This window comes from Peromyscus maniculatus, chromosome 3 (assembly GCF_049852395.1).
Source record: "Peromyscus maniculatus bairdii isolate BWxNUB_F1_BW_parent chromosome 3, HU_Pman_BW_mat_3.1, whole genome shotgun sequence".
In the NCBI taxonomy this organism is placed as follows: domain Eukaryota; kingdom Metazoa; phylum Chordata; class Mammalia; order Rodentia; family Cricetidae; genus Peromyscus; species Peromyscus maniculatus.
The window spans coordinates 80,888,447-81,018,306 of record NC_134854.1 but is presented as its reverse complement, the minus strand read 5'-3'; the positions used below and the strand labels follow the sequence as shown (position 1 = coordinate 81,018,306).

Genomic DNA, 129,860 nt, shown 5'->3' with positions numbered 1-129,860 from the left:
GATGCTGTAGGCTAGGGATTCTTTTTGCTCTCTTGAGAACAAGCATGTATCTTAGTACATAACAAGAAAAAACATCAAGGGTTATGTAAGAATAAGCTTGACTATGTGATCATGAGGATTAACTGGGTGGCAAAATCATGTAATGTTTATAAATGCTTGCTTTTATTGTGTATAGTCTAGAATAAACATTGAAATAGGCTTTTATATTATTAATTATGCTGCCATTACAGCATTTCATCTTTTCATCATTTAGTTTAGACTTTTACTTTTTAAGACATGGTGGTACAATGTTTCCAATAAAGGCCTGCTCCTAAAGATCATGTTGGATTTCAAATTAAAAAGCTACGTTTTTTTTATTACTAGACTTCACTGTGAATACTAGGTTTCTCCCCCTTGATGGGGGCTTTTAAATTTTTCCCCCTTGATGGGGGCTTCTAAAGTTCAACCTTGCTTCTAGTCAAAAGATTATTATTCACTATAGAGGTGCTCTCAAGCATGACTGCCGGGAGCAGAGAGCAATGTTCACTTGGTCTCTTTCTGATGCAACACTTATGCAGCAGGAAAAGCCTCTCGCGGGCTGGATCTGCTCTCCTCACCTGACATTTCTAGAACAGGACCATTCTAGCCAGTTTGTGCCGGTTTCTAAAACACTTCAGGAAATGCCCGGGGGCCATCAGTCTTAGAGCCCTTGGGGGCTGACTAAACTGAGCTGAGTTGAGCTTGGAATTTTTTTGTGAGGTAAGACTCAGAGTGAAAGAATAAAAAATGGTTACAATGCCCTTTAGAGTAGTCCATCTCGGCCTTCCTGGTTTTCAGTAGAGAAAACAGGCTGCAACAGCCTTCACAAATTTACAAGGAATGTCTCAGATTTAAACTTGATTTTCAAAAGAGATTTAGACTCCAGTAAGACAGAATGTCTCTGCTGCTGACAGTATGTGTACCACAGACCACTCCGTGAAAAGCTAGTTGCAGTCTAAGTTTTGTTTTGCTTTCTTTCATGGATGTTTTTCCCCAACACTCACATCGCATCCTGAATTTTCTTCCCCCAGTGTGGCAAGATGGACTCTGTGCTGAGATCAGAGCCCATGTGATAACTTCTCTGTCCACTTGGTTCAAGCAGTAGGGAGGGACGAAACAGTCTCCTAAATGCGGGAGCTGCATTTTCCCTAAAGTGCATGTATGTTTAACAGAATCTAGAATGTGTTCTAATTTCCTTCATTGACATAACTTTGTCCGATTGACCCTAAAATGTACTAAAAAGAACATTTTCTCAAAGACAAAGCATGTTTTCAAATTGTTATATTTACACTGTGCACACTAGTGTGGCTAGAAATTCTACTTAACGAGGGATGTTCTAAACAAGAGTAATATGTACATATTTGGCACTGCCCATGTCACTGGACACTGCCCCATGATCATAGCACATGTATGGATATAGGCCAAGGCCAGAACTGCAGATGCACATAGATGTATGTGTGAAGGGGGAAAGCTTATGCATATTTACAATTTCATATTATTTTGAAGATTCATGCCTCTATAAAGTTTCATTTTTTTCCAGAATGGGGCCAGCCATGGTCAAGTGCATGGCCCAAGGAATCAGTTTGTTGACAGATCTAATTCTCCATTTGAAAGCAGGAAAATAATCAGAAATGGGTAAAATGTTACTAATATGGGCCCACAGCAATATTTATATGAAATATAAGCAGAAAATATTTAAATTACCAATGTCCTTAAAAATAGAAGTTGAATGCAAACCATTGTGTACATTTTTATGACTTGGCATTTTTTATTAAAAAAATAAACTATTTTTAACTGTAGAAGCTCTGAAGTTTTGTCAGCATCACGTAACTGAGCTGCAGCTGGGGTATGACCTTTCCCTTCTTGTAGGATCCAGTGCTGGCCCACTTGAGCCCCTGCAAAGCCTCCTGAGGATTAGGTTTTTGTTCCGTCTCCAGAGCAGGAGGGCATTGCAAGGTGAAGCAAACTGTGCCCATGTGTGGTAGTCAGTGTAGAAACTAGAAAGGCAGCTTGTACTTTCTACCAGCTGCCTTGAAATTATTCCTAACAGAGCTGAAGGGGGGCAGGAGCAAGGGCCCCAAGGAGCCCTCTCTTTGGTTAAGTACATTTGCAAGTCTACGAGGCCGCCTGAGGAACATATTTTAGGCATTTACTATTCTGAAAGTAAAAGCAGACCGTAAATGTTTGCAGAAAAGACACTGCAGCTGTGTGAAGGAAGCCGCTCAGCCTTCAGAGTCGTTCACCTGGCAGGCCAGGTGCCACCCAGCACCTGCTCCCTGAAGGCTAGCCTCCAGTGGAGGAACAGGACTCCATGCCCCTGTGGCTGAGGGGACACAGTACTCCAGTGGTAGAAGACACACATGTGACCTTCAAACAGCTCGTGTCTGTATATGCTCCAAGTGACTGAAAATCATTTAGGTTGAAAGAACCTTGTCCCACTGCTGAAATAGGAGTGACTTCAGGGCACAGAGATGATATTTCGTTCCATCCTTCCCAAACTGAAGCCCACCTGGAGTACTTAAGTTTTTCTGACAATGAGTCCAAAGCAATAAACTTGGAAGAAGTGGCAGGTGGCATTTAGTGATCCTGTTTCCTTCAGTATTTTGATGTTGCTTTGGGTGTGCATGCGTGTGTTAGATGTGGCACACACATGTAAAAGTGGTGATGAAGGATGCTGTGTTTACACGGCAGAGGTCAGAGGAGAACAGGACACTGGAAGCTTCCTAGCATTCTCCACCTTATTGCCTTCACACAAGGGCTGTTAATCAGTTGTTCTCAACCTATGGGTTGTGACCCCTTGGGGTTGAACAATCTGACCCTTTCACAGGGCTCACCCAAGACCATCAGAAAACATAGATATTTACCTTACAATTTATAACAGTAGCAAGATCGCAGTTATGAAGTAGCAAAAAAAAAAATAATTTTATGGTTGGGGGTCACCACAACATAAGGAACTGTGTTAAAGGGTCACAGCATTAGGAAGGTCGAGAACCACTGCTCTAGACCAAACTGCAAGCTCAACTGGCCAGGGACCTTTTGGGATCTGCTCCTCTCCTCCTCTCAATGCTGCGGTTGTAGGGATGGATGCATGACCTTTCCCAGTTGTTTCTGTGGGAGATGGCGATCCAAATTCAGATCCTCAAGCTTGCAGAGCAAGCTCTGTGCCCATGGAGGTGATGCTGCTTCTTTTGAGGGAGCAGAAAGTTAAGTGAGCTCAAATTCACACAGGTCTACAACTTGGTCGAGTGCCAGATGCACTCCAATGCGCACGCTGTCCTCTGCCCCAGCTGTGGGGTACTTTTGCTTCTCCTCCTGTCGTCGTTTGTAGAGCTGGCAGCTTGAACAGAATGTTGCGATGAGACCTCCATGTGGTAGGAGGGCACACTGGGGAAGTGGCTTCGTGATTGCCTCTCTGGAATGGATTCAGCATCTTGTAAGACAAAATTTACCAATGTATTCTCTAAACTAGGTCAGCTTGCCAAGGCTGGACTTACTCAGTAGAATCTTATACCCACTAAGCCAAGCCAAAATTCCCAAGTGCATTTCAGCATCCTGGCATGTGGATGGGGGTGGGGGAGGGATTTGGCAAGACCTAGAGGTGCTGACAGCTTGGTTCTCACTTTCTTCTCCAGCAACAAGGCTTATCACGAGGGCAGCAAGGCACAAAACATGGTGAGAAACAAATCCCTTGGACCACTCAGACTCCCAGTGGAGCCTATGCGTGTTTAAATCAGACGTTGCTATGAATTCTGAAATTCAGGCTCTTTTACACCTTTGAATTTAATTGTTCAAAAGCCTTTCAAAGACATACATCCATCTTTAGGCCATCCTTCTGGGCCTGCAGCTCTGAGTATGACTTGGTAAGACATTTTGAGACGCTGACATTTCCCTTTAACTGCATGGATGATCACTGTCTATTACTAGGCATGGCGGGGGCAGTGGCAGCAGGTAAGAGAATGCTTCTCACACCTGGACACACATGTGGCTGGGCTACTGGGGTGCCACCTCTGTAAGGACTTTGGGATGAGTGCTGCAGCTGAGGAAGGGCCCCAGGATTCAGAGTCTCAGGAAGGGCCGTATGGTAACGCTTTTCTGCTTGCTGCCACGTTGCTTGTCCAACCTTAAGGAGGGTGCAGGATGCATGATGTGGATCTATCTGTAGACACGAGCAGTTCTACAACTAATCCCAGCTCCTATGTAACAAGACAGGGCGGGCCCACTGGTCAACACCCAGAGCCAGAACCATGGAGGCACTTGAAGGCCCCACTGTGTGATCGAGGCAGAGCATTTATCCTCCCAGAGGCTCTGTGTTTCTAGATATGAAAAAGTGCAAATGAGTGCAGTACTTGCTTTATAGGTTGTTAATAGGCTCAATGCTGGGTCGGCATTGAAATAATGCCTTTATAGTACAGAAACACATTCTGAAGTCTTTCAGAACAGGCATTGTACTTCCCAAGATCATTCTCCATCCCACCCACTGTCTCAATCCAAATTTATATATATCAGAAACAGAATATGACACCAACACTTTCAGTATGGGTCAGTGCTAATAAGTAAGATCTGTGTGCAGAAATGTATGCCCAAGTATGTGTTCATGTATGTATACCCATGTGTATGAGGGTGTGTGAGCATTGTAAATGTGTGTGCATGCATGTCATACATGTGTGTGTGCATGTGTGTTGTGTGTGGTTGTACATGTGTGTACATGTGTACATGTGTATGTGTGTATAGGTCAGAGGTCAACTTCAGGATGTGAAGATGAGCAAGATTTAATGGAAATAGTTAACCTATTCTGTTGGGAAAAAAAACAAATCGTGACTATCACTATTCTCAAACACCCTGACTGCTTTCTCAGAAGGATTAATGCTTGCTAAATTCCTTCACAGGGCAGGGAAAACCCTCTAAGTGTACTTCTCCCTAAAACATTTTGGGAGGTCCTGATCTGTTCAGACTCATCAGGAGAATGAACTGAGACGGCCACTGAGTTCAGTGTGGAAACCAAGGCCCGAGTCCCGTGGAGTGAAGGCAAAGAACAGCCTTTGAATTGATTTCTGGGTGACTTCGATGTCCTGAAGTTTATCTTAGGGTGTATTTTTAAACTAAAAATTAACTGTACCCTAGGGAAGGGGAGTTGCTGTACTTTTGCCAAGCTGCTAAATTCCACAGCTTGCAGCCCTGAGTAGGGTTTCCCCTCTTGGGGTCGGTCCTCCACTCTTATCACAAGAAGGAAGAACCAGCTGAAGACCATGCCTGGCCGAGGCCAGCAGCACCAGGGCAGATTTCAGATTCCAATTATTCCACAACGTTTGTCCCTTCCCACCACTATTGTTGCTTCGGAAATTTAGAAGGCCCAGGTCTCTCCTCTGACAGTGACTTGAACTAGAGAGTCCTTCGAGTTTGAATGTTGAGGGACAAAAGGTCAAGAGATCTATTTTTAACAAGAAGCGTTGACTGTGTCCAGCCCGCCCTGCAGGACACAGAGCCAGGACCCACTTGGCCCTTACTGTTGGCTTTTCACCCTGGAGAACACAGGCCTCTGAGGACCCAAGAGGGAATGGCCTTATTTACAACATGCTTTTGCTATCTTTCCCTCCTAATCTGAAAGAAAAGGGGACCGCAAAAAGACCAGCCTGGTTATTAGTGTCTGGCTCCATCCGAGGGGTATATTTTAATTCTTAGTTCAGTTAGTCAGGAAGTTCAACACCGGTGGGAACTGAATCCATAATTATCATAAATTGTGCCTAACTCCCATGGGATTAGGCTGAGGAAAATCAGCTTTCAAAAGATCTGAAGAGCATGTGATTGTGCACTCTGCCAAGCACCCAGTCACCCTGGTAGAAAAAAAAAAAGGAAAAGAAAAGAAAAGAAAAGAAAAGCAGCTGACATCTGAGTTAACTTTATTGGTGCTATAATAACCAAACAGTACACATTCCCTTACTCTGGAAGGAGAGAAAGCGCAGGTCAGAAAGCCCGCAAGGCCTTTGCGACACACACTGGTACTTCTTCCAGCACAACTTCGGCTGCAGGGGCTGGTCGCTTCCTGCTCAAGGGGAGGCCGGATCGGTTCTACCGGCATCCACACTTGGCCAAGAGGGACAAAGGGTCTGCCCGAATCCCTGGCAGCCCCAAAGCAGGAACTTCACAGCCAGAAACCAAGGCCTGTATGTCCTGTCCAGGACACCTCTCTTGCAGGGTTTAGTAATTTCTCTTTTCCAAGAACCTGGACTAGAAAGGCACAATAGTGTGTTCTGTGTCACCTTCAACTGAAAATGGTGAGCTTAAGTTAAAGGAGAATCTTCACTTCTCTAACTGACTCCATTTGGAAGGAAGGAGCCATTATGCCGTATTTTTTTAAAAGTTTCTATTTACTTTTAAAATAAAAGTGAGAGTTGAGTTGGTCTCTGTTTCCTGGGACCTGACCTTCCCCAACCCATGAACTTGATTTGTTTTTGAGAATACCCTTACCCTCCCTGGCTTTCCCTGATCACTCCCAAATAACATGATGACCACATGAAGGCTTTTAAAGATTTTTTTTTATTTCCTTATTGCCCCCACTGTTTCCCTTCTATAAAACTACTGTGATTTTACTCCTTAAAATGGGCCCAAGAGATGGTTTATGGGACACAATGAAAGCAGTCCTAAGAGGAGTATCTACAGCACCAAGTATCTCACATCACAAGATTTGGAGTAACTTCATGATGCACCTGAGGGACTTAAAAAATAAAAAACAAACAACACTTAAGATGGCAAGAGATAATAAAAATCTGGGCCAAAATAAATAAAAATGATGAAAATAATAAATTACTAAAAAACGAGAAAAGAAATGCAGATAATCAGTTAAGAGCTGGTTCTTTGAAAAGATTAACAAGATTGCCAAACCTCAGGCAAATTCTTGCTGGCCCAAATTAATAAAATCAGAGATGAAAAATGCTGTGGGATGGTCTGTATGTCAAATTGCTCTGGTTGGTCAATAAATAAAACACTGATTGGCCAGTGGCTAGGCAGGAAGTATAGGCGGGACTAACAGAGAGGAGAAAGGAGAGAACAGGAAGGCGGAGGGAGAGACTGCCAGCGCCGCCATGACAAGCAGCATGTGAAGACGCCAGTAAGTCACGAGCCACGTGGCAAGATATAGATTTATGGAAATGGATTAATTTAAGCTATAAGAACAGTTAGTAAGAAGCCTGCCACGGTCATACAGTTTGTAAGCAATATAAGTCTCTGTGTTTACTTGGTTGGGTCTGAGCGGCTGTGGGACTGGTGGGTGACAGGATTTGTCCTGACTGTGGGCAAGGTAGGAAAACTCTAGCTACAGAGAGAGATACTACAACAGATACTGAAGAAACTCAGGGAATTATAAGGATACACTTTAAAAACCAATATTCCACTAAACTAAAAAATCTAAAAGAAATGGATGAATCTTTAGATATACATGGCCTATTAAAATCAAACTAAGATGAAGAAAGTAATTTAATAGAACCATAACTACCAATTCAAAACACTAATTAAAAATCACCCAACTTAAAAATCCAAGGACTAGATAGACAAAGCACTGAATTCTATTCGACCTTCAGAGAAGAACTAACAACAATACACCTAAAATTATTTCATACAATAGGAAGGGAAAGAACATTTCCAAATTCTTTATGTGATCCAGAATCAGGCAAAGTTCTAAGAAAAGAAAGAAAAGAAAAGAAAAGAAAAGAAAAGAAAAGAAAAGAAAAGAAAAGAAGGGAGAGAGGGAGGGAGGAAGGGAGGAAGGAAAAGAAAGAAAATTACGGCCATCATCTAAGGTGAACACAGACACAAAAACTCTCAATAAGATATCTGCAAACTGAATTCAAGAGCAAATAAAAAAGACTTTCTACCATGATTAAGCCAGCTTTATGCCCCCAGAAATGCAGGTGGTTCGACATCTGTAAATCAGTAACTAAACTCATCACATAAACATACTTGGACAGAAAAAAACATGATCATCTCATTAGATGTAGAAAAGGCTTTTAACAAAATAACAACATCCTTTCACGGTAAAAGTTCCAGACAAACTAGAGATACAGGCAACAGACCTCAATATAATATGGAGACTTACAAATTCACAGCCAACATCATGCTAAGTGGAGAAAAACTCATAGGCATTTCCTCTAAAATCAGGAACAAAACAAGGGTGTTCACTCTCTCCATTTCTGCTCAACACAGTACAAGTTAGAGTAATAAGACAACAGAAGGAGATTTAAACAGGAAAGGAAGAAGTCCAAGTATCTTTATTTGTAGATAATATGATTCTACACTTAAAAAGACCTCAAAAACGCCAACAAAAAAAACCTAAAGCTGTAAAGTAGCAGAATACAAAATTAATACGCAAAATCAGTAGCCTTTCTGTATTCACACCACAAACAACAGCATCAAAACATGTCTTAGAATAAGTCTAACTAAGGAACAGAAAGACTTGTATAATAAAAATCCATTGAAGAAGATACCAGATGGATTAGTAGGAACAGCAGTCCCAAACAATAAAAGAACTGTTGGAGTTATCATCATCTCTGGTTTTAAGTTACATTTTGGAGGTATAATAATAAAACCAGCATGGTATTGGCATAAAAAGACCAGACACATCTATCAATGGATGGGAATTGAAGGTGCAGATATAAGAAGCCAAAACTAACACTGAAGAAAACAGTCTCTTCAAACTGTTCTGGTCAAGCTAGATAGCTGTAGGTGAGAAAACAAAAGTCGATGTTACCTACCAACCTGCACAAAACTCAACTCCAAATGGATCAAGGACCTCCACACAAGACCTGATACCCCAAATCTGACAGAGGAGAAATGGAACACACTTGAACTCTTTGGCACAGGGAAGGACTTTCTGAACAGGACCAGAGAAGTACAGGCATACGACCTACAACTGGCAGATAGGACCTCATGAAACTACAAGCATCTGCACAGCAAAGAACATTCGAGTGAGGATGAAAAGTACAGACTGAGAAAAATCTTCACTAGCTATGTATCTAGTACAGACAGAGGACTGGGTCCAGAAAACACAAAGAACTAAAACTAACCCTCAAGAAAATAACGGAATAGAAAAATAAGGCATGGCACTAAACAGGGCTCTCAAATTTTGAAATATAAATGGCTGAGAAACAGTTTCCAGTATTTAATACCCTTAGCCATCAGAGAAATGCAAATTTAAACTACTTCGAGATTTCATCTTGCCCTAGCCAAAATTGCTAAGTTAAACAAACAAACACAAATTCTGGTGTGGATGTGCGGAAAAGGAGACACTAATTCATGGTTAGTAGGAGTGTAAACTGGTACAGCCCCTATGGAAATCAGTGTGGAGTTTCCAAAAGAGGGAGGGAGGGAGGGAGAGAGAGAATATCGATCTACCACAGTCCAGCTATACTACTTTTGGGCTGTACATCTTATTATAAAATACTTGCTCGTTCATATTAATTGATGCTTATTCACAATAGGCACAATATGGAAACAGCGTAGATGTCCATCAAGTGATGAATGGATAATGAAACTGTGGTATAATTTATATAATGGAGTGTTAGTCAGCTTTTAAGATAAATGAAATTTGCAGGTAAATAGATGGAGCCCCAGGGAATCCTCCTGAGTGAGGTAGCCTGGACCTAGAAAACCAAACATGACATTTCCTCTCCTATGTGGATGTTGGCCCTAAATCTTTAACTATGTGTAGTTTATTTGGAATACACCTAGAGGTTAGAAAACTAGTAAGAGGCCATGGGGAGAGATATGAAATGGAGTTACCTTAGAACAGGGGACAATACTCAATCAGATACCACAAATAAAAAGCCCAGAACCATGAATGGGCTACCTCTTTTTGAGTTATTAGCCAATGGAATCACTTCGATTCCCCCCAAATATAACAGACTATTGCCAAATCTCTCGGCTACCCTCCAGAACTTGTTAATAAGACCCTATTGCTAAATCATCATTTGAGTCATAGAACATGGACAAATCAAGCTGTGCTGACCTGAAGTTTCATCCCTACTGGCTAGCTTTCATAGTGCTGAAAGGTGCTATGCAAACTACTTGGAAAAAAAATTATCATTCCTATCCAGCTATGAACCCTGAAAGCTATCATAATGATTGTTCTACCAGATTTGCCTACTGGCCAACAATGCCATGAATGTTGTGGGAGTAACTAACTTGTGGTTGGATATAAGACTCACTCCATGAGACAGAACCCATGCATAGCACTGTTGATGGGGCCAAGAACCTGTGGCTGGTTAGGTTACAGGGCCTAGGGTAGAACCTACTGCTATTATTCTTATAGTATTAGAACAACTCCTAATGACTCAGTGCTATGCCCATTGATTAGTGCATCCCTCAACCCTCATCAGAAAACCTTCCTTTTGCAGCAGTTTAATTTACTTAGCGATCCACAACTAGTCACTGTGCAGGAAAGAAAAGATTTCTCACTCTTCAGCCCTAAAAGACATGTCTATATTCTACCCCTCCTCTCAAGGCCCAGGGGTCATCCTGGAGGACAGACTGTAAGAGTCAGGTGTGTTAGACGGCAACAAGTACACTGTGTTTTCCAGATATCATAGGACAAACGTACACACAAACTAACTGGGATTGTAACAGCATGTACAAGACCTGTGTCCCAACTCAAGCTAGGTACAATAGGAATAGAGTAGGGAGGTGGGCAAAATCCCCACCCTTAGCTGAGGAGCCGTGGACATTTGACAGCTGCTTTGACAGGAAGAGTTGTGGTCTTTAAGTTGAGGATCATTCCCCAGGGCAGGTGCACCCTAGAGTATCTGAGCAACACAAACCACACGCCCCGGCTTTAAAACAAAGGAAATGGAAAGCTAAGAGGGTAGGAAAGAAGGGTAGATGGGGGAAAACTATGATCAAAATGCATTGTATGAAATTCTCAAAGACTTAATACCCATATTTGAAAAGCAAAATAAACACTACTTGAAGATGAAATATTTCAAGCACACGTTAGTTGGGCTGTGCCCTGGGAGGTCTCTGAAGAGTCAGTTTGAGAACTTAAGATTGCTTTCCTTACCTCGTGAGGTGCTCCAAGAGGGTGACATCTACTGGAAAACTATTATGTGCTATGCACATTCCCTGGACACAGGTTTTGTCGTTTGTTTTCTTTATAAAGGTCACATGATTCAAATAAAAGTTAATCTCCAAAAGGTTTCAAAAAACATTTTTTCTCAAATATCTTCTTTAGTTACTTAACCCATGAGCAGTTAATTAGAAAGCATGTTTTTAAGCAGTTCCATCTGTGAGCTTGTAGAGTTATTGTTTACATGGATAAAAATGTCAATCCACTTTTATCAGCTTTGGAAATGTGAAAATCTGAATGCTGAAGTCCAAAAGTACTAGAGTTTGTGACATAAATGTTTATTAGGAAAAAGATGTTACTTGCATGAGTGGAATGATCTAAAACTGGAAAAACTAAAAACACGAAAAACACTGAAGAAATAAATTTTGCAATAAAAAATTGAAACAGCTTGACTATTTGTGTTCTAAATTTAATACACAAGGAAAATATTTCCCTTACACTTAGCACTTATGTACGTTACTAAATGTTTGTTGAATGGATCTAAGCATTAAAAAGCTACTGTTCTCACTACTTGTATTTTATTTTTTATTATATATATTGGTGTGTGTGTGTGTGTGTGTGTGTGTGTGTGTGTGTGTGTGTAGGCATGCACATGCCATGTCACACAAGCAGAAGTCAAAGGACAACTTTCGGGAGTTGGTTCTTCCCTTCTACCAGGTGGGTCCTGAGACTGAATCAGGCTGCCAGGCTTGCTGGCAAGTGCCTTTACCCACTGAGTCATCTCACCAATTATTACTTCTAAACCATCTATTTAACTCTGTCAAAAATACATCCTACTTATATTAAATTGATTGAAAATACTTTCCAGATGGGCTCCACACCCAGATTGTCTACGTGGGCTAATACTACTCATGTGAATGAGATGACCAAGTCTGACTCACTTCTGTGTCCTTCCTCTCACTCTCTGCTATTCAAATGTCTTCTCCTGTCTCCACTGTTACTTCCTCAGTGTTGTGAGCTGCTGACTCACATTCCAACTCCTCTAAATCACAACATCCGCATCTCACATTTTCCAAGTTCATGTCACATCACTCCAGTTCCGGATCCTTGGAACACATCTTAGGGAGCCACTCACAAAAGCTCACTCCCAACTCTGGGCCCTGAGGTCCTCCTTCCCTCTCAGTTCTATGTGCCATTATTCTCTTCCCTCTGATGTACCACTCAAACTCTCCCAGGCTCATCCCTAAGTATTCTCCCATGTCTGAGCATTTGCCAACTCCTCTCCCTCTCTGGGAAATGTTACTTGACCATTAACAACCTTTCTCTGTTCCCATTCGCCCCATGGCTTGCTTCCCTAGCTTGGAGAGCACTTCGCTCCACCCCCTTTCGGCAGGCATCATTCAATTCCCACAAATACAATACAAAACTGTTTTAAATTAAAACACCAAATTTATTGGATAATATTGAACTATATGCACACACATAGAAAATAAACATTTCATATAGTTGTGTATCTTTTTTAAATGTATTTATAAGGACTGAAAAACTACCAATTTAGCAATTGGAATAACTTTTAAAAACAAAAAGAAAAAAGCTAAAATCTACATTCCTTCCATCAAGACTCAATGCTGCATCACAATCTATATGTACTTCATTTTATATAAATAAATCTTTTCTCTAGCTACCACATATTTAAAATTAGAATTACATGAGTTCTTTGATCATGTAGAATTTTTTATCCAATGATGAGCAGTTAAACACATAATTTTTGAGACACATGTATGAACATTTACACTGAAGTGAACATTTCAAATGTGATAAACAAAAACTCTACCATAAAGAATGTCTTCATATTTTAACAGTTAGAGACAGAGGTTAAAAAAAAAATCTTACAAAATTTAAAATAAGAAAGACAGCATGCATCCACTAGAGGGGAACCGATTTAAGTAGGAAAGACAAGGAAGAATAACAGAGCAAAGGAAAGGAAGGGTTGGGGAATACAGGAAAGAAATGCAAGAAAGAGGAAGTAATAAATATAAAGTAATAAAGAAAGGTACAGAAGTTTACTAATTATACCAGTCTTGGGCAATATGTAGACAAGAAAATGCAACTTGCTTCAAAAGCAAGGTAAAGGGGTCTACTAATTCATTGTCTATCCAGGTGCCATGGCTAACAATACACATGCAGCCCACCTGCAACCTGAGGCTGTTGTATGTGCCTTTCGGGAGGCCTAGGCAGTGGGCAGTCACAGAAGGCTGCTATTCCTTCATGACCTATTTTCTTTAAGCGGGGTGTGTTCACAAAGGCTCCCATATAGTCTCGAGAGCTATGACAAGTAATGGACCCAGACTCAGCGCTTTGGTTGGAAGTTCTGAAGAAGCCTATTCCGTCTGTGGGTTGGAGTGGGCTGCAAGAAGCCATGCATTTCCAAAGCTGAAGAGAAAGGGAATGCTCTGCATGGCAGGCAAGAAGGGTTATGCCAGTCCGCCATCTCTGCAGAGGAGAGAGGAGCTAGGAAAAGAGCAGGGAATCACGGAGAAGAAACATCAGGGTTGAGTCACATTTGGGAAACAAAAGCTTAAAAACCTACTGCCATTTAATCCAGCAGATCACAACACATTCACAGACGAAGGAACATTAGGTATCTTGGTTTAAAACAAAACAAGACAAAACAAAATCCAATTCACCTCCCATACTAAAGCCAATGTTTTGGCCAATCCCCAATCACTGATTTTTCAAAAAGACTATTTACTACTGAACCCCAGAAACATATTGACTGGGATTTAGGATTCAAAAGTCTCAATCCATTAGACAATAAAAAAATAGAAATCACTCCCCATGATATTTTGTACCAGCTGCAATGTGGCCACTGAGAAAGGGAAGGATGTCTTGGGTAAGCTGGGGAACCTTAGGCCAAACTGAAACCCTCATAATTGTCAAGGGCCTGGGTCAGCCGAGCCTTCATAATCTCTTTGCTGCTATATTTAGGGAGGTCAAGAAGGTTGTAGCAGGTGTGGGCCACAGGTAAGTACTCCTCCCCAGTGGTTGTGGACTGGATGATAATCTGCAGGCTGGCCATGCCATAGATGGGAATCCGGTCACTGCCTGTCAAGAACACTGAAGAAAAGAAAATGGCATCAATGACTAAGCGAACAGTCTTCCAGGCAACAGATGAAGGCATGACACCCTGTGGCTTCCATGGGAACTACAATATTGTTTATGGACCAACATGGCTGCACCAGGAGAGTGGATGCTCAGGCATGCTCTAGGGCCTCTATAGGACACATGTCCTCATGGAGGAGCCTTCACAAAAGCAAAGCAGAAAAGAACTGTCATAAGAAAAGAGGGCCTTCCTGTACAAGAAACCGGCAAAGAACTCAAGTCTCTGTGACCTCAAGGTCTCCTCTACCTCCGATGCTGAGAACAGAGCCACTCAGGCTGCTGTTTCCCTCCAGGGATCTACTTCATTTCCCCCCCCTTTTCAGAAACCAGAAGACCTGACCTACACGTTCTTTAACAGTTCACTCTTGTCATACACTGTTACTTGGCAGAAATAATTAAATTCTCCTGCACAAAGTAGACAAGCACAGCCGTCCTCTCCTGTGTCCTAGTATTGCAGAGTGCTCTCTGTTTCTGTTTCTGTTTTGTTTTGTTTTTTTCACTGTGGACTTGCCAGAAATTACCACAATGAAATCATTAACTATTTCTTTTCCATTTTTCTTTTTTTTTTTTCTTCTCTTCTTTTTGTGGTGGTGTTGGGGTTCGAATCCAGGGCCTTTTAGGTGCTAGGCAAGGACTCTGCCACTGTACTATCTGGCAGCCCTCATCAGCCATTCCAAACAACCTTCCATGGCTAAGGCATATAAACATATAACCATTCTTGCCAAGCTTTCAGAATTAATAACACAACAACAATGAACAGACAACAAATGCCATAAATTGAATGCTCTCTAGAACTAGAAATGTCCTTTTTCTAAGGAAACTCCCAGGACCAGAAGGAATGCTTCACCTGAAAGTAACAGCTTTTCACATTCACTTGGCAGCCCACACCCTTCATCAACGTGCATGGCACTGCTTCTCAACAGCTTATGAACACGAGCAGGAGCTCTAGTGTGAGATACCGTTTTTTTTTTTTTCTTTCATCTTTACTCCATGTGAGCAGCAGAATCTGGAGCTAAGTCTTGCATTAATATTAATATCTGCTTGTTCTTAAAAAGCAAAGAAGTTGCTTGTTAAGCCCCTTTCTTGTTTCATGCAGATAAAAACTGTATTCTATTCACTGATTTATGGGGATGATTTCACAGATGTAGACAGGGAGATCCAACCATTTCTAAAAGGCTGGATTTGATCATGGAAACTAACTCCACTTGACTCTCTAAAGCTAATGACCTACTCAGATGTCATGCAGCCAGTTACAAAGGACTACATATGGTATGGTTCTATTTCCAAGAATGTCTATAACAGATAAACTTAAGATGGGATGGGTGTGGGGAAGAAGTGAGGAACGATCCGACAAGTATGGAGCTTGTTATTTCTGAGGTGCTGAACTTACTCCCAAACTGTTCTGTGATAGGTTTACACTAAAGATCGTCTACACTAAAGCCTGCTTACACTACCCATGCCTGGACACTGTAAAGAGGGAAATGGCATGTTAGGTTATTCATATCACAACAAAGCTTTTATAATCAAATCTTCTCAGTTTTATCTAGAATCTTTCCATATTAATCTTTTTAGATTTGGGAGGGCAGGCTATCAATATGTTGCTCAGGCTGATCTTAATCTCTTGGGCCTAAGTGATCCTCCTGTCTCAACCTCCCAAGTAGCTGGGGCTATAATCATGAATCAATGCTTCCACCTAAAGTGACTATTATTTTTAGAGAAAGTGAAGATCAGCGAAATGACTCTTCAGTTACTTTTATCTTCTTCTTTCACATATGTGTGCTAACAGCCTACAATACATTTTAATTAATATACTGCAAATATATTGAAGCTTAATTTTATTATCTAGCCATTTTAGAAGTTAATTTTTACCAGTGAAATATACCATCCTACATGATGTCACGCTAAAATAGGGACAACTCACTGTCGTGATGAATACTTACAGAGAAACTTTTTCTTCTTCTCTAGTGGGAACTCATGGAATGTTTCCCAAAATAGTTTCACAGTGGGATGTGTGCCTGAATAATCACCTCGGTAGACGGCAGTCTGTCCAAAAGAGGAAAACAAAACAAACAAACAAATGAAACATGTATCTTACAGAATCAGGACAATGTCACAGTGCACATCATATACCACTTGTATTTGAGATGGAAATGGCCGGGAGGCACAAGACCCCTATCAACTGCTCAAGAGCAGCACATCTGAAGTGAAGCAAACAGATCCCTGGCACACCTACCCGGCTGCTGGTGCTCTCCAGAACTCACCTCTTCCAATTCTTCCCAGTTGTAGTTACTGTTCCCCACCATCATGGCCCTCAGCTCCGCAGGCTGGAAGAGCTCCAGGACTTTGCCCCCACACACCTTTAGGAAGCCACTGGAAAAGGCTGTGTACCATTCATGAATGGAGACGTGGAACACATAATTCACATACGCATCCACGAATTCTTGCCTGCAGGAGGACCAGAGAAATAGGATGCATTGTAGATGTGGCACAGAGTCTCACAGGCTTTCTGAAGCCACCTTGCGATCCTGAAGTTGAAAGTAGTGACAATGACCTTTCTTCTTTATCAGGTGAGGGCCTATCGTGGTGATCGGGGGCAGGGGAGGCAATGGTATAAAACCAAACTTCTGACCTTACCTGAGGTACTCCAATTGTCATCTCTTTAAGGTCTTGATTAGAGTTTAGTTTAAGAGAAAAAAAAACACTGTTTAAAAGATGCCCAAGGTTACAGTCGCCAGCTAACTGCCCTGTCACTGAAGTTGCCTGGTATTTATATCCTTGTGTGTTTCTTTTTTTTTTTTTCCTTTAATTTTTAGGTTTTTATTTTTATTTTCTTTATTTTTATTTAAGTGCATTGGTGTTTGGCCTGCATGTACATCTGTATGACGGTGTCAGGTACCCTGGAACTTACAGACATTTGTGAGCTGCCATGTGGGTGCTGGGACTTGAACCCAGGTCCTCTGGAAAAACAGCCAGTGCTCTTAACCACTGAGCCATCTCTCCAGTCCCCCCCTTGTGTATTTGTTTTGTTTGGGTTTTTATGTACGTATGTGTACATGCACGTGCATGTAGAAGTCAAAGGACTATCCCTGGTATCATTTCTCAAATGACATCACCTTATTTTATGACTCAGAGTTTATCCCTGCCTGGGACTCTCGGAGTAGGACGGCTTGCCTGACCAGCAAGCCCTGTGGCTCCCCCTGCTTCCATCTCCCCAGCACTGGGCTGCAAGGGCGCTCTCATGCCCAGTATTTTTATGTGGGTTCTGGGGATCAAACTCAGGCTGCCATGTTGTGAGGCAAACACTTTGCGGACTGAGCCAGCCTCCCAGGCCTACCTCCTCGTGTATTTTAAAATGTAATGTGCTTTATAAATAGAGGTTTATTCAACATTTTAAAATCTACCAGAATAAAGATTATTTTGCATTTGGGAGTAAAAAGTAACTACTAAAGGGCTAGAGGGACAGTTCAGTTAGCAAAGTATTGGTTGTCCAAGCAAGAAAATCCAAATTCAATCTGAGCAACCAAATGGAAAGCCAGCTGTGGGATCCCCAGCAGAGACTAGCATTTGCCAAACAACAGGCTGACTGGTGAGCTTAGATCCCAGTGAGAGAGCTAAGCCCCAAAAGCAAGGTAGACAGTGCCTGAGAAGGACGCTTAAAAGTATCCTTTAGCATGTCTCTGTCTCTCTCTCTCTCACAATCACACACACACACACACACACACACACACACACACACACACACACACACGGGATGGGGAGGGGAAAAAAAAAGAAAACGACACAAATCCTACAGTATGCTTGGCCCAGGAACACAATTCCGTAACTGTTTTCTTTCATTTTGTTTTTGCTTTGCTTTAGACTGGTTACGAATTTGTGCCACCACATCTGGCTGTACCTCCTTTCCTAACAAGTCTTTTCCATACCTCAGGAAACAACTACTCTATCTCCCAATAATTAGGCCAATGCAAATGAAAACGGCAGTGAATTACCATCTACATGCGTCAGGCTAGCATAAGCTTCAAAATGAGATAACATCAGTGGGAAAATGGAGCCTCAGAGCGGAGCCACGGTGGGGAGAAACTGGGGAATGTCAGGAACCACACATGGTTACTTGGGAAATGAATGAGGAGCAGCCACAGGAGAAGAGCAAAGGCTATTTAATCAAATCTTCTATAGCAAAGGAGCCAGCCGCTGTTACCTGTGTGACTCCAAAGCAGGCATGGGAGGGAGCATCTCACAGCAGAAAAGGGGACCACTTCAAGAACAACCTGATTAAGAGGAGGCCTTTGTCACATGCAAGCTGTGGCTGGCTGAACAGATGTGTGGCACCCTAAGCAACTATTTAGGTGTGCACATTTGGTTTTTCTCTGTTTAGTACTAAATTGGTAGTTGGGACAAAAATTAGGAAGACTGTCAAATGTTCAAAATCCTGGCCATTTTGATCTGATTGTTACCAAGTTACCGAGAAAAACAGAAAGCCTACAGAGCAGGCAGGCCTCCCGCATGGCTTACTGTATAAAGTTAGTTTTCCTCTGCAAATTATGGATCAAAATTCTATTTTATAGATTGGCAGGCCACTGCCCATGTGTTTATTTTAATCTCTCACAAACAGGGGCATAAACTAAGAAGTGAGACATAAATCCTCAAAGGGAGAATTTGTCAGTATCTGAAAGAGTTGAAAATATAGATTCCTTTCCCGCCTGCCCCTCTATGAGCTTTCAAAGAGACCTGGAGATACTGGAGGAACAGGAAAAGGAGCTGGGGATGTTTGCTGCAGCATGTCCCTGTTACCAAGAGAATTCAGAGAAACAAAACCAATGATCCACTAGCGTAAGAATGACCAAAGAAAAGATGGTACAGCCACAGAACAGAAATCCTAAAGCAGAACAGCTTTAGAGAACTAACTAGATCTGCATTTCTCCAAATAAACACAACTCAGGAATGCTCAATGCTAACCAAGCTTCTCAGTGTGTGGTAAACCACGCCAGCTTTCATGCAAATTGCTTCCTTCGCCTCCAATGGTACCAATGAAAAGCAAGAGCATGGTTACTTACAGCCCCCATCCAGGCAAATTACTTATTTTGTCTTTGCCTCAGTCTTCCAGTCTGGGAAAGGAGTTAATAACTATAAAGGTACTTAGGACCAAGACTAGTTTAAAACAATTTGGGAATAAAAAGGTAAAAAGCTCACTAAATTAAACAAAAACCTGCATGGATAGTATCATCAACTAATATGCCAGGCAGAACAAAGAAATCCGGATGGACAACAAGGCTGAAGAATCACTAATTCAGAGAGCAATCATGGCTACAGTATGTAAAGACCTCTGGGGCACAACCAAGAGATCAAAACTACAAATCTGTGATGCAGAAGAAGGAGCTGAGATACAGAGTGAATTACTGAATCATTTTTTTTCCCATACAATTCTCCAAATCTAGGGAAAGAAACAGACACCCAAGTGCTGCAGGTATTTACAAACCACAGACAGACAGGAAGCTCTTTGTGTTATATTATGGCGTAACCGCCGCAATACAGGACAGAAAAAGATCACTGAAAGCTGACGGGGAAATCTCAACGACTTGTGAGGACCAACCTATCCAAATAACACCCTCAGAATAAGACCTCTCAGAAGACACTCTAAGGCCTGTAGAAAATGAAAATGAAGTAACTGCCTATCATTACTGTATCAAGCAAGGCGATCCTTTGTACTAGAAGGAGGAATAAGGACTTTTCTGGACAACCACTAAAGCTAGCATTTCAAAAGACACTTAAAGGAATACTTTACACCACCCAGGCGAATGGTATTCACAGGCTTAAGAGCTCAGGAAGGAATCACATAAGTCAGTAAACCAGCAAACCTCGAAGATGAAGAAGGGAGATGTTATTACATACTTTGCAACATTAATCGCACGTGTAAATGGTCTTAACTTGTCAATTAAAAGACAAGACAGATTGAAAAAAAAAGATTCGCCTATTTTCTCCTTGGCATAAACAGACTGGGTGTGAAAGGAGGGAAAAGAACACCCCTGGCGAAAAATCTGAAAGCAAGTAGAAGCAGCTGTATTTACATCCAGCCTCTCATACCTCAAGTGAGAACTGGTCAGAAGGGATAAATAAGTTAACTCTATACCAATAAAGAGAGCACTCCTTCAAGAGATAACAATTAAAAGTACATATGTGCTGAACAAAAAACAAACAGTACTGAAAGCAAAGGGACCCAGAAGTTCAGATAAAATGCAAGTGGATGATGAATGCAGTACTCACTACCATCAATACATAGGTCATCCAGACAAAAACATGAGCAATGAAACACCAGTTACACTGTACCACGGAACACATGGACTTAACATTAGCACCTACAGAACAGTCCACCCAACAGCTGTGGAATATACATTCTTCGTAGCAGCCCACAGAACTTCTTCTAAAATCAAACAATTTGAGGCCATAAAGCAAATCAATAAATATAGAAGAAATTGGAAGTTTTTCTTGTATCTCATCAGATAACAGAAGAAACTCAGAAATCAATAGTAAGAAAAACTATAGAAATTAAGCCAGTGCATGGAGACTGAACAATACACTTTGAATGATCAGTGGGTTATAGAAATCAGAGAGAAAATTAATAAAATAACAAATTTAAAGGAAAACCAAAATACAACTTACCACAACCTGAGGGACACAGCAAAACTAGTTCTAAGAAGGAACTTTGGAGCCATGAGTGCCAACATTAAACTTCAGAGATCTTGCTAGGCTGCGGTGGCACACACCTTTAATCCCAGCATTCAGGGCGGCAGAAGCAGGTGGATCTCTGAGTTCAAGGTCAGCCTGATCTACATAGTGAGTTCCAGGACAGCCAGAGCTATTACACAGAGAAACCCTATCTTGAAAAACCAAAACAAACCAAACCAAAATAAACAAACAAACAAAAACAAAACAAAACAAAACATTTCAGAGATCTCAAATAAATAATCTAACATTGTAGGAAAATAAGAACAAGACAAATCCGAAATTAGTAGATGGGAAAAAACCAGTAAAAATCAAAACAGAAATCAATGAAGTGAAGACTAAAAACAGCAGAAAAGGTCCCGTTGTGTGTGTGTGTGTATGTGTGTATGTAACAGAACTATAGCCAATATTATGCGGAATGGGGAAAAATGAAAGCATTTATTCTATATAATCAGGCATGAACCAAGGGTGGCCACACTCCCCACCTTTATTCAATATAGTCTGAAATCAAAGAGCAAAAGGCAAGAAGGGAAATAAAAGGACTATAAATAGGAAAGGACAAAGTATCCCTATTTTCAGACAATATGATCCTATCCTTAAAATGTCATAACTCCACTACAAAGCTCAGATCTGATAAATACTTTCATCAAAGCAGTAATATACAAAATCAATGCACAAAAGTCAGAGGCTTCTCTATATACCAATAATAGACATATTGGAAAATAAATCCAACGGAAATGAAATTGTCAAAGAAATGCCTGCATTGCCATATTGACTGTGGCACCACCCAAAAAAGCCCGGTTACAGATTCAGCCTTTGCCTATGATTACTTTCCTCGCCTATTGCTGTGATAAAATTCCCCAACAAAAGCAATAATAGACATGAGAGCAGAAAAAGCACTATTTGGGAATAGAAAAGGACATGTGGGAGTGAGTGGAGAAAGTAATGGGGTACTGAATATCACCAGAATTCACTACAGACAAGCCTGAAAATGTTACCTTAAAATCCATTCATTAAAATGTACAAGAAAAAACATGTTTACTAGAGGTTGTAAATATAAATACAGTTGCTGTATTATTCCTTGAATATTTGAATTTTTTAATTTTAAAATGTAACAATGGTAGCACTATCTCATCATGAAGGTAGGTGTTGTCCACTGGATCACCTGCACTCTCCTGAGTCCTCAGAGCTATTCCAGGTCACAAACCCCGTGCTTCTGTCTAGTCTGAGTATTTGCTTACACCATTCCCCCCCAAGGCTTGGTTCCTTTTGCAAACCCACCAGCTGATTCTTATCAGCCCCACCCACACTGTTCCAAATTCCTAAGCCTTACTTCAGTTTGTACAGAGTCCTAGACCGGTGATGTCCAAGAACTCGGCCCACCCACAGCACCACCTCAGTCCTAGGCACAGGTTGGGAAGCAATGACTGAAAACCGACCTAAGCAGATCCAGCTACTTGTGCCATTTCCTCCCTCCCTCCCCTCCTCCTTCTTTCTTTCTCTTTTTCAAATGTTTTCTCAACCTAAAGCTTCCCTCCCCCGTTCCTTTTAGAAATTATTATTTTACGGGTATGGGTATTTTGCCTCCATGTGTGTCTGAATACTTGCACACCTGGTGTCCATACACAAAAAGAAGGCATCAAATCTCCATGGAACTGATGTTACAGGTGGCGTCAGCCACAATGTGGGTGCTGGAAATCAAGCCTCGGGGCATCTGAAGGAGCTGCTGGTGCCCTTAACCACCGAGGTGTCTCTCTAGCCTGGACCATGATTTTTTGCTGACCACTGACTTGGAATCACTCCCATTCAGCTAATCCATAGGCAACACTAAGCATCAACACGAACTCCTCATACCTGACCTCAAGTCGGTCAAACTTGGGCAACAACACAACAAGCTTCCTCTAAACAGGTGGCCTAGAAACTCACATTAGACACACAACCACTGAGAGAGGTCTACATGCCCAGGTCTCATAGCAACATCACAAATATGGAAGGCCAAGGCAGTAACTCCCCTCTCAATTCCACCTGTGCTGTAGAAGCGTTCTCTACCGAAAAGTGTCTAGATGAACCCCAGGACACAGAGTGTAAAAGAAAAATCATAAACTTCATGAAATAATTCAAAGAGAGACCGAATGACACCACACACAAATGGAGAGGAGAGAGAAAGAGAGAGAGGAGAGGGAGGGCACCCATGCTAACTGGGAATGCTCTGGGCTTCAAAGTCCACACCCAGTGATATGCCTCCTCCTCCTTATTGTCATTTTGCTGTTGTTAGAAATGGTAATGTAAATTTTTGGGAGACAGAGGTTTGTCTTGGGGGTCATGACCCACAAGTTGAGATCCTCTGTTCTAGAGGCCCGGAACTGATCGAATGAATGAATATCCATGAAAGAGGGATTTATTAGAGTAGTTCACAGGCTGTGATGCCACTAATCAAACAATGGCTATCTCCAAATGGAAAGAACACAGGAGTCATTCAAGTCTGCAGTCCTAACATGGTGCTGGTGTCCCAGAGGATTCCTAGAGAACTACTGAGCAGTCTACATTGGAATACCATCAACAAGATGCCTCTAAAGCAGGAGAAATGAACTTGCCAGAGAGAGAGAGAGAGAGAGAGAGAGAGAGAGAGAGAGAGAGAGAGAGAGAGCAGGCAAAAAGCAAAACCTTCCTTCCTCCATGTCCTTTTATGTGGACTGGCACCAGAACGTATGGCCCGGATTAAGGGTATCATCCCATGTCAAATGATCCAATCCAGGAAAATTCCTCACAGATATGCCCAGCTCCTTGGATTTTCATTGATTCCAGATATTATCAGGTTGACATCCAAAATTAGCCATCACAATAACCAGTTAAACTGAGGTCATTAGGATGAGCCACATAGAGAATGGAACCTTAGAGAAAGGACCTATCTGTATCTGTAACATATGGAAAAGTTGCTATGAACAGATGAGAAGGCATCCAGCACAAGCCAAAAAAGAGAACCGCTCTTTCCCTCACAGCCCTCAAAAGGAACAAACCCTGCCAAGACCTGTGTGGACTTTGCCTCCTTTACTATTAAGCAATGGACTGCTGTTGTTTAAACTGCCTGATCTGTTAGACTTCACTGCAGCATCCTAGCAAACTAACACATACACTCAAATCCTGACATGCCAATTCTAACAGCATTACTATCAATACTCTTAAAATAATGATCCTCAAATTGTTTCAAGGTACTTACTAATGAAGAAGTTCCAGGATATACATTAACTCAATGAATACTTTGAGCAAACTGCATAATAAAGAATTATATGTCAATAAAAATTAACATACCAAAAAAGCCTTTGAAGTTGACATAATTATTTGGAATTAAAAACGGAGATTAAAAGGAACAATTAACATATGGGTAAGGCAGGAATTGAAACTCGGCTCTAGCATGGACTGGAGAACACAACCATTTCACCTAGCTGCTGCCTGTCCCTCCCCACCCCCCTTTCCTGTATGAAGCTTCATGAGAGGTCAGACAACAGCTCATCACATACCATCTCATCTATACTATTCCTCACTATGTGTTACTGTATTCCCGATTAAGAGCTCATCACATACCATCTCATCTATACTATTCCTCATTATGTGTTACTGTATTCCCGATTAAGTACCCGAGTGGATAAAGCCCACCAAAAGAGACATGCTTATACAAGTACTATATGTACTGTCCACACTTTTTAGAAGTCTTAATCTAAATCATATTAAGGGTCATTTTTAAAGCATGTCAAAGGCAATGTGGCAGACAAAGTAGTATTGTCCATAAAAGTCAATACATGGTCCTGGATCAACAGGAACAAATTAGTAACACATGACAATACAAAAGAATATCAAATGCATTTGCTTGTGAAAATGACAGACTCCAAAAGGCTACATGTGATTTCATTCATGACAACTTAAAAAACACAGAATTATTAAGACTCTAAACAGGTCAATGTGTCATATGCATTGCAGGAGAAGGGGCCCCAGGGTATTTTAGGGTACTGAAGTTACTGTATCTTGATTACCATGATGCTTACATGAATGCATTTATTTGTGGAAGCTCTCTCCAAATGCTGAATTTTATTACTAGCCTAGCCTAAGTTTTAGGATCTTTTGAGTGAAAAAGAAAAAGTCTTAAAAAAGGGCCAGCAAGATGGCTCAGCAGGTGAGTGAGTCATTTGCTCCTAAGCCTGAAGATCTCAGTTAGGTCCCCAGAAAGCATATGGTGCAAGACAAAACCAACACACCATAGAAAACGTAACTACTCCATCAAAACATAAATACATAAATGTAATGTAAAAAAAAAAAGAGGGAAGTAAAAAAAAATTAAAGGACTCATGAGTACATTAAAATACATTTTGTAAGTATTTACTTCCTTTGATCAGAGGCACAAAGATGTTTGCTTTTTAAAGACATTATGCATAATTATCATTTGCATATTAATGCAATAACTTTATAGAAATTATTCAGTGTTTACTATGGACCAGCACTAAGTGATTTACATACAATTAATTGACTAAACATAACCAAAAATTTAGAAATTCCTTTCAGCATAAAACTCTGGCAAGATGCAACATAAAGAAAAACACCTAAATCATTAACAAATGCATCCTCTACAAACTACTTAAGATTTCTGCCCTGCCCTTTATTCAAGAAGCTCTAAGGAGGCAGGAAGGACCCAGAGTTTAAGGTCATCATGATCAGGAGTTAGAAGGTATCCTGGGCTGGTTAAAAAAAAAAATACAAAAAGAAAAAAAAAACCAAAAAAAAAAAAAAAAACACCCCAAAAACTCTAATTCTGGCTTGAATGGGTAAGAAATTAAAGTGTCCAATCACTTCATTATCAGAAAACAAGCGTTTGATGTTTATCATCTTTCCCAACGCTCTCACATGTAAATCACAAGCAGATCCGAAGAGCAGATGGTTAACTGTGAAGTGTTTAGTGATGAATGGTTGTATGTGCATCTGTCGGTCTGGAAGGAAGAGTAAGACTGAACACATGCTTTTCAAGATGTATTAAAAGAATCTCTTCCCTTATGAAAAGAATCCCCGACCTTTACGAGCATGTCTAACCTGCCACCCAGAGGCTTCATGCCTCCCAAGGTAACGATGAATTGGGCCCTACATATTTGGAGATGATGGCGTCTTTTCATTAAATCACAAGACCGGACACTCCCGGGTTGTTTTTCTTTTTTTTCCCCCCTCTTCACTCCCGCTTTATTCCTTTTCATAGTTGCCTGAGTGGACCCTTCGGTAACATTACCAGGATGCTTACGGCGCTGAGATTTCCCACACAAACACTTCTAGAACTAATTCCAAAGTCCCTCCTGTGACAATTTGCCACCAGGATATATGTAACTAGATTTAACAGAGCTGGCTGGCTGGGGTCTCTAAGACCCCAAGAGGGCTTGCGCAGATACACGCAGATACTGCGGGTCTGCAAAAGAGCGGGAGGGAAAATGGTTCTCCCGCATTTCCGTTCTCTGAAAGTGAATTTTTTAAGACGCAATCAAGATTTGGAAAAAAAGGTACCCATAACCAAGGCTGACTAACATCAGCTATGGCGCACTTCCGACAGAGGTCGACAGGTGCTCTGCGGATTCAAAGAGCTGAGATGGGAGGGGGGCACACAGTAAACAGACTGAGGCTGTACAAACAGGTATGGAAAAATACAGCCTCAGCTTCGAGCTGGTTCCAGCCAGTTCTGCGGGGGTGGGGGCGGAAGTTGGGGGCTGGGTGTCTAAGTGGCTTTGAAGACCTCAGAGATAGGAGCATAGCAACAATTTGGTGCAGTATGTGCGCACAACCATCAGCTGATAGCGGGCAGCCATTCACTTGCCGCGAGCCACGAAGCGGCGGCGCGGACGTCACCGCAGCCGTCAGCGCTTGCCGCATCTTTAGGCTCACTCTGGACCAGCCGCAGACACAGCTGCAGGACCTCTCTGGACCAGCTCAGTCGCAGACTGCGCCATCACCGGACCACTGCGGCAAACCAGCCCAGCCGAGCCGAGCACTAGCCATGGCCGACCCCGAGAAGCAGGGACCCGCTGAGAGCCGCGCCGAAGACGAGGTAATGGAGGGCGCCCAGGGTGGCGAGGATGCGGCAACCGGCGCCGACGGTGCCGCTGCGCCCGCGGCCGAGGAGCCCCAGGCCCCCGCGGAGAACGCGCCCAAGCCCAAGAACGAGTTTATCGAGAGCCTGCCCAATTCTGTCAAGTGCCGGGTCCTGGCGCTCAAAAAGCTGCAGAAGCGCTGCGATAAGATCGAGGCCAAATTTGACAAGGAGTTCCAGGCTCTGGAGAAGAAGTACAACGACATCTACAAGCCTCTTCTTGCCAAGATCCAGGAGCTCACCGGGGAGATGGAGGGCTGCGCGTGGACCCTGGAGGAGGAAGATGATGATGACGACGACGAGGAAGACGACACCGAGGACGAGGAAGAGGAGGCAGCGGCTGGCGCAACCGGGGGTCCCGACGACCTCAAGAAGTGAACACAGCAGCTGACAGGTGATAAATCCCCTGCCCCTTTCATTTCCGATGTCGGCAGACTTTAAAAGGCTCAGGTTTTGCCCAAAAATTGAAATGTGAATCTATTCTGACATTCCTAAATTTAAATTGAATCAAGTAGATTTTGGCTAGCCCGTTTCTAATCTGACTTTTACTTGTGTAAAAACAGATGCCAAAAGACGTTTTTAAGAAAAAAAAGCCTAATTAAGCTTAATTTTTTTTCTCCCTGCTCTTCTGTGAGAACTGGACTTGAGACTGATGACAGGTTGTCAGATAAATGTGAAGTGCGTCACACGTTGAAATCCATTCATCACACTACACCTGAACACCTAAGCTAAGACTGAACTCTTCTCAATGCTTAATTCTTCAGTTTCTTTACATTTCTCAGCGCAGAGGAAAAGGATCCCAAGAAAGACGTCATCTTTTAAGACTTTTGCGTTTGCAAACCCAGACATCAGCTTTACACTCCGGAGGAGACGTGGCATGGAGGAAGCCTGGACTGATGGCATGACACTACTGTTTATGAGGCTAGGGAAACTGCCATTTAAAATTATGGAAAATGGTTTGAATATTTGAGTTTACAGAAAGAACACGGTTCCAAGACAGAGGGTGTATTACATGTACAATATTGTCAACACGTGTTCATTTATTGTGGTCTCATGTTGCCTGTTTTCTTGGTAGTGTTGTTTACAAAATTGTGAAAATTACCCCCAAATGTTTTAAGTATTAAATCACCCTATAGCATTTTAGAAATATAATTTACTTGAAGAGATGTAGAATGTAGCAATTCTGTAAAGCATGTGTATCCAGTGTTGCGTAGTTTGACCTTTGTGAAGTCTTTTTTGTCTTGTAGCTTTTAGCAAGCAGCTGTGAAAACCATCAGAACTCCTCAATGAAGCTAATGTTTGGGAAAAATGTATACTTGAAGAATAAAACCAAGTGTGTATCCCCACCCCCAGCTCAGAAATAGAAAGGGTTTAAGTTTGCTTGTATTAGCTGTGCCTTCATTATTTTGCTATGTAAATGTGACATTAAATGGTGCACAATCAAATTTTATTGCTTAAGGAAGAATGGCATACAGGAAGGACTTCTGGGAAAGACATTTAATGTAAAGGCCTTTAGCTTCTTTGTGAGTTTTGAATTATCTGTGAACCAATGTTCTGTAAAGAGTACAAACATAACATTGTTTACCACTGTGGTGTTATCAAAACAGTATTTTCAAAAAATAAAAAGACTTGTTATTCTGACTGCCTGTATTCTCATCTATAAAAGTGGGTGGTAACAGTCCCTACCTCACAGGTATTATGAAGAAAAAATGAGTTATTATACTTATAGCCCACACAGCAGTGTCTGACACTTAAGAGTAATTTCCAGCTATTATTGTTATAATAAAGACAAAAGACCCTGATAGAAAATTCAACTCTCTTCCTCTCCTGCTACGCAAGAAAAAAAAAAAAAAAAAGGTACCTTTATTAATCTTTACCTTGGTGATTCCTTATTATCAACAAAAAAAAATATGGCTTTTAATTCAGAAATACAGGACATTCAAAAACTATCTTGTTTTGGTTTCCTTCATATAAAATCTGGTTTTAGTTTCCTCTAATAAAAGGTAAGACTTTAATGAAGCATTATGAATCACACACACACACATCAGACGCCATTTTCTTCCACTTGCTGCAAGGGTTAATCACACTGCAGCAAAACCTGATGACGACGTTGGAAATGGAGGACGACGTTGGAAATGGAGGGCGACGCTAACCTGTTGCTAATGACAACAGCTGACCATGAACAACTCTTAAGATAGTGGTAACCTCCCTTATGGCCTGACCAACCCAACAAAAGGAGTATATTACATACATTATGATTATCATAATCATATGATTAATAAGTAAAAGGGGTAATGAAAACATTCACTCATCTTCAGAAATGGAGGAACTGCCATTTAATATTTCCCTAGGTCTAGTAAAAATTAAAAAATAAATAATAAAGGGTCTAATCATTTGGAAATTTATTTTATAATTATATAGTTACTTATATATAGAAAACCCAAGAGAATAAACTAAAAAAACTCATTAGATACAAGTTTGATAAACTGATTGGTTATCAGACAAATGTAGTAAATCAATAATTATTTCAAGGCATTAAAATATATAAGAAAGGTTTCTCTTATACTAGAAATAATATATACATACATAACCATAAGCTAGCCTATAATAAAAAGTGTATAATGTATGTGACAAGAGGGGATTTCACAAAAATAAGCCCCTGACTTAGAAGATATCACTAAAACAGTAATTCTTCAAAAATTAACTTATAATTTATCAAAATTCAATTCAAAGCCCAAGTGGGATTTGGAACTTAATACAATTTCTGTGTTGTTCACCTATAAGAATAGCTGAGACTGCCTTCAATAATTTAGAGATAAATCAGACTTTAATAGACTCAAGGAAACATTTTTAATGAAGAAAATACACAAAGTATTTATCAATTATTAGGTACAGAAAGGCTAAGATTAGGACACATACAGTCAAAATAAACAAACAAACATGACAAGACAACAGTCAGAAAACAATCAAGTTCTGAGTATATAATTCATTTCAAATGCAAACAGGAACTCTGAATTATATCTACAATAGATAACAGACAACAAAAGGTTCATGGTCTTAATAGTTTGACAAATCATGTGGAAACTAGTCCTTTTAGAGATATACATGAAGATCCTGAGCTGATTATTTTAAAAAGAAAAAATACTGGGGAGGGAGGTGTGTTCCTATGCCCAGCACTAGGTAAAGCAGGGCTCTGGCAAGGCTGGAGACACACATGTCCCAGCTGCGTGCTCGGGCCAACAGGCATTACTTTATAATATATATATATATATGACTAGCAGTTTTTTTCTGGCCAGTAACCACACCACCATGCCACGGCTGGTTACTTGTTTTAAGAATTCAGGGATGTTTGGGATGGATGTCAATTTCCTTTCCTCACTGAGCTGATCCTAACAGTGCGTCTCCTGAACTGCTTATTTGATGGTGCGTCACAGCTGCACTGTCATGTCGGCAGGACACCATCTCCTCCGGGCAAGAAAAATACTGCTCTGCGGCAAACCATCTTAACCCATGAAAGGCCAGATTCAGCAGAGCCCGAAGTAACCAGCAGCCCGCATTACACATTCAGGGCACACTCTCAAGAGTGTGACGCAGAAATCCGCAGCGCTTCAAGGCTCCTAGTGTAAGCTCAGGGCTGCAGCTCTGCTCATCTGAAGGTTCCCACACATGCACACATAGGCACTTCTTCATTGTACGTACATGTAAACAAATGCTGTTTTTATTGAGCTGAAAGTTACATAACATGAAACATATTCTCATACACAAATAGAGATGAATAACCTAACAAAATTACTTGTTAACAGATTCAAAATGTCACACTTTTATCCTTGGAATTTTATCATTAAAAAAGCAATTTTAAAGGCAAAAAAAGAATCCCTTTTTATACAAAATACATTTGAGACACTTTTAATAAAAATGGGGGAGGGCTGAAAGAATACAGAAGGGTGGTAAAAAAGAACATAAAAACCAACCAAATACCCAAAGAAAACACACATTTACATAGCAGACTACACAGTATTACAGGTATCCAAGAGAGGTTTTTGTTGTTATAATTTTTGTGTGTTTTTTTTTTTTTTCCTACACAGGGCCTCAGTATATAGCTCTGGCCTATCACAGAGCTCTGCCTGAGTCTACCTCCTGAGTCCTGGGATCAAAGGAGCCACTAAGTCCTACTCATGAGGGTTTTTTTTTAAATCACATCTTAAATATTGCATATACACTGTACTCCCTGGTTCAAAATTTAGACATTCAATTTCACACATTTATAGTACACTTTTAACTATGCCAGCTTTCCTTTTTAGAAAATTATACAATCTGCCTGAAAGGAGAAACAGTAAACTCTTCAGTCACTTTCTTCCCCTGGGGGACAGGACAGGAGCCCTCAAGCTCCGCTGGAGGCTCTCAGGGGCAGGGTACACTGGTGGAGCACAGGCCCGGATCAAGTCCTTTTCTTCTAGCTGTCTAGCTGGGCCAAACGATATAATTCCCTGGGTGTCAATTCCATCATCTGCAAAGCGGTACGGTTTGCATGTCAAGGCCTTCGGAGAGTGCCTGACACAAGGTAAGTGTTTTCTTACCATGACTAGTGTTTTCTTTATCTTTTTGACCCTGTCACAACCCAGTACAAATATAATGAGGATCTTGAAGCCTGTATGCACCCCTCACCAATGTTCATGAGGGGTCAACAGAAGTCATTTAGAGTCACGGCTCCATTCTTGAGTTCTCTCTATGGATTTAGATGACCTTTAGAACAAAACTGGAATTTAACTGCATCAATTTAAGATCTTTTTCCATTTCGTGGTAATAACATGCTATGGAATATAAAAAATACTTCATTATAAGGAGTGAAGCAGTACAGTGTAATCCAGATGTGACTACCGCTATGGAGAGACTCAGCAGACAGCTGTTCTCATCCCTGGATGCATTTAACTTATCTGAGTGGAATCTGTAGTCCTCTGGTTCTTTCATCCAAAGCAGTCACAACAGCAAATATCTTATTATTGACAGAACCCAGAGTTCCAATCCCAACACTAAAAAAATCACAACAACCCATAATTCTTTGACCAGGTCCCATAATGGGTCACAAGAACTCCATTTCAAAGGTGTTCTGCCCTATACTCTAGAGCAGTGGTTCTCAGGGTGTGGGTCACAATCCCTTTGGGGGTCGAATGACCTTTTCACAGAGGTCTAAGACCATTGGAAAACACAGATATTTACAAGTCATAACAGTAGCAAAACTACAGTTATGAAATAGCAAAGAAAATAATTTATGGTTGGGGGTCACCACAACATGAGGAGCTGTATTAAAGGTATTAAAGGGTCACAGCATTTGGGAGGTTGAGAATCACTGCTTGAAAGGAAGAAAGTCTACGTAGTCCAGGAAAAACCTGAACAGGCCTCAACTGGGTTTCTCCACTCAGTATGCTAGCATTAGATTGTACCCTCTTCTTCTTCTTCTTTTTTTTTTTTTGAGACAGTGTTTCTCTGTGTAGTTTTGGTGCCTGTCCTGGATCTTGCTCTTTGGACCAGGCAGGCCTCAAACTCACAGAGATCTGCCTGGCTCTGCCTCCCGAGTGCTGGGATTAAAGGCGTGCACTACCACCGCCCGGCAAGATTTGTACCCACTAAATTTTCTACACAGTTGGCTAGGCATTCGTGCCTATAAAATAAACACTCCATTAGACCCCAAAAGGATAGGGTTTGGATAGCTATGGGATGGCTGAACACGTGGGAGTTCCTGGAAAGAGATGCAACCTGAGAAGAAGCACATGCTTCTTCCATACCTTACCTTTCACATCCCTCACCCGAGGCATCAATCTCATGTGTACCCCGTGTAATGTCTTTTATAATGATTAGTAGAGGTAACTATTTCCCTGAAATTCGTGAAACATACCAATAGAACGGGGGGGGGGGGGGGGAGACACGGGGACGACAGGGCTATGAGAATACCGATTTACAAGCCAGTCAATCAGAAGCCAACCAAGGTAAAAGACCTTGAGGCTGACAACTGGCACCAGATAGGGGCCAGGGGAATCTTGAAGCGTGAGTCCTCAGCCTGTGGGATATACTAGCATTGCCCATCAAACAGTGAAAGAAATGAGCTGTGTTAGAGGACTGCCAGTCATGTTTACTCTGGAGCCGACGGCTTGCTCACTCCTGCAACTTTAGGAGCCACCAAAGTAACCTGCATCATGAGAATGCACAAGACGAAACGGAATTTGTGTGTGTCGTCTTGTAACTGCTCTTACCTAGGTTTATGCCCTCTCTTTCTGGTCCCGTCCGTGCACCCCACAGCGGCCATTTTGGGAGAGCAGCACGGACGGACGTCAAAGGGAGGCAAGCAAGAGAGAAAGAGAGCAGGCATGCCTTTGAAACAAACAAGCTCCCCTCAAAGGGCCAGTGGTCACTGACCCTGAGAAGCACCGGGCTCAGCAAGGCTCATTAGGACACCTGGCCAGCAACAGAAATAAACAGTGGATGGAGAAGGTAAGGCACAGTAAACAGTGTATCCTGGACACGCTTCTGTAACACAGCTGCTCTGCTAACCAAACACCAGTGACTCTCAGGGCCTGCAAATGGAAACCTAGCTTCTCTGCCTTTGCAAGCCTTTTACAATGTAATCCCCTACCTGAGCCACGTGAGCTGTACAAGCGAAGAAGCTTCCCCAGCAATGCCTCTCGCCTCTTTTCCGGAACAAACAACCCAGGCTTATCCATCACTGTACAAAATGCACGTTCATGCTTAAGTGACCTCTTCTCCACTTTCCGGTATCCCGGAGTGAACAGGTCTCTACCAGATCTGCCCCCCACCCCACCCCATATGTGTGTGTTTAAGATGACCTCTCTGACTGTCTTCAGATGAAACCACGGCAATGCAGTCTTCCCTCGCCTAGTTAGAGTGGCATGGGAGAACGCGCCTCTCCCTAAATAAACAGTTCTATTTCAGTGTTCCCACACAGTTTATCCTGCAGTTGTTGACTCAACTGGATTGCTGATTCAGAAAAAAAAATGTCTGCTAACTAAGGAAAGTGCGAGAGAAATAATTTAATAACAGTATAAAAAGGATTTATAAATGCCTAAAACTGCCTCAACTACAGACTATATAGCAGAACTGCCTGTACTTACTGCACTAGACTGTTTTTGTCCTTCAAGTGCACCCAACACAAAGTGCACTTGGAAGACTCACCAGAGTGTGAGATAGTCCAATGCCCCTTCCCAGGCTTCTTGTCTTCTTGTTGTTAATTTCCAACAAATCACACACACACATTTTCTTGTCTGAAGCCAAGTTAATACAAAAAGTAAGACATCTTGTAGAAAGACTATCTAGCCATGCATTTGGGGATGCCTCGATGGAACACATTACATGTTACTTCATCAGTGGGTGAGCTTCAAAGTGTGTCCTTACACAGGCCAAGCCACACACACACCTGATGACTGAGGTAGCTGCCCGTGCAATGGAGAATCAGAATTTCCAGAGAGAAGCTGTGTCTGCAAAATCTGACTCACTGATTTGAACAGCAGTGATGTGGAGAGGTTAGAATATGATAAGTCCAGAGCCCGATTACAGTTTATCTTGGGCTAGACTTAAGCCCTTATCCCATTCTGTGATTAACGTTGGGTCTACCATCCTGTGATTAAACGATAAAAAACCCTTGGAGTAAAATAACTTAGCAGACAGCATCAGAGGCCTACAGAAGAGATTTCTCCATCTTGCTGCAACCTGCCTCTCTAAGGTTTCCACCAATGTATTTATAAATTGCCATGTGGGAACATGGAACCTGGGATGACTGAGTTCCATGCTTCCCATGCCTTGGTCACTCATTTGGCTCTATAATAAACTATCTCTTACTCCCTTTGAGGTGAAACCAGTGGTTTTATTTTTTATTTTATTTTATTTTTTTTTTTTGTGCGTGTGTGTTTCTTTTTCTTTTTCTTTTTTTTTTTTTTTTTGGTATGTCAGTAACACTCTAAAATAATTACATAAAACGGTAACATGCTTGTTTACTATCATGAATTATTTCTGCAGGTGTCATTCCTGCATGCAACTTAGACTCACAAATATAGCATAAATAGGATATTTTCTCTGAATTTGCCAAATATAAATAAACTAGATATTGTAACTATAATTCTTGCTTGATAACTGTTTTGTTATAAATAATTTTACTATGTTAAAGTCAAAACTCTGTGTGTGTGTGTGTGTGTGTGTGTGTGTGTACACTTACAAATACAATCTTGTGACTCTACAACCTTACTCAGAGCCTAATTGAAGGCCAGCTTCCCTGTGTCCAGGCTTCCCTCACCCACAGCCTTCCCCCCGTGGAGACAAGCATTTTCTCACCCCCACTTCCTCTGCTCTTCGCCTACAAGCTTTACTGCTAGCCAGTGTGGGAGGTAGCAGTGCTCAAATTCCCATCTCAATGGCTTGCAATGCACTCTAATTATACAGCTCCACCTAGGAATGCACATTCCCTTTATTCTTGTTTTTTAGCATTTCTATTGAACACTTCAAGTGACTTCAGTCTCACTGGTGACTAAGGCTGGCATGCATAACCAAAGGAAAGACTTCTAATGAGATTTCTTTCCTGAGACCCACATAAATTTCCTGCTTTAAATAATTGCCTGGGTATCAAAGTAACAGAACTTTCCTCAATGAACTGGCTCTGTTTATAGTTTGTTACATGTTATATAGCTACCCATATGAGAAACTGTTACCAATTCAAGCCTTGCTCCCACATAATCAGACACCTGCTGACTGTGCCACTCACACATAACCAACTTGATATTCCTACAGCTTCCATCCTGGCCCTTGCCATTCTTTACCAGATTAGACTCAATGGCCACCTCTCAGGTCTTTGTGCACACTGTCTATTTCCATAAGTTATCTTTCTAAAACTAAGATCGATTATCTTTCAATCCAAGCACTATTCAAGGCTATGCTAATCTTCATTCTAAAATTCTTGCATCCACCATGTCCTGGCCCACTCACAAATCCTTGCCAATTTCTATCATCTATCAAGCCTGAATATTCTGACTCACATATCCACTCTGCCTAAAATGTGCCCCCACATTTACATTCTTAAATATCTTATAAAAACCCTGTTGCTTCTCTCCTAGCTCTATGACACATGATATAACATATACTATAATCTGTTACATATTCGTGTACATTCCCAAAACACAGATAGAAGGATATTAAATAGTCATCTATTACAGTCTGTAATATGCCTGGCACACAGTAAACACTCAGTGTCTGTAAAATGAATAAATGTCTGTGCAGATTATCATAGTTCAATGCAAAACTAAACAAAATCTAATCACTTGTTACCTTCCTCTAACAAGTGAACTCAAGGACTGAGATTCATCCTGACAACTCTGCTAAATCTTTAAACTTGAATCATAAATCTCACCTTAAATATACTAAGCCATCATTGTGATATTCTGAAATGTGTGTGTACCATTTTATTTTGTCCCAAGATCCCTGGTTACAGTCCCTGTCTTACTGTGACCTACCTTGGCTTATAATAGATAATAAGATACCCATTTCAAAAGGAAGTCTGATCCACACTAAGAATGCAACACAGGCTAAGAAGAACCATACAGTCAGGCACTGCTGGGTTTCCCCATGCACTCTACTAGCATTAGAGACACTAAGAAAGCCTCTCTCTACAAACCCCTGACCAGACATGATTTAGGGGCAAGTCACTGGAAGGTGACCCAGAAACAGCACAAAAGTTTGTTTCCCCATACCTGACCTTATGCAGCTGTTTATCTGTATCCCACCATAAGTGAGCATTTCTCTGAGTTCTGTGACCCATTCAATCAAACTAATCAACATGGGGGAGGGCATATTGAAAATCTGATTTATAAGCCAGTTAGTCAGAGGCACAGGTAAAGTAACCTGAGGCTTGGGGTGAGTGTAGGATGGTGTGAGCTTTGAGGATTAAGCCCCAAGATAAGTTTGATACTGTCCCTCAGATAGAGATGTTTGAATGATGAACTGTCCCTTCAGAAGGCACATGTATTGAAGCTCAGTCCCCAGCTTGTGGAATTCCTAAGACATTGAGTGTGCTATGGGATGTCTTTCTGTATGCTGTGAATATGTGAATATGCAAGAAACCTTCCGACTACATGAGTGGGTCACAACAGTACTAACTTTATCAATGGGTTAGTTAACCCATTAAAGAGTTTGTATTAACTGGGCGATGAGGAGGTAGCCCTAAGGGAGGAAGAAGGCCAGTAGGGCTTATCACTGAAGGATGTATTTTTCTCCTGGCCTCTCCCAGCCTTGTTGCAAAATATTTGTTTACACTGTGTGAAGATGTGTCACTGTAATTGGTTTAAAAAAAAGAGTTGAGTGGCCAACAGCTAGGCAGGAGAGCACAGGCAGGACTTCTGAGCAGAGAGAAAAACTCAGGATGAATCTAGGCATGTGAGAGACACGAACAATACAATGAAAAAGTTGGATGTGCCATGCTGAGGAAAGGTAAAAAGCCACATGACAGAAGATACATTAAAAAATATGGGTTAATTAAGTTATAAGAGCTAGTTGGAAACAAGCCTAGCTTAAAGGCCAAGCTTTCATAATTAATAATAAGTCTCCATGCCATTATTTGCAGGCTGGTGGTCCTGACAAGAAAGTACTACCTATACAGCCTCTTTGCATGCCCGGCTACCATGGCAGAGACAGCTTTTCTCTACCATACCATGCTACCACAGTGCTCTACCAGCTCAGGTTCCACTGTGAGCCAAATATATTTACCCTTTGTTATTTTTCTCAGGTTATTTGTAGTGATAGTGATAACAAGTCTGACTATCAGTACAGTGCAAATCAGAACTGAGCTGGATTAGTGAGCACAGAGGAGCTACTGTCTAAAATGGAGTTAAAGATGCCATTTCCCCCACCCCTAAGACAAGAGAAAGCAGTCTAGAAAACGCGATGTCCACATTCCTAAGAGGTGGAGTGGGTAGTTTTGGGTCATTCAATGGGTTATGGATGTTTGTCATCATTTAGAGGATTGGTTACAAATTGTTACTGGTCTTGTTCAGGCAGAAAACTAAACAAAGGAGATTAGATTCAGGATCTCTTTCTGAAGGGAAAAAGGGGGATATAGTATAGAAATGATAGGATAAAAGGGTGGATTGTTGAGTCTACTTTTGAACAGCCATTAGTCTTAAATATTTTACATTGGCATGGATTTATGTATATTGATACAAATTTAAGGTTATTTTTATTATACTGTATATAAGTTTCCACTCTTATTTAAGGTAATGTATCTATGCAGCTCATTTAAAAATGTAAATTTCTAGTCCTTAAAAGTTATTTATAGCCATGTTAGGTATGTTTTCAAGATCAAACAGAGATATATTTTAATAGACACTCTTCAAACACTTCAGAGATTTACAGAATATGGCATTTAAGATGTTTTAATAACATTTTCATGACAATGAGACTCATCTGTTCCTGACAGCACCAATCTACTCCAGAGAAGATGATGGGCATCGAAGAACCTCCATATGGAGTTTGCTTTCTTTGTGGCAAAAGCTAGCTACTGGGCAAAAAAACTGCTCTTGTCTCGACTGCTGACAGTATGCTGACCAACTTGGACAAGCAGGACACAAAAGAAGGCAACTGCAAAACTTTGTCAAGACAAAGTGGGATAGTTTTTCAAAATTCCTGCTTCACAGAAATGTCTGTCAGATATTCTAGGCCTGTAGGCCAAAGATGGATGCCCCAATGTTACAGAGTACTTCCTGTTTACTTAGGTAATATTATTTTTTATTGTATATAATTTTTTTTTTTACTGTGTTAGAGTTAAAACATTTCTTTTTTTAATTTAGACAATAAGGAGAGAATGTTGTGGAATATTCCTTTACATTGTGTGAAGATGTGTCACTGTGATTGGTTTAATAAAAAGCTAAACGGCCAATAGCTAGGCAGGAGGTATAGGTGGGGCTTCCGGAAAGAGAGAGCTCTGGGAGGAAGAAAGGGGGAGTTGCTAGCAGGACACAAAGGAAGCAGGACATACAGGTGGAGATGTAAAAGCCATGAGCCACGTGACAGCACATAGATGAATAGCAATGGGTTAATTTATGAAAGCTTGCGAGAAACAAGGCCAAGCTTTCACAATTAATAAAAAGTCTTCATGTGGCTATCTGGGAGCTGGCAGGCGAGACAGAGAAGAAGCCATTACATCCATGTCTTGCCCTGCTATTAAAAATTCTCTGTAGTCTTTCAGTTCTTGCTCTACTGCCCTTGCCTTCTCCATAGAGAGATTAAAATATCACTTCAATCCTGGCCTAAAACATCAAACTTCAGGAAGATAAAGCAGCCAAATCTCCATCCAGCAGCCCAAGCTCGGGACTAACCTGTTGTCCTTGCGCACGGCAACTCTGTCTCCCCCGGGTATCAGCTTCTTCTGTTTGATCACCCCGTAGCTTTCCCGGCACACCTTAACACAGAAAAAGATGTGTTTTCATTTTTGTTAACTAATTTGCCTTTCTAGAACCCAAATGATGCAGAGAAACTGGGAGTAAATGTAATTTCATGACGTTTACAGGAAACGGGGGTGTAGAATAAAAATCGGGGTCAGAAGACCTCAAAAACACCTTAAGTTATGGAGTTATCAACAAATGGGATCCAGGGGAAAGCAACATGAACTGTAGAAAACAGCAGCTTGTACATGTCAAAAGTAAAGAAGATTCATGTTTTGGCAACTTTCCTAAGTACACAGATAAACACAGACTCTCCTATACAACACATTTACTGAATTCAAGATATGAAGACTAAAGTAGTCTGACTCAAGTCTCTGACTTGGTTGTTCTGTAGGAAATCTAACATTAATTACAAATTGTAATCACCATGAGGAACAACATCATAAATACAGGAATGCGTACCGTGAAGTTGAGGCAGAAAGTCTCCTCCACATCTTCCCCCGGGTAATCCAGAAGCTCTTGAAGACTCCTAGTCACAGAAGAACAGGAAAAGAGGCAAATCAAATGTTGCAATGGTGTTTCTCCCTTAATTACATCTTTGCCAAGAAAACTAAAGAAGAAAAGTCTAGAGAATTTAAATTCAGAAAACAGAAAGCCATGCACCTAAACCTTAGAGAATTATGGGAGCAGACTGTACAGACTCCCTTCCCTGCTGACACATATTCCTAAACTGATGATGAAATTCAGATGGATTTACGTCTGATGGGCTTGTTTGCACCTCCTTAGCATTGCTCAGTGTGTGTGTATGTATATACATATATACATGAGAACATGGTGTTGTAAGAACTCCATAGACTGGTTTTACCCATACATATTCGTAAAATAATCCTTTTGCCATTAAAAAACAAAAACAAAAACAAAAACAAAAAACAGGGCCACAAAGTCACTGTGGTGGTATAAATGAGCCTGGCCTCCATGGGCTCATGTGTTTGAATACTTGGTCCCCACTTGGTACTGTTTGGGAAGGTTCCTGGCTGAGGCTGGAGAAAGGAGCACTCTGTTCAATTCCTGCTGGCTGCCATGACTGCTGGCTGCTTCCCTGCCACAAGGGACTGTTAGCCCTCTGAAACTGTAGGCCCAAATAAATTCCTCTTGGCTTTATATCACAACAACAGAAAAGTAATTCAGACAATCTCCTTACCTGGATAGGAATCTAAAGGGTTGGCGAGGACCTAATCTCTCAAACCACAATTCCAAATCTTGAAATCCTCAAATATCAGAATCCCTAATGTCTAAAATCCCCCAAGTCCAAAATCTCAAATTCAAGTCTAGAAAAACTAATTTAAAAAACTCTTTGGGGGGTGGATGGGTGTAGCTCACCCACTTAGCAGAGTTCCTGGTTCGATACCAATTCCTAAAAAAAAAAAAAAAAAAAAAAACACCCTCCTCAAGCAAACCTCAGCAAACAGAAAAGTCTCTTAAAGCTATTTGGAAAACACAGCAACACAAGATATAACTTATGATACCACTTCAAAACACAAAATAGGCAACTAATACAGAAATTTTCAGAAGCATAAACACTCAGAAACACAAATCACAGTTATAAAGATACAACAGTTAAGAGCCACACGAACAATAGTCACAAATGAATACATCAAGAAACTGATTGTAGAAACAGACAGCACTGCTTGGTAGGCGTGAGCAGCAGCTTTAGCAGTCTGGTTGTCTGAAATAGTAAAGAATAGTCCAAATCCTTCAAAACGATGGTCAAACTTCACAATGGCGCACCACCAGATATACAGTCACCCAAAGAACTAAGATCTTGAGAAATTTTACCTTTTATAAAAAATGCATTTGTATAAAAAGGAAATATCATTCCTATTGAGCAAGTTTTAACATTTTTATACACATGCACAAAGCCAGCGGTAGTATAACAGACTCTCACTACGGCAGATTTACAAAAGTTCGACAAGATTAAAAACAAAGAGACAAAACCAACCAAAGAAAAAACTTTGGAAGGCTTCAAGTAATTTATGTCCAGTATTGAAAGCTATGCAAAGATCCACTCAAACTCACACTAGCCTATGAAAATACCATCATAGACACAGTTCTCTGGGTCCTCACTGTACCTATGACAAGGCACCTACTCCACATATGATCACAAAAGTACCAGCCCTTCTCCAGAGTCCTTCTTTCTGGCCCTTTGTAGCTTTAATCTCTGGAGGCTGAAATTTTCAGAATTTTAGACTTTGGAGATTTTGATTTTATCAAATTTGGCTATTCAGCATCATGATGTTTAGGATTCTTCATAGCATCAATTCCTTTTTCACTTACAAATGCAGATATTTTATTATCTGTCATGCTGAGGAAACATATTCTTCAGAATGCATTTATGGTGGTTTGAAAGAAAATGACCCCCAAAGAAAGTGGCACTTTTAGGAGGCGTGGCCTTGCTCGAGTAAGTATGGTCTTGTTGGAGGAAGTGCGTCACTGTGGAGGCAGGCTTTGTGGTCTCATATATGCTCAAGCCACGTCCAGTGAGACACACCACTTCCTGTTGCTTGCACAAGATGTAGAATTCTCGGCTACCTCTCCAGCACCATATATGCCTACATGCCTCCATGTCCCACCATGATGACAATGGATTGAGCTTCTGAAAACGTAAGCCACCCCAATGAAATGTTTTCCTTTATAAGAGTTGCCATGGTCATGGCGTCTCTTCACAGCAATAAAAACCCTAAGACAGTATTTATATAAACAATCATCGTATGTCAGCTCCAAATAGAACATATTATTATAACTAGACTGCTTCACGCTTTTTTCTTCAGAGAATCTAGCCCTACAATTCTACCAAGATTTATCGAAGTGACAAGACAGAATGGGTGAAGGCACCGATACTAGAAGAATCAGGTGTTAGGAAATGTTCGCTAGTCCGTTTTTTATACCAAAATCAAGTCCTGGGAATTCCCTCCCTGAGTATGGGTTGCTCAGTTCATGACTACAAAGAAGAAACCTCCAAAGATCTACTACTTAGAAACAGGGGATGTTTGGGGCAGTGCCAGCATATGAAAGTCATCACTGTACAAATGGCATAATTTTAGTACATGACGTGACAAATGACGTTATCTTCAAACTCTTGATGCTGGAAGCTCTCAAAAGGGACATACCACACGGGCAGTCTGAGTGATTAAGGGAACCATGATGGGAGACAGTTTAAGTTCTAACTAGGACAGCTTTCTTGGCTGAAGACTTCAATGTAGAGACTGATTTAGGTTGTCCAAATCCATGTACATAGCTGCTGGTTCTCCCAACGATGTCAAGCTCAGTAGGTTCAAAAAAACATATTCATTCATTCATTCATTTATTAGCACGCATATGCCACAGCAGCATGTGGAGGTCAGTGGACAACTCTGAGAGTAGGTTCTTCCCTACCGGGGATCAAACTCACGTTGTCAGGTCTGCTCACAAGTACCTTTACCTGCGGAGCCATCTTGGCAGCCCTTTTTTTTTTTTAAAGATTACTTTTAATTTTACTTATGTACTTATTTTTTAGGGTATGTGTGCGTCTGTTCAGCAGGTTTCTCTGATAAGGTCAAAGAGAAGAGATAATCTCTAAGAGAAAGTAATCAGATTCTAAGTGTTCCTGATCAAAAAACAGCAGGACAGATTTAAAAAAAAAAAAGAAAAAAAACTAGGGCAGACATTAACAATCTTCATGATGACAGAACCGCACTCATCCTCCATAAGAGTGACTGCACCATGGCAGTTTTCACGGCTTTCCTTGTGCTGGGTCAAATCATTCACACGCTAGCCTTTTGAGAAACATATCATAAAATGCTACCTTCCAGCCTCAGCCTCCCCAGGTAAAAGGTAAGAAACGACAATGCAAGCTCTGGACTTCATGCCTGCTGTGCCCTGTGCCTTCCTGGCCCTTCTCACAGACTAAGCCAAAGTCTCGTGGAAGTGTGAGCTAATGTCAAATTGATGGGGCATCAGCAGACAGAGCGCTCTAGGGAAAACAAACAAAAGTACCACTGAGCTATTCTGCCAGCCCATGTCCCATCTTAAAACCAGCACCTTTTCCCATTAAAAAAAAGAAGCCACTCCCTCCCTCTCAAGCCAGCTGTGTTTAACTGTTTGCTGCCCCAAATCAACACAGAAAAAACTCAAGAAAAGGGGGACTCCTAAGAGCTCACTCCCCCAAAAATGAGAGTAACATAAAAAATGTGGCCTGAGTCAGGCTGTGATGGTGTACACCTTTAATCCCAGCACTTGGGAAGCAGTGACAGGTAGATCTTGAGTTCGAGGCCAGCCTGGTCTACAGAGCTAGTTCCAGGGCAGCTAGGGCTGTTACACAGAGAAACCCTATCTCGAAAAACAAAACAAAAAAATGTGTCTTAACTACTGCAAAAAAGCACTCTGATAGTTCCTCAAAAAGCTAAACATGGAATTAGCATATGAATCAGCAATTCTGCTCCTAGGCATACATCAGAGTAACAAAAGTTTGTGTCTACACAAAAACTTGTATGCAAATGTTGTCAGCAACACTATTCATAGTACTTCCAAAGCAGAAAAGCTCCAACTGTCCATCAACGGGAGAATGGAGAAACAAAATGTGATGTATGTGTACACAGGAGTCTTACACAGTGGCCTATCATAGAACAGTATGGCAGACAACAGAATGTTACACAATGGAATATTACCGGCCAGTGTGAAAAATGAAACACTGATTCATGTTATAACAGAGCAAATCTGGAAAACATACCAAGTGAAACAGACAAAATGAACCACACTGTAAGATTCCACTTTTTAAAAAATATCCAGAGTAGGCAGCATGGGGTGACACATAATTTTAGTTCCAGCACTCAGGAGGCAAAGATTGTGAGTTGAAGGACAGCTGGTTCCAGGCTACAGAATGGCACCTTATCTCAAAAAAAAAAAAAAAAAAAAAAAAAAAGAATCCAGACTGGGCAAACTGATGGGGGCGAAGGAAGGCAGACGAGTATTCACCTAGGACTAAGAGTATGGGGAGCAGGGATAAGATAACAAACTGCCCGGCTGTTCTTTAGGTGGTGAAAATGTTCTAAAAGTTGACTACCGCGACAGTCACACAACTTTAAACACACTCAAGTGTATTTTAAGTATTCTTTACATGGGTCAGTTGTATAGTATAGGAACTATTTATCACTCTATCAATGAACTTTTTGAAAATCTCTCATTTCAGTAATCTCCCCCACTGTTATCTCTGAACCCTGACAAGGCTCAAAGTTCCCTTTTGGTAGGTGGGCACATGATAATGAAAGCAGAGATTACTCCTGAGGAGCTGTGCCCCTCCTTTTTTATTTTCTAAAGATTTCTTTCTTTATTTTAGGTGTATGGTTGTTTTTGCCTGCATGTTTGTCTGTGCATGCCTGGTGCCTGTAGAGGCCAGAAGAAGGCATTAGACCCCCTGAAACTGGAGTTACAGATGGTTGTGAGCCGCCACATGGGTCCTGGGTACCAAAGCCAGGTCCTCTAGAAGAGCAACCAATGCTCTTAACCGCTAAGCCACATTTCCAGCCCCAGGCCGCTCTTTTAATTTCCTCTCCTGTCCATGCAGTAACATGCTGTGGGATGTTCTGTATGTCCTGTGGGAGCCAGTTCTTGGGTTCCTTGGGGCTTTACCCAGCAGGTCCGCATAGAGGATGATTAGGACCACGGGCCTGAGTGCAGGTGTCTGAGATGGTCTGCACTTGGCTGTGCTGGGGGATGGTCTGTGGCAAATGTGTTGCTCTGATTGGTCAATAAATAAAACACTGAATGGTCCCTGGCTAGGCAGGAAGATAGGCAGGACTAACAGAGAGGAGAAATAAAAGAACAAGAAGGCAGGAGTCACTGCCAGCTGCCCGCCAGGACAAGCAGCATGTGAAAATGCCGGTAAGCCACTAGGCAAGGTATAGATTTGTGGAAATGGATTAATTTAAGCTATAAGAACAGTTAGCAAGAAGCCTGCCATGGCCATACAGTTTGTAAGCAATATAAGTCTCTGTGTTTACTTGGTTGGGTCTGAGTGGCTGTGGGACTGGTGGGTGACAACAATTTGTCCTGACTGTGGGCAAGGCAGGAAAACTCTGGCTACAGTAACACAAGCAGTGATTCAAGCAAGTGCTGTACAATCTACAGTACAAGCTGGACAAGCTTCAGTACAACCAAACTTGCACATATGTTGTTCTCCATCTTAGATCCCTGTGCGAGAGCAATGAGAACGGGTCCCCACATCAGCAGCCTAACTTTTAGCTCTTTACCTTCCTTCAGCTGGTGACAGTTCCTTTAAATCTTCCAAGCCAGGTTTTACATTCAGCAACTTCTTGTAGAGAGCCAATGGGAAGTGGAGATCAACCACAGTGGAGTTGTAGATAGCCAGTCCACATGTTATGCCAATCAAGTGAAACCAGTTGCGCTCTACAAAACACTGTCCGGGGGCACACAAATGTATTAGAAAGGAATAGTGTTGGAAGACCTTGAAATACTCTACCACCTACTCAAAATGATTCAGTTTATTAGAATGAAGCCCATATTTATATTTATGCTCTGAGGCAGAGAAACTTCCTGAAACAAGTTCGTTACTGTTAACAGATGCAATGCAAAGTGAAGCACCCGTAACTCTTCGGATGGTACAGAAACAGCTTCCTATGGTCTCCAGCAGGGCTCTTCAGAGACCGTTCTGTGATGATGGAACCCTTCGATTCTGCACCACCCCTGGCCATAGCCACTGGCTGCTACATGTGTTGACTAACAGCACATGAAGTGAATCTTTATTAGTGAATTTTAACTTCAATCATCAGATGTGACTAGCTACTACCATTGAGGACAATAAATCTAAGGAGAAAACTCTAGGAGCCCAAAATTCCTAAATTATAGGCTGGATGAAATAAGAGCCCCTGAAATGCAGGAAATCTAAACCAGGTACTACTGCATGCTCGATTAGTGCTCTACCATGGAGCCACACCCCAAACTCTAGCAATAGCATCTAAAACTGAGCTCTCCTATTGATTTTTTTAAAAGTAAAAGTCTATGTGTACATATTCAAACACAAACTACCATATGCCTTTAATCCCAGCACTTGAGAGGCAGAGGCAGGCAGATCTCTGAGAGTTTGAGGCCAGCATGGTTCACAAAGCAAGTTCCAGGACAACCAAGACTGTTACAGAGAGAAACCTTGTCTCAAAAACCAAAAAAAAAAAAAAAAAAAAAAAAAAATGAATATATATAGTACTACCAATGCCCAACACAATATAAAACCATTTTCTCTCTCTCTCTTTTTAAACTTTTCACATAGAAATTATTAGTTGTAAAGGATGATCCCATCATGCCATCATACTCTGGTTAGGATCATCCCATCACTTCCATTTCACTGACTCTTAGTTTGGTTCCAGACCAGCCTATCCTGTGCTTCTTATCTGTGTTATTGAAACCTGGTTTACCCAGCACTATAGAGATGTCCAGGCAATGGATACCAATGCTCAGGTCTATTTGATACCCAGATCAATATGTTTCTGGGTCTCTGTGATGATGAATCTTGTTAACCTGGCTGGAATTAACTAAGAGACATACCTCAGGGTGGGTTTATGAGGGCATTTCTAGGAAGGATTAGCTGAGAGCAAAGACCCTCCCACAGAGCTGGTAGAATCTTTCAGAGTTCTGGGGGGGAAAACAAGCTGTCTTGTTGCTTTTCTGTCTTGCTGAGATTGCCTACTGCTGCTGCTGCTGCTGCTACCATCAAACTCCAGCTTCTTTGGGTTCTACTGTAGACTAAAAAGCAGTGGTCTCCGAGAATCCTCCAGGCCTTCCCACCAAACTAGAACAGCTGAAGCATCCAGTCTCAAGGACTGACCAGCTGTTCTACCGTACAGACATCCACTGTTGACTACTCAGTCTAATAAAACCTTTTAGATAATCCATATTCATCTTGTTGGTGGTGGTCCTCTAGAGAAGTCTGACTTCTTCAATCCCTAGGCCAAAGTTTCCAGTACCCAAGGGTTGCTTTTTCCTAACTCATTCTCTGGCATCTACAATTCAGGATTTCTTCTGCCTTGGCCCACAGACCATATAGTAGGTGGGTTTTTTTTTTTTTTCATTTATCTTAATGCTCAAAGAACCCATAATATATGTAGCATGGGAAAACACTAGTGTCTGGCCTGTGAGCTGCTCTAATACCTGAGCTGACCAGGTCAGTGTGCATCCACTGCCCAAACATGTGGAGTTCCATGTGGGTTCCCCCTCTCACCTGGATCCTGTGCTATTACAGAGAACAGGAAGAGCTAAACTAATCTTTTAAATTATTTTGGTTTGTTATGTGTATGAATGTTTTGCCTACATGCATGTCTGTGTATACATGCATGCTTGATGCCCGAAGAGGCCGGAGAGAGCATCCCCTAGAACTGGGGTTACAGATGGCTGTGAAGCATCATGTGGATGTTTGGAACCAAAACTGGATCCTATGTAAGAGTACCCAGTCCTTTTAATCACTGAGCCATCTCTCCAGCCCCTAAAACTAATTTCTTTATCAGACTTTTCCTTTTGCCCTTCATGGATACTATGGACTGGACCTTCCCTACTAGAAATGGCATGGCAGCTCATGGCTAACAAAATGCACTATGAGTCTCGAAAGCAGGTCCAGTCTGAAGGCTGGACGTGTTAGGCATTTTAATGGTTAATTTTGCAATGTTAGAAACCAAGGGGCTAGTCTGACAACAAACAGGAAGTTTAGTGCAAACAGTGTCCTGAATTGTGACGTTATGAACTTACTGTATCTGAAAACCACAAGAGATGTGATTCTTGATAGTAGGTAAACATCCCATAGATGGGATTCAAAAGTTCTTTTAACAGCAAAAGAAAGAACTCCTTTGTAACACCACCAGCATCGACTGCTTCTTCCCCATCAAAGACCACCTTGAAACATGAAAACAGAAATGAATACTTCAGGGAAAGCAATGGCCAGTCTAAGACTCAACTATGCTACCAAGCAACAGCCCTGTTTGAATAACTGACTGAAAACAGGGGCTGTGTGTAAAAAAAACCTGGAAGTTCTGGGGAGAACAACCAGACAGACCGGTAGGATTATTAGGGCTTTTTAAAAGTATTTTTGTGTGTGTGTGATTCTAGTAGTTGAACAGAAGCTATACACATGGCAAGCAAGTGCTCAACAGTCCTCTTTCACGGGAACACACACAAGTGAATCCAGCACTCTCCCACTGAGCTACACGTCCAGTCCTTGTTACACTTTATGCTGAGATCAAATCTATCCAAGCTGTCAGGAATGCCTGTGAACGTCCCATTCCCCGACTGCAGCCTCCCGATTAGCTGGGATTAGAGTTGTATGTATGTGTCCTTATAAGAACATTCTGGAGACGGTAACAACGTGAGATAATCAGTTCAATCTGTTGCCGACTATGGTTCCAAAACTTCTAAAACCAGCATTTATGAAGTGATTTGCAACAGACATAGAAGTCATTTAATCTTCAACAACTTCAAGTAATTCCTTATTTATTTCTCAGGATACCCGTCAAAGAACCAAGTTTCACACAGAGCCTAGAGCCTAGTAAAAAGTCTTATGCATTGGCCGGGCGGTGGTGGCGCACGCCTTTAATCCCAGCACTCGGGAGGCAGAGGCAGGCGGATCTCTGTGAGTTCGAGGCCAGCCTGGGCTACCAAGTGAGTCCCAGGAAAGGCGCAAAGCTACACAGAGAAACCCTGTCTCGAAAAAAAAAAAAAAAAAAAAAAAAAAAAAAAAAAAAAAAAAGAAGTCTTATGCACTAATGCACAGTCTATGGGAAGAGATACTTTATCACTAATTACACACTGCTAAACTTGCTTATACTAGGAAGCCAACAGCTTCGTAGATGACTTCACACATTCCATCTCTCCATTTCTTCTTGACCTTCTGTCTCTTAGATCCTGGGCATCCTAATCTTCCTAGGTGAGATCTTAGTTGTTGTGTTTTGTCCAAGTTACATCTTATATGACTGTTTTTGGTAGTCTAGAGCAGGCACACTCCAGACAGCACAAGCACAGCCTAATTATCTCTCAACAACCCAAGATCATTTAATCTGATGCTCCAATGAAATGTTCCTCCTGGTGATTTGACAAAAGGAGGTGATTAGATTCTTGTAAAAATAGTTGGAGCCAATGATGAATGGCTGCCCTCTGCATCTTAATAAGATCTCTGTTGCCATATGTTCACAAAGGAACAAGAGGAGTACATTTAATTGGCTCACTTTGAGAGGTTTCTTCAGGTCAATGTCAGAATGAATGCTCAGCTCTCTCAGGGCATCTCCAACAAGGTGGTTCCTGCGGACATGAAGGACCAGGAAGGGGCTTCTGGCCAGCAGAGGCTCCAGGGTGAGAAGCATGAAGACATTCTGCAGGTTGGCTCCATTGACTGCCACCTGGAACAGAATAATCAAACCACTTTGAAAACAGCACACGGCCTGGATGGACAATCTCGGAACCACAGATGCTGACTGCATTTCCATTTGGCCTTTTCTCCAAAACCTTAACTTTTTCACTACTTATATTTACAGGTCACATAAATCTTTCTAATATGGACACAACATGATTACCTCAAGTAATTTACGAGTCATATGATCAAAATAACTAGGCTCAGAAAAGCAATTTCAACTCATCAAGAATAAAGTAACAATGTGCTTGAAGAATCATGGCAGAATACATGAAAACACGATTCTCAAAACAGCAGAAAAAGATACCAATAGTCACTGAAAAATGTCCATTTCACTAGAAAACCAGCAACTCAACAATGTCATAGCTGTATTCATATGAAAGCAGACATACATAGACATAAAACTGGAGAAAGATATAAAGAAATGGAGAGACAGAAAGACAAATGAAAACATATCCATTAACAGGAGGGCTTAGTAGACCTGCATTGCTAACTCACCAATATCTTTACATACATTCAAACAAAATATATTTTATAATAAAATCAAACTATTAAACAAACCTTTCTGGATTCATTAAAGACCACCAGGTTCCATTTGATTATTCCCTTTGCATCAGGTCTGCAAATTGTGGCCCCACAGACTGGGGCCTGGTTTTGCATAACTCTTGTGCTAATAATGGTTTTCTAACATTTTAAATGTTTGAGGGGTAATATTTACAATACAAAAAAATTATATAAAATTCAAGCTTTTGCTGGGTGGTAGTGGCACACACCTTTAATCCCAGCACTTGGGAGGCAGAGCCAGGTGGATCTCTGTGAGTTTGAGGCCAGCCTGGGCTACAGAGCAAGACCCAGGACAGACTCCAAAGCTACACAAAGAAACCCTGTCTTGAAAAAAAAAAAAAAATCAAGCTTTTAAATATACATAAAGTTTTGCTTTGATTTTGGGGTGTTTTGATAGGTTTGTTTAACTCCTTTTTCCTTTTTTGAATCTGCCATCTACAAAAGAGTTAAATGGCTCTTAATGGAGACACAGGGTCCACAAAGCCTCAAGTGTTTACTACCTGGCAGAAACAGAAAATAGCTATGACTTCAAGTCTATAATAAATATGCATTGAACATAAAATTACTGAACCTGGCTTGATGGTACACACCTGTAATCTAAGCAACAGGGGCCTGGAGAAAGTCCAGTATTCAAAGTAACCTTGATTACATAGTGAACACAAAACTAGCATGGAAAGAAACTCAACTCAGGAGGTGAAAGACCTTGACAAAGAAATGTTTAAGGTAGTGGGGAAAAAAATGAAAATTTTTTTATTCCAGAAGATAAACAGAACTGATACAACAAAACCACCAATCTCTCAAAGCAATATTGAGATTCAATACAATCTACATCAAAATTATTTTTCAAAATCACATTTTGTTTTCTGTATATTAATACAATCTGCATATTAAACAACCCTGTAACAGTATGATTTAATATAGTTTGTGCAGAAGAATAAAGAAAAAAAATTTTCAGATTACCGAAATAAACCCACATAGCTACTGACTCCTCATCTTTGACAAAAATGTCAAAAACATACATTACAAAAAAAGATAGCCTCTTCAAATGGTATTGGGAAAGCTGGATATTCACATGAAAAGAAAAAACAACAACAAAAACAAAAAAGACCCTAGATCTAAATCTTTCATCCCTGTACAAAAATCAACTCAAAATAGATCAAAGTAACTTTAATATAAGACTTGAAAAACACTAGAGGAAAAGGTAGGTTAAAAACTGCTTCAACATGGAGATACTGTCAACAGCTTTCACAAAGAATAATCCAAAGAATTCACTGATGGAGCTGCATGAAAAAGGCTTTTGCACGGCAAAGCAACCAGCAGACAGCCAAAGGACTAGAGAGAGGGCTCAGTGGTTCAGAACACAGGTTGCTCTTCCAGGGGACCCATGTTTAATCCCCAGCATCCTCATGACTCTGGTCCCAGGGGATCTGACGCCCTCTTCTGGGCCCATCAGGCACCAAATATGCATGTGGTGCACAGACACATAGTCAGGCAAAGACTCATGTACACATAAAATTAAAATAAAATAACTGAAAAAAATGGGAGAAAAATCCTTGTCAATTACACATTCCACAGGAATATCTTGTATTAGTTTTTTGGCTGTTGTTTATTGTTTATTTGTTTCTTTCTTTATTTTGACATGAACTCGAGTCACCTGGGAAGAGGGAGCCTCAACTTCAATTGCTTCTATCTGACCGGCCCAAGGCCATGTCTGGAGCATTTTGACTAATGATTGATGTGGGTGGGCCCAGCCTACTGTGGGTGATACTATCCCTGGGCAGGTGGTCCTGGCTCATTTAAGAAAGTAGGGAGGAAAGGGAAGAGAGGGAATAATAAAATTGCATTTTAATTAAAATTTAATACAAATAATTTTTATATACAAATAACTATTAGAACTAAAAACACAAAAAAGAAAGAAGCCGAGCAGGCCACGGACAGCAAACCAGTAAGCAGTGTTCCTTCAGGATCTCTGTTCCAGTTTCTGCCCTGACTTTCCTCACTGATAGACTGTGACCTGGGAGTTGCAGATACATAAAACAACTGAGTGTGGACCATGAGAAGAAGTAAAAGGAGGAAAGGACCCTGAAAACGCGACTGCTACCTGCATCTGTAACTCCGCATCGGTCTGAAGCATTTTGGTTTTGGCTTGGGCATCGAAGACGAAAGGGTAGGCGCAAAGGGTTACAGTATCCTGGAAGAAAACATGTCGGAACGTATGATTACAGAAATCTACAGAGAACACTGGAGAAACATCAGTATGTCCAAAAGGCTTCATTTACCTGTATGATAGACGCTCTGTTCTTCTGTGGAAACAAAAAACAAAAAAAGACAGACTCTTACTTGAATTATAAAAGCACAATTTTAACACCCTCCCCCCAAATATAAAATATATATAACAAATCTTTTCACATTATCTGGTTTTTCAGTCATCAACCTAATACCGTTTCAATAGCTGACAATGTTTTGATAAGAAAAAAAAAAAAGATGTTTTGATGGACACAGACTGAAAAAAAAAGAACAAAAATCTTAAAAAAGAGCAAAACCTCTTTTTTTCTTTTAAAATTGTTCAACATTTTTTTTCTTTATTTTACACATTGACCACAGTTTCTCTGAGCAAAAATTTCTTAAAGATATGAGATTTTTAAAGCAAGTTACTGGTTCTTCATAATTCACAGAACTGATTGAATTCTCTCTGTAAGAAATCTAACCCCAGTTGGCAGAGTGGCGCGTACCTATGTTCCTCGCGCCTGTGAGGCTCAGGTGGGAGAACTGCCAGCTGGAGGCTAGCCTGGGCTACATGGCAAATGTGAGGATAACACTTGAACTCCAGCGACAGCTGCTCAACCTGGCATACAGGAAATGCGTTCTCATGCTCCTGCACACGTGCTTAGGGGAAGCCCACAGTAATGCTCATACTAGATAAAAGCATTTTGCCCATAAAAGCTGCTCTATAAGGCCAGGCGGTGGTGGCACATGCCTTTAATCCCAGCACTTGGGAGGCAGAGCCAGGAAGATCTCTGTGAGTTCGAGGCCAGCCTGGTCTACAGAGTGAGATCCAGGACAGGCACCAAACTGCACAGAGAAACCCTGTCTCGAAAAACAAAAAACAAACAAACAAAAAAAGCTGCTCTATAAATTTGGAGATGATTCTATGATTCTGAGTTGTATTAAACAAATTCAGCGATGATGAAATGTATGTAACAGGTACATTATTGTTTTTCTGTCAGGAAAAATGTGATTTGTGGAGATCAGGCTGTACTGCACTAAATTCCTCCACACTGTGAGCAGCAGCGGCTGTCAGTTTTGTCTTGCCTGGGGGGGACTCCATTTTACAAAGCATCAGCTGGCTTCATTCTGAGTGTAAACACAGGGCAGGAAGACAAGGACGCTGCCACCACCTGTCCAGCACGGTCCATGAGGTATAGACTGATAAATGATTTATATAAGTAGACATAACCTGTATATCAACACAGGTTATGAACGTAAGCACATGGTGGAATAAAAACTTTATGCACAAAATCAGGCCCAAGAACTTATTAAACACGACAGACCAACAAAAGTATAACATACTTCCCTGGACCCCACAAAAAGAAGGGTAACTAACAATAAAGTGATAGGATCCCACTCACAGAGCACCCTGTGAGCATTTCAAGGGACTGCCAGACAGAGAACTCCCAGCTATCCCTGGGGCTTCAGTGCAGCTCAGCCATAGCCCACGTCATCTCAGCTGAGTCCCGATTGTTTGCCATGGCCCACTTTGAGTTGCTAACTGTCCATCCAACCATCTGTCCACTTGTCTGTTTACCCATCTATCTGGACCAGGTCCTGTGCCTCACCTTAATGATCCTATAACCGTGCAGCTGGGCTCCATGCTTTGACTCATTTTCAACCCTATGGCTCAGTTCTGCTGGCCTCCAGCAACAATCCAGTTGGGTTCAGCAACCCTGGATGCACCTGTAATACAGTTCTCTGCATCTGCTTTCCCTAACACCTCTGAACTCTGTGACTTTTTGAACTCTTTTGTAGCCATTATGTAACCTGCATGCATACTGTGTAAAATGTAATCTGGGATTTCGAAAGGAATTCTAGTAATTAGATTAGAATAAAAGAACTTGTAATTTGCTAATAATGATCTGCTATCACGTGAGAGCTAGCTCTTTTGGTCAATTTACAATCTTCAGAAAGGCAGACCTTTGAATATATTGGGTAAGGGTGTTAAGAGGGGCAATGACCCACCCTAGAAGTGGACGGCATCGTTCCATGTGGTGGGATCCTGGCCAGATCAAAAATGAGAATTTCAGACTAGAGGTATAGCTCAGTAGAGTGCATGTCTTGCACATATAAAGCCTTGAGTTTGATTCCCAGCATTGCATAGAGAGCTGGTGGTGCATGCTTATAATCCTGGCACTCAGAGGTGGAATCAGGGTGATATATATATCTATATCTATAATGAGTTCAAGGTCATTCTCTGATACGTAGTGAGTTCCAGCCCAGCCTGGGCTACAGAAGACCCATCTCAAAAAAGAAAGCCATCTATGACAGAATTCCTGAAAGATGCTGTGGACCCAGCTCTTCCCACAGTGTGCCTCCGCCACCATGAGGGACTGCATCCCTCTGAACTCCTTTAAGTTGCTTTTTTCAGGCATTTAGTCACAGCAATGTGGAAAATAACCATAAAAGGGGATCTATTGCTTATCAATAAACGGACACTGTGGAAAGACACAAACATATCCATCTATGTTTCTAGCATGGTATGTTCATGATAGTTATGCAATAAATATTATTAACAGAAATGCAAAAACCAGCAATAAAGATCATGTTGATCTCCAACATTTGTCAAAACAATGAACACATTATTCATGCTTAGAGATCCGACATGCTGCTGATGCTTTAATGTCTTCTAGAATGTCCTGTGTTTTTAAATGATTTTCTAAACAAAAACACAATCTGAAAGATCTCTTCTTATTGTGTGTTATCACCCAATCTACACTTATCTGTTAATAACGGCACAGGTGGGTTGTAAACTCTTAACTGTGTAAGCACAGTGAGAAAAGAAAGAGCCTTTTTTTTTGCCTGGTAGATGATCTGTTTACTAAGGAAAAAGCCAATACTTCCCTAGTTTGCTGCATGAATAAGATTTAACAGTGCAGGGAGAAAAAAAGCCGAGTCATCCCTGAAGGCCTGTGAGAGAACTCGAGCCGGGCTTGGGCCTGGTGGCTGTAGTCCTCATCTACAATGCTGGAACATTCATTTCTGGGGGGCACACGCCAGCTCACCACACTGAGTCCATGATACTCATAAGCATGTGATTGACTATAATATTTTCTTATTTAATATGTACATTTAATTTGGCTTATGTATATTGTATGAATAAGAACTATACTTCCTTTTGCGTTTATGCATATTTAAATGAAATCATTTAACTGCAACAATAATTAAAATCCATCCTATTGATCCCTTAGAACTATATTCCTTTAGGGATCTTGGAACATTTCTCTACACTGAGAAACACAAGAGACAATCCCAGCCCGGTGGAAGCAAGTCTGGAACATATAATGCAGGTCAGTGCACACATACGCAGGTGGGTCTGACTCACTCTCATGCTAATATAGCAAACTATTTTGAATTTACCATTGAATTGATCACCTCTTACAACACTGTTTATCCCAGGCTACCCATTCCCCAAAAATGAGTCTCACAAACTACAGGTTCCATGCTACCAGTGAACAGTATTTCAAGGTCTCTGCCTGCAACAGACTTGCATCTATGGCATAAATTCATTTTTCAGAGTATATGAAACAGCAAGATGTCAAGATTTCTCAGATTTTGTCTCTGAAGGCCTTTTGCAAACCACTGAATGCCTCACTTGCACTGCCCTCTATGGGAGCCTACAGGGACATTCATCTGAATGCTTTTTTAGTTTTCAAATGAAGACGAGGGTACATTATTAGCAAATAAAATAATCCATTATTGCTGCTTCTTAAAATGAACCAAGTCAGTCACTTCAGAACCATCTTTGTCTGTGCTTTCCCCGTCAAGGTAGATAAACATAAGGCTGTGTTCCATCCCAGTGGCTAGTCAGGTAATAATAGGTGTAGGTGTTCAAGAGCTGCTTGTGAAAAACAGTTGCTCCTGATGTGCCAGGCACAGCAGTGGCCCCAATAATCCTCACATACTGTCACAACTCCCTCTGCCAAATGAGAAGGCCAGGCCTAAAGAAATTAACTGACTAGTTGAAGGCCAAAGGCAGCAGATCAAAGCTGGAAATTTAATCCGGTCCTTTTTGTCTCTCTCTCTTTTTTTTTTTAATGGATAAAGTTTTGTTATATAGCCCCACTCCCTCTATGGACCAGGCAGGTCTTGAACTCACAAAGATCTGCCTGCCTCTGCCTCCCAAAGAGTTGGGATTAAAGGTGTACTCTACCATGCCTGTGGAAGGCCTACTGCTCACAAATAAACCCTGGAGAAACCAGGAATGCTACTCACACAGGGCTGTCTCAAGGGAGGAATTACACACCTGTTTTCCACCCAGAAGGCTGGGAGTGGTGTTAATGACCTTCACCTTTGCTATCTGTAGAGCCTGACCTCACCCAAATCCCCCTGAATGGTTTTCCCAGACTCTCCCTCCCTAGACCTCTATCCTTAGCTTTGTTTCTCAGGCAACAGAACCCATCCTTAGAGGAGATGTCACGTGTACTTTATAGCCTGCTGACCTACACGCTATGTAGGTGAGAGACCACACCACACCCTTAAGCTATAGAACCCATCTTCATGGTCACATGCACTTTGCAAAGGAGTTTCGGATGCAGTCATGACTTAAACTTATTATGCACATGGGACTGAGATAATTGTTACCAGGAAATCTTTTTTCCAAAATTGTACTGCATGTACTTAAGTGTGTCTAAAAAAAAAGTGCCCTGGCATCAGACTACAGAAGTTTGACCCAGCTAGGCTAAGGTGTGCTGAACTGAGTTTCTTTGTTGCCTCTCCAGGGTCCATTTCTCTGCAGGCATTAGCATTTGCAGGGATCCCCACAAGTGCCGGTTCTCTTAGAATGTGCTTTATCTTATATGCTATGCTAGCACTAGGTTAAAATATTAATACAGCAAACCAATTACTCACTATTTTTAAAGTAATTAAAATAAAAACTATATGAAATACCATTTTAGTATTTAAAGCAAAACTTCAAGACATCAAGAAACTTAAACTTCAATTTCTATTTACTCTGTACCTTATACAATAGAAAAATTTCCACAGAAAGCATAAAAAGTCACACACTAACTCTAGCTAATTTTCTACCCTGTTGTAGTAATGGCATTAATTACCAAAGAGGAGATGAATATTGAGATCTGGTAAGATGTGTGTTTACCACATCACCTTTGTTTATCACAGAAAAAAACTGGTAAAATTGTTCATTTAAGCACCTGTACTCAGAGACCACGGTCATGACCATCGAAACTCTAATATGAACAGTTTCCTTCTTAGGGCCAGAAATGAGAACTGAATGTCAGAGCAAACCGAGCTACAGAAAACCTGTTCAATGTCCCCAGGTCTCTGTGTTCTACCTAGGTACAAAGTAGTAATTACCTGAAATAACTCATTCAGACTCATTCCTACCTCTAACATTTTATAATTTATGAACCGACCTCTCATAATTTCTAAATTAAGTAGAACTAGAGTCCATTAATGCCCCTATGTTAAAATTCCAGTATCAACTCTTTAAAAACACTTCTGTTGAAAAGCATTTTGCTTTTCAAAACAATAACAAAAATCTCGCAAAACAAATACAAGTGTCTCAATTTTTTAAATTTTCCGTGAGAAAAATATTTCCATTACTTTGACCTTCTACCATTTGACAAACGAAACTACCTTTGCTATTTCGTTAAACACACTAATGCAAGTAATTTGCCCTTAGAGACGACTGCAAAGCAGCTCACAAACCACACAGGGAAAATGCTATCCTGATGCTGGTGATGAACTCTGTGCCAGTGGTAAAGGACTCACCTCAGATATATCTGCTATACCAGCTGCATTAAAAACAAGCACCAAAGGACTGCCTGTTCTCTGCATTCAAATTTGCATAAATCCTACAACCCTCCCATAGATCCAGGCCAGTCTGCTGTTGCTGAGCAATTGCTGCCTTGCCTAGGGTAGCAGATAGGAATCCATAGTCCCTAGAGTGCTATGTCAAACGTCATCAGAGTTGGGTCAGGAATGTATGACATCCTTATTGAGCTATCCTCAAAGAGAGGTGGCCACAGGATCTGGGTAGCTCGTGTAAGAAGAGTGAAGTAGGCTATCTGTCAGAAAACGATGAATAGCAAATGATTCCCCAATGCCAGGGGTAAATCAGTAGGGATGGTAGCACATAGAAAGCCTCATCTAGAAGATGCTCTTCCACCCAGCCAGCTGGTGACTTCTGGAAGGCAGCTGTGTGCTGGATCTTCCAAGATCCAAGAGATGCCAAAAGTTTATATATTAATGTCCAGTTATCTAATTTGTGGTTCAAAAAATAAGTATATAATATACAATATACCATCCTCACTCTTTTCAAATGTACGGATCAGCAGTATTAAGAATATTTGCATGTACTGGGGACACAGTTCATTAGGCAGGGGTTTGTCTAGCTAAATGAAGTCCTGAGTTTGATACCCAACAATACACAAAGAACAGGTACGGAAGCACACACTAGTAATTCCAGAACATGGGAAGAGGTAGGGAGGCCGGATGACCATGGTCATCTTTGGTTATATAACGAGTCTGAAGCTAGTCTGGGATACATGAGATCTTATCTCAGAAACAAAACAAGGTCCTGGAGAGATGGCTCAGCAGTTAGGAGTCCTGGCTGCTCTTGCAGAGGACACAGATTCAATTCCCAGGACTCATATGGCAGCTCACTGCAGTCTGTAACTCCAGAAGATCCAATGGCCTTGCCTGGCTTCTGTGGGCACCAGGCATGCACATGATGCACAGACACACATGCAGATAAAACATCCAAACATTTATGATAAAATATTTAAAAAATAAAATTAAAAACAACCCCTGAAATAGTCACACTGTTATACAACAGAATTCCAGAACTGTCCCACCTTGTGGAACTGGAGCCTAAAATGCATTAAAAGACAACCTGAATTTCCCACTGCCTCCAGACCGCCTCTGCCAACCACCAATCTACTGCTTTAGATATTTTGGTCTTCCTTCCTTCCTCCCTTCCTTTTTAATATAGCACTGGGGATCACACCTAGAGCCTGAGCATGCTAAGCACACAATTCCCCACTAAGCTAATCCCAGCCCCAGGTACCCTATGGACCCTTATGACACTTAGGGTTACCTAAAATACTTCAGAGTTTCAAGAACGCAGAAGTTAACTGAGTGCAAGACAGGTGTGGCGCCAGCACTAGCGTCCAAGAGAAGGTATGTGGCTCAAGTGTACATTTTACAAACAAAACCACAAAAAGGCCAAAGCTGTTTTAACATGGGCTTTACATGAATTCTTACCATTCCCGCTTGATGCAGAAACCACAGGAGGTAGTCTTCCTGAATGTCCACAAGACTAGAGATCTCGGGGATATAAAACGCATCGTATTCCACATGCTTCACTCTCAGATTGACCTGACGAAAGCACAAAGAACGCACGACTAAAACCAAAGAACTGAAAAGTCTCCCAGAGAAAGAAAGCCCCGGCAGGTTTTTCCTCCTAGCAGCCCCTCCATGTCCCCAAGTCCCCAAGAGTTACCCTGTACAGTTTCTTCAGAAGTTTGAGAGCCGCAGTCACGTAATTGTTAAACAAGACAGGGATGAGAAACGTCTTCCTTCCCTTTAGGAGATAAAGGACTGCGTCTTTATAGAGGTTTATCAGCTTCAGGAAATATTTCGGGCAGGACTGAGACCACCAGTTATCTTAAGAAAGAAAGAAACAAGACATGTGTTAACACATAATCTCGGGCAGGGGTTCTTGTCTTCTTCCTGATAGCTAAAACTCCTATGGCTAGAAGATAAATTATTATTAGTCTACAATACAGCTTCCCAAAACTGATTTTTAAAAGGAACCATTGAAACACGTCTGGAGAAAACAGCTGTACAAGAAGCCCTAAAACTCAACTCCTTTCTTTGTTCCTTCCCCCGCTCCTGCCCTCTCCCCAGCCGATAAAACAAAGACAGTAAGTCCACAACCAGTGGTATTCAGTTTGATGAATTCACCTAATACTTTGCTAGGGTTTATATCCAGACGCAGAATGGCCATCGCCAGGGGAATAGTCAGCGTGATGTAGTACTTAGAATCCTGAAGCAGGGGAAACTCTGGCAGTATTAAATAGATTCTCATAGCTTCAACATCTGGGGGTGAACTTGACAACTGGGGAATGAGGCAACTTTCAAAGCTGTTTAATATCTGTAAGAGAGGAGAAAAAAAGCAGTGAGAAATGGAAACACATCCGAGACTTAAATAACTCGTCTCCAAATTCCTAAGTCATCGGATGAACTCACAACTCTTGCTCACTCGGTGAGCACTGAGCAAATAGGAAGAGTCAGGCTCTGGTTCAGACTCCTGGCTTCCCACCCACAAAGACCTGGTACTTCAGAGAGGCCACTCCTTAGGATCTAAGATGTAAGCAAAAGACAGCCAACCCCCAACACTAATATTTACAAGATTAATAAGAGTTGTACAAGACTCTCATTTCATCTTGCTGTTCCTGTTGTCTTAGAAGCTGAACTCAAAGGAAACAGCATTTTATAATAAATACAAACAACATACCTGTTCTAGAATCATGGAGTGCTGAGAGTGCATTAACTTCTCAAATAAAACCCTAGTTGAGTTCAGGTCAATCCCAGGGAATCTGGAGCTGGTTTTAAAATGTTCATCAATTCTAATCAGACAAACAAACAAAAATTCATATGTAATAAAAGAAAACAAAAAGCAAACACTTATCCATTCTCAGCAGATTTAAATTGGACCCAATAGAGAAAATATTACAGAACAATAATTTGGGAAAAACCAGCAGAACAAGCCTTACAATGATTCTTCCCACCCCAGTTTGGTTTGGTTTGGTTTTGAGAAATGGTCTTAGAAGGTAGCCCTTGCCAGCCTAGAACTCTCTATGTAGACCAGGCTGGCCTTGAACACAGAGGTCCACCTGCCTCTCTCTGCCTCCTGAGCACTGAGAGCAATTCCACTTTTAAACAGGGCTTAAAATTTTCAAATCTGCCCACCGCTCCAAGTCAAAATACGAAGACCACCATTTCAAGTTAAGCCTTTTACAAAGCATAAAAGCAGGTCCCTTGACTGATCCACTTCAGTATCTTTTTGCTAGATGTGGATGTTGCAGCTGGTTGCAAGCAAACACACACACACACACACACACACACACACACACACACACACACACACACACACACACACACATTCTTCCCTTATGCAAAGGGGCCCACTTATGAACAAATGGTACATAGACTCTCTTATTCCAAGCCTTCCTTAAAAAAGTACTTAAAATAAAAATTAGATCTAGACAACCCTGACTAAGACATCCAGACTTAGAAAGGAAACCCCAGCACATTTTCTCTTATATATGGATCACAGCTTTGACTCTTTAGATCTGTGTGTTTAATCTTGGAATACCTGTAGATGCCAAGAAACTAGAAAGGGATCATTTCTGAGAAAGAAATATCTTTTTGTTGTTGTTGTCTTTTTGGTTTTTCGAGACAGAGTTTCCCTGTGTGACTGCCTTGGCTGTTCTGGAACTCTGCTTTGTAGACCAGGCTGGCCTAGAACTCAGAGAACTTCCTCCCTCTGCCTCTGTCACTCTAGACCTCCTGAGGCAGTTTCTCTCTGCAAATCTGCCAGTGAGAGGTTGGTAAACACTGCCACCCTGGGGTCCTCTAATTCACCATTACTGGATATTTCAATTGTATGCAAATGTCAGCTTTTCCCCTTCAATCAAAACCAACTACTACCCAAAAGAAGTCTTTCATGGCCTTTGTATTTATGTTACACACGGGTTTGTAAGCTTCTAGGTCACTTACTTTTTTTCCAGAAAACTTCCATTCCAACAAGCTGCAGAAGACAGTATCTGAACAACACCACTATGAAAGACAGAAAAGGAGAGAGAAGAATTACAGTCAGTACTTCTATAAAGCTCCAGCAGCAAGCCAGTCATCTGACCAGCCAGGCCCTTAGATCATTGGAGCAGCTACGTTCCTCCAGCAGGTGCATACCCGGTCTAGAGAACAGTATGCTGCCCACAAAGGGATAAGAACAAATGTCCCACAAGTTACTTTTTTTTTTCATGTCCCACAAGTTACTTTTTTTTTTTCAAGTGTAAAAACCCATAAAAGAAAAATTGCTTCTAACAAAAAGCTTGGACATTTTCTCACTACCATTTCTAACAAACAAAAACAACAACAACAACAACAACAACAACCAACAAACAAAAAGTGAGCTGTTATTTCCCATGTTAAGAAGTTAATAAATGCTCGATCACATCTTCCTATTCGATTGACCTTCTAAGAAAGATGGGTAAAGACTTACTCCTATTACCTAAATTTTGCAGAATCTATAGAGGTGCCTGCTTTCTGAGGACCCAGGATTGCCATGAAAGTCAAGGAATAAAACACATAAATGACTAGAAGGAAACTATGGTGGTTCAGGGAGGAATGGTCCCCAGACTCATGTGTGTGAATGCTTTGCACATAGGGAAGGGCACTATTAGGAGGTGTGGCCTTGTTGGAGCAAGTGTGTCACAGAAAGGAAACTATTTTCCTTTAAAAACTAAAACAAATTCAACAAAAGCTTCACATTTTATTGTGCCTTTCCCCCAGAAGACTCTGAATTATCACTAATCACATTAAATGAAAAAAGTGTAGAAGCTATACAAATTAGCTAAAAATAAAAGGCTGTTAAAACTCAAGATTCTTACTGGGTGGTGGTGGTGGCATATGCCTTTAATCCCAGTACTCTGGAGGAAGAGGCAGGTGGATGGATCTCTGGAAGTTTGAGACCAACCAGAGTTGAGTTCCAGGACAGCCAGGGCTATACAGAAAAACCCTGTCTGGGAAAAAAAAAAAAAAAAAGATTCACAATTCTTTGACATATCAGTGTGAAGAGAACCCTTCTAACAGGTAACAAAATACAGAGAGCTCTCAGCTGGGAGACCAACCTGGGCCTTCCTCCATGAGATTTCAAAGATCTTGCAATGAGGAAGGCAAGATGAGTGAGAATTGGCAAGGAAATCACTGTGTTAATGGGGGCTAATGAGATGAGACTCCAAATAAATTTACAAGAATGATTCCATAAATGCAAAACTCCGTTTATATTCACAGCCTCTGTAGTTGCAGAGAATATCAGCTACTAAGCTAGAAAATTCCAGCACATTTTGGAAGAAGTGAAATGAAGCACATACTTGACTGTGTTTGCGTTGTTGTGTTCTGAGAGTTTTTGTCTCCAAATTGCTATGGTTTCCTCATTTATCAACTTGGTATAACATGCTTGATTCACAGTCCTGAAGTCAACAGCAGGAGAAGAATTCTGGAGAAATAATAAGAGAAAAGAGAGATGATAGACACCAATCTTCTCCCCTCTCTTTCCCCAGGGTGGTCTCCACATTGGACTTCATGAACTGAAGGCACTCATAACTTCCGGGAGTTCTCCCTTGGAGCAGAGACATGTACCACTACTGCATCTAGGAGGAGATTCCCTAGGCCACTGATCCACTCTGCTGTACTTGGGAGTAGGTAGCTATGGTACCAAAGTTCCGCTCCCCTGCCTCAACTTCAGGGCACCACACCGGACTGGGTGAAACGTCTTTTGCAACTGATCGAAGCCCAGCATTTCACTCCATCAAGCCCTGTCTCCTTCACCCTTGAGGAGGTGTTCTTTAGAGAGCCGGTTTCAACCCAATGACAAGTTTTCTAGGTCTCCTTTCCCTTGCGGAGTCACCACAACATGGTACCAAGAGGTACCAGTTATTTGCTGTAATTGTTCCCTCGACTCCAGTAAAATGTAGCATAAAATGTTTAAGCCAGACATGCCTGTACATGTCTGTAATCCCGGCACTTGGGAGGTGAGGAGAGGGAGGAGAAATCAATAGTTCAAGATCATCCCTAGCTATAGAGTGAGTTCTCAAGGCCAGCCTGGGCTACATAATACTATCTTTAAGTAAGTTTTTTTTTTTTTTTAAAGCAGAATTAGTTATAATCTATAGTGTAAGCCATTTCTGAAAATTCAGTGTCACGTGATTCACCCCACCCCCAACCGTCTGTGTGTGCTGTGCATCCCTCTATGGGTGTATTTTCACATGTGTAGGTATAAGTGTATGTACAAGGTGTGCACACATGTGCAAGTACAACCCTGTGTTGGCCAGAGGTTGACTTGGTCACTCTCCTGATCACTCTCCACCTTGCTTAGTGAAACAAAGTCTCTCTCTCAAGTGAACCTAGATCTCACCACGTGGCTAGTCCAGCTAGCCAGCTTGCTCCCGGGAGCCTCTGCCTCCACCTCCCAATGATGGGATTAATGCCACACCCACCTGGCTTTTACAAGGGTTCTGGGGATCTGAACTCTTGTCCGCACACTTGCAGGGCAAGCATTTTCACTACTGAGCCATCTCCTCAGCCCCAGGGACTCTTAATTTCTGGCTCCAAGTATATACCTATAAACTTATGAAAGAAAGTATCGAAAAGGATGTTAATAATAGCCTTGAAAATCCCAAACAACGCCCACACTGTACATTCTTTCTCTAGTGATACATATTTTTTGACTTTTATTTTTTTATATGTATAAGTGTTTTGTCAGCATGTATGTCCATGTACCACTTGCATGCCCACTGCCCACAGAGTCCAGGAGGTGGCAATGAATCCCCTGGAAATGGAGTTGCAAATGATTGTGAGACACCCTCTGGGTGATGGGAATTGAACCTGGGTCCTCCTGCAAAGCAGCCAAGGAAGGTTCTTCACCACAGAGCCATCTCTCCAATCCCAGGCCCAGTGATACTGTTTTAATTACAATGATCTGTTAATTTGTGTGTATGCACACGCACGCAACGGTACATGTGTGAGGGTGAGAGCACACCTTACAGGAGTTGGTTCTTTCCATCCACCATGCTGGTTCCAGGGATGGAACTCAGATTGCCCACTTAAGTGGCCACACCCTTACTCTCCGGGCTGTCTTACTAACCCATTTAGTGGTATTTTTGAAGAAACATTCTCTAAACCTGCTGGTTTTCAACCTTTTTTCTCCAACAGCTATTTCTAATCCAGAACTAAGAAAAAGTTGACAGTGCTTTTTGCCTTCTAAAGGAGGGAAAAGTAACATCCAAGCGGTCAAAACCATCAATTCATAAAGCATTGTTTTCTCCTCTGTACTTGCACATTAAATAGCTTTCAAAGGAAACTTGCTGGTTCTCCTCTACAGTTGTGAGTTAGCATTATATAAAGAAAAGCCCTTTTAGCACACAGCAGATCATCTTGTTCTTGATAACTATTCTAAAAAAAAAAAAAGGACTACAGACATATACAAAAAAGAACATATGTAATATTGAATTACATCAAAGAAACTCTTAAATCAACATGGACAACTTCGACACACACCCAGCTGCCTTTCCCCCTGTCACGGTTGTAAAGCACTATTACTATTAAACTTGAATTGCTTCCTAAAGGGGACAAATGCACACCAACAGTACCACACACTTACAGAAAATATGTAGGTTTCAAACTGTTTTTCTCGTTCTTCATTATATATTCAGTAACCCACAGATACAAGAAAAAGCATAATTTTCCCCTCTGTGGGTATGGGAACCAAACATGAAAATTACATTTTTTGAGTCACCTGGGGGATGTTAAAAGCTCACCTGCTGCTGGTGGTCTAACTAAATTGGCCTAGAGTATGCATTGGCAATTAGCCTGGAATGTGTGCTGGCCACTGGGATTTTCTAAGTTCCCTTAGGTAGTCCAAAGCCCAGCGACATTTGAGAAGCACTGACCTCGAACAGTATTTTTCTTTTTTAGCCTGTATATAATCAGCAAGTATGGAGGCCTGGGAGTATAGCTCAGTGATTCAGTACTTCTCAGCATGTACTGAGCTTTGATGTCCCCCCAGGCAACTCTAATGGACATCCAAAGTTGGGATCAGCATATCACCATTCAGTTTCTCTCTCTCTCTCTCTCTCTCTCTCTCTCTCTCTCTCTCTCTCTCTCTCTCTCTCTCTCTCTCTCTTTCTCTCTCTCTCTCTCACACACACACACACACACACACACACACACCAGAGACAGACAGATAGACAGAGACAGAAAGTCAGAGAGAGACAGAGAATATTATAGCTAACAGGCTTGAAGCAAACACACTCATCTAAGGATTCCACCCACATTCCCTCTTCAGCCCTATCCTGAGAACAAGGTAAAAGGGAAGGGAAGGCTGTGATTTACACTCAGAACCCCTGACTAACACAGCAAAGGACTAGGTGAGTATAGGTGGAACATTCAAAACCTGAAAGCTTCGAAAATCCAAAACTGACATGACACCAGAAGTGGAAAACTCCTAGCAAGAAGCTTTATTCACGCACACAGTGATTTAAGATGTCCTGCTAATACACCTTCATGGTGTGTCTGAGCTGTGGTATGTTACACGGTTCTGCAAACAGTGACTTAAGATGCCGCATAACGTGCCTTCAGTGTGTTTGAGTTCTAGTGAGCTTCATGTTCACGTACATAGTGACTTAAGATGCCATTTGGCATTACCTCCATGATGCACTGGAGTTGATGCAGTGAGTTTCTTGTGTAGACTCGGGTTCCATCTTCAAGATACTGTATGTACATGCAACTATTTCAAAATCCAAACGAATCTGAAACATTGTTTTTCTAGCTGACATTTCACACATTAAAGTAGTGATACGTTAAGCAGGTAAGCATATAATTTTCAATCTCTAGATCTAAACTAGTGTGTGTGTGTGTGTGTGTGCATATATAATATATGTGTGTATATATATAATATAACATATGTAAATCTGTATGGCTTTGCACTTGGAAAGGCAGGTGTACCAGAGCTGCAAGGATGGCACTTGGGAGCCCAAGACAAGGGGCAGTCAGCAGGGAGCCGCTTAGGTGAGCCTGGCTATTGTCTTAAAGTGGGTGGGAGGAACATTCCACTGTGAACTTGAAACTTTAAATAGAGGACACCTCTCCCCAGTTGAAACTCTAACTTACTGGCTAGCACTATCATATAACTTACTTCCTTTTATCAGTGGGTTGTTTTCCATACCCAACACGATTAATACCTTTGAAACTCTGCTACATAGATCGTATTGTATATTTATTCAAGGAGGGAAATTTAAGTTTTATGTTTAATTCTCAGAAAAAAAAAAAGTCAGTTTCTTACACAAATGAATTCCTCTAAGTCTACTACTTGAAAACAGAAAAGTTACTGAAGAGACCCTGTGTTTTTACCGTTTGTGTTACTGGCATAACCTCAACTTCCTCTAAGATTTCTCTGTGAAGTGATAAAGCTGAACCCAAAATAGGTCCGAGGCAGCAATTCCACATCACCCCTGAGAGGGCTAGGGTACACAGCTTTCCGCAGGCTCCTGACCTGAAACATGGCTGACCAATCGCAGCTTCCAGCCTGGCCAGGACCTTTTCTATAGGATCACAGAATGGTACTCAGGAGACAGGGCTTACATATGGCAGCGTCAGAGCGATAGAGAGACTTTCCCAAGGGAAAAGGTCTCTGTTTTGCTTCCCAACCAAGTCTCCCGCTTTTATAATTACCACCTTGAGTTTATCCCCATACAGGGCTGGTTAAATAGGAGTGTGAGAAAGAAAAAAGAAGAAACCATAGCTCAGCACTCTTTTCAGCTGACTGTCCTTGGCCATGAAAATTAGAATGAATTAGATAAATGCCATAGATTCTTGTATCTATACCAGGCCTTGAACTCTGAAAGACTGAAAGACAAAATGTGCTGTCTCCTTCCCGCTTTCCTTTCTTTTCCTTTGAGACAGGGTCTCGTGTAGCTCAGGCTGGCCCAAACTGGCCACGTAGGCAAGGATAACCTTGAACTGCTGTCTCTACCTGACCAGTACTAGAGTTACAGGTGTGCACGGTGGGCCCATGTATGCCACTGTTCTTATGGCTTCTTTGGCAGAGTGAAGGAGCAAGAGAAGGGGAAATCTTGGCGTGCTATCATGAGCAGGTGATAAATAATAAAAGATCTGAACTTTTTTGTATCTCACCTATATGTTTATTATATACTCAGTCAGATCAAACAAGAAAACCAACCCCCTACGTCAGCAAACATCTAGAAGGCACTTGGTACAACACTTAACAGTGACGAAACAGAAAAATAGTAACACAAATGCTCCAAGCCTCCTTAAATTTCTTTTAGAACAAATATAGATATAAATAAGTAATTCTACACCATAAATTGAAACGATGTTCTCGACAATGTTAAGAACAGGGTAATTATTAGCAATTTGAAGCAGCTAAGTGGAGATAACGTCAAGGCTTAGATTGTTTCTTTTGGTAAGATAAAATCAGTAGAAACAAAGAGCCACAAAGCTTTTGTGTAACTATTAAAATAAACACTGACTACCATCATTCTACTGTGAATGTGAAAATCAAAAGAAAATTTTACCTCATACGTGGAGAAAAGCACAAACGTCTGGTCCCCCCCAGAGAAGATCTGCTTAACGACACGATACTTAAAGCGATCTGTCAAAAAAAAAATTTTTTTTTAAATTTCAAACAGTTTGTTTTTCAATGGTTGCTCCCTTCCATACTCCTCTGATTTTCCAAATTATGCTTCAGCGAGAGGGGGGGAGGGGATCTTATCTGTTTTAATTGTGCAGAGAAGAGGCCTTCTCTCCTGGTTTGTTTGCCCAGGATTGTTTCTCGATCAGTTAAAAATAAATATAAGAAACAGTGCCCATACCCTTCCCTCCTGCCTCCCTCACAGCCAGCTAACTCTGACCTTGTCTCTACTTCTCATGCTAATTCGGTCATGCCACTGGCCTAAATTCTAAAACGGGCACCACTATAAATGGTAACGTGCACGGCAATCCCACATCTGCATGTGGCCCTCTCCATCCCCGCAGGATGATGCTAGCAATGCAAAGACCTCTTTTTCCGGTCCCAGGTAGACACCCCATCACATAGCTTTTTTATTTATTTTAAATGTAATTGCTTCATTTCCCCCTTTTGCTCTCCTCCCCTGACCCATCATATTCACCCCTGCCCTCTCCCTTTTGAAAGCATGGCCTCTTTTTAATTGAGACTGTTACATGCACACACACAGAGGCACCTAAACATACACAAACCTCCCCAGTTTGTTTAATGCTACATACACATTCACACATCCCCTTCACACACTCCAAGCCCCAGCTCTAACCTCCTCCAGCTCTAATACTCCTCGGTGCCTCCCCCTGTGGACTCACAGTACCCCAAAGGGCCCTAAGTCTACAGCATATGACACGAACATTGGAAATTTCCTTATTTCTACCATATTTTGTCAAAAACATGGGCATAAATTTACAACCACTTAAGTCAAGCCAGATTGTGATTCAATTTCAAAAAACTTGTGGTTTCAAATTAAACTTGAGTTTCTTGATTCGATTTTTGTTGTCTAGGAGGAAGAAGGGATTGAGACAAGGGTAACTACATAGTCCAGGCTGGCCTAGGACTCGTGATCCTGGAGGTCTGTATCACAGGAGTGCACTACCAGATCCAGGAGCACACTTGCTAAGCACATGTATTCCAAGTATGAGGAGAACACCTAGAGAAAGATATTTACAAATGACCAAGAAGATGTCAGGCTATTTTTTTTTTTTGCTTTGGAAAATATTAATGCAGACAGTCGTCCTGTTTATTTTATATTTTCAGCTTCCTACATCTCATAGATATCTGTCCCATGACTGTTTGCTGAGTGACAGGCTTGTAGCAGCTCTGTGCTGTACGTATGCTAGGTTTACAAGGATTATTCATTCCCTGGCCTTCAGTTTCTTAGCATGCAGGAAGGAGGGAGATGAACTCGGGAGTCACTGGACTCTTCAACTGTTCCTCTTCCCAATGTGGCCAACTGAATCAACCTCTTTCCTCTGCTTTTTCCACAAAAACAGTTACAACTCATGTTTATCACCTCCAAAATAGTTCAAGACAAGTAACAAATACATACTGAAATAATAGTCATGATTACTTAAAAATATAATTAAGTGCAACAAAAATCACTCTTACCGGCCCTAGCTGAAAGCTGACTACTGTGGGCAGCCCAGTACCCCTTCACTGGAGATGGGGACTTAACGTTACACGTGTGTCCGGTTCCTAGCTGACCTCTAGCTCCACAGCCAAACGCATAGATGAGTCCGGAAGAAGGCACAAAGGCTAGGGTGTGCTGTCTGTAGGGAAAGAATTCACGCATTAGCAAACTTTCGCCTGATCAGGAGGATGCACACTCAATCTGATTTCTAACTTCCACATGAGATCACAGCAAGTCCCACCGACTCCTCTGGAGCCTCTCCCTGTTCTTGTGTTTTTTACAACAGACTCCTCACCTCTGACACACAATCAGGCATGGCTAACCTATGGCCGGGACCCAGGACAGCTATGAATGTAGTCCAACACTAGAGCATCAACTTGCTTAAAACATCATGAGAAGTTTTGATTTTTGTGGTTCTCTTTGGTGTGTGTGTGTGTGTGTGTGTGTGTGTGAGATAATTGCTCATGTATGAGTCTATGCATGTGTATGTACATATGGACATGCATGTGTGTGGATGTGTGTGTAGGCCAGAAATAATTTTCTCCTTATTTTTTAAAGATAGTCTCTCACTGAGCCTTTTTTAAGACAGTCTCTTGGTAAACTAGGCTGGCTTGGGGAATGTGCCTGTCACAGCACTGGGGTTACAGATGGACACTGCCAATCTGGCTTTTTAATGTGCTTGGTGTGTCCTTGTAATTGCAGGAAAGGCTTGTTAACTAACTAAACCGTAGATGACAGCACCGTATTGCTGTGACAAAGGATCACAAACGTGCCTACTGATCTTGGCGAGGCAGGCAACATGTAGAAAGAGATGCACAACCTGCCGCATCCTCCCTTTAGGACGAAACAAAAACAGACGAGGTACAGCAAGGGACTGCCACATTCCTTCTTCGTTTCTTCTGTACACTGTGCTGCTCAGCCTCTACGCCATGCGGCCCAGTGTCCTCCTGCTGGCCGGCTTACCTAAAGCCCTTCCTCACCATGCTTACTACAGTTCCCTGTAGGTGATCATGCAGTTGAGGTTTCCTAAACCAAGCTGTGAACTGTGGCACGTGCCGATAATCCCTTCGCTCAGGAGGTAAGAGCAGGAGGAAGCCTGCGCTACATATCCACAAGTTTAGGAGTTTGAGACCAGCGTAGGGTGCACAGACCAGTACTGTCTTATAAAAAAAAAAATAAGGGATACAAACCAAAAAGATTTCCTAAACCGACAGTGGTTCAGTGAGCCCACGGGCTTTCCCGCTGCCAGACCCGCTTCCGCGCCTCGGAGGTACTCACCGGCCACAAGCAATCTGAGTTACTTCGCTGCCCATCAGCTCCAGAACTCTTCGTGGGTTAACTTCATCATTCATGGAGTTATGTCCAAGCTGTCCACAGGAACCAGCACCGAAGGTAAACACGCCTCCACTCTAGCAAGGGACAGGGAGGGGTAGGGTGACTTTGGAACCTGACATTGCGGGCCGTCCTCTAAAAACTGCACATGCCTTCTTCCATCTCACCGGCCTGTAGGAGGCACCGCACTCACCTGGTACTTGGCCATCGTCATTTCTTGAGAACGTTTATGAAGTAGAAAAAGAATGAAGGAATGTAAGACTATAGCTTTCGGGAACAAAAGCCACACCGCTTAAAGGACTGGGTGCCATTTGGGGATTTTAGAGACGATTTAAGAGTGCAGTGAGGCAGGACTGGAGAGTTAGCTCAGCAGTTTAGGAACAGCACCTGCTGCTGTTTCAGAGGACCTGAGTTCTGTTTGCAGCCCTCACTGCCCGGACCTCTCAACCAGACGGAACTCTGGTTCCAGGTGATCCAACGACCTGCTCTGGACTCCACAAGCACCAGGCATGTACAGGATACACATACCCAAGCAGAACGCTGGCACAAAATAATTTTTGAAGTGCAGTAATGTGTTAGGAGGCAGACATTTTTTAAAGCTAACGCAAGTGAAATTGAGAGGATTCTTCAGGGTCACTCATATGTAAGAAACCGAGGCCTCATAAACTCCATAATAAAGATCTTAAATTTGTACTTGAATAAATGCTAAGCAATCTATGATAGCAAGTCCTCAATATGAAAAGGCATTTTTCAATCTAGATATGGTGGCCCAAGCTTAAAATTGTGGAGGTGGAGGCAGGGAGTGGGAGAGTCCAAAACCATACTAATACATGCTGTATGGCAGGATCAACAGCAGCCTGATACATGAGACCTTGTCTCAAAACCACACACACAAAAAAAAAAAAGGGAAAAGGAAAGAAGAATTTTCATTCTTTCTAGCATGTAAATGTTTTTAGAAGCAACAGACACCACCCAATAATTTTAAAATAGTAATTAAGTTACTATTACTTAATTCAATTATAATTATTCAAATGGATTATTTAAAAAGAACAAAGGATGGGTGCTGTTTTGCATATGTATAATACTTTTATTATTTATACTGAACTATTTTAAAATGTTACCTGGAGAACCTATAAAGTTATCCAAGAGGAGAGCACAGGTATATTGTTAAAAAGCGGTCTTCGCTCTGCTCCTCCCGGGACAATCACAACAGAGCTAAAGAGAAAATCCAAGCCCAAGCCCAAAAACTCACGACCACAGCTACTCTGCAACACTTGAAACTGCCCGTCACACCCTCCTCCACAGCCAAGGCCCCTGAGCCCCGCACCTTTGTGAGAACCGCTGTGTGCTCCTCTCCACAACTAATGTAGACGACTTTCTGTGTTCGTAAAAGCTTCACATGGCACGGAGACTCTCGATCTAAGACAAATGAAGCATCAGCATGTGACTACCATTGGCCGTTTAAATGAGATATATACAACTGTGGACGTGGATTTTATATCCCCTGACTCACATTCAGGTCTCTGCCTCCAACTCTACTTGGAAAGCCCAACGAAACTTCAGTTTAATATATCAAGACCTTAACTTGTAATTTCCTACACTCTCTCTGTCCACTCCAACTCACGCCATCTCCCCTTACCCCACACATTATGACCTGATCCTTCCAGCCTTCCCTTTGTTTCCAACTACACATCCTAGGAACAGAAGCATCCTCACCAAGCACTACAAAATCCTGACGACAGCTTCTCCCTGCGAACAGATCCCTGCACTCTTGACCCACCACAGCTACACAAACTGGACCACTCCGCTCCTTAAAACCCTTCAGATTTCTTCTCCCCTCACTGAGGAAGTCAAACTCCTCGCTGTACCTTTTGGGGTCCTTGGTGGCGGCACCTCTAGAGGCTCCCCGATCTCCATCTCTACTTCCCCATCACTCACCTTCATGTCGGTCGGTCGGTGCCTGTTCCCTTTGACTGGAATATTCTTCACCAAGTCCCACTTCCCACCTGGTCTCCTACAGAGCTCGGCTCAAATATGCCCTCATCAGAGAGCTCCTTCCTGACCAACTTGTGATGAACAGGGAGCTTATTCTAAAGCCACGGGACCCACTATATATCGACAGGTGTGTTCTTAGCATCCACCCACCAGCATGTGGCTTCCGCTAAGCCACGGGTGTCCTCTCTTGTTCCTGCTGCTCCCTCTGTACCTAGCACCAGGTCAGCCCTCAGTAGGTGCACAGAAACATTTGTTACATGCATAAATGTATTTTTGAACTGGAGAACATACATGGTGGCTTTACATACCTTTTTCATCACTGAGTCCGAGCTGCCCCGCATTGTTCATTCCCCAGCCAAAAACAGCTCCTGACAGAGACAGGGCAAAGCTGTGGGCCCCTCCTGCAGCCACCTGAGCCAGCGGGATCCCTTCCAAAGCCCTCACCCTCTGTGGGCTGGTCTGAGAGGGGAACTCCTTCCCCAGGCCCAGCTGTCCGTGGCTGTTCTTGCCCCATGTGAAGAACTGGCCATCTGCAATAACAACAGGACAACTGATGTTATGAACAAAATGATACAGGCTCCATGCACAAAGATAATCTAGCAGTTACACTATCAGTTAGTTGCCCTATACACACCAAATCCACGCAAGAGAAAGGGAAGAGACACTGCGTGTTTTAAGATTTCCAAAGCCTAAATTAGCATTAGACAACAGAAAAGCAAACTCAAGCCTTAGTGCCCTTCAGAGGCTGTCAACACTTATCTAAAGAAAACACTGAAGCTTCAAGGGAATTCAGTTCCGAACAGGCTGGTTACCAGGCACACATGTTAGCAAGGTGAACTCAGCTCTGACCACACTGACAGGAGCTGCAGCTGTGACCCAGGACTGCTCTGGGGTGGCAGCCTGAGCAGGACATGTGGCAGGAGGAACATGTCCTTGCACCCCATCACACTTCTCTTACTGCGGACTTGACATTTCTCTGGAATCCTGATGGTAGAATGGGGCCTGAAAACGGACTGTAGCTTTTTAGAGACAATGTCCACAAACACTTCTGCATTCTCAAAAACCCCTGGCTGTCCTGGCCCCTTGCTTCTCTTTAGTGTAAGAACTGAAACAGCAATGATGCATCCTACACCATCCACATCACCAACAGGGGATGAGTGCTACACAAAGACCGTTTGATAAATGTCACTGTTCAGTTAAAGCTTTCAAGTTAGATAACACAGGACAGCAGACGAGGAGTGCTTTTTAAATTAACATAGCATTAGCATATATGTATATAAATTACCAGCTGCCAGGGCCAGGCAGTGCCAGTTGCCACAGGAAACTTGTAATATGGTCTGCTGGTTCAGCTTCTGTATTAACCTAAAACAGAGAAGCGTTTTCTTAAACGTGCATCCACACAAAATTATCAGAAACATTCTCAACTTAGCATCTTCATTAAAAATATCACCTTGTGCAAAAGACCTTTTCAAAATCAAGCATGTGACCTTGTCTGATTAAGCATGTGATCTTGTCTCATAAAATTCTATTAGGGCTTTCACTAGGTTCACTCTTAGGAATTCACTGTTTAAAACAAACAGAAATTCTCCCACACCTGGACCCATTCCTAAAACCCTACAACCTATCATCCCTACTTCAGGAAGTGATTATTGTGGCACACAAAACCTTTAGGATCTCTAATGTATTTACTGTCTTCATAAATGCTAATGAGCAGACTATGGCTGACAGTGCCCAGGAAGCTACAACTGGGAAGTACGGGCAAGGGGTCAGCCTCTGCTACATAGTGAGTTCAAGGCTAACCTGGGTTAAATGAGACCCTGTCTCAAAAAAAAAAAAAAAGAAAAGAAAAGAAAAGAAAAGTAATCAAAAACTTCCTGATCAGTTTGAGGTAAGTAAGTACAAGAGATAAAAGGGGTATCCTTTTTAGTCAACACATCTGTCAATTGCTAGGGACCCAGCCAGTAGCTAGTACCAGAAGAAATTCAGTTCTGAACCAACTCACATGTTTATACTTTAAGGCAGACATTTCTAAAAAAAAAAAAAAAACAACTGGGTTTTGTTTGTTTGTGAATCACAGTTGTTACCAGGCATATCAATAGCATAAAGGAAATAGCAATGGCATGAAGAAAACAGTACAAAATCAAGAACCTTTTGGGTAACATTCTCACCTGGGCACTGCCACAGAATCCTCAGTAGTCATGAGTCCCAGCTGGCCATCACTTCCTGCACCCCAAGAAAACAGCTGGCCCTGGTCACTAAGAGCCAAACTGTGGGACTCTCCACATGCCACATGTATGATGTGCTGATCAGCCAATGCTCCAATTTGTTCTGAAAGAGATCCAAAGAAAGGAGGAAAATATAGAGCCTGGAAACAGAAATGTTGCTCCCTTTCATTAGCCACCTTCCGCTGTGTGACCAGCACCCAACCAGGAGAGGACAGCAAAGAGGGCACGGTGCACTGGGAAAGGAGCCAACAGTTCTGACTCCTCACGTGGACACCTGGGAAAAGAGCCTGGAATGCTGTCACTCTGCTAGCTTTCTCCCTTACCGCTTGTTACTGAGTCCAGGACCCCAGCCTACAGGATGGTAGGTATCACCCACACGTACGGTAGGTCTTCCACCCTCAGTTAAACCTCAGAAACACCCCCAAAATATTCCCAGATGTCTCTCTCTTAGGTGATCCTAGACCCAATGAAGATGAGCCACAGTGAGCATCATCCCAGGCAATTTTACAGAGAACCATGAAACCTGCAAGTTTACAGAAATACTGAACTTTGGGGATTCATCAGTAGACAACTGGCATTTTCATACCTGTGTATAAGATTTTTTTTATCATATTTACTCTCATTATGTGTACTTATCATCACTCTCCCTACATCCCCTTCCAATTCTCTAAAGTCCTCCTTCACTTTTCAGGTCTTTTTTTTTTTGACTGAGAATCCACATATGAAAGAAAACATATTCTACTTGTCTCTCTGAGTTTGGCATATTTCACTTAACATGAGACTTTTCCAGTTCCATTTTCTTCTACATGGCTAATCCATCCTAGATATAGATAATATGGATCCATAATATATATACATATATGGACCTACATAAGTGTATGGACCCATCTCTCATATATATATGAACCCATTACACATACATTTGTGGACCAAAAAAAGCAATAGTGAAAGTTCTGTAGCATCTGACATCAAATTATGCTGCTGAGTTATAATTATAGAACCACTGATACAGAAAACAGACATGTGTAGCAATGTAGAATAGAGGATCCAAATAAACCACACTACTGCCATTTGAGTTTTCAATAAAGGTGCTGAGAACATACAGTGGAGAACAGGGTTTCTTTAACAAGTGGTAGAAGATTGAAACTATATCTCTACCTTACCACTTATTAAAAAAAAAATGGCTTACTCTAGGTGGAGTGGCACACAGCCCTTAGGAAGAGGAGGCAGAAAAATCAGGAGTTCAAGGTCTTTTCTGCTGTATAGTGAGTTCAAGGGCCAGCCTAGCTATAGGTGATCTTGATGCCCCTCCAAAAAAAATTAACTAAAAAGCATTTCAAAGATCTTCATGGAAGACCTACATCATGATACTACTACAGGTAAACATGGGGGGAGAGGTACTTTATGATGTAAGCACGGGCAGTGACTTTCTTATTAGGACTGAAGTTCTTCAGGACACAGTAAGAACTGACAGGTGGGATTTCGTCTACCAGCAAGGCTTCTGTGAACAGAGCAAACCATTAACAGCAAAGGCACACCCAGAGAACAAGGAAAATCCATTACCATGTGTTCATCACCAAAATAAATGACAAGCTGTAAAAATTAAATGCCAGGAGAATAAATAATGCAATTAATAGATGGATGAATGAATCCATTTCTCAAAGAAGTAGTTCAAGTGACCAATGAGTAAATGAAACAGTTTCATCTTTAGACATCAGGAAACAGTTTCATCTTTGAGAATGAGTCATTTCTCAAAGCAGTTGTTCAAGTGACCAGTGAGTAAATGAAACAGTTTCATCTTTGGACATCAGGAAATTGTAAATCACTTCTACATTGCGACCATTCCAACATAGTCAGAATGGCTGGCATTAAGAGAACAATAAGCCAGAGAGGCCAGGTGAGGACATTTAGATGTTATTGGTGGGAATGCCAGTTAGTACAGCAATTGAGAAGGCTTCTCAAAAAACTAAAACTAGAACTTCCAAAGGATCTAGCTGTACCACTTTGGATGTACATCTAAAACAGTCAAGGACAGCATGTAATAGAGATAACCTGCATGTCTACATTAATCGAAGTACCATTCACAATAGCCAGGTCCTGGAACCATCTTGATACCCATCAGTCAATGAACAGCTTGGCACACATTGTACATGTTTATGTACATGTGTGTCACACACACACACACACACACAGGGCAGAAAGATTGTAAAAGCCAGGAGTTTAGGGATTTTGCTGTGAGATTGTTGTTGGTTATGCCGCGGCACTGCTCCTCCTGGCTGGTCGCCGCCTGCAGCGGCCATGCCGGCGGAGGTGCTGATCAAAAGAATCATAGCCATGGTTACATTTTTAGAGCTTTATTGAAGGGGGGGAGACAGAGAGAGACAGAGACAGAGACAGAGAGACACAGAAGGGGGAAGGGGGGGCCGACAGGAGGAAGGAGCAGAAAGGAGAGGGGACAGAGAGCCCACAGAGGGCCCACCCGCTTTTTAGGCTGGGAAGCCGACAAAGGCTGATGACGTAATTAAGGACCAAATCCTTACAATTGTATCTCCTAGGAACTTCAGAAGCCACAACCATGAAGTCTAACATGACCGTCCAAACACAAGCCAAGCAATGATGACCAAGGAACTTGCCAAACTGGATAGAGAAAAGCCTACAAGGCCTCAACACTACAGAAGAAAACCACAGGCAACTGAGTAAATCTGGGAGCAGAAGAGGTCTTCCTCAGGGAAGAGCACACCAACTGGTTATTCAGTGCCAATGGTCAGCCCTGAACACACACATACAAGTAACATTATACGGACTCAATAGGTTATATTTAAGAAGATATACGTACATACATATATATGCATGCAATAATAATAGATTTTAAAGAAGGCCATGAATTTGAGGGAGAGCAGGCAGGAATATATGGGAGGGTTTAGAGGGAGAAAAAGGAAGGGAGAAATGTTGTAATTAAAGTATAATCTCAAAAATAACAACCAAAAAAAAGTCTTCTACATCTCTGGTTGGCAGGGGTAGGGGGCTAGGTGGCTGTTGTAAATGGGATTGTTTTCCTAATTCTGCCTTATTTGTTGTTTGTATAGAAAAAAAGATACCTAACTGTACGTTGATTTTTTTTTTAAACTTTTCTAAACTTGTTGATCAAAAGAATTCTGGTGAAATCATTAGAGTCTGGAGTGTAGGACCATAACACCAGCAAATATGTACTGTTTGATATCTTTTCTGTCTTCTTGAGGGCTGAAAGAATATATTATAGAGATTCAGCTGTGTATTAAAGCTATACTTTGACCAGCCAAGGGTCTGTCAAAAGGCAAGCCATTTATTATGAATATTTGGTGTTATCCAGCCTTTAATATTTCTCTGTATGAAATTCTTGCATGCCAAAATATTTCCAGACCATTTGGCTAAAAATTCAGCTCCCCAGATCTGCTGAACTTCCCTGTTGCAGCCAGTACTTGGATAAGGTCACACCGGCAAAAACAAGCTGGGGGAGATACATAGCTTTGTTCCTTGTGCAAATGAAGCTCAGACCATCTCTTTGCCTTGAGGCCGGGTGGCTCTGCAGAGCAATTGACTGAGAACAAAACAGGTTTTTACATATCAAGGCGGAAGGTAGGGTGGAAGAACATTCCTGAGAAGACAGAGAGCCATGTGCCCAGGGAAAGAAAGGGCAGGCATTTTCTGTAGAAATGGACAGAACGACATGGCTAGAGAGAAGAGAGGAAGCAGAGGTTCTATCGAGGGTAAGAGTTTTCTGTGTGCCAGGAGTAGAGAGTAACGGAAATGGAGGAGGAGGAAATGGAGGACGAACATGAGGCTGGAAGCTTAGGAATGTAGTCCTTAGCAGAACTATGAGCTAGGGAACTGGACGGAACTGATGCTATGTAGACAGGATTTCATCCCAGAGAAATAAAGTAGACGGATAAAGAGTTAGGTGTATCTACATTTATTCTTGTCCTGAATGCCTGATGGGAGCTATAGCTGTATTGATAGAATTTTGTCTTAGAGGAATAAAGTAAACAGACATACGAGCATAGTGTAAATTTTTTTCCCTCAGATATCCCGCACAGGATGTAGTGCAATCCCATGGACCCTGGGTATTCCATACTGTCTGTTTTTTGCCTCTGTCTTGCTTTGTTGCTCCATTTAAGATTTTAAGCATTGTACAGAAGAATGGTGACAGACCTCTTGCCTTGTGACTGATTTTGGAGAAAGCACTCCATTTCCCCATTCCATGGCCTTATGAGTCTTTTATTCATAGTCTCTTCAGAGCTACCATCATGAGATGTTGAATGTCCAAAGGAGTCTACTCTAGCTACTGAAATGATCATGTAGTGTTTTGTCCTTGAAATATTTATGTACTCCGCTGCATTTATTATGTTTGTTGTGCTGCTGAAATCAGTTTGCACGTATTTTACTGATAATTTTGCCATTTATGTTGATCAGGGAAATTGGTCTGTAGTTTCCTTTTTTGTTGCTGTGATCTTATCCAGTCTGGACCCCAAAATAATACTGGCTTCGTGAATGAGTTTGGAAGTTTTTACTTCCTCTGTGTATTTTGTGGGATTTTTTTTTTTTTTTTTTTTTTTTTTTTAAGAATAGCTGTGTCCATAATCTGGTAGAAACCAGGAGTGAATCAAGCTAGACCAGGCTTTTCTTCGATAATAGATTTCCTTATTAGCAGTTTAATATCTTTGCTTGTTATTTTCTTTCTATACTCTTGGTTTAATTTGGTAAGTCCTACACACACACATGATTTTTCCCTGTCCCTATGGGGTCAGGCAGCTACATGCTTCTGACAAATGCCCCCTTGCCCAGTCTTTGACTAGCTTTTCAGCCTTTTGGGGGCCCTGACAACGGCGCCCCAATACCAGCTCAAAGCAGTTCCAGAAGAGAATACATCGTCCCATGTTTCCTGTTCAGGCTGAAATGCTGGGTCAAAAGGAAACTCCCTGGCATAGAGACAAGATGGCTAACTATACATGACCATTATTAGAGAGGGATACTTATGAGCTAACTGCCCGAAACCTATGATTGGGTTTCATTAGGCACATGAGAAGGGGGGAATGTGAGACCAAAATGAGCCATCATAAAAATAAGACTAAAATGCTTTTATCCTAAAATTAAGGCCGAAGATTTCTCCTTTTGGGAATAGGCCATTAGTTACTAAAACCAGTCAGTTCAGATTCCAGAAACCAGGAAGTGTAAAAGTACAGAGTCACAAGGTTGTCACGAGGTAATGCCTGCCGGACTATAGAATGTCCTCTCCCTGGTTTCCAGGGTAACTGACCACAGAAATGCCCCCACCTGAGGGCAGCCAATGAGAAATGGTGGTGGGCAACCACTCCCTTAGAAGTAAGATTAAGCCATGATTTCTAGAAAGCCCCTAGAAGCGAGCCAATCAGAATTGTACCAGTACTAGCACCCCTAAATGATGTAACCTTGTGATTTTTTCCTTTAAAAACTGATCTTGCAGACAGGCAGGCACTTCCTCCAGCCTCCACTGCATTGGATGTACTGGACAAAGTCCCTGCCTAGGCTTGTATATCCAGAATTAAACCTTGCTTTTGCATTCTGGCATGCTCATCTTTGGTGGTCTCTCTGGGGGTCGCGATCTGGGAACAACACTAGATTTTCTCATTTATTGAAATATAAGTTTTCAAAATGCCCCCAATTGATCCTGGGTTTCAGTGGTATCTTAGTCACCTTCTTTATCTCTGTCTGGTGTCTTCATCCATCTTTTGGTTAGTATGGCTATGGGTTTGATAATCTGGTCTATTCTTTCCAAGGATTCACTCTGTTACACTAATTCTTTATATTGTTCCTTTTCTTTCTGTTTCACTAAACATACTTATCTTACTCTTCCCTCATACGTTATTATTTGAGTAAGGATTATGTCCTTATTACATCATCAGCCTGTGACAGCGTCCCAGCCTAAAAAGCGGGTGTGCCCTCCCACAGGCCCTCTTTTCCCGTATACCCACTGTACTTCCCCTCCACACGGTCTGTCTCTCTCTCTCCTTCCTCCTAATAAAGCTCTAAAAAAGTAACCGTGGCTCGTGATTCTTCTGCCACTGCGGCATCCAGAGCTCTCTTCCGCCGTGACCGTGGCCAGCCACAAACACCACCATAACACCCCTTCAGAGTCACTGCTGATGCTGACTGCCTCAGGCCTATAGCTATAAACACCTCTCTCTGGTTACTTTCACTATATTCCACGGTTTCTGTTATATTGTTTTCATTTTATTTGATTCTAGGACTTTTTTTTTTAAGTTTTTCAGTCTCTTCAATGACCAACTAATCATTCAAATGCCTAATTCAATCTCTATGTTCATATATTTTACAGTTTCTATTGTTGATTTCTAATTTTATTTCATTATGTGATAAAATGTAAGATGCTTTAATTTTCTTCCATTTATTCAGACTTGTGTCTAAAATATAACCTGTTTTGGAGAAAATTCTATGAATTGCTGAGTAGAATGTATATTCTGAAGTTGCAGATGTAACTTAAGCCCACTTAATCCACAGCATTGTGCTGTTTAACCCCAAAAGGCTTCTTTGATGATTTGGGGGTGTAGTCTAGGTAACCTAGTTAAAGTGGGATATTGAAGTCATCCTCCATTACTGCATAGGGTCCATCTGAACCTTTAAATTCAGTAGCGTTTGTTTTAGAAACTTGGAGTACCAATGTTCAGTACACATGGTTATAAAACTTGGGTCACCTTGATGGATCATTCCCTCCACCAACCTTAAGTGATCTTTGTTGTTCTTTTCCAACAATGGACTAGAGTCTGCCTCACCAGAAAATCCAGTATACCTGTTTGCTTTCAGACTCCACTGACTTGTAATCTTTTTTTTTTCCCCCCACCCTATCCCTTTCATGCTGGGCTTATCTTTGCCAACAATGTGAGTTTGCTACAGACAGAAAATAATTGAGTGTTGTTTTTACATCCAAATCCCATATGGGTATACTATATACCTGTGTTTACTCTGTCTTCTGGAGCTCAGGCTTAATGACTGAATTATTGTAACTCATGATTATGAAGAAAGGTCTTTACTCCTCCTTCAGTTCCGAGGGACAGCTTCGCTGCACACAGTAACAGATGTTGGCAGTTATTTTCTTTCAGGGCCTGAAGTAGATTAGTCCATGCCCTCCTGCTTTTGGGTTCCTAAGAGAACTCTGCTGTTCTTGATGGGTTTGTCTCTCCCATGTGTGTGTCTGTCTGTCTGTCTCTGTCTCAGAGTGGGAGGGGCCTTTGTATGTGACTCCTCATCTTCCTCTTGTAGCTTTCAAGAGTTATTGACGGTGTGGTCTATATAATTGATGTTTGCCTGTACATATGTCTGTGTACTCTGTGTGTATAGTAACTGTGGAGGCCAGAAGAAGGCAAAGGATGCCCTGGAACAGGAGTTAAGGAGGTTGTCAACTGCCATGTGGGTGCTGGGAATCTAACCAGGTCCTCTGGAATAGCAGCAAGTGATCTTAACCCTGAGCCAACTCTCCAGCCAACCCCCAACCACTTTTACATCTTACATCATCTTCCCAGTTTCCATTCAGCTGTTCACTCGTATTTGCTTTGAGTCTGTTCTGGTGCTTGCTTGTTCACGCTCTTCTTGAATTTGCTAATCAGCTTCATCATGAATCTTGAGCTATTTGAACATCATCAGCTTGACTATCATTGGATTCGACTGCTACAGAATTTTGAACTTTTGGAGGACGCACATTACTTTGGTCCTTCATCCCCATATTTCTTGTGTTTCTAAACTGGGATTTAGGCCTCTGGGGCCAAGTTACTGGTTTGAAGTTCTAAGTTCCCAGATTCTGTCACGTGAAGTATTTGCCAAAATTCAGGAAGACCTACACTGTAGCAGCTTTGGGGTGTGACTTCTCACAACTGTGCTTCAACAGCTAAACCCTCAGCCAGTGTCCTCAGTGCCCCAGGTGTGCATTATCCCACCTGGTTACTAACTGAGGAAGTGACCTGGTTACAACCCCAATAACATGGGGGCGGGGGCAAGACAACACTACATGAAGTAAGAAGACACTAGTTAGTAAGAATAGGAATATGAAAAAAATAAAAACAATATCGAGAACAATACTAAAAAACATACAAAATAAAGATAAGAGGGAAATGTAATCGGAAGAGGAAGCAAGGAACAGAAAAGAGAGGAGATCTAAGAAAATGAAACAAACAAAAATGATAGAAAAAATTAAAATCAGGAAACATGAGGGGGAAAGAAACAGAAAACTGTCTAATTGAAGAATGGAATAATAAAACCAAAAAAAAAGAGACAGGATTTAAAAGTAAATATTAAAGCTAGGTGCGGTGTTTCAGACCTAAAGTCCCAGCACTCTGGAGGCTGAGGCCAGACTAGGCTCTGTGGGGGAAACCTGTCTCGAGAAAATAAACAGCAAAACAGAGAAATCAGATATTACAAGAAGAAATGGAAGAAGAATATAAAGGACAAAGAAAAATGAAAATGCAAAAATGGAGAATTCGTATGTAAATATTTAAAGTAACTGGTCTAATCAATAGCAAAACAGTCTCTACAGAAAAATAATTCTTTAATGGCAGCATCATAAGAAGGAGAGGGTAGTTAAAAAGAGGGCAGGTTTCCTCTAAGGAGGTCAGTCACGTGGCTGCTTTGGCCATGCACCAACCGTTCAGAGCAGGGTCTGTGTGTCATTGCAAGTCCTCTTTTTGCCTTTGTGGTATAGCAACCACAGGCTATGTCCTGTGGCCAGAAAGTCATAGCTATCCTGAGCTGTCTTGTTCAAGACTGGATGGGGTAAGCCACAAGCTTTCAGCCAGCAGGTCCCAGACTCCTGCACCTTGAATGTTCTATGATGGGACAGTACAACCCTATGGGGATGCTGTGACCCACACCTGAGGTGGAAGGCATGCATGCTGCACTTTGGGTTTGCTGATGTTCCACAACTTGGGATCCATACATGATCACCTGTGGGCTCATTCCCCTCCTCCCAGAACTCCAACAACCACCTCCCTGCTGGAGTTTTCATAGCAAGCTTCCCTACTGACACTTGTTAGTTTTAGTATGAACTGTACCCATAGGCCCAGAGGTATGAGCAGGTGGACCCTAATGATGATGTTGCCTCAAGGGCTTATGCAAGTGTTTGGTAGTGAGGCCTTGACAGAGGAAGAGGATGTGGATTACCAAGGGGTAGGCACTGAGGGTCATACTTCTGACCTTCTGGCCTGGGCTCTCTTTCTGTTTGTTCTGCTGAGATGTAAGCAAGCTGTCTCAGTATGCTCCGGGTGCAGAGACCGTGTCTCAAAACAGTGAGATGGAGAGTGATAGAGGACTCACGTGTCAACGTCTGGCCTGCACATGCATATGCATACACACACACACACACACACACACACACACACACACACACACACACATCTGCTCTTAACTGATATTATAATATATGCCTTCTAAGACGCTTTCTCCTTCCCTCGGTCTGTGACCTCTGTCGCTCACTCTTTTCTGCAGTGTGCCGAGGTCGTCTTTTCCCTATCCTCTGCTCTCCAGATTTTTCCATTCTTGAAATTTGTGTTACATTTAATGAGAACTAGAACTTGCCAATATTCAGGAAGGACAAGTGCATCACAACTCCAATTAGATTCAACTTAGTCAAAAGTCAAAGACAAAGGGAAACTTCTAAAAGAAGTAAGAACAATTTTCAAGCCACATATAACAGAATTAGAGTGACTGACAGACAGGCAGGTCAGGCGAAAAGGGGATGATATATCCAGAGACACACAACAGCCAAGGTATGGGTCTAACCGAGCATCCAACAATGGTTGAGCAGATAGTGGAAATTTGGAATTTTTGCATAATAAGATATTATTCAGCCATGAAAAGGGATGGAATTCTGTGGTACAGGGAAATAGGGATGAGCTTAGAAGATATTATGTTAGGTGAATAAATCAGGCACAAAACAAACATTGCAGGTTCTCACTTAAATATGGTAGCTGTGCAAGTTGATTTGACAGAAATAGGGCAGAGTAGTGGGGGCCAGAGACAATGAGGGGATCACTAGGGGGATGGAGAGAGAGAGGTTAACAGCAGAAAGGTGCAGTTGGATAGAGGAAATAAACACTATGCAGGGTGCTGGGGAAGAAAAGGTACCAACCACGGTCTTAGCTAACACTGAACCCTTCATCCTGCAATACAAACCTACCAGGCAAAATCACCCACTGGCATCATAGTGGCATGCATGCTAAACAACCACACTCTAAATGAGATCTGAGGCCTGCGCCACAAAAGAGCATTCATGCCTGGCACTATAAACATGGTCAAAACACATGGTTAGGCAAGCCAGAGGCCCTAGGGCAGAATCTACAGATGCTGTTTTGCTTTCAATGTTGTCAAACTGCCATCTAAATATTTATGTTATGTCCATATATTTGGCTGTTTTTACCTTGGTCAGAGAAGCTTCTCACTGCAGTGGGTAGTGGTAAACACAGAGACTACTAACTGTTCAAAATGCTGAGGATGAGAGACTGTGAGTGCTCAGCTATAGGCAAGACATCTCTATGAAGTGTGACCTACACACATACCTCTAAGGCTGAGGGACCATCCTAGAGAAAAGGGCAGAAAGAATGTAAGACCCAGAAGATGGTTAGCTCTGCACATCACATGAATATTGAATGCATGAACTCAAAGCGACTGTGGTTACTACATGCACAAGATCAAACGAGTTAAAAATCCCAGCATGGGAGCAGGGAGAGGATCCTGACATACTGACCAAGGAGCTTGTAGCAGTTGATAACTGCTGAGAGAGGGAAAGTCACTGAGCAGACATTTCCTGAGTAACCAGACTAGTGGTCTCACTGATATTGTTGGAGCACAACAAATTTACTTCAGTCCTACCCTTTAGAAGTTTACAGACTAGGTGGGGATGGAATTTATACCTGTAAAGATTATTATCTAAGGCAGTTCACCACATGCTACATGATAAAGCCCTAAACATACCAAACTAAGTTGCCCCATAGTTAAGTAGGTCTAAGACAGGCCATTCTAAGTACTGAATTCTTTTCTTTAATAAGCTTAATAGCTATAGGACGCACGCACTCACTCTAGCAGCTCTGAGAAGCTGCAGCTTCGGCCTTTGGTCAATACATTGTCAATGTTCCTTAACTTCAGTGAGTAAAAATACCACCTAATTCTGAAGTTTTGTGTTGCAGTAGCGATGTTGTAGCTTGGCAATTTTGATAATCTCTCATTTATTGGAGAGGGTAAGAGGTCCTTCTGCACACAGACAGCCACTAGGGTACCTATGGCCATGTCAGAGGAGCAGCAGGTGGCAACTGACTTCAGGAGATTTCCGCCAGAATGAAAGGCACTGTGGGTGAATCTCGGATAGGCAAGGCTTTGGCTCTAGAATACCACTTGCTATTGCTGTGCCTTTGTATGTTTGCTGCTGCCATTTTTCTCTGGTACCTGGCATGGTGTGAATGGGTGTGAGGATCCCCATTAATGTAGTGTGATTGTCTCATGGAAATATCCTGTTCTACTGGGCATTTTTACTGTGGATTATTATGAAGATGATTTCCTCTTAAGCTGTACTGTTTAAAGTGCTATCCCTGCCCCAATAAAGCAGGGGCTGTAGAGGATAAAAAATAAAAACAAGGAAGTGTCACACAGCTAGGATTTACAAGTTTCTCTAGAGGAAGAGTAAAGACTATGGTTTAGGTTAATGATTAAGGAAAACAACTGAGTCCCAGGAGTTAACTCAAGTTCATGGATTTTGGTGCATCATAGCTAAAGCAAAACTTTAAACAATTGACTTCACGTAACTAGAAACAGAGAATTGAATGGTTAGTTAAGATAACTAGACAGAACTCTAAAATATGAAAAGCGAAACTAGTAACCTGTGTTTCTGGCAATTACAAAAACTACTGCCTATGTAAACGGTTATGATTGAAAGGCTCCTGATCTAAGAGAAGTCTTCTTTTTCACCAAAATGTTTAATCATGTAAGGAATATGAAAAACATGCTGTTTTATACTTGTATTCATTGTAATTATTCACTTAAAAAACAAAACGTAACTACTCTGTAACTTTTATAATGCTTGAAAGATTCTTCTGGAGTATATAAACTGTAAAGGAAAAAAAATAAAAAGAAAAGAGAAGGAAAACATACACCAGGAAAGATGAAGAAGGAAGCACAAAAAAGGAAGACATCAGGAAGTAGTGTAGAAGGAAGTCATCAGGGAAGCAGAAGGGAAACATCAGGGTAGAAGAACAGGACAAACAAGAATACAGTAGACCAAGGACATTAAAAAAAAAAAAAAAGCTTTTATCCCTTAGAAAAAAAAGTCTATGTTTTTCTCACCAACTCTGCACTCTGCATCTTGTTTCCAGTCTCTCTGACCTGCAGAAGGCTGGACCCTCTGCACTAGGGAAACCAGAAAAAGTTAAACATGCATGTTTATCTCTTTAAAGGTAGGAGATATCTACCTGTCTTCCACCTGGGATTCTGGGAATTAATGTAGTTTATTACTTGATGATTTTTGCTGTGTGTAGGGCCAAGCTTCATCCAAATCCCCTTGAATATTATATTTGCTTAACCCAGACCTTCCTGCCCTGCATCTTGGGTTTTGCTTCTCAGTCTATAAAACCCATCCTTATGAGATATATCATATGTACTTTACAACAATCTAAGTAACTTCTGTTATCTTATGACCAGGTCTATCCTGACTCCCATAGGCATTACATTTACCACAGTCATTCTCCCTAAACCCTTATCTTGAGCATTGTCTGTGAGCCAACAGAACCCAGTTTTATGGAAGAAGCCATGTGTACTTTCTAAAGAGTTTCAATGGGGGGCTGAAGAGATGGCTCAGAGGTTAGGAGCACTGTCCTGAGTTCAATTCCCAGCAACCACATGGTGGCTCACAACCATCCATAAGGAGATCTGGTGCCCTCTTCTGACCTGCAGGCATATATGCAGACAGAACACTGTATACATAATCAATAAATAAATCTTTAAAAAAAAAAAAAAAGATGTCTTAAGCTTTGTTGTACAGATGGTACTGAATTAACTGTCATCAGCAAATTTATCCAAAATTGCACTGCACTTAAATACAGCTAAAACAAATGCCTGGTATTAGACTTTAGAAGTTTGAACCAGCACTGGCTAACTAAATCATGTTGAACCAGATTTCCTTCTTGCCTCTTGACGATCATTTCCCTAATGGCCATAAGTGTTTGCAGGGACCCCCAAAATTTATGACAAACTCTTGATTCTGATAAATCTAGGTTGTTTCTTAATATATCAGCCTGCATATTTAGTTGGCAGATACTCTGCAGCTCTTTGAAATTCTTCGTAAACTATTCTAAGTAAATGTTCCTATTTTGAAATATTATTTTAGCTAGGCAAAGATGTGTTACATTTGTTTATGCTGCAGAATATTACTTTAGCTATGTGAAGGTGTGTTACATTTGTTTGTGCTGTGTTTGTAATTATGTAAAGATCTGTTGCATTTGTTTCACCTTGCCTGCCTAAGGCACTTGATTGGTCTAATAAAAAAATTAACACCCAATAGTTAAGCAGAAGAAGGATAGGCGGGGCTAGTGGGCAGGGAGAAAGAGGAGGAAAGAAAGAGGGAGAAGGAGAGGGACATTCCTGGGGCCAGAAGCCAAGCAGCTGCCAGCCAGACACGGGAAGCAGCGAAAGTAGGATATATAGAAATAAAGAAAGGTTAAAAAGCCCTGAGGCAAAACTCAGATAAAGAGAAACAGATTAAAATAAGAGCTAAGATAAGGCCGAGCATTCATAACTAGTCATAAGTCACCATGTCATGATTTGGGAGCTGGATGGTGGCCCCAAAGAAAGCCTATTACATGTACCAACATTTGACAAATTATCTAACATTAAAATATACGTTAAAATTTCTACTGTATAATACAACTGTCTTATAGTTTCATGATGCTACAACAAAGTGCTTAAAGCTGTGTAACTTATAAAGTAAAAAGGTTTATGATTCTAATGGCTGGGGTACCCAAACAACACAATGTCTGAATAATGACCTCCTTGACTACATCATAGGAGGATCCCTGGGCTTGCGGATCAGCCAGCTGGGCTCTATGGATGGGCTCCAGACAAATGAAAGATCCAGTGCTAAAGGAAAAAAAAGCAGTGTCTCTGAGGATAATACGTGACATTGGCCTCCACATCCATGTGTGCACACGTATGCCAATGTACATTGTTCAAGAAGCATGAAGCTGACAACAGTTGTCTAATGATGCTATCAATGGAAGGAGAATTGTCTCTCCCTGCCTTTTAACAAAGTACCATATTTATAGTTAGTGTTTAGCTAGTAGGTTAAAAAACGCAAGCTCCTTTGTGGTCAGGCTCATATCCTTTTTCTCTTTTTTTTCCAGGAGGATGAACAGAAAGTAAATCTAAACAAGAGAAACAACTTGAGAATAAAATCCTATCAGGAAGGCCTATTCAGCCTGAGACGTTTGTGTGGGGGCTGGAGAGGTGGCTCAGCGGTTAGGAGCACTGGCTGTTCTTGCAGAGGGACCCTGGTTCCTTCCCAGCACCCGCATGGTGGTTTGCAACCGCCTGTAACTCCAGCTCCACAGGATCTGACACCTTCCTCTGATCACTGTGGACACCAGACACACAAGTGGTACGTAAATACACAGACAGGCCAACACTTAACTCTTACACATGAAACAAAAATAAATAAATCTTTTGTTAAAGGTGTCTATGAACAAACATCCCAGAATGATTAAAACCCAATTGTCATCCCAAACTCAATTCTTTTGTCCTTTACATATACTTTATACTTAGACCGGAATACTGACCTAATTTAGAGCCGTCATGAGGATTAATGTGCTTTAAAAAGCTAATCATAACACAGATGACAGCTAGGAATAGGTAAAACACTCTTGCAATGACAAGCAAGCAGAGTCTCTTCAATGCAAGCCACTGTTTATTTTCTAAAATAATGCTGATTACAAAACACCAATAACTCTTCACATAAAGAAGTATGCTAATTAATAAGTATTATTTTCTAAAAACCTCAACTGTATTTAAAGACAGTAGAATGACTATCACAGGCAGAAGTTAGTAAATTTTGATCAACCCTACCAGAAGGTGGCCCACCCCCCTACTAACGATGAGAGCATTGGGTTGATTACCATCATCATCTCCCATCAGAGAGGATTATGCAGCTTCCCGGGCCACCTGCCACTCAAGTGGGAAGCAAGGGGAGCCCAGCGAGTGTGGTGTGGAATCCAGACATTTCCTATGGTGACTTCTGCCTTTTACACCAGAGTCACACACTTCAATAACATGGAGTCAGTACAGGATCGCTTCTGTCTCATTTCAGCTCAGCTAGCATGCTTTTCACCAAGAACTGTCACATCCTTCAAATGCCAAGAAAAACCAAACACCCCAGCTGAAAGTCTAACAGCAGCAGTAGTCACAGTTCTGGGAATTGAGGGCTTCGAACATTCTTCTTTATAAACCTCATTCATCAAACAGCAGAGTCATTCCATTCAGTGATGGCATTACGGAAGTGCTCAGATGGAATACAAAATGTGTGTGAATTGGCTTAAATTCCCTACAGGAAAGGAAGAAACTAACCAGGAAGTGCAAAGAAAGAATCCTAGCTATGACTCAAACATGGCATTAGAGACTTGTTATAAACTGTCACCCTTGGGGTTCCCTATAAAAGGTTCCCAGGCTGTCTACATAATTAGAAGTCTAACAGAGTCAAATTCAATCAAACGTATTGCACCCACCACAGTTCCTGCCTATTCGAGACAGGAAGAAAGGTTAAAAGATATTTATACAAATTCAGACATCCCTAACTAACACGAGGATTGGCTTATGCCAAAATCGAATCTGTGGACATCAGTGTGTGTGAAAGAAGGAAGGGGTGGGATGCTGACAGCTGAAGCAACAGTTAATGGGCACAAACAACATGGACTCATGAAAAAGTTTCAATATTCACTTATTTTTCACTTATAAATTAAGTTGCTTATAAAATATAATTTGAGCAGGGAAAACTCATCTTGATTGTTTGCTTTACTACGAAGGCCAGGGAACACACAAGTCTCCCTATACCACCAGTTCTGTAACTCTGTGTCTTATGAAATTATGAATAAACCATGGACAAGGACATAAAGGAATTAGTAATAATCCTACTATGCCTCTAATCAGTAGAGCTATCTCAATGGGGAGGGGAGGGGGAGGCCAATATGAGAATGCAGGCTGGAGAAAGAACGGAAAGGCACAATGCAGAAGAAGCCAGTCCCAGGATAGTTGGACAATGGGTTTGGATGAAACTTAGTAAGCTGTAAGGAAAATACTTCAGTTATCCCAGGCCTGCGTGCCCTTGGCCTATTTGCAAAAGGATATGTCTCACACACAAACACACACACCTAAGCAATAACCCTCCACTCCTTAGGCAGTTAAACAGATTTCTAGCATAGCCATATTTAGCCTATCCTTGAAATACCCACTTGTTGCTGTTTGAATGCTGGCTCAGAGGTTACTAGCATGTACTTATCTTGCAGAAGACCTGAGTTAGGTTCCCAACACTTACACTGGGCAGTTCACAACCACCTGTAACTCCATTCTAGGGCCTCCAATGCCTTCTTCTGGCCTCAATGGACAGCTTCACTCATGGGCACATACCCCTGTACATATACACACGTACACATAATAATTCTTCAAAAAGAAATCACCCCTTCTGGTCACATACAGAAACAGTGGTGCATTACTGATCTGAGAAGCTGAAAAATGACAGTCTGAGGAAAACATGGATCCTCAGGGGCATCTACAGCCAAACATAATCTCAAGGAGGAAAAAAAACCATCATGGAGTATCTGTAGAATATATCAAAAAGCCAAGTCCATGTTAAAGACATTCCAGTTAAAGACAAAGTGGTAAACAACCTTGACAATCAGCTAGACGGGCTGAAGGCACAATGCCAAACCAAGGACCTCCATCCTGACACCACCCAACTTCCCTCCCTGGCAGGTCAGAGTCAATAGCTCCTTGAGTCACTGGATTTTCAAGACATTAAATTTTAAGGCAAAGCAAAGAGTCTTCTCACCAAACATCTGCATCTTCACTGCTGTAGATGATGTGAGTGTAATGAATAGCGACAAGAAATAAGACTCCATTCTCACATCCTTTGCAGCCCAGAAAAGGGCACATTAACTATTTCTGTAGCTAAGATCTTAGTGCCCATAGAATAACTCCACCTCACTTCTCATCACGTTTTCAAAGCCTTGATGTACATCATCACATACTCATTTCTGAGACAACTTCGTATTCCAAAGGCAATTGATCTGTGTAATGTGAGCTGAGATCTCCACCTGGCCCTCACAAGAACACCCTCTTGGCAAAGGGCTTCCACACAGCTTCCTCCCCGGTGCCACTTGAAGGACCATTCTGATGCCAGGACAACAAGGTCCCTCCCTGTTGTCCCTTTTTTTTTCTTTCTTTCTTTTTTCAAATGGCTGCTGCCTTTTAAGCCACAGCTGTCTGAATCAGCAACCGCAACTCCACCACTACCAGCAGGGGTGAGGCCGCAAGGGCCTAACAGAATTCCCTACAGCTCCAACTCTCACAAAGCTACGAAGGGAACTTAACTAAACCTGTCTCCCTCTGAAGAACTCAAGATTCAAAGGTTAAGGTGGAATTCCGCTCTTCAGAGAGGCTGAATAGCAAACAGCTCACCTCCTCTCCTTGTTCGTGTCCTCCAAAAAGCCCTCCTGCTTCTCCTCACCCCTCCTTATAAACCCTTTCTCACCCGTCTCCGCCCCACACTTCTAGCAGCTTCCTGACCGCAGGTGAATGTTATTTAACCAAACACATCTTCGCACCATTAAACAAACGTTCCAGAGCATATACAAAAGTAACACACCTTGAAATGACATTCTACAACACCTCCCCTTCATTTCTTTCCCCCAGTACAGGGGACTGGATCCAGACTCTGTGCATGCTCGTCGAGTGTTCTATGTTCCAATGTGCATTCGCAGCCCCCTGCTGCCCTTCTCTGTCTAGTAGCTCTCCATGTAAAGATTCCCAACCAGCACAGAGAGCAGGCAAGCTCAATCTCTTTCTTTCACTCATTAAAAATAAATCCCATGGGACCCAGATTTAGAACACCATGAAAAAGTTCAAGCAAGAGAGGGAGGCGCCCACCCACACGTCTCTCCATTCAGGGCACTATTCCACAGTTGCTGTGGGGTTTATAATTAACATACTAGCTTAACTTGAAGCAGAAGTCTCTGGATTCGCTTGCAATTTACACAGAGTCTGACTTACCATGAAGTTAGCTCACCGGCAGGCCCAACACCCCTGGCTGATTCCTAGGGCCTTCTTGGTGTTCCTCTCTGTTCTTCTGCCACCACCCCACCATGGCTGTGGCAGGTGCTGGCCCAGCTCCAACACAAGTAGACAGAAGGTTGCTCCATGCTGTCCACTTACTTCCAGAGGCCTGGCTGGTTGCCACTAGCTCCACGAACTGTATCCAGAGGCTCTCCAGGAACATGAGACCATACTCCCACCCATTCACTGTAGGTCTTCTAAAGATGGCTGCCACTAACTTGGCTTCTGTTTCTTTTCCCACCTGCTGCCACCCCAGCATTTATGATGTGCAGGGAGAGATGTGTGCACCCCCACCTCTACAGAGAAGACAGCTGCCAGAGGCAGGGCCATGAACAACGATGAGGGTGGCACAAAGATGTAATCCCAGCACTTGGGAGAAAGACAGGACCTCAGTTGTTCAAGGTCATCTTTGGTTTCACAGAGAAGTTACAACCAGCCGGAAGATGTGTCAAAAACAAACAATACCCCCCTCCACCCCCACCCCCCAAAAAAACCCTACAATACCAGAACAAGAAGTCTCCTCCTTTAACAGAAAAGGGAACTGAAGCTCAGAAAGAATCCTGTCTAGGGCTACACTAACTTCCTGATGGTAAAAAGACCAGGCCAGTTCTCAAACCCTCAGCTCAGGCAGAGTCCAGAGACAGGTTAGTTTTTCAACTGCTAGAGAGAACTGCAAACAACATGCATGACTCATGATGCTTGAGGCAGGGCCTGGTGATACTGCATTCAACAGCAGCAGCACAGGCCACCTCCAGCATGGACACGTGCATCAGACAGGGCAAGCAATACCCGTACTAGGTTACCTAGCTTGAAATTGCCCAGCTTTGCTATCTTTAGTATTGGAATGATCATCCAGTGCCCAGAATACTCTCCTGCAAGAGCTGGCCAGGAGAGCACAGTCCTTCAAGGCGAGCATGGGGCCAATGAGATGAAAAGCACTTGCCGAAGAACCTGACAGCTCAAGTTCAAGCTCACATAAAAGAAGGAAGGAACTGACTCTACAAAGCTGTACTTGGGCTTCCAGACATGTGCCCCCATAGGTATGGCCATCCACACCCCTACCCCCAACCCCACACAAATACACACAAATGTAAAAAAAAAGAAATCACTAGAGTAAGGTGAGTCCAAGGTACCTAATTCCTGTCTGAACACGAACATTCCCTAAGAAGGGCAGGCTTCCGTGGGTAGGCATTCACTCTGCCTCTCGCCTGAAGAAATGGGATGTTAATGAGCTTAATGTGAGACAGTGAGTTGTAAGAGGAAGTAGAAAAAGGTCTGCGTTTTTAATGTTTTCCACCAAGAAGTCCTTCAGTAAAAATAAAAAATCTCCCACCGCCTTCAAGGTATATATATATATATATCTCCACATACATACACTAACTGGTATATATGCAGTAATATATATGTATTATATATAGTACCTATATTACTATATATACTAATTAGTAAAAGATAATAAATATGATTTACTCATTTATTATTTATTGACATTTCTCACTGTATTATACTGCACAGAACAATCAGTCATTTGAACACTTCATATTAGATGCATTGCATAAAAGGACATTGGTGGATAGGTAAGTCTACAAACTCATTCCCTAAAATCCCAAGAATCAGGGCAATGTGTTAGGAAAGCTGCAATTACATCCACATGGGCACACATAGTGGACGCTTTCCAAGTGGGAATTCAGGTGCAAACAGTGAACAAGAGGAAGGCCACTGAGCATTCTCATAACCTCATAATTTGGGGCAGGGGACAGAGTTTCACACTGCCCAGGCTGACCTCCAACATGCTTCACAGCTGAGCGCAGCCTTGAAGTCTGGGTCCTCTTGCCTCTACCTCTCAAGTGCTAAGATTACAAGCATTCACTGTCAAACCCCACAAACTTCCCAATTCTTCTCTCTAAAACCAATCCTGGAGTCTGCTGTTTTCATATGTTCAACATGAAGTCATGATTAAAGACTGGCATTTGGGCAGAGAAACGGTGGGGCGTAGCCACGTGCCACAGCCTAGAGTACATACAGAGGAAACAACTTTGGTCAGGTCATCTGATGCAATTCCCCTTAACACAGATGGGCACTCCTGATCCTCCAGGCCCACAGATGCTGGGGTTACAGGACACCATCCCTGGTCTTTTCTCTTTTAAAAAATTATGTGAATTTATGTTCGTCTGTGTGAGTATGGGCCGCGCGCGCATGCGCGCACGCGCGCATGTGTGCCTGGAGACCAGAAAAAGGCCTTGGGTCCCCTAGAGCTGGAGTTACAGGAGGTTCTGAGCCAAGTGGTACAGGTGCTGGGGAAAGCGGCCATTCTCTTTGCACCATCTCTCCAGGCCCCACGGCTGCTCTTTAGTGAAGCTGCTGTCTAGACTTGATCTGGACTGAGTGAACGGGATGGCAGGGAGCAAAGAACCTGGCTCCCAAGCGTGCCAATGGACCCTGAGCACAGTCCAGGAGGCTCACCTCAGCACTGCCTCTCTAAGGTCACAAGTCTACACTATACGTCCACTGAGTGTCAAACCTAGTTCTATAATGGTAAAGTGAGAGGAAAAAGAGGTAACCTGACAGCCTGGAAAATGCACCCCGGTTGTCAGAAATAAATGAAAAGCACTAACGTAAGGACACTGATGAGCTCCTGCCTTTTCAGCTTAGCCTTTCCTACCCCCTTATTATGAGAGTCAGCACGGCGGCACTGGTGCACCTGTCCACCCACAGCCCGGCGTACACTCTGTACTCAGTAACACACACACACACACACACACACACACACACACACACACACACACACACAACCTGTCCGGCGTACACTCAGTACTCAGGAACACACACACACACACACACACACACACACACCTGTCCACCCACACCCCGGCGTACACTCAGTACTCAGGAACACACACATACACACACACACACCTGTCTACCTATACCTACCTCAGTAACATACAGGTACACAGGCACACTATACACGGACACAAATGCTCAAGGGTCAAACATCTACTCATCCCTCCTGCTCTGCCCACCTCACCTCTCCATTTCACCCCAGCCTACTTGTCACAAGCCGGCACCCAAACATCCACATAGCCCTCGCCACAAGGATCACAGGCTTAGCTCATCCCGGCATCCCTCCTCTCAGCTCTCACCGTCCCGCACAGTGCTCAGCGCCAAAGGCTTTGGGAAAGCATGTTGCCGAAATGAAAGAAGGAAGAGGTAATCGGGGAGGAAAACCTCTGATACTGATCACGTGAGGACTCCCTGTTTAAAAGTGTCACTGCTTAGCTTTCAATTACTAGGGAAAATCACCTCTCAAGCCTGATTTGCATGTTGTATAATAAGTTTAAAAGAAGCAACTCTATTTTTCCATTCCATCGCTTAAATTAGACTCCGTGGGGAATACTGCGCTGCACTGCGCTGCACTGCACTGCACTGCACGAGGGAGCCAGAGCTTCCCCGAAGCAGAGGGCTTGGCCAGGAAGGACCCGCTACCTTTTGCCTTAGCAAGGTCCTGACCACCGAGGCAGGAGCGGCACTCACCTGGCTTGTTGCCTTCCCTCTCGTGGCCAAGCTGCCCCTTGGTGTTGACGCCGCACGTGTAAACCTCTCCGCCCTCCAGCAGGAACACTGAGTGGTTTCCACCACATGCCACTTCCTTGATGGTTCTGTCGGATATGAAGCGGCAGACCTGGGGTTCGGCTACGATTCCGCCGGGGCGCAGGTTGGAGCTGATGCCTGGTTGGCCCAGAGACCAATACCCCCAGCACAGCATGGTTCTTATCCTTCAGGGAGTCATAGAGCCTAGACGACAGTTTTGTTTTTAAAAAAAAAAAAAAAAAAGGTGGGGGGAGGAAAAAATGATTAAAAAAAAAAGTTTTAAAAAATATCAGAAGAAATCAAGTAGCAAATTCAACCAATTAAAATAACCCTCTCATGTTAGCAAAGGATGTAACAGCTGATGAAAACTTTGTAACACAATCCATTACTTTTGTGATAATTAAAACCAGTGCTCTCCTAATAATCATCATGTCTTGCATCTAATACACTTTAGTTGTCAAAAGTAGCTACAAGTAATAAAGATGCTGTTTGGGGTTTTACTAACACTTAAAATGCAAGATTTAAATAAATCTTCCTTATGTTACTAAATGAGCACAGGAAAAAAAAGCATGGTTCACTTGTCCATGATGGGGAACAGAGTCCAGGCTGAGTCACTGCACACATCACTAGGCAGAGATGGGGGTGAACTCACCCCGGATTTTCTCAATGTTCCTTCCTTTTGCATGCTTTCTGCCTTTTTTAAAAATTGTTTTTATTTGAACCAACCACTAGGTAGACCTATTATTAGCTCCATTGACAGCATGCTGCCACTTGAAGCAAAGTGAGAAATTAGGAAACAGTATGCTCTCCCCCACATCCACCACCAATACTTGGGTCACACTTCCTGCCTGGAAGAAGGCTCCCTACATCCCTCGGGGCCTGTCTCCCATGATATGGTACTAACCTAACTGAAGGGGTAGTTTCTTCTTTCCACTCACCAAATTCTATCAGATTTGTAACACCCTTCAACAGAAACGGTAAAGGAACGCAGGCTTCTTCCATACAGCAGGGCATCAACTTTGGCTGACTGACTACTGTTGACATTAGATCCACAAGCTTTTAAAAATATGTCCTCACAAAAGGATGCTTTTTCAAACGAATAAAGACAAAATCTCCCTCCTCTCTACCATTCATACACACCAAGGCCAGATAAGGTGAAGTCCTTCTATTGCTAAGAGGAACATAAAAGGGTGGGCCTGTTTTAGAGAATGGTGGGGCTGCTCTAGAAAAGGGTGGGCCTGGTCTAGAGAATTGTGGGGCTGCTCTAGAAAAGGGTGGGGTTGCTCTAGGGTATGGTGGAGCTGCTCTAGGGTATGGTGGAGCTGCTCTAGGCTATGGTGGAGCTGCTCTAGGGTATGGTGGAGCTACTCTATGGAATGGTGGAGCTGCTCTAGAGAGTGCTGGGGCTGCTCTGGAAAATGATGAGGCAGTTCTTCAAAAGTTCTTTTTGCTCTTACTGTCACTCCAGTTGGAAATATCAAGCAGGTGGCTCCCCACTGAAGAAAACACCTAGTGAGCCTCTCTAGTTCTGAGAAAACTGTTCAGGCTTTAGAAAAGAAAGGCAGGAAATGCCAAGCATGTCATAAAAAGCAGACGAGGGCATGCCACAAGACCTGGGTTCAATCCCCAGCACTGTAAGCACAAAGCAAGGGAGGGTTCCTCCTCTTTTGAGATGCCAGATGAAGAGGATGACTGAAGCCTGTGACATGGTCACATGCTTGGCCAGTACAGAGTGGGAAGCAGCAGATTTGAAAATAGCGATGCCTGGCATTCAGTGTGATGCTGCCTGTAATTACGTTTCAGAATCCCAAACTGTCAAAGTAAAAACACAGCATCCTTACAATAAGTACTTTACCAGTATGGGGAAATTCAGAACCTTGGCAGGGATGGGGAATTACAGAGTACTTCATGAAGACTGAAAGAAGATTACAGACTGTGTAAAATTACCAAGAATTTTAGGTAAATGACAGATAAGTTTAAACACTGTTTCTTGCCCTAGGAATTCTTGACAATTGGAGAAGATATCTAGTCATTTAAATCACTTTATTTGGATATTAAAGGGAATCTCCCAAAGACTGGCTAGCCTTAGGAACATTTAGATTACATTTCAATTTTCATATATGTTTAATTATAATATTAAATTTTCTTTTCTAACTACTTAAAGCTGAACTGCCCCCAACTGAGAGTCACTTTCGGATTCTCAGGAAAGCATCTGAACTGTACTACATACATTACAGGTGTCCTACTTAATCATTGCCAGATCCTAAGGAAATGTCAATCTCACTATGGATTATAGGGCTAGGCACAACATGTCAAGAACACACCACCAACCAATCCACAGGAAGAATTCTGGCTAACATCTGAGGGGCTAAGGGCACAAAACAGACAGCCTTTCTGTGCAAATGCAGATTTTAAGATGGGCAACTCCTTTCTCCTAAAACCAATGGCTACAAACAGAATGTAATCCAATGAAGTCAACTGTTTCAACCCTTCCTGACAACAGATACAGTACTGTATCCATGATGATGTTCAATTGTATGTATAACATAATTCTACAACTGCACTATAGTAATTCTAATTTAGTCTTTGAATTTTTGAAGCTTTCAACAAAGGCATGAAAATATAAAACTGAATTTATTTCGATGTCTTAACCAAGTAAGTATTGCTTCTTCCCAAGAGTTTAGTATGGTACGGTGTCTAGATGCTAGACTAAAAAATATTAAGCTTAAGTTTTGAAGGTTTTGTTTGCTTGCTTGCTTGCTTGCTTGCTTGCTTGCTTTTTTGGTTTTTTGAGACAGGGTTTCTCTATGTAGCCCTGGATGTCCTCCTGAGTGCTAGGAATAAAGGTGTGTGCTACCACCTTTGTTCTTTGATGAACTGCAAAGATTAAGGAAGAAAATCTAAAGTAGAAAACAGGCAGAGAGGGTACAAGGATAAGAACATCATTTGTTTATAATGGAACTTCCCCGGGTTGCTCAATTGCTAATCCAAAATCATTTCTTTCTTCATTTTAGTATTTTATGGTTTTGTTTTCTCTATCCTATCAATAATTGCATTAACACCACAATACTATACTGTCTATCAACCACTGTAATCATACACAATTTACTATTATCTCCTGTCATCATCATAACAACCACTTTTGGATAAAGCATCACTCACAGAGCTCAAGAATAGCTTGAGCTGGTCACAGAGCTGGAGGCAGCAGAGCCATGCTCCAGATCCAAGATCGACACCAAGGTCCACACAGATCCACAGGTTAACCCTGCCATGCATGTAACATGTCACCTACAATAGCACAACACAAAAATACTTTTGGAATGACTACACTGTAGTCCGGATACCAAATATCATGTAAAATTTAAAATAAATCCACCCTCTGAGCAACTACAGGATTAGCCAATATAAGAAAACGCGTCTGGGGCGAGAGATGACTCAGCAGTTAAGAGTGTTTCCCTGTGCAATCCAGAGGACCACAGTTGAGATCCTGCTCAGAAGTCTGCAGGAATTCTTCTTACACACTGCTTGATGGTGTGGCCTGGACATGTCAGTGATCTTGCTGTTCAAAATGGCCCTCAAGCTTAGAGCTCAAGTGCCTTGTAGTGACACTGGGTGCAAGAAGGCTGTTTGCACAAAGAAAATGTGTGTCTTGGGTGAGTTTTCCCCATGAATAACGTAAAATGTCATTTGTAAGTCCGTTAACTATCAGTAATAGGACAAAAAAAAGGGGGGGGGGGGAATTCTTGAATCTTTCCATCAAGCCACCTCCAAAAGGTGCCAGAGCAATATCTAGTGTGCAGAACAATGACACAGAGAGCTTGGGAAAGCAGCTGTATCTGAGTGTTCACACGGGACAGCACTTACAGGGGCTTACCGTTAAAATACGTATATCACATTACCCAGAGCAAGAAAACACGTACCCTTCCTCGGTCGTGTAGACAGAGACACACAGTTAGTTCTAATATATACCGACTAGCACACAGAAAGCAAGATTACACACTGGCGGGGACAAAAACACTGTACCCCCTTCTGTATCTGCCAGGAAATAAGGCTGCCATGAGTCACTGATGTGGTGATCACTGCAGCTTTATAAAATGTAATTATTGGAAATAATGAGAGTCAACTATTTATTTATAATCAAATAAACTGTGCTTTTTAAAGTTTGTTGTTCCAGGCACCTACTTTTGTTGGAATTGGGTTTCTTTTGCTTGCAATAAAAGAAATCCTGACTGATAATATTAATAACTATATCATTAAGAACATCAAGAGGTAAGACAATTTGAGCTTATCCTGAGTCAAAGTCATAGGTATTAGTCCATCACATACACACACACACACACACACACACACACACACACACACACACACACACGGAAAAAAAAAACTGAGACAGAGTGCTGACAGAAGCAATCACTTCGACCACATTCACACTGCAGCACAGGAAGGGTTTGAATTCAGACTCCACACTCCAGACCTTCTAATAAGGAGCCTACAATGGACTGCTGACTGTTAGCATTCCCAAGAGTCCCCAGAACTGTCCACAAAGGATGAGTACCCTGACCGGTGCTCCATCTGACTGTTGGATGTACTGAAGAATTGCTTCCTAACAGTGTAGAGGAGAAGCTAGGGCTCCATCACACCAGGCACTAAATTCACCCAGCCATTAGTCTTGCTGGGGTTCATGATTAACAAACAACCTAATCACTGTTTCCTGCCAGGGACAATGATAAAACATGTTGACCAATGGGGTCCAAGAATCCCAACCTGCATGACATCGCCCTTCATTCTTATGCTGGCATCCTGAGTCCATCAGCTTTGGAGGAGTTTGTGTTTGAGACACAGCTGAACTCTCAGTGCTGGGGGAGCATCATCCTACTCGAGCAGCCTGAAGCATGACCTCCGGTTGACCAGTAGAAAAAAAATAATAATAAAAGAAGAAGGAAAACGTCAAAACTTCACCTCCCTTGAATTAGAGAAATCTTCAAGGAGTCAAGTAAAATCTTCTTGCCAAGAGAATTAAAGAGTAGCCACAAACCAGAGGCACCTCTGTAGATGAGTTAGTTACTTCCTAATTGGGAATATGGTTAAGGTCATCAGGATGTCTCAAAATGGCAGAAGGGGGCACTGCAATCATCCAGTGGTCAGGAAAGAAGTTCAGTGTGTGTAAAAAAAAAAAAAAAAAAAAAAAAACGCTAGGTAACTGGGCATGATGGCACATGCCTGCAAATCCCAGCATTTGGGTGGCTGAAGCAGGAGGATCACGAGTTTGAGACCACCCTCGGTAACACAGTGAGATTCTGTTTCAAAAGGGGGAGGACCACCACCACCACCCCAACCATTAATTCAGCTTTCATCCACAGGCATCCTCTGGTTCAATCCCTAAAGCTGGCTACTGCCAGTGTCCACAAACTTAACATCTCGCTCAGCCATGGTCTGTGCATCACTGAGCATTTTGATTTCCCGGCTTCACGCATCCCTTTTTCTACATTTACTGCCTCTCCCTTGCTCTTAGGGAAGATTCTTTTATTTCCCTTCAAAATACACAATTAGAGAGCCTGCGGCAGAAGACAATAGATTATACCTCCTCCGTCTCCGCCTTCACCTCCTGCCTCTCATTCCTTCCATCACAACACAAATGCAGGACAGCTTTCAAAGGACAACTTGCCCTGGGCGTCACACACGGCATATCCTCCTTTTCCTCATCTCGTCTTGGTAAAAGATTGATACTCTGAATGGTCAAACGGGCCCACTCGGCAAGTCCTGAGTTAACCGAACACTAACTGGAAATCCTGGAGGAGGAAGTCCTGAGACCCAGATCTATTTCCTTTCTCTCCCATGGAGAGGAGGACCGGAGTTCTAAGGCGATGTGTGTAGGAAGGACTCAGCACTGTCCCAGCTTACGGTAGTAAGTGACCATCAACGTCACGGTGATGCCTCCAGGGCCTGGTGCTCTCTCTGCTTTGAGGCCTCTCTCTGCAGACAAGACAGTTCCAGAAGAGGCTGGGGTGTCACTCCTCATCTCCTTGGCTGGGGCCAGCATTAGTCATGTCCTGCCAAGTCTGCACCACAGCAAAGCCAAGCTGCCAACACACCCCCATTTCACCAGGGCACCTGAGGTTACTAGAGAGCTTTCCGGGCTCGCTTTAAAATCTGGATGGAAAAGGTAGACAGATCTCTGCGTACCAGTCCTTGTGAGTGAGCTGAACATGGAATGGCCGCCTCCATCTCCTAAACTGTCTTGACATCATGTCCACAGCAGCCTAACAACTGACTCCCACTCCTCTGAAAGTCACTGACACCTAAAGAACATGCAGGAAGGACTCGTAATCTCACTTAAAATACTGACAGACTTCCTTTCAAATATGCTTAGCAGTAGCTACAGGAGCGGTGATCCATATGCAGGAAAGGCCGTGTACAAAGAAGGATGCAGTAATTGCAGGTATGCCCCAAATCCAAGCTGCAAATAAATTTTGAGGCAAAACTCAAAACACCAGTAACAAAATTCATTCTAATGGCATGCTTTATTATTAAAATGTTTGCTACCAGCAAGGGTAGCATAAAAGGCAAGCAAATGTTCAACAAGGCATCCACTCCCTTCTGCGTCCTCCCGATCCTTGACTTTAGTGGGACTCGGGTCCTCTGACCCTTTCAGCCATCATACAAAGCATTTCCCGCCCCTGCCCATCGCCTTCTTACCGGGATGCCTCCTTCGCGACCTGGCGCCAGGCTTTGTGAAGCTGGACGAATGAGAGGCTCTCTCTCAGTGGGAGCTGTGGTCTGACTTCAAAAGACACCCACCCAGCCTGGCGAGAATTGGAAAGTCTGGTAACACCAGAACAGCCAGAGCGCTGACTCACAGCTAATAAGTGTGAACTGCCATTAGCAGCTTTGGAAAGCAAGTTGGCATTTTCTAATGAAGCTCTCTCCGGAGGTGTGAATGTGGCAGAGCACAGCCGTTTTATTCCTGAGCCGTGGACCAGACTGTCAACTCGTTAAGGATCTACGGCCCTCCTGCAAGAGCAGAGCCGCAGAGACAGTGAACCCCGGCAACCTGGAACTTGCAGCAGTACCGAAATGCTGTGTGCTGGCACTGTCTACTACAGTGGCTGTGCGTCCAGAGTGTGGCCAATACAACTGAAGAACTGAAATTTCAATACTATGAGACTATTTGATTTTCATTTTAATATAAGTCAGCACACTGGCTACTGGACACCTTACCATACAATGCAGTGAGAAATTCACTAATCCAGGCATCATGATATATGTATAAGAATTTCACAATTATTCAATTATTCGAAACAGGCGGGGGGGGGGGGGGGTATGGTGGTGCATACCTATAAGGCATCACCTGAGAAGATGCTCAGGGCAGAGACAAGAATGCTGTGTGTGATGGCTAAAAAGGTAATCTCAGAACCTACAGAGGCAGGAGGTTGAGGGGTTCAAGGCCAGCCTGGACTTGTCTCAAAGGAAACATAAACTATACCACATGCATAAAATAGAATACTGTAGAGCAGTTAAAAAATAAACTAACAGTATAACTGGGTCTTAGAAACAGTTTTGAGTTACAGAAGAAATCAGAATATGGTCAATTTTTACAGAGTTTAAATACACAAACGCATTGTGGTGGTAAAGTATAAATTAAAAAAAAAAAAAAAAACCTTCACAAACACAGAACCTTCTGTGTAGTGCTTTATGGAGGCATCACGGGCAGGGGTCACAACCCAGAAGGAACACACAGGAGGAGCTCCAAAGCAGGATGATGTTCTGCCTCTGTCTGTCCTTCTACTTCTCAACATAGGCATCACCTGCACTGCTTTACAAGTATTTCACAGTTTAGAAAAAGCACTGTGGCGGCATGTTCCACTTCCCAGAGCCTCCCTCTGCACCCTATGCCCACACAGACACCCAGCGTCTGCAGAGGACCCAAGCCGTGTCCATCTTTAATGTCTCCTGTTCTCAGCAGAATACAAGAGCACAGAGTGCCCAGTGAGCTGACTCTTGATCTGAGAAGACCACTTGCCAGTTTTAACCTATGCACAGTTATGCTTCCATGCTGGATATGGCTGATTGAGTCTCTATTCCTAACACAAATAACAGTGCGTTTCTCCATTTAAAATGGACCCCCTTGTTTCAGCAGACTGAAAGTGAAATGCCTTTTACAATGAAGCTGTCATTAAACAGAGAGGATCAGGATCCCCTGCTTGGGTAAGCAGGCTTCCCCCCCCCCCCCCCCCCCCCCCCCCCCCCCCCCCCCGTCAATTGAAATTATACATGTGTACATATGTGCATATACATGCACAGGAACATGTGCACACATACTGATACACTTTTACACACGGGAACTGGTGTCAACAGACTGTCCAGAGGATTGGCTTTTTATCTGAAAACGACCAGAGGCCCCAGAATCACAGGTGTGTGATAACATACCCGGCATTTTTGTTTCATTTTGCTTTTTGAGACAGGGTCACTCTGTAGCCCAAGCTGGAATGACTGTGGAGAACAAGTTGGCATTTGCTAGTGAAGATTGAGATGTGAATACTCCACAGCACAGGAATTTTCTTCCTAAGCCTACAGCCAGACTGTCTAGCTCATTAAGAATCTAATTCATTAAACCCTAGCTGGCAAGGCACTCAATATATGGGTCAGACTGGCCTCAAGCTCATGTTAATTCTCCTGCCTCAGCCTCCTAAGCACTAAAATTAAAGACATGAACTACCGCAGCCAGAAAATGGTGTTTTTTGTTTATTTGGTTTTTCCAGTATTGGAGACTGAACTTGGGGCTATACCATGAGCTACACTGCCATCTAGATCTTCTCCATGGTTCTGTTTTTTGAGTCTTGCATGTAGTCCAGAGTAGTCTCAAACCCATGACAATCATCCTGCCCTAGGAGGGGTATGTGATCACCATGCCCAGCAAGGCCTTATCATCACTCACTCATACACACACACACCCCACAGGGGAGAGACTGACAGAGACAGACAGAGAGGTAGCAAGCACACCCATATGCTACACTTGAGAGAATGGTAATCTGGCTCTCCATGGTAGCTACAAGCCTGAGACTCTTACGTTCATTTCTCCTGCTTTAGAGACCAGCCTGGGGCCCTGTACATACATAATAGGGGCCTGTGCTGGATAGTATTTACATCAGCTTTGACACAAGCTAAAATTCCCTCATCAGAGAAGAGGGAATCTCAATTAAGAAAATGCCTCCGTAAGATCAGGCTGTAGGCAAGCCTGTAGGGCACTTTCTTAATTATTGATTGATGGAGGAGGGAACAGCCCATGATAGGTGGTGCCACCCTGGGCAACTGGTCCTGGATGCTATGAGAAAGCAGGCTGAATGAGTCACAAAGCAACGCCCCTCCACGGCCTCTGCATCAGATCCTGCCTCCAGGTTCCTGCCCCATTTGAGTCCCTGTCCTGACTTCCTTTCAAGATGACCTGTGTGTGATATGGAGGCATAAACCGAACAAACCCTCTCCTCCTCAAATTGCTTTTGGTCGTGGTGTTTCATCACAGCAATAGTCACCCTAACTAGGACAGGGCTCAGAAATAATTTCTGAACAGAGAAAAACCGATGCTAGCTGTGGCTGCAAACCTAGCCTGGGTCCAGATCTAAATAAACACTTGGTTTAATTTACCCTCTGACAGTTCAAGGACCTAGACAGGCCAGCAGTCTTATTATGCACAGCTGGTGGGAGGGTAAGTTGGCAAAACCACTTTAGAAACCTCAAGATTAGCAAGATTAAATCACTTGCCCAAGAACATGTAAATAAGTAGCTGAAATAGAAACTTCCTAAGTCAAAAGGCAAAATTTAAATCTCCTCTAGTAGACTACAAGCCATACTCTTTAACATGACTCTGAACTGTGTCTCCCACAAAAGGAGACCAAAACCCAACAGCCAGACACTCCAATTCTGTAAATATGAGTTTAAAGACAAAGCTGCAGATGATCAAAATACATCATAGATCTATGAAACTGTGAAAATGAAACCATTATTATACATAATTAGTATACGCTAACAAAACATTTCCAAAGAAGATGTAAAAAGACAAAAATGTGTGCAATAAGTTACCTCGTGTTCCCTAAATCATCGGTGATTACACAACCAGAACTTCAGCCAGCCAGAGGGAGAGGGGGAGTGAACAAGTCTCCATAGAATTAACCAGACTGTCCTCCACAACCTTGACTCATGATAAAACCAGCTCACTTATACAGAACCGCGGTTAACACCAGCAAGTATCATTTCTGAATGTTCTAAACGTTTCTGAGAGCAGAGCTGTCTTGTCAAAGGGGCCATCTTACGGAAACAGGCTTACCAGCCCGTCAGAAATGGCAGCTGAGAGCTTCAAGACCAAGTGACTACGGTTAGGTGGTTACAGAGCAAGGTGCAGCCTGTAGTCCAGCACTTAAGAGCGTGGAGGCAGGGGGATCAGTTCAAGGTTGTCACCAGCTACCTGGGGAGTTCAAAGCCAGCCTCAGCTACATGAAACCCCCTCTTAGAACGAAGGGGAAGGAAGAAGAAGGGGAAGGAGAAGCCGTTGACGCGGAGCTCAGAAACTAGGTCCCCTGCTTTCTGGACTCACCTTCTTCTCTTCACTACCTCAAAGCAAAGGGAAAGAATAAAGATACGTTACTGTCCCACGCCAAGCAGCTGTATCAATCCGAGCCTTCACATAATTTTGTTTAATCCTCTTATCAGCTCTGTGCGTTCGGTATTATCTCCATTTACAAGACTGGGGGAAAAAAACCAAGGCTCCGAGGACTTAAGTTAACTCACCCCTAATCATACTCTAGGCACCTGGACCAGAAGCCAGGACTGTCCCACCTCAACATGGGTGTTATATAAAGACATAACAAAAGAATAGGACTCTGCAGAGTGCTTAAAAATACGTAGGCCTAGAGTGGTATTGTACACCTGCAATCCCAGTTGCTTACGAGGCTGAGGCAGGAGGATTACTGAGAGTTCAGTACATATCTGGGCTATAGTCAATTAGACACCAGTCTACACTATATAGCATGACTCCATCTCCAAAAGAAAAGAAAGAGTAGACATCTGAAAATAAGAATTCCTTTAACCGCTCAAGACTGAAGGTTCTCCAGTGTATCTCAAGACAGGGGTTTGGTTAAGATAACCTCAAATCACCCTTGATGAAGTTAGTCCTCTTTAATGGGAATGCGAGTCTTAAAGAAGACCTTAGAAAATTCTGGCCATTTAATTGGAGCAGTAAAAAAAAAAAAAAAAAAAAAAAAAAAAAAAAAAAAACTTTCAAATAATCTTTCGTTTAGACTGGACAAAAATTATGACAAAAATAACTCCATTTTGCTGTTCATTTCCCCAGGTATCTCTCACAGCTAGCTAGTTTACTGTAACTGCTACAGTACTCTCCTGTCTCCCTGTTACTATATCCTCTACATGCAATACAAGAAGTCACAGACAGGCACCTCCAGTTACCCAAATAAAGCGACGAGAAGCATGAAGATGTGTTAAGGTCCCTCACCTCACAGCTTTATTGGTCTGAGTCACCACATAGTCTGTGGCCCTGAATGAGTTTCCGACGTCATTCCTCCTTCTTACGCAGAGACTCCCGTTCGATTAGGAGACCATCACTTGTATTTCTGAAACGGGTGCAAAGCTATCTTCTGTCTCCAGCAGGGGTGCTACTTTCATTATGTACAAAGATGTTTTTAAGTGATTATACAAATCTTAAAGAGATTCAAATTTGTCCCGCAGCACGAAATGCAAGACCCAGTGACTTCTCCAACACTGTTTGGAACATTTTTCGACCCCTACTTCTTTTTTAACACAACGAACGACAACTTACTGAACAAGTCCCACTGGGTAGTAACTGTGAGCCATGCTTCTTTTTTTCCATGACAAAGGAGTTTTGCATATAATTTGACTCCTGCAATTTAACTTCTCCAATAGGGTCAATACTGGAGTATGTAATCCACCTAGTTTGCTTTCCTCATTTATAACGCTCTCCTTCTCCAAGAAAAGGAAATACCAAAAAGAGCTGCACTGTAATGTGCCTCTGAGCTTACCATATTGCTCTCGCTGCATTTAAAAAGGCTAATCCTCGTTTTGCTCCGCTTTCCTTCCTTTCCAGACTAAAGCTAAAAACCAGTTCACTTCATCAAATTATCAAACGAAAGGGTCTAGAAATAGCTTCCTATTTGTGGAAAGAGCCAGAAGGCACATAAAAATGGAAGATATCACTTGAATCGTCCTCCCCCCCCCGCAAAGCACCCACAAATCCCAGCAAAATCCTTAGACGTCTTAAGTAAGAATTTAATGTACTTCCTAATGGGGCCAATATGAACTCTAAAGTAATATAGAATCAGAAAACAGCCTGGAACAGCAAAGTTCAAGCACTCGTCCCCGGGGGCCCCGGCTGCACACGCTCGCAGCCGCCGCCGGGGCGAGTCTCCCCAGGTTCAACCCTTCAATCCACACACCTGCTCCTGGGTCCAGCCGTCGGGTCGGCCGCAGCACTCCTGCACCAGAGATCTGGTCCCCGGAGCTCCGCCCGCCAGCTGGGTGGGAGGAGCCCGCGGCCAGCCGCAACGCGAATTCCCCTGCCGCCGCGCCGCTCGGCACGCAGGAGGTCACCCACGGCCCGCGTCCAAGCTGGGGCGGAGAGGCGCGCCTCCGCCCCCGGGAGCTGCGGACAGCCCAGCCCCCTCCCCCGCGGGCGCAGCCGGCTCCGGGCACCGGAGATCGCCGCCGCGCCCCCGCACCCCGCGTCCGCAGCGCAGGCAGCGCCGACCCTGCGACCACAGCCCTCAGGCAGCTCAGGCCTCCCCAACCTCCCGCGTCACAGTATTAATGAAGTTTCCCCGCACTCCCGCGGCCGCAGAATGAGCAGGGGGAACGACTTCCCGCCCGGCCAATGGTGGCGGCGGCAGCGGGGCGGGGCGCGGCGGGTGCGGAGAGGGCGGGGCGACGTCGGGACGGGAGGTGACCGGAGGGGGCGGGGAGATGGCGGGACTCGCGGCGAGGAGGTTACCGGGAGGGGGCGGGACCTAGGGCAGGGGCGGAGCGGGGGTGACCGAGAGGTGGCCGGCAGGTAGTGGGGTCCGCTGCTGGGAGGTTGTGGGACCGACAGCCGGGAGGTCGTAGGGAGAGGGGCTAGTGGTGGAGTAACCTTTCCAGGCGTGAAATTGCTTTTTCGCCGGCTGGGATGCAAAGGCGCAATGTCCATTGAAGGAGATGGGGGGTTGCAGGTTGCTTGGTTGCTTTTTTTTTTTGGGGGGGGGGGGTGGTGGTGGTGGGATGGTGGGGTTTTGGTTCTCGACTCAGGTTCTTATTCATGCAGAGGTGAGAGATGGGTGACTGGCATCCTGAGCTGGATGGAGGATGACTGCCAGGGCGGTGGGTGGTTCCGAACCGTGACACACAGGAACCAAGATCTGCTGGCCTGCAGTGACGCACAGAGAGAGGGGGGACCAGAGAGGAAAGCACTCTGCAGAAAACAGCATGAAAGTCACCAGATGTGAAATCATAAAACACCACCTTTGGTCTAAAACCCCAGAAATGGCGGAGGAAAAAAAAATGAAGTTTCAGCTCCACTTTCCCAGGCCTCGAAGATGACCTACAAGCTTCTTCCTCTCCCAAGGCTACAAATGCTCCCAGACTTACGCTGGGGCTACTATCATCCTCAAATAATCTTTTCAAGAAAATTACATGACAACATTGAATTCAGGTTTCTGTCTGACTTTAACTTGAAACTCTGAACATGGGGCTTTAACCCAAAAGAATGTACTAAATTCTCAAAGAACTAATGAAAAATTAAGGCATGACCCCCCTAAATGGTTATCAACACCAGCTGGTCAGTCCTAAAAGCATATACCAAAAAGGAACACAAAATAGATCCCCCGGTACAACCTGGCTTATTTACACAAATGTAACAATAATAAGGAGGCTGTGAATTTGAGGGGGACACATGAGAGAGGCATAAGGGAGGGTAATGATATAATTTTATTTTGACTAAATTTTTTTGTTTTGTTTTGTTTTGTTTTGTTTTTCGAGACTGGGTTTCTCTGTGTTGTTTTGGTGCCTGTCCTAGATCTCTCAGTAGACCAGGCTGGCCTCTAACTCATACACAAAAAATAGGTGTATCCTAGACTCAGGGACATCTGGCCACCTTACCTAATGGTTGGAATGTTTGGGATGTTAGGCACCCATCCCTGGGTGGACCCCTGGGTGGTCTCCTGGATCTGGGTGTTGCCTGCCAGTAAGCCTCTCACAGAAGCTATGTCTAGACCCCTAAGCCTCTCATGGCAGCTGTGTGGTCAAGCTGTTTTGGGGCCCCTCCACAACCCCCAAATTTTTTACATATAGATATGTAAAGAAGGTATTGAAATCTTAAGGAATTTTACTTCAAAATGATTCTTTGTTATACAGTTTTACCATTTGTTAAAGAGGACAGAAAATTAGCATACTAGAGACACAGGTGTGCTCATTTATTTTATTCGAGGAATTAAATCTTGCTGAATACCTGTTACTTCAGGACAGAGAACAACTTCAACGTTTTTTCAGAATTAGACAACTTAATCCTATAAGCCTCGATGGTGAGAAAGCTATTTCACATAAATACATAGTAAAAAAATGGCAAAAGTATGTTTAAGGTCATTTCTGAAATGATGAGACTTTCTAATCTCAAGTCAAAATTCATTGAATGATTTTTTTTTTAAATGAGCCTCAAGTCAGCAACTCAGTTTCTTAAACATTCTCCCAAAATCCATGCCAGAGGCACCCTAACTTAACACCAACCTGCCCACGAATGTCAGTAAGTAGATAGCGTGTCTTTGTTCCCCATAATTAAACCATTATGTTTCTATAAGAGTAGAAGACTGTATGCACAGTAAAAACACAGTTCATTGCACAGTAGTCTCAAGCCCGAGTTTTTGGTTTTTAAGGTGTTTAAGGCAGTGATGAGCTAGGCATGACATCATACTTAGTGGTATGACCATGTGTGCAGTGCAAAGTACATTACTGTGTGTTCAAAACAAGAATTCAGTGAGGTATGAAATTGCTATTGGGGGGTGTGTGTGTGGATGTGCTGCCAGGAATGTCTCTTACTCATTGGCTTTTGACTTAATTCCTGGTCACCTCACATCCAGAAACAACAACATTTTCATGACCCTTACATTCAGAGATGTCACTCCATATGAGGTTGTGATTCATGGTTTAAAAACCTACAGCCTAAAAGAAAAAAAAAATTACAAACCTTTGAAATTTGAATCACAAAAGCTGCTTTTAGAAACGCTGGAAGCAAAAGTCATCACTCATTCTCCAGATGTATAGCACTGTTGGAAAAGCTTAGTCTGCTACAAAGATATAAATGCAATTTGGAAATGATATCACTAGTGAGAATCGGGTAGACGGCTAAAGACAACTTAGGGTAGACAAGAGTATGATCCTATTTCTTGTGTCAAATATAAAATTCATAATCTCAATTTTAGTTGGTATGTTTTGCCTTTGGATCTAGTCAGTTTTGGGTCAAGTTCCACATTGAAGAGAAAGGTTGGTTATCAAGACTCAAGCCTAGAGGAGAGGTGGAAATGATATCTGAATAACCTAAAGACCGCTGTAAACTTCCTATAAAATGGCCAAAACTCTAAGGAATTTATTACATGTGGGACAGTGAAGAGACTTTATTGTCACTTCTTTTCAAAAGAAATTACTTTCTTTTTATTTATTTATTTATTTATTTTTGGTTTTTCAAGACAGGGTTTCTCTGTGTAGCTTTGTGCCTTTCTTGGATCTCGCTCTGTAGACCAGGCTGGCCTTGAACTCACAAAGATCTGCCTGCCTCTGCCTCCTGAGTGCTGGAATTAAAGGCGTGCGCCACCACCGCCCGGCCAAGAAATTATTTTCTTATTTTTAATTGTGTGTGTGTGTGTGTGTGTAATTTTCCCATAATTTTCTTCTTTTTTTTCCTGCCTACTTAATTATATATATAATATATAATTAATATATATATATACCAGAAAGACAAATGCTACATGATGCTTACATGCTCTTCCTTACATGTGGATCCTAGCTCTGTGGAGGCCAGAAATTTTGAAGGCCCATGAGAGGAGGGAAGGAAAGAGGCCTTAAGTGGGGGAGCAATTCTGGAGCACATGAAACATGAAAGTAAAAGAGAATACTGGGAGGTGGGATGATCTGAATGGAGAAGGAGGAAAGGAAAATGCAGGAGAGAGGGCTAATAAAGGCTAAGATGCATGAAAAAACTTTATGGAAATCCACTTCTTTCTAAGCTAATTAAAATTATAATATAACATAGCATAACATAACATAACATAACATAACATAACATAATATAATATAATATAATATAATATAATATAATATAATATAATATAATAATAAAGGGAGTTTGAATAGAGGTACCCTGCAAGTGTGGATAATGCTGCTCCCAGAAGCCATAGGTTATTCAGTGAAAATCCAAGGCATGGGATACTTCCTCAAAGAGGCTCCAGAAGACCCCAAAACAGTACAGGTTATTGTCGTTGCTCTTGGTTGCCACAGAACTGGGTGATAATACCATGTTGCTGAATATACCACACATTTTAGTGTCAGGGAATACAGAAATCAAATGGGGAGCTTCCTTCCTGCTGGTTAGTTTTCAGAGTGCCAGATGGTGCTATGTAGGCTGTGGGGGTCAGGAGAGTCATCCATGATCTTAACCAGGAAAAGGCCCTGCATGCTGCAATACCAATGTCCAAGCAAGATGTGCCCGCTGATACAGGAGTGACATGAATGTTATGGGAGTAACCAACAACTTTCACATGAGATATGGGGCCTACCTCACAGGAAGAAATTCATTCCTGCTATTGTAAACCTGGTCAAGAACTCAAGCTGGAGAAGTCATAGGCCTTCAGGGGAACCTACTGTTACTGTTTCCAAGTGATCACGTCAAATTGTGTTATAGATGTTCTGGTTGAAATGAGAAGTGTCCCTATAGTCTCAGGCATTTGAATACTTGGTCCTCAGTTAGTGCCACTCTTTGGGGCGGTTTAGAAGATGTAACCTTTCTGGAGGAAGTATATCATGTGGGGTGGGCTTTGAAAGCTTAAGACCTCACCTACTTCCAGTTCCTTCTGTATGCTTTGATGTTGGGAGCACAGTACAAAGGTCCTTGGACCCACAAATCTCCAGAGAAACAAGGAATGTTAAGCACACAGGATAGTCTTTCCAAGGGCAAAGATGGAAAACCTGTTCTTCTATCCAGAAAACTGGTAATTAGAAGTGATTAATACTTAATGTGGCCTGGTGATCTGCATTATCTGTTGGACCAGGCCATATTAAGCTCCTACAACCAGAACTAGAGGTAGTCAATAATCTAAATGACCCTGATAGCCAGAGGTTCCCCTAAGTTCCAACAACCAGGACCAGAGGTGGGTAACAGCCCAAATGATCTCTATGCTCTGCATGGTCAAGGCCAAGCCAGATTCTTCACTAGACCCTAGCTATACAAGACAGCTTACCTCTATAACCCATCTTCTTGGAAGAAATGACCTGTACCCTGGGTCAAGTTTCAATGTAAAACAAGGAAACTTTTTTTTTTCTAAATTATACTGGGCTTAAATATATTGGGGATAAACCACCTGATATCAGACTCCCTGAAGTCTTGATCCAGGTTGATGAATTTTATCTGAACTGAGTTTTCATTCTCATCTCTCATCTCTTCGTGGGTCACTACTTTGCCATAAACACCTTTAGGGTTCCCCTCACTTTGTGATTGCAGTAAAGGATGTGAATTCTCAGCGTGCTGCTCCAGCCACCATGACAGCCACTTGCTGCCATGTTTCCACACCATGAACTGTAACCCTGCATTAGGATTTCTATTGCTGTCAAGAGACACCATGACCACAGCAACTCTTATACAGGAAAACATTTGATTGGGTGGCTTATAGTTCAGAAGTTCAGTCCATTATCATCACAGTGGGACATGGTGGCATGTAGGCTGGAGAGGTAGCTGAGAGTTCTGTATCTTGCACAGACAACAGGAAGTAAACTGAAACATGGGGCGTACCTTAAGTATATATGAGGACTCAAAGCTTGCCCCCACGATGGCACATTTCCTCCAACAAGGTCATACCTATTCCAACAAAGCCACATCTCCTAATAGTGCCACTCCCTCTGGGGGCCATTTTCTTTCAAACTACCACAAACCCTCTGGAACCATAAGCCCAAATAAACTCTTCTATAAATTGCTTTTGATCATAGTGTTTTATCACAGCAATAGAAACTCTAACTGAGACACTTGTGCAGCCTAGTTTTTAAGTCAACTTGATATAAACTACAGACATCTGAGAGGAGAGAACCTCAACTGAGGAAATGCTTCCCTAAGAACAGGCTGTAGACAACCCTGTAGGGCATTTTCTTAATTGGTGATTGACAAGGGGAAGGCCCAATCCATTGTGGATGGTGCCACCCCTGGGCAGGCGGTCCTGGGTTCTGTAAAATGCAGGCTGAGCAAGTCATAAAGAGAGAGCCAGTAAGCAGCACTCCTCTATGGACTCTGACTCAGCTTCTGCCACCAGGTTACTATTCAGTTGACTTTCTGTCTTGGCATCCTTGAATAGACTGTGACTCAATATAGTTAAGCCAAATAAACCTAAGCCTGTCAGGTCCAATGGAAACTCCATTTCCCCAAATTCTGGCAGTTGAACAAAAGGTAACATTCCTTAGGAGCTTGTGAAGCCACTTCTCCTCTATCAAAGGAGCCACTTACCTTACACATGGCACTATCTGTGGTGCCTATTAGTATATCAAAGCACATGCTGGCCTCCAGGCATCCTCAGGATCAAAGTACCTGTTACAAATTACAGAGACCATGCTGGGCATCCTGACTCTTCCCAGGTCTTCTCATTACTGCCTCCCAAACCTCCCCCAGCTCAAGAGATTCCCTCCCCCACCTCAGTTGTTCATTTCTCCTTATAACCCTGCTATTTTAGCTATGTTCTCCCTTGATCCTCCTGGTCCCTCTCTTGGTTCTTTCTTTCTCTTCATCTCTCATTCTCCCCAACCCTCTTTCCTCTCATGGACAGTCAAGTTTGCTGACCATATTCAGTCTATTTCTTTTCATCTCTGCTCTGTACTCTTCCAGATGCCTTGGGCAGTTCTTCCTGCCCACCCATATCTACAATAAAAACCTTCTCCTTAACCATACCATGGAACAGTCATGTTGTCAATTTCAACAAATCCTTTCCTTCTTAAGTTCCTTTTTGATCACAATGTTTCATTATAGAAAGAGAAACCTAACTAAGATGTAACCAGAGAGTGGACTGTTGCTATGAAGAACCATGCTGCTTTATTTTTGAGGAATGTAGAAGAGTTTGGAACTTTAGACCAGAAAAGTAGTTGAGCACTATACTCAGAGCCATTCTAGTAGGAGCTTGGAAGACCATAGTAGAAAGATAGCATTGAGGTCTGTGGAGGCCCAGCTCAAGAGGATTCAGAGGGGAGCACATAAGCAACTGGCCTAGAGGCCATTCTTGTGTTATGTTGGCAAAGAATGTGTTTGCTTTCATCCTCATCCTAAGAATGTGCCTGGAGCTAAATTAAAAAGTCATGAACTAACTTACTTGTGGGAAGAGATTTCAAGAAAGCCTAATTGACCCTGTCAAGCTGTTCTTGTGATGGCTAAAGTTATTTTTTTTTATTTTAAATTACTGTGCTTAAGAGATCTATAAAACAAAAATGTCTCTAACCTGTTAACATCATTTGCTCAAAGACAGATAACTTCTTGGAATGCTGGAACTGTTGTTCATGTAAGATAGCAAGCCTGGTGTTTAAGCTTGGTTGCCCTAAGTGTGAGATCCTCAATGATATATGAATTTATTAAGGGGTTCTATGGGGAAAACAGATCCACTGACACAGGATAAGGTAAATCCAGTTGCAGAGTCCTTGGAAAACTGGGGACTTATCACAGGCTGCTTCACACTGCCTGATCCTGTCTTTACCACCCCAAAGCACGACCCCCTTTCTACTCCCTTTTAAGTGGTCACATAGGCAGATAAGAAGCACTGCCTCTATCAGGCCAGATAGCCCAAAGACATGGATGGAGTGAATTCCCACTACACTTCCCCTTTTTGTCTAAATAATAAGGTTCTAAACTTAATACAAAATTATATACAGTAAGAACGATTATTGAGTATTGTCCAAAAGAAAGAAAGGGTAATAGCATAAGCAAAAATGGAACCACAACCAGCAAGAACAGCATCAAGCAGAAAACACATACCAAATGTCCAGACTATAGGTAAATGGCAAATTACAGAGATTACTCCAATATCTGTCCTATCCTGAAGAATCTAAATTTAGTACCTGATATGCTCTTAGCTAAGATACCAGAAGAAAGTAACTCTAACCATATAGTCTTCAATCCCATCAAAGACCTGAGAAGGAAAACAATATTAGCCGAGTTGCTGTGGATATCACTCTGTATAAATAAAATGTTGATTGGCCAGTAGCCAGGCAGGAAGTATAGGCAGGACAAGCAGAGAAGAGAATTCTGGGAACAGGAAGGCTGAGTCAGGAAACACTGCCAGCCACCACCATGAGTACCAACATGTAAGATCCTGGTAAGCCATAAGCCATGTGGCAAAATATAGATTTATAGAAATGGGTTAATTTATGATAGAAGAACTAGATAATAAGAAGCCTGCCATGGCCATACAGTTTGTAAGCAATATAAGTCTTTGTGTGTTTACTCGGTTGTGTCTGAGCAGCTACAGGACTGGTAGGTGAGAGAGATTTGTCCTGACCATGGGCCAGGCAGGATTGGAGAAAACTCCAGCTACAAATGGCGCCCAATGGGTTGGCAAGAGTTTCCACCTAAAAACTGAGAAAAAAGATTCTAAAACGGAGCTAAAAACAGCATCCTAGTTGTCTCTCTCAAGTTAGTGGCAACCTGCAGGTTTGAGCGGGTTCATAGGGTGCATGCAGGCTTGACCTAAGCTGTGTTACACAGAGGTGTCTCCAAGCTGTGCACTATGCTGTGTGTTGGATATAGTTTTTATAGTTTCTGCTAGTCAAAAATAAATAAATAAATAAAATAATAAAAGAGGTTTCTAGGCTACACGCTGCTTTGATAAAAGCATAGACCCATTGTTTCTAAGAGTTGATGGTTCCCAGAGCTGGTGGTAAACTTACTACCACCATGTTGGGAAGCTGAAGTGGACGGAGTCACCAGCCAAAGCTGCTATTTTAGCCCTAGTAATGCTACAGTTTAAAACAATAGATTCACAATAAGACAGAGTCAGATGGAAAAAGACTTTAAATGCTTTATAAAGTATGTAAAAAGGTACATAGGCTTGAAAGAGAGAAAAAAGAAATATATGCAGTTATATAAAGAAATAGTTTTTAAAAATAAAGTCTTTAAAGAGACACTAATGGTAGTATAAAAAATAAGACACGTAAAGATGGTTATTGCAAAGAGAATCTGGATTGTGTTGTCTTTGGGATTCTTAACTGCAGAAACACATTTGATTGCAAAAGCTGTTGAGTCAAGCCAATATGTATATTTTAAAGGTACCTTGATTTCAAAATTTGGATTTAAGGATATGTTGCTTTGGAAAGGAGGCTCTGCTTTTATTTCCACAGAAAGCCAGAGGCTATGGATTTGTTCCATATTAAGATACATCAGGTTTGACCAGCCAAGACCCCCTGAAAGGTCTCCAATGACACCATGGCCCAGATGATCCAACATCCAGAACGGTTTCAAGGCAACTGATTCAGACGATATACCCTCATGGACTACTCCATAATCCTAAAATTTTCTTTGTGTCCCCATAAGATACAATGCCCGTCCCCCCAGCAGGAAGTAGTAAGAGAAGCTACGCCCAAATTCCCAAATATACCAAGCTGGCTTTGGAGATGAATTGGCTCACTCCTTCTCTAAACCCAAACATATTGCTTAAAAAAAAAAAAAAAAAAAAGGATGAAAGGATGAAAGATTCTTTTGTCTCATATCAGAAGAGCCCCTCTGGTGTGGGACAGAAAAAAACCAATATTTTTATTTAAATCAAGTTGATTATAAATGCAATCTCTTTCTAAAGAAAAAAAGGGGATAGTATAGATATGATAGGATGAAAGGGTAGATTAATGAACCTACTTTTAGAGAGCAACAACTTGTTTGAAATGATTTATCTTGGTATAGATTTTAGTTTATTGATACAAATTTAAAGTTAATTTTGTAATACTGTATGTGTATTTTTACTCTTGTTTAAGGTATTATGTTTATACAACTCATTTAAATTGTAATGGAACAATTAGTCTTCTATGATAGTCAAACTTATAGTCATGTTAAGTTTTCTAGTTATACATAGATTTATTTCAGATGGATAGGTAATCTTCAAATACTTCAAAGACCTGCAGAATATAGCATTTAAAATGTTTAAAAAATTTAGACTTTCTAGACAGTGAGACATGTCTGCTTCTGGCAGCACTGATTTACTTCAGAGAGGAGGATGGGCATTGAAGACACTCTATATGGAGTTTATCCTCTTGGCAAAAACAGCCATTTGGGCAAGAAACTGTTCTTGCCTGGACTGCTTGATCGACTGGACATGCAGGACCCATAGAAAGGTGACCACTGAACTTTGCTTGACAAAATGGTCCTTCAGGTTCCTGCTTCGCAGAGGAAACTGCCAGACATTCTACAGGTCAAAGAAAACATTGACTGGGACACTCTAAGCCTGTGGGGTGAAGACAGATGCCCCAACTTTACCAAGAGAATTTTGGATGACTGTCCAGGCTACCAGCTGTCTGTGTCTACTCTAGCAAGACTCCCAAAAGTTGCTTGCATCCTCCCATTTCTCAGGTAATATTATATCCTTCTGAGGTCTTTAATGTAGTTAAATACTAGATAGTTATAATTTCCTTAGTTATGATAAGAGATAAGTTAGATATGAAACCTTAGACTCTCAAATATAAGATAGATAGGATATCTTCTTTAATTTTGCCAAATACAAATAGACTAGATATTGTAACTGTAATTCTTGCTAGATAACTGTTTTGTTATATGTAATTTTACTATGTTAAAGTTAAAATCTTCCTTAAAAAAAAAAAAAACAGAAAAGGGGAAGTACTGTGGGATATCCTGTATGTTGTAAATAAATAAAACGCTGATTGGCCAGTAGCCAGGCAGAAGTATGGGATAGGTGGACAAACAGAGAGGAGAGGCTGGAAGGTGGAAGTCTGGAGGAGACGCCAGCTTGCCATCCAGGGAGCATCATGTAAAGGCAGCAGGTAAAGCCATGGTACACGTGGCGACATATAGATTAACAGAAATGGGCTGAGTATAAGAGTAAGAGCTAAACAATGGTAGGCCTGAGCTAATGGCCAAGTAGTTTAAATAATATAAGCATCTGTATGTTTATTTTATAAGTGGCCTATGGGACTGCCAGGGCTTGGCTGGACCTGGAGAGAAACTCTCTAGCTACACCAAGTAAACAGGAAGTACAAGCAACCAACTTTAAAAAAAAAAAAGATGCAAGAAAAGGCAGAAACAGCTGGTTGCCTAGACAGTCACCCAGCATTTCTCTGCAACTATGGGGCATCTACTTTTGGCTATAGGCCTAAAATCTCTGATAGACCATTTTCAGAAGCAGGATATTTGAAAGACCACCTTACCCTGTCTTGGCAAATTTCAGCAGTCACTTTTCCTTGTGTCCTGCTTGTCCAGAATGGACAGTGTGCTTACTGTCAGCAGCCAAGGTAAGGGCAATTCTTTGCCCAACAGGCCATTTTTTTTTTCCCAAGAAGAAGAAAAACTCTATATGTAGTATCTTCAATGCCCAACATCCTCTTAGGAGTAGATCAGTGCTGCAAGGAGCAATTGTGCCTCATGTCAACAGAATTCTATGTTATTAAAACATTTAAATGCCATACTCTAGATATGAAGTATTTGAAGATTACCTATCCATCTGACATATATTTCTGTATATCTAGAAAACCTAACTAACATGACTATGAATATCACAAGCATGGGTGACTATTAACTTGTAATTCTTATCAACCTAAATAACTTAAAAACTAAGGCTTCACATTATAAAAATAAACAATCTGTAAATAGATGTACAGTGTAGGGACAATGACCTTGAAGTTGTGACAATACACAAAAATATCTCAATCAGAGGTAGAAATGTATAGTGCAATATGACAATATCCTTAATATGTATTAATATACAAAATATCCTAAACAGAGGTAGAACATACATATAGTATGACAAATATAATTTTTCATTTGTATCAATATACAAAATATTTCAAACAGGAGTAGGAATGTATGTACAATATGACAAATGTAGTTTTGTATTTGTATCAATATACAAATTATCTTAAATAGGAATAGAAGAATAATTTTACATTTGTATCAATATATAAGAATCCATACCAATGCAAATTATCTAAAGCTCATAGTTACTGATTTAGTTTACAAGTAAATACAATAATCTCCCTTATTATCCTATCCCATCTATTGCCCATTTTTCTTTCCCAAAAGAGAACCCTGAGTCTAAACTTTATTGTTCCACCCCCAATCCCATTACATTTATAACCAACTCCCAACAGATGACAATTATCCATAACCCTGAGGAAACAAAACCTTTTGGGAGAGGGGGTGTCATTTTCTTAAAATTGTTTCCTGCTGTCTAGGGGGTGACAGTATCTCTGTGGGATCCTGTAAAAAACTAAAATAATGGTTAAGTCTCATAAGGGCTAGCTGTAATGTTTGTAGCCAGTCTCAGATTAATGGGTAAAGCTTATGTGAAGTTCTAACTAGAGGTGTAAGAAGATGGATTATCTTACTCAGCCACGTTGGAACTGTCCTGAACAGTTTGTAGTCCAGAGTCAATCTTTGAGTGGTGGTTATGGCTCAGAGGCATCATTATGAACCAGGTAGAAACATTGTTGTGCGGCCCCATCTTCCTTCTGGAGACTTCAGAGATCAATGTTAGGAATCTTTATTGTTCACTGTAGAAAACTTAAACATTATTAACATCAAGACTGAAAGTTTAAATTTGAGGATAGCACTCTATCTAACGAAAGGTTCCAAAGAGTCAAGAATGATTATGGGGAGAAATAGAATTTTGACAACAATAGTCCCTAGACTTTTGGTTTTCTTCTGTCCCCACACCAGGTGGCTCTTCTGATATGAGACAGAAACTCTTTCATGTTTTCTTTTAACAACATGCTTGAATTTAGAGGAGAGAGTCATGTTCCTACTCCGAAGCCAGCTTTGATTTTTAATTGGATTGGGACTACAACTTTTCTGAGAAGTAAAGAGATATCAATGTTTAGGTAGTGAGATTTTACCCTGCAGAGAATATTGGTACCAACAGATCTTCTTTTTCTTTGCTTGTAAATGTTTTCTGGATTGCTGTCCCTTCTGCTTTAGACATCTAGATGTCCAGGTCTTTGACTTCTTGAAGATGAGTATTTCTATTTTCCTGTAAAGACAAAAACAGAACCCTGCCCCAACCCTTGTTTGGTGAGTTTTTCTTACAACTTATAGAATTGTCACATTGGTGGATGAGCATCATTTCTCCTTATCAAGAGGTTTCTCCTGTTCAAATTTGGATCTTTATTAATTTTGATGGTATCCATAGCTTTTTTTTCTCTTGTGGAAACAAAAGAGAAACCCCTTCCCCAACATAGCACAATATCCTGGTTTCCATTCTGAGGTCAACACATCTTTAAAGTACCCAGGCTGATTTAACTCAGTAGTTTTTTCTATTATCCAGTGTCTCTACTCAGCTGTTGTTCCTTTCTCATCAACATTAAAAAAATTCAAGATTAGCCGGGCAGTGGTGGCGCACGCCTTTAATCCCAGCACTCGGGAGGCAGAGCCAGACAGATCTCTGTGAGTTCAAGGCCAGCCTGGGCTACCAAGTGAGTTCCAGGAAAGGCGCAAAGCTACACAGAGAAACCCTGTCTCGAAAAAAAAAAAATTCAAGATTAATAAGGCATTATGCAATCTGTCTTTGGTGGTTTTGTTTTCCCCTTTCTGTTTATTAAACATTTCTTTTAAAGTGCAATTTGATCTTCCTGCAGCCACTTGTCCTGTAGGATTGTGTGGTGTACCTGTAATATGCTTTATATTATAATATGCAAAAATCTGTTTCATTTTACTAAAGACATATGCTGGAGCATTGATCCCTATTTCTGATTATTTCCTGTAATTGTATAAATAGCAAAATTAATTCTGTTTTCTCAAAAATAAATCCAGCAGTTTCAGTATGTAACACAACTCTTTCTGCATATTGTGAGACAGTAACTACATTGAGAGATTCTGTAAAGTCCATTAGTATCATAAGAATGGCATACAATTCTAACTTTTATACAGAATTGTAAGGGCTTTGAACTACTTTACTTAAATCTCCTGATTTATATTCTGCCTTCCTGATTTATTTCCATCCATATAGAATGAAGGTACACCAGATATTGGTGTTCTCTGTACAATGAGAAGAAGGATCCAACTGGTTCTTTTTATGAATTTGATTCTCTTGCTTCTGGGATGGCCTCAAACTCCTTATGTAACTAAGGCTGGTCTTGAACTTCAATCCTCCAGTCTGTCTCCCAAGTGTTAGAATCACAGACACACACCACCATGCTTGGCTTGAAACTTTTTAATAAAATTAAGTAATAATCTATGATATATGCTAAACAACTGCATGCTATCTGGCAAAATGAATATAATGTCATTTCTCCCTGGCACATGTTTAAATTGTTATTAGTTATTTGTCATTATAAACAATTGTGTAACAGAGACAAATGTTTATTCTCAAGAATAACTTCCTCAAAGCAGAATGGTTGGGTTAGGCAGAATGTGGGCTCTAAGTTCTCGTAATTTGTCAAGTTTTAAAGGATGGTAACAACCAAATTCAGCACCTGAGTAGTTTCTGTTTATTCCTACCCTTGCCCCCAGCAGTAATTAAAAAAAAAATCCCTTCTATTATAGTAATTTCATAGATCAGTTAAAGTCTTTATAAAAATATGTGTGGAATAAACAAAAATAAACCCCAAAAATCTTACTGTAAAAATTAATATGGCAACACTTAATCATTAGTTTAGGCAATATATTTCTACCTATTTTTTAAAAATTAGCTACAAACTTAAACTTTTATGATTATATTTGTCAGTACAAAATTCTCATTTTTTTTCTGTTGTTTTTCCCAGTCCTCCCACACATTTGCCAAAAATAAAAGCTCCAGAAAGGAAGTTCTGTGCAAATTCAGAAGGTTGTTAGTCTTTTAATTTTTAGTACATATGCACCAGGCAGTACCAATGAGCTGGTGGTTCACCAAGTTCCAGACAAAGCATCAGCATTTGTCATCAGCAATAGAATGACAGCCAGAGAAGAAAGCATTTCACACTCCATTTCTAAGAAAAAAAGGATAAATAAATAAATAAATAAATAAACCTTTAGGAAGCAAGAGAACCCCACAGTCATGAGTCAAATGTCCACTGTGGGCTAATCACCTTCATCCATCACCTTGCTGTGTGAGTCAGTGCTTTCTCAGTTCTACAGGAAAGCAGCTTTGCTGGCCAGCCATAGGTAGACACAGTCTTTGAGCCTGCTACAGTCTTGATGTTTGGTCTTCTCAGATTCATGCTGAGATCCTAAGGCCCAGAGGGATGGTGATAGAAAGGAGCACCTTTGGAAGGTGGTTAGGTGATTAGAGTGGAGCCCTCACAGCTGGAATTAGTGCCCTTTTGAAAGAAACCCTGGGGGAGCCAGCTACTCCCTCCTCCATGAGAGGATGTAAGAAGGCACCACCTGGAAGCCAGGAAACAGGTCTTCACCCATCCCCAAATCTGCTGAAATCTTTGGACTTTCCAACTCTAGAACTATGAAAAAAAGATTTCTATTTTTAAGATACCTAGAATGCGGTATTTTGTTAAAGCTCACTAAAGAAATTAAAAACCTACCTGTTAGGTGCAAATTTGTACTATTTCATCCAAGTATCTTGCCAAGTATCTTGAGGTAACTAGAAAAAAAAAAAACATAGGTGTCTTAGTCCACCATGTGACTCTTTAGTAAGAATTTCACAGACTGGTTAATTAGGAATGAACAGAAATTTATTGACTCACATTGCTGGAGCCAAGGAAGTCTTGTCTCCACGTACTGGCATTTGACAATGGCCCTTGCTATATGGTAGAAAAACAGGAGGAAGTGTTGTATAACATAATACAGAGCAAAGAAGCAAAGCAAGGCCCAAACTCTTGTAGTTAACTCAAAGTCTCTCTCTCTCTCTCTCTCTCTCTCTCTCTCTCTCTCTCTCTCTCTCTCCTCTCTCTCCTATCTATCTTGTAGGTCACAAAGGGTGACACCAGATGTCTCCCTCAATCACTACTTGTGGTGGTTTGAAGGAAAATGACCCCCAAAGGGAGTGGCATTATTAGTAAGTGTGGCCTTGTTGGAGGAAGTATGTCACTGTGGGGGTGGGCTTTGAGGTCTCTTTTGATCAAGCTTCCCTCAGTGTGACTGAAAGTCAACTTCCTATTGCCTGCAAGTTAGCTCCAGCACTATGTCTGCCTGCACATTGCCATGCTTCTCATCATGATGATAATGAACTGAACATCTGAACTGTAAGTGAGCCACCTCAATTAAATGTTTTCTTTATAAGACTTTCCATGGTCATGGTGTCTCTTCACAGTAATAAAAACTCCAAGACACTGTCCACCTTTTTTTGACTCAGGGTCTCTCACTAAACCTGGAGCTCACCGATGTTGCCAGCAAGCACCAAGTCCTGTGGATATCATTCTGTATAAATAAAACGCTGATTGGCCAGTGGCCAGGCAGGAAGTATAGGCAGGACAAGGAGAGAGGAGAATTCTGGGAAGTGGAAGGCTGAGTCAGGGAGACACTGCCAGCCACCACCATGACAAGCAGCATGTGAAGATGCTGGTAAGCCACGAGCCACATGGCAAGGTATAGATTTATAGAAATGGGTTAATTTAAGATATAAGAACACTTAGCAAGAAGCCTGCCATGGCCATACAGTTTGTAAATAATATAAGCGTCTGTGTGTTTATTTTATAAGTGGGCTGTCAGACTGCCGGGGCTTGGCAGGACCTGGAGAGAAAACTCCAGCTACAACCAAGGATCCTCCTGTGCCTTCCTTACCAGTTATAGGATTACAGGAACACACCATTTTTTTTTTTTGATATTGGTACCAGGAATCTGAACTCAGGTCCTCATCCTGTGTAGCAAGCAGTTTAGCTACTGAGTCCTATCCATGGCCTCCAGATCCCAATTGTTAGTATCAGCAAAATGACAATTAAATTTCAATCTCAGTTTTGAAAGGAACAAACCAAAGGACACGGAGTTGTAAATCCAGAACCAGTTAAAGTGGCTTTTCTAATATCTCAGTGAAACACGGACCCTGCACCTCAGCAGCTTTGTCTAAATGCCAATATTTCAAATGGTAGGTAGCTTTGGAGGTATGGTTAGCTAAGCATGTTTCTCCTCAATTTCATGTCTTCCTGGAATCTGAGAATGTAAATTTATTTGGAAATAGAAATTTTGCTGATGTCATTAGTTAAGGTAAGTGGAGCATTTATATACCCAAAACTGAAAAGCTGCCACCAGAAACTGGGGCAAAGTCAGGGAACAGATTCTCAGACCCTTCAGAAGAAGCCAACACTACTATTGCCTCAGTTAATGTGAGGTACTAAATTTTAGTTATTTCAAAACATCTAGTTTGTAGTACTTTGATGGATCTAGAAAACTGTATAAATAATAAGGATGATGCTTCAAAATTCATCTATAACATCCATTAGTGTGGTGTGGCTAAGGCATCTGTTGCTAGATAGATACCTCCACTTCACTGACTGTGACCAAGTCTTTGCAGTTTGGCTGGACCTTTTCAGGACCTTGACCTCTAATTCAAAATAAAAGACACAGATCATACAAATTGGAAAGGTAACAGGAAAATTTAATTCTAAACAAAGTGATTATACAAATTAGGAAGGAATACATTGTCAAGATTGACAGTGAGCCTTGCTGGGCGGTGGTGGCAAACACCTTTAATCCCAGCACTTGGGAGGCAGAAACAGGTAGATCTCTGTGAGTTTGAGGCCAGCCTGGGCTACAGAGTGAATTCCAGGACAGGCTCCAAAGCTACAGAGAAACCCTGTCTCAAAACACCCCCCCCCAAAAAAAACCTAACAATAACAACAAAAAAAGATTGACAGTGAGCCATATGAACGACAGTACTCAAAGGCTGCAGTTATTATTTGCATCTTCTTTTTATGTTGTTGAAGAGAAAGAAGAGTTTGATTACTATGGCTTTGATGTGGGTGGTTTTCTTTTTTGGTGGATGGTTTTTGAGTATATAGTCATTTTCTTACTTTGCATTCACCTTCTCATAATACATCTGATTTTAATCTTTTGTGTTCAGTTATGTAGAGGTATGTGTCCAATTATGCAAATTAAATGGGGGAAATGTCAATCAGATTTCCTTTTGAGGACACAGTTTGCCTTATTGAATGGGCCTCCAAAACCAGATCAGACTTGATCACCTCTACTACCCTCATACCTAGATGTACTACAAATACATTTGAATAGTAACTGCACAAGTTTGAAGATCATTAAGGGGAAAAGGAATTTATTTGCAGATACGAGTCCTAGGTTATTCACAGGTTGCTAGTTTCATTGTCTTGGGATAGTAGTATATGTATCATGTGTACAGATAAGGGTCCTAGGTTGCATTGTTAGAAGAGAGATGCAGTATAGACCAAGCCTGGTGGAGTCCTGAGTTGCTCAAGTATTTCCTGTGCTTGCCTGCCTCTCTTCAACAACCAGTTGGATTCCCTTTCTGTGAAGGCTTCCTACTCATAGTGTCAGCTTCTCCTCAAAGTGTCAGCTCAACAAATTCTGCTTTGAAACTGCTTTGAGACTGACAAAGCCTGTAGATGGAATTTTAGAGAATTTTATTAGTAAAATCATACCTGTGAGCCAGGTATTGGGGTGAAGCTCGAAGATCAGAGATACAGAACAAGCCACAGCTACCTCACCTCGCCAGATCCTCAGCTGCTCTTGTCTCCTCAGACTGGAGGCCTCTGAGTCCTCATCCAGAATGGGTCTCAGCTGAATTGTTGCTCAAAGCCTGAATGCTTAACCAGCCAAATACTTGGCCAGACAAATGCTACTAGTTTCTGGTCCTCACACCTTATATACCTTTCTGCTTTCTACCACCACTCCCTGGGATTAAAGGCATGATGAGTCACCATGCCTGTCTGTATCCTTGAACACATGGATTTCTGACCCTGGAATGCTAAGATTAAAGGCGTGTGCTACCACTGCCTATCCTTTATGCTTAATATTGTGGCTGCTCTGTCTCTGATCCCAGATAAGTTTATTAGCATGCACAATATTTGGGGGAATACAATACCACAAAAGCCTCTCCCTATCCAGGGTATTCAAGGAGCTCTAGTCCCTGGCTAGAGCTTATACCCTGCACTTGCATCCCTTCAAGCAAACGTGTGAACAAATCTGTCATACATTATACTTTCTCAGTAGATGGTTAAAGCATTCAAATACATCCCCCATCAGTTTCATCGAAGGTGATTTAGGAGGTTCAATT

The 129,860-nt window shown here is 42.0% G+C and overlaps 2 protein-coding genes and 1 long non-coding RNA gene across 8 annotated transcripts in view; 1 reads left to right on the top strand and 2 right to left on the bottom strand.

The window, feature by feature from the left end:
• Nucleotides 1-12,497: 12,497 nt before the first annotated feature.
• Nucleotides 12,498-110,921, bottom strand: Herc3 (HECT and RLD domain containing E3 ubiquitin protein ligase 3). Of its 6 annotated transcripts, XM_042273388.2 has the most exons (25): nucleotides 110,712-110,921; nucleotides 98,194-98,454; nucleotides 76,225-76,384; nucleotides 75,342-75,418; nucleotides 74,365-74,586; nucleotides 73,389-73,480; nucleotides 72,008-72,138; nucleotides 70,708-70,868; nucleotides 69,113-69,189; nucleotides 63,893-64,017; nucleotides 62,517-62,576; nucleotides 61,252-61,363; nucleotides 60,699-60,888; nucleotides 60,235-60,398; nucleotides 59,997-60,110; nucleotides 52,778-52,801; nucleotides 52,600-52,689; nucleotides 49,753-49,923; nucleotides 48,284-48,427; nucleotides 45,781-45,947; nucleotides 39,959-40,025; nucleotides 39,431-39,513; nucleotides 16,492-16,675; nucleotides 16,171-16,273; nucleotides 12,498-14,185 (listed from the first exon to the last, which is right to left on the bottom strand). In XM_042273388.2, the coding sequence occupies exons 2-25, from the start codon at nucleotides 98,423-98,425 to the stop codon at nucleotides 13,977-13,979; spliced, it is 3,159 nt and encodes a 1,052-aa protein (XP_042129322.1). In that variant the 5' UTR covers nucleotides 98,426-98,454; nucleotides 110,712-110,921; the 3' UTR covers nucleotides 12,498-13,976. The 6 variants fall into 6 exon arrangements, 5 of the variants coding, with proteins under 5 accessions (XP_042129322.1, XP_042129324.1, XP_042129326.1 ...); XM_042273390.2 differs by lacking the exons at nucleotides 12,498-14,185; nucleotides 16,171-16,273; nucleotides 16,492-16,675 and adding an exon at nucleotides 31,143-31,876 and having other exon boundaries at nucleotides 110,712-110,850; XM_042273392.2 differs by lacking the exons at nucleotides 12,498-14,185; nucleotides 16,171-16,273; nucleotides 16,492-16,675 and adding an exon at nucleotides 31,258-31,572 and having other exon boundaries at nucleotides 110,712-110,850.
• On the top strand, nucleotides 26,311-28,706 carry Nap1l5 (nucleosome assembly protein 1 like 5). The gene has a single exon (XM_006996178.4). It carries the CDS (start codon nucleotides 26,514-26,516, stop codon nucleotides 27,441-27,443), a length of 930 nt encoding a protein of 309 aa, XP_006996240.2. The 5' UTR covers nucleotides 26,311-26,513; the 3' UTR covers nucleotides 27,444-28,706.
• Nucleotides 110,922-125,756: 14,835 nt separating the features above from the next.
• Nucleotides 125,757-129,860, bottom strand: part of LOC121828310 (uncharacterized) — a 14,587-nt gene continuing 10,483 nt past the window's right edge. The window contains exons 2-4 of the long non-coding RNA XR_006070795.2: nucleotides 126,364-126,420; nucleotides 126,202-126,260; nucleotides 125,757-125,892 (exon numbers count right to left, since the gene is read on the bottom strand). This is a non-coding gene — a long non-coding RNA (uncharacterized LOC121828310). The remainder of the gene's footprint in view (nucleotides 125,893-126,201; nucleotides 126,261-126,363; nucleotides 126,421-129,860) is intronic.

What these genes read in the sequence shown, in the direction of transcription:
- Nap1l5 (XM_006996178.4), top strand. Translation starts at nt 26,514, where the DNA reads ATGGCGCACTTCCGACAGAGGTCGACAGGTGCTCTGCGGATTCAAAGA.
- Herc3 (XM_042273388.2), bottom strand. Translation starts at nt 98,425, where the DNA reads ATGCTGTGCTGGGGGTATTGGTCTCTGGGCCAACCAGGCATCAGCTCC. An exon ending in ACTCAGATTGCTTGTGGCCG is followed by an intron (nt 70,869 to 72,007) that starts GTGAGTACCTCC and finishes CTTTCCCTACAG; the next exon opens with ACAGCACACCCTAGCCTTTG. An exon ending in AAACCCTAGCAAAGTATTAG is followed by an intron (nt 60,399 to 60,698) that starts GTGAATTCATCA and finishes TTCTTTCTTAAG; the next exon opens with ATAACTGGTGGTCTCAGTCC.